This window comes from Rhopalosiphum padi, chromosome 1, assembly GCF_020882245.1.
Source record: "Rhopalosiphum padi isolate XX-2018 chromosome 1, ASM2088224v1, whole genome shotgun sequence".
NCBI lineage: Eukaryota > Metazoa > Arthropoda > Insecta > Hemiptera > Aphididae > Rhopalosiphum > Rhopalosiphum padi.
In genome coordinates this window covers 81,037,668-81,165,795 of record NC_083597.1, presented here as the reverse complement: position 1 = coordinate 81,165,795, position 128,128 = coordinate 81,037,668, and the positions used below count along the sequence as shown (strand labels likewise).

Below are 128,128 nucleotides of genomic sequence, written 5' to 3'. Positions count from 1 at the left end.
GGGACATTAGGTACTTAAAATTTGTAGCAGAAATAATTAAAAATTACAAGATAAAGTACAAATATAGGTAAATATTGGGAAATCGTAGTTGGATTACTATATAGGGATGCCAAACACTTTTTGTATTAAATATGTCGATATTTATTAAATTATTGTACTCACGCGCAATATGGTGCATGGTTTATTATATCCACTTTATAATATTCGGTTATTTTTTATAGAGAATGTAAAACAGGAACGAGACATGTACCTATTGAGAGACAAAAATTGTACTAATTCCAGAAGACATGACACAATTAAATTTAAAAGTTTGAACATAAAGTATATGTCATTACATTACATCGGCATGAAATATCAACACTTTCCAAGTGTAGACTCTCTTGAACTATTCTTAACGGTATAGACAAAGAAGGTGATAGTTCACCAGTAATACTGCACTGTCGTTTGTAGGCAATATATCGTAAAAATCTTTTCTGAACACGTTCGAGTGATTCGTTTAAACACTTTAAACCTATTTGCGACGGATTCCATAATACTGAACAATATTCAAGTATTGGCCAGATAAGTGAGACATATGTTTTGAGACAGATTTCATCCTTGAACTCTTTTACATTTCTAATTAAAAAACCGAGATTTCTTATGACTTTAGAACAGACTTGTACATGAGATGAAAACATCAAGACGTGTTTTTGAAAGATAACTCAGAGATCTTTAACATTGTTGGCTTTTTTTGAGTCTATCATCAATAACGGAATATTCACTATTCATATCCTAATTTTCTTCGAGAACGGTAAAATGAAATTTTGATGCATTTCGATGTGTAGGTATAATCTATAACGAAAAATAAGTGAATATAGTAAAATTATTAAATGCATACAAGTATAAAATTATAGTAATAAAAATATATTTTTTTTGCCAATTTTCACTTGTATTTGCATTTGCACGATTGCCCCAGAGAGTGCACCTACTAAGCTTAACACTATTTGAACAACACAAAAAAAAAACAGAAATGCACCGGGACACTAGAACCTATCCACCGTGTATTCGATTGTCCTAGGCATAGGCGCAACTACTCTAAAACGACTAAAACACGGGGTGCTAGAACTGTTAACAGTTTACCAATTGATGGTATTTAACTTAAATAATAATTGTTAGGTATAAAAATCAATGGGTGCTAAATTTCAACTTGGGGGTGCTAAAGACCTTTTTGCACCTCCCTAATTTCTCCACTGGTTTTAGGACGACTATACTTCCCGTATCTCGTTTGAGCATCAAGTCTTTTTGTCCCAACAAACTTCGAACAGGACGCTTTTTGTCTCGTTATATCTACATTATTCTAACCCCAGTTATCTTTTACAACTAAATCAACAATTTGTTGTATTGGATGTAATTGGATCACTTTAAAATGTACAGACACACTTAGTATATATTGTATGTTTATTGGTTTCAGGATTATAATAATACAAATATACAATATTATGTAAATCGCAACATCACGTATGACATCACAACTAAATAAACTACTAATCTGTCTTACGAAAAAACTTAAGCAGCTGTGATATAATGTAAAAGCATTATTTTGTACAGAAAAAAGATTACCGAGAATTGAGTGTAGGTAGCTCGGAATGAAAAATATGATTAGAAAATAGTATACTACTGCGCCGCTTAGGTGCAAAATAGGCACACAGTCGTTATTCATCTACACGATGAAAAGTTCAAACACCCAGCGGTAGATAGCGCCGCCAATATCATCCTGACGCGTAGTGATTGACTGAATAGTGAATATAATATTAATATCCGTCCGGGCGGTGACTCAGACATTTTTTTTGTTGATATTTTATTATTTTTTATTTTTATTATAGTTTATGCATAAACGATGGATAGTAAATTATATTTTGTGACCACGATTACAACAGTGTTAGTGAGTTTGTGACTAATGACTTTTACACTGACTTGACGGTATTAAGTTGTCGGCAGAAAATTTGACAATAAGGATTATATCTATAATTTAAAATTTATAAATTCCAATAAATAGGAACACATTCATAAAATAATTTGTCAATACATACTACTATACAATTCTATATCAATTAATCAATTTAACTTAACAACAGGTAATTTAAAATAATTTTTAACTAATAAGTAATAACAATCAAACCAAGCCACCAAGGAATAAATATAGGGATATTATTTGCATTTTAAACCATAGTAGTGTGATTAATTTTAGTTTGTTTCGTAGTAATAAGATATTCTTTATTTTTTGTTTAATTATATAATTGCCAATTTTTCGTAAGAAAAACAATATGAATTTCCAATCCATTATTCATATTTCATATTATTAAAAAAAGTGTTGACTATTTCTATTTAGGTACTAGTTATCCATTAAACAATGAATTTCAAAAAAAAAAAAAAAAATGTTTTCCGTTTTAATCCCCTTAGGAGATAAATTTTGGAAAATCCTTTCTTAAAAAATCAAAACATAAAACGAACCACTGACCAAATGTCATACTCATAGCTTCTGTGGTTACAGCTAGACGATTATGAATCAGTAAGTCAGAATATGTTATTAAGTTATTTTATATAATATAATAGAATAGATGTAATATTTAGGTAAGTCGTAACTCGTAAGTGTAATACAATATTGCATGGGCGAACTAGCCATTAAATGTAAATCACCATATGCCACCCGGCCCGATGTATTAGGGGCCTATATTTTGTGTATGTGATATTTAGAAATAAATAGATAATTGGGTCAATTAAGTAAATGTAGATTTCCTGAAGTCGATATGGTATGGTCCCAGTCCAACAATAATATTATTGTAGCTATAGAACGGTTTATCAGTTAACAAAACGGGGAAATACGAAACGATTTTAATGTTAAATTAGAAAAGACTTAATTATACTAAGAATCTGGAGAATAATGTATTTTACGTTTATTATTAAAATACAATTTAAATATTATGATTTATTTTATTTTACTGGTGACATGTTATAGCTTTTACCCGTAGGCTATGGAACTCACGATTCAACAAGATTATACTTGATTCGACTCGTGTATTTGACATTTGTAACGGGCCAAAATATCATTATAATACATTTTACCAAATAATCAAAAAGAGTTAAATACAGGGCCGTAGCCAAGCGAGAAAATAGTGGTAGCATTGCCCTCTTAGAATCAACCATTTTTTTTAACGCCCTAATGCCTAAATAGTATGAGTTACCTTGTGTATCAACATTCTTTGATTGAATTTTCACTATAATTAAAAATAGATTTTGACGATATCACTACGTACCATTGTAACGCATAATCACATACCAATAAAACGATTTATCGTTAGACTATCCATGGACGTAAAATCGATAATCGATAATGTTTATTATACCAATATGTCATATACTCACATAGTACCTAAATGATATATGACATATTATATCATATATTTGAAATAAAATCTTGTTTTAAATGTTTTAATGAACTTATACCTATTATAATTTGATCACTCATTTCATATCAATACCTATAATATTATAACTAGAAGGTCAACGTAAATTTGTTTTCCATAATATTAAAGGTAATTCTTTTTTTTATTTGTCATTACTCATTAGGTTATTAATTTAATTGTTTACATCACATGGTTTTTCTAGTTTTTTCCCAGTTTTGGTTTACCTATGTCAAAAGTAACTTTTTGATTCCTAATAAAATCAAGCTTACTGTCAAATAAGTAACTATAGTTTATATTATATACTGATCCACCTACAATATCTAAAATGTTTATAATATTTTAAGTTAATAGTGATATACTTCCATAATATACATAATATTATATATACATTGTACACTATCTACAGTACTACACTACTACACCATATATTATATATTACATATTATATCCTAATAAAAATCAATTATGGTACAAAATTCACGTAAGTACTCGTGCTAGATACAATAGTAGATAACCTACTAGGGGTAAAGTTATATTTAAGACAAGAAAAAATATATAAATAAATTTTGATTATCAGCATATTTAGTTCTTATGATTTTTATTCATAATTATTATAAATTTATATTTGAATGAACAAATATGCTAGCGATAGGTACGGTATTATTATGTATCATACTATAATGGGAAGCTGGGGGCATAGATATACGGTTGTGTTGTACTGCGTGTAGTATACTTACTGACGTAATACGTTTACTAAACGCCATTTAGTGTATATATAAGTATTAACTTTAAGTATATAGTCTATAGGTGCTAGTAATGGTACTACTACACTACTACAGTGTAACGCTAAATTGAGAATTGGCCATACAACGGTATGGTCCATTATCCGCTTGACACACGGTTACCTACCTAATGGAAAACTAAGATCTGTCAACCTGCACTTCGTATGGAGTGATAATGACAGTAAAACACTAAAACACATTTACGCAAACTATCTATTATACGAAGATACATGAGCGTAACTTAAGGAATCTTTATGGGATGGGGGGACTTTATTTTGTGTCAAAACTACCACAGATTAGATTTACTAATTTGTTAGTTATCTGTAGTGTAATTTAATATTATAATATAAATGTATTATAATGTATTATAGTAATATAGCCTATAGGTGTTCTATAAAATTCAATGATGTAACTTGTTGGGGTACATGTATCTCCTATATGAAAACATTCTACAAAAGCCTAGATATCTCGAACGATCATCCCCTTCCTTAAATATATCGGGCTGGATAAACAAATTTAATAATTACAATAAAATACAATTGAATATATTTCGTGTAATACACGTTTTATAAAAATATGTTTATAAAGATGAAATAGTAGATGAATTGAATATAATAAAAAAAATAAAAAAAAATGTATTACGATTATACATGGATTATTAAATTATATCTACAATTAACGTTGTAGTAAACACTAAACACAGTATACTACGTACATCGTTACAATTGGTTATAATGACTTCGGAAGGTTAAATAATATTTTCAATTACTTATTGGTATTTATAAAATTAATTTGCACTTAGATTAATTTATTATTGAGATAATATCATGAACGTACAATTATTTACCCAGGTGAGCCGTGACTGTAATGATGTCATATGATCATCCAAAACATCTCATACATATCACATATTATGCAGTTTTCACTTCTTGCAGAAAAAATTAAGAAGATTGACCAAAACGCAAGTAGAGATGCCACGAAATCCGTAATTAAAAATATACTTTGTAAAGATCAACAAATCAAAAATAAATTTAAAATAAAAATTAAAGATTCTGAACGACATAGAGGTGGTGAAGTAAATACATATAGGTATACACTACAATACTACATATTTTATGGTATAGTTTAATGAAATATATTTTATCAGGAACAAAAAGATACAATTAGTTATATCAACAATTCACAAATAATAATATAATATAATTTAATATATTTTTAATTTATTGTGTATTTAAATTGGATACTTTGAAAGGTATAAAAATTAATGCACAAAATTAAATAATTATAATAAGTTCGGTTTTTATTTTATATTTGTTTTAAATTAAAAATGAAGATCCTAACTATTGGATTATCTATATCAAACAAATGATAATGACATGATTTACAAGGGGTGATTTCATTTTTTCCTCGAATTGAAATAAAATGTATTAAACCATTTCACCTCGTCTGAAAAATTTGATGCCGTTTATACTTAATTTTATAATTTGTCGACCAATTTTTTTTTAACTTTGCTAGGTACACATGGCACATGCATTGTATTTGATAATAATTGTATCTTATAATATTATAAATACACCTTAAATATGTATGGAGATGACCTATTGCCTATTGGCCTAATTCACTTGAATCGTATAGTATCGTAACATTCGTACCAAGGATAGAATAATATTGGCACCCTAGTCAAATAGATAATCAGAGGGTACAACCATATATATAAATATTAATTATTTTATTTTAAATTAAATACAATTCACATTATCATTATTATTATCTAATTATTTATACATTAGAGTAATGTAATACTAAATAAATGTATAGTGATTGAGAACGATGTTTGACGAACTGTCTTTTATTATTATTTATTTATGTAAAAATATTGTGTAATAGGATAATCCATGCAGGTACCTAATACCCGTGGATAATAATTGTTTTATTTATTTTATAATATCGATAATGCCATGATCTTACCCAAGATAAATCAAAATGTACCTTTATTAGTTAATTACTTATTCTAGTGTATCTCAATACGGATTTTTAAAGTTATTTTTATCGTAAAATTATAATTGTATGCAACAATGTGTCGTTGTCCGTACTATTACATGGGTAATACTAGAGATGGTACCTAATTCGTAGTAATTCATAGGTTATACTTGGGCATTTTTCGATCAGATTTCCTATTCCTACCATCTCGTAATAATAATTACCTATAATATATTTTTCTAACGCACTTATCGATCTTTAAATCATCTTAGATATAGAAATATTTTAATTAAATATTCAAAAATAACTGAGTAAGATATGATAAAATAATTAAATTATACGAATAATAGGTATTTGTGTTTGGAAATATCTACGGTCGCGTAAGGTAAGGTATATGTATAAAATATAGATACAGTACCTATACTGTATACACCTACTATACCGTCTATACCTTACCTAACATTTAGATATTAAATAAGAATAATGATACGTATTCTAGCAATCAGTTGTCGCCATAATAACTTTACAATCTTTAATACATTTATAGTTGACTAGATATGTATTATTTTACAAAATAGTATTTTTTCATTGGTTTTTTATGTGATATTACAATTTACTATGTACTTATATAATATGCATATATAGTGACAATTTTATGTATCTATTCATAAGTCATAGAAATATCGAATAAATTAATATTTTTTGTTATTTATAATATGATCCAACATAACATTTTCATTCTATTGTAATATAGTCTATAGATAGTTAATAAATTAACAGTATATTCAAGGTGGATACATCCACCTTAGGCATATTATTAATTCATATTTTTTTATTATACATGGAAAAAATATACTTGTTCAAAATCGAAAAATAAATGATTATATTATAGAAATTTGTTGTGTCTTTGGAATAATATCTATACCATATGTACCAGATAGTGATACAAAAATGTGTTTTTAAATGCCTCCTTGTTTTCAACGGTCTCGCAATTATGCGTGTTGACGAATATTCACTGTATTAGTACAGATTATTTATGATTTATTTTCAGTTCGGAAAGTTAGGAAATGGTGTTTTCACAATATTTATTATTTACATTATTATATTATTATGTATCTAGCAGCATAGGTAATTGGATAATTGAACAATATGTAAGTTTATTTGACGTTTTAATACTTTTAAATTTTTTTTTTATTAAATGTCAGATATTCATTGCCTATATTATGTATATAGTAATATAGATAAATTATACATTATTATTTGAATGTTAACAAATAACTGGAATGCGGGTGACTTTAATTAATATAAATACCTTTAATTTTTAATTAAACCATATGAATTATAAATAAAAATATAATATAATATTTAATTACGTAATGCAATTATAATATACTACTGATAAATTAAAATTTAAAAGTGTACTTACTTTTATTTATTATAAATCGTTATTTTTTTTTTTTAAGGCCACAGTAAACGCATTTCGTTTAAAAACAAATAACTTTCATTATTATAAAGGTACTTAAAAAAAGTAAAATTTGTTTTGTGATATTACTGATATTATATTACCTATATTACAACATCGAATCTAGAACACTGATATGGTCGATGAGATCCGGACTCCGGAGCACTACATAACCAAGTAAAGTTTTGTATTTTTAAGTAAAAAAAAAAAGTTGAAAAGATGTTATAATTAAATGTAAGACTTGTATAACCTGTAAGTGTAAATGCTTTTCAACAACAACAATAAACATCATCATCATCCTTATTATTATTATTTAGTATGAATATTGTTTATATATTTTTATACTTATACTCATATTGCGCCGGTCCTGTGAATTCGAATCGAATATGCAAAAGGTTGGCGACAGTCAAATTATAATTAAATAAATACTAAATAATATATTATTATGTATGATATTCCTTTAATTGTGTGCGTACATTGGTCAATCAATCTCTCAAAATTCAAATAGGTACTCGATTACTTATATTAGCGTCCTCAATATTAGTTCACGACTCGTCGACGCGTATTATTAAAAAAAATAGGCAGGGCTGGTCTATGATCATAATATTATGCTTTATGCATGGTTGCCACAGTTAATAATATCTACCAACATGATAGGTGTATACATTAAAGATAATAAAGTAATGAAAAAGGTGCAATGGTGGTGGCAAAAATTCTATTGTTTTATAGGTGCCGCCGTGATAGAGGTAAATTTGTGTCCGGATATATATTCATACCATCACAATAATATTATCGTTGTACTATGAATGTTGACATTTAAGAATGTAAACATTTTTCGACAATTTTATAATTTTATTTCATATAAGACTGTTTGTTTACAAATTTCATGATTATTTTTGTCATAAATTTGGTTTTTTATGATATTTTTTCGTAGATGGATGTAAACTATGACCAAAATTTCGGGTAGGGGGCCTGTAGTAGGTACCTACTGGACACACCATAGTAACTATATTATATTTTCAGATTTTCTTAATTCTTATTAGGTACTAATATTAACCTATTGGCTATTGTATATAAAATATTTTATTCAGTAATGAATCGTAATCAAAAAAAGGTTCAAGACTAATAGTCTATGGGCTGTGGGTGAGTTGCGGCCCGGCGTGTCGTTTCCGGTGTTGGAGACCGGTGAATTCCGGCCCGACAATATTTTAGCCGTAGGTTAGTTGCGGCCCGACAATATTTTAGGTATAGGTGAGTTGCGGCCCGTATAATTATCATTACCTATGTACCTATTGGCTAGTAACTATATGTACTATGTACCTGTCAGATGGCTATACATATAGTGATAAACGAATTGTTCGATCGATACCTATGGCAAGTTATATTTTTATATGATATAATAAAGATAATATAGATCGTGTTATTGTATTATCTGTCATATGACTTGCATTAACTACGATAATCGGATAATTTCAAATGACAAAATGAAAATCGTATTTAGTCCGAAATCAATCTTTGTTCGTATAAGTGTGTATCGTTTGTATAATATTTTAAACGTATTTGAATATTTCGTTATGGAATTTGTATACAGTGAAAAATCGAAGCCACTTATTATCTACGATGGCTACAAATTCCGTTTTCATAAGACACTGAAAATGCTGAAAATGACCAAATTGTGAAATATACAGACTACATTTTTGAAAACTATATTTCTCCAGACGCTATATTCCACCCAAATATTTGGGCACAATTTACTGCCAGCTGCAACCGTACTACTAACAGCTGTGAAAGTTTCCATTCAAAACTAAATATGTCGTTCTACACTAGCCATCCTAATATTTATAACTTCGTTGATGTGTTACTAGAAGTTCAATCTGAAACATACATAAAATTCAGAAGTAAAAGTGTAAGAACAAAGAAAATGTGTGAAAAAGAAGCTTTCATTAGAGAACAGATGACAAAACTCGAGCTAAAAGAAATAGATAATTTTGAATTAGTTAAATCGTTAAGTTTTAAGTTTTTGCCAAAACAATAGAATTTTATTATATTTATTACATTGCATTTTATCAATTTACGAATTTCTTTTTTATTTATATTCTTAAAATTACAAATATTAATAATATACACAATACTAAAAAATATGTATTATTATTTATTAATCAATTTATATTGTGATGTTTATATACATGGACTATGTATAGTATATATTATATAATATGTAGTATGTAGATTATTGTATGGCCGCAATTCGTACGTACCTCTCATAAACCCGGGCCGCAACTCGTACGTACCTCTCATAAACCCGGGCCGCAACTCGTACGTTATTTAGGGTTCGGGCCGCAACTCACCAACACCGAGTCTATGAACTATTCTTGGATAAAAATTAGGTTTACGTTATTCCTAATGAGAAATTGTTTAGGTTCGTATTTTCATAAGTAAAAATAAGACAGACGATAGAAAGTACCTATATCAGGTACGCTACCTATTTGACTGTATAACAATATTGTCAATATTGAATTGTTTATTGTATTACAATCACAGTTTACTTCCTAGTCCAGTTAATTTATTAGATATTCAGGTATTCTTAAATATCAGAATAAATAATTAATGATTATTGTGTTTTGTTCTAGACGTTAGTGCTTACAGTTTGTCCGTTAAAATAACGATTGTATGGAAGAAATTCTATTGATAAACATATTATACTCTATGGTTTGAATAAATAATAATTCGCATCCAAGTCTGTAAGTCACTTTCAATGTTTATAAGCGCATAAAATATTATATTTATATAGAATATTGTAGGCATCTAGATAGTGTAAGATATAGCATAACTGTGGGAAAATTATTTTATTTAAATTTGTTAGGAGCGTTTAAATTCAAGTTTTTATGTGTTAAGAAATTAAAATGTATTATAACGATTAATCCTCAAGTGATATAAAATATAAAATATAAATATAAAAATATATATAAACCGCAGAAAATTGAAACATTTTACAATAATTTAGAAAATCAATGTTTTCACATAATGAAATTTTCAAAGTAATTAGACTTGTTTTAATGTTTAATCCACAACATTTAACATTTAAATTTTTTTTGTAAATGTTGATAAAAAAAAAAAATGTTACGTCAGATTCTTTATAAATATTAATGATATTTTTAAAATATCGAAAATACGGAGGCGGAATGTAAATTAAATTTTTATAAAGTTTGTCAAAATAACGAAAATTAGCAAATTATTTCATAGTTTTAAATTTATAAAATGTTCAATTTTATTATAGCAACTTAAAAAAGTAATGCATTGTTTTTCATAAGTTTTTACACAAATCTAACTAAAAATCTAAAAAATACAAAATCACAATTTTTGATATGTTCATTTCAAGTTCAAATTTCGACAAAAATTAGATATTTTATTGAAAATAACTATTTTAGTAGTTTTTGTCGTTATTCAAATATATTTGAATGCATAATATAATATTCAGTATTGACCATATTTCATTTTTATTCATTACGTTATAGTATTATTTATGTACGAGTATAAATTATACGGTGAAAGTTTCATATTATTACGAAGTCTTATGGGCAAAAAAAAAAAAAATTACAGAGAAATTTAGAATTGGTTAAGTAAAATTAAACGAATTTGGTTCTCAAAAATATTTCGTTTTATGGAAGTTTCACTGACTAGTGACCACAACATTATTAATACCTACTGGCTACTGAAAAGAAATAATAATTAATAACCTGATATTTTCAATTTTATTTGAAATCTAAGTAGTATCATTAAAGATTCGAATCGATTATTCCTTAATTACACAGATAAAATGCACATTGTACAGTAATTTTATTTTAAATTATATTAGTTAATCACGACTAAGAATATTGTACGATGCCGCTAGACTGCGTGACGTATGAATTTTAGCTCGACACTTATTTACTCATCCACAGTAGTACAGCATTTCTGATTGCTATAGCTGGGGCCTTGTAGTAGTCACTAGTCAGTAGACACACACTATAACATAGTGAGTAGTAGTGTCACACTACTACGCTACTAACACTAGATGGTGGTGATCTGTATAGTACGTATCGTATCCCATGAAAAGATATTATATTGTCAAGCAGTGTCCTATAATTAGGACGTGTTGTTTACATTTATCGACGGACGCTCGCTTCGTGTTTTGCGGCGATTATCAAGTAGAATCAACGGAGAAACGATAACGATAAAAATTTAAAATGATAGCATTAGTTACGACGGGCTAACAAAATATAACAATGTACAAAAAATATGAAAAATATTACAAAAATATCGTAGTAACAAAAGATATTATTGAATATTGAAAGATCTTATAGTATAATATTTCACAATATTATGATGTATCGTGGTCGTTTAGAGCCGAGACGGCAGCTCTCCAAAGTCAGAACCTCCTTGGCGGCGATAATACGTTTATGTCGATTACACCGTCCTTGCCACAGTCGCGCGCGCGGTTCTTTGTTGTCAGCGGTGGCGTTCGCGCTCCACGAGTGGGTGAGGGGCGAGTGGGGGCCGTCGTCGACGTCGTATTGGGATAACGCGGTCCGCAGTGCCGCCAACGTGGAACGGTTCGCGCGTCGACGCCGCGGTGTCGGGGGTCGCGGTGTGTGGCCGTTCGATGGGCCGGGGGTGATGGGACTACGGCGGTCGGGCCCGACCGACGATGATAGCCAAGCCCCCCAGCCCCGCCGCCACCGCAGTCAGTGCAGGACCGCCATTTGCGTTTACCGAGATTAATAATCGTCCGTGTGTGATAGCGTCATTTCGTGTGTACACGGTTTATCGTACGTATTGCCCGTCGGCCACCCGCCAACGATCGACTCTCAGCGTTCCGAATCGTTTTCGAAGGAATTTTTTTTCGAAAAAAAATATACTCAGTCCGAGACAACGAGTTTTTATTATGTAGTAACGCGATCGACCAGGCCAAATACGCGTGCGAGCTTCCAGCGCAGTTAAAACCGACGACAAAGAAGTGTAATCGCCCGTTTTTGGGCTGAGAACGATTTATTCAGTACGTTTTCCACCTGCACGCCACACGACGATATAGACACGCGCGATGGAGACCAGCACCAACGGCGAGACGAAGGAGCCACCGTCTTCGCCTCCGCCTCCGCCGCCGCCACCACCACCGCAGGCGACACCGACGACGGCGTTGACGACAACGACAATGACGACGACGATGTCCATCACGAGCCAGACAACCACGATCACGACGACAATGACCACGACGAGCCCGACGGATCTCTATCAGATGTGTCGTCTGTGCCTGAACACGCTTAAAGCGGACGAAGGCGAATCGGTGTTCAACAACCAGGTGCCCTCGTTGCCGGAGAAAATCTACCGTGTATTCGGGGTAAGCGGACAGTGCCGCGCGTAAATCATAATTATCGTTTTCAATATTATTTGTTTATGGCGGGCGGTCGTCTTGTTAACAGGACGGAAAATATTGTTAACAGGCCGAGATAATACGGGAAAACACGAAAACGTGATAATGCGTTCGGCGGTTGCCGATAATGGCGTTGCGCGGTTTTATCATCGCCGCCGCCGCCGCGACTTATTGTTATTATTATTTCTCTCCCCTTTATCATGCTCACTCCGTCTTTATCTATCCACAATATTTATTTATCTATCCGTCCGTGCATCATACTCTGCGCGGCGTGTCCGTCGCCGTCAACCGCGTATCGTGCGTGCGGTATACGGCCACCCGCGGAACACGGTTTGCGTCCGGCCGGACGATAATAATCGGCCACCGCGCCAAACCCGTCCGCCGTATCTCGGTAGGCCGCTCGTTTCGTAACGGGCGTGCGCGCGCTCTCGGATCGCCTTCGCCGCCGCCGCCCGCGGCCCGCCAACGTTATTGATAATGGCGACCGCTTTATGATAGGCCATTGTTTGGCAGCGCGTAATCACGCGCCTCGCGCTCGCGCGTGCGTACTTGTGTACGCGTGTGATTGCGTTGTCACCGCACACGCACATTCGATAATTATCATCACCGCCGTGTTTTCTGTTTTTATATTTATATATATATTATTATTATTATTATAATGATGTATATAATATAAAATCAACAACTGTGTGTGTAACAATAATACGACGATGATAAAAACGATTTTCACCAGAAACCCGAGAATATTAATATTAATGATACCTAATATTATATGGTTGACATTCGTTCGTGTAAAGTGGTAGTATTATTATACTACTCTGTAATCGAACAATCGTTATTATCGGTTAATATTGTTGTACCGTACTACCGTAATGATATTATAATAATGTGTATATTGACATTTTGGCTCTCCGCGTCGTTTTTATCATTGGCACACACATGTTTTAGTGCTACGTACGCGCGTGCGTGCGAGTTATTTTTATTTGATATAATATATTTTTATTTTCGTCCTTCCCTCGTTTCGTGTCCCGCACATTACTTTCCCCCTCCCCCAAACATTCGGCACAAACAGGTTTTATTTATAGTCGCCACGGTATCTCCCGTGCTCTGCGGCGGCTGTGCCCCTCGTTTTTTTTATCATCACGCCGCCCGCGTTTCATAATCTTCGTTCTGATTGGTTTTTTTCACTCTTTTAGTTTCTTTTCTTGATGTTATTACTCACTGTTTCTGTGGCACCCAAAAATCTGGGTCCGATTTTCAAAAAATTAGAACCACTCGAATAATGACATTATGGTACCTGCCGACTTCCGCACGTCTTGGAACAAGATAATATACTTTAGTACCTATCCGCCCTAGTAGAATTTTGATCTTTATCCGTGCCATACATCGTCATCGCCGCGCTCCGAAAACGTAAATGCGTCGCACATCTGGCGAAAGCGCGCGGTAGTCGGTGGCCGTTTTTTTTGCAGTTGACGTTCCAATAATATATTTTTATGTTTTTTATTTTTTTTTAGTATACTACATTAATCAGTAGGAAAACAATATTCTTTTATTTCAACCGTCCCTTATTTTTCAAGAAATTTTGAACAATATTTGTCTGAGAGATATATAATACATCGTGTACAGTACAGTGACAATAATGATAAACTACTGAGTAAATAATAACCTATTATCACCAACAGTCAATTTGCAAATTGTCATATAATATTGTACACGCAGCATTCATTGTGATAATAGGTATATATTAGACAACTTATTCATTTATATTTTGTTTTCCTTACTGTAATTAATAGTTATTAATTTATTATAGAATGCTATTAAAATTATATAAAAGAGATAGTTCATTAAATGTTGTTTTTACTTTTCCAAGTTAAATGATTTCAGTTTATAATTATATATATTTAATCTGATTATTATTAGAATACTTATTTACCTGTTATCTATTGTTTGTTTTTATTAATCAATTGTTTTACCAATTTTCATGGTTAAATTTTAATAGTATGTTCTAATAATGGAACGTTTCACTTAAAAATATATTATATTATAGTAATTAACAAATTATTTTTCTTCACACTTATATCCTATAATATTCAAAGCAATTTCATGTTAAAAAAAACAAAATAGCCTAATAATTATTATTTATAAACAGCTGTTTAATAATCTGAAGTTGATGCATTTAGGACCTGTTAGATGTATTTTCATAAAATCTAATAATAAATTATTATTTTATAATATAATATAATGTTTTAGAAAAAAATGCAGTCCTGGTTATATATTATTCATTATTAAAATATGTTTTAGGTACAAATTACCGATGCTAAAGATTTGCCAAATAAACTTTGCTCAAAATGTGTGCAAAATACTGAACAGTGTTACAGCCATAGAGAAACATATAAACGCCAAGAACGTGTTTTGTTTGACATGATTAAAAAGCCAACAATCGTAAGAATACCCTTTTTAATGAATAGATAGAATTAAAATTTATATTATTCTAAATTAAAATAGGAGGAAGTTAAGAATTCACCAAATTCTGAATATGTATACAGTCCAGCGGATTCAAATCACTCGTCATCATCGGGTGTATCATCTGATCCTCGTTACGTTAAGGCCAATAATTCAGCTAATAACATGAATAATAGTTCTACTTCTCCACCGTATGAAACAAATGCATCTCTAGCTTCTCATGGTAAGTTTTAAAATATACACTTGAAATATAGTGTATATTTAAATATACTTAGGTATGTAAGTTTATATCACATTTATTCATATATAGTTGAAGTTATTCAAGGGTGTGATGAAATGGCAGCAGAGGTGACAATAGCTCATGATTCGGAAGAAACTGTATCAGGAGATGACACTATTTGTACTGACAATAATGCTGAGTATGGAACATACAATGACGATGAAAATATTATCGTAGTTAAAACTGAACCTGACGACGAATATGATGAAGAATAGTAAGTACAATTGCCTATAACTTAAATAAAAATTTATAATTATTTGTTATTATTCACAACCAAACTAATATATTATATTAATAGTTTCAATGGTTTGTATAGTACTAAAAATGATGATGGAAGTGAAAGCTATGACCAACAAGAAGGACCAAAAGTCATTGCTAGTGTTCAATTCCCAATGGTAAATGGTACAATTGTTAACGGTACTCATAAAATTGGCCAAAAGCAATTTTCTTTAGTTAATTGCATTCCAACATCCTGGGTAAGTTTCATTGAATACCATAAAAATAATATATTTTTATTATTTTGACTATTTTATTTTGTTTTTATTAGGCTTCTAGTTCGAGCAAAGATCGTCGTAAACAAAGTTGTCCGACCAGAGCATTGGAATTAAGTGGTTTTCGTACACAAGTTGCTGGTGATGATACTAATTCATCAGATGAAGGAAATGTTACAAATTGGACAACTAAAAAAATCCGTTCCAATTCCCCTGCTGTTATAGTAAAACCTGCCTATGCATGGCCTAATTTACAAGGCAGTGGTCAAACTTTAATATTTCAAACAAAAGTCAGTACTCAAAATTATAATAGTTGTTCAAGTATACTATCATTTATTTTTTTTTATTTTTATAGAATCCTGATGGTACAACATCTGAATTACGTCCACAAGTAATGCAAGTTGGTGAATGGGCCAATAATCAAGGTCAATCAAATGCACCTACAGATCCATCAGACCGCATGGGTATGCTGTTATTTGCTGCTACTCATATTCAAGAACTATCCACTGAAAGTGATGATGGTCAGTCTCCTGGCACACCCAAGGGTGCTACTGTGGTACGTGGTAAATTAGTATCATCAGACCAAAAGCGCAAGATATATCAGACACAAGCTACAATTAGGCGATATTCAGATGGTCATCAAGTACAACAGCAAGTTAAAGATATAAATGCTTCACCAAACATACCCAGGAAACGTACTGTAAGTATAATTATGAGTAATTTATATACTTCATAATTTATTTATTGTAAACAATGTTTTTATTCAGGCAAGGGAATCGTCTGTTCAGAGAATGTGTAGTAATTGTGGAACTACGTGTTCAACAATATGGCGACGACTAAATGAAGACCCAGTATGTAACGCCTGTGGATTATACTACAAACTACATGGAAAAATTAGACCACCCACCATGAGGCGTGATACCATTCATACTAGACAACGTAGAAAACGATCAGACAACGGTTAGCATTCTCGCCTATATTATTATACTAGAAAAAAATCAAATATATTTCCTTCTTTATTTAAAAACCTAATATATTTCTGTTTTTAAAAAAATTTCGGACGTCTCCTTTCTGTCTTCAACTAACACCCTTCTAGTTACTTTTATTATTCACGTTGTGTAGTAATACTATAGCTAAGTGCCAAATAATTGTATTTTTTTTTTTTTTTTTTTTTTTTGGTACACTAATATATTTATGCAACCGCAGCACATTAAAAACTAAAATTAAGCGGTGGTCAGGACAATTATACAAGATTTTACGCTTGCTTCAGGTAAGAATGCCAATGCGGTAAAAGTTGATGATATTAAGTCAAATTTCTTGTTTATTATTATTATTTTATTATATTTAAAACAGCTTGTAATATGCTTAGTTTTATTATATTTTTTTTCAAATTAGTTTATTGTTTATATTTAAAAACTCACCATAATTACTAACTTATCACAAAAAGTTTCATAATAAACGCATTATTTTTGTTAGCATGAACATAATACTTTTGTAATAATAACATGTTAAAATAAAATTGTGTAAAAATTAAATATGTTTAAAAATATTAAGTATTTATAATTTTTATAATATTAAGTATTTTTAAATAAATTAGTTGTCAAAAATTAGAAATATTGGGGTTATTAAAAGTGAGACTTAGTTAATTAAAAAAAAAAAATTATTCGTCTTAGGAAAATAGTATAAAAATTAAATGTTTTATATGCTTACATCTGATATATTATTGTTTATTCATTATTTATAGTACATAATAATCATTTAAATATTTAATTAATTGATACAGGATTATAATCAAATTCTTCATTATAAAAATTAACTTATTCTATTTTTTTTTGTAACTAGTAAAATTTTAAACATGATTATATATGTGATAAGAATATTAAATGTATGTTTAAAAAATCCTGTTTTTCGTGATTATATTAAATTGGGCCATATTGTTACTTTTAATTCTTGTTTTGTGATAATTCATATTTCATTCCAACTATAAACATTTTCATGGTGGATAGTTAAGAATATTTGCTTTTTTACTTTCTAATATTATTAGCTAGTGGGTGGTGGTTGTTATTATCTGCTTAACTAAGTAATAAGGATAAATGAACTTGTTAAGAATGTAGTATCTTAAATTTTGTTTAATCTTATTTGTAATGCTTAATGGAAATGGGTTCAAAATTGTTTACTGTGTATTACTCTATATAAAAATTCCATTATTATTATTATTATAATAAATATTTATTTTACTATTTAATACTATAAGTCGAAGACATATTGTTTGTGAATTTCACATGCCCACTTACAGCTCACTGTGGAGTCGTCCGATTATGGATCAGAACGGTTAAATATACTTAACAGTTTATTCTTGTGTAGGTATGGACATAAGCATGAATAAGAAAAAAATCAAAATTAAAAAAACAGAAGACGCTAAATTAGAAGAAAGCTATGAAGTAGAGCAACCACCATCGCCCAATTCAGCAGCTGTACAAACTATAATTGAAGAACCTGTTCAAGATGAAACACCTCTAAATCTTGTCAACAAATAACGAGCATGCGTAATACGCAAGGTTCGTCATATTCCTCATTTTAATTTTTTTTTAAATTTTTTTTTTTTTTGTCCTTATGTGTACGTGAGATATTATAGCTTAAGAGAAAATTTGAATTAAGTATCGAATCTGTATTCTTGTTCTTGCACACATTATATCAATAGATTTTAATATTATGCTAAATCAAATTGAGTTTTGATATACTTTTATTTTTCAATCCAAACCAAACCATAATTCATAATTTTTATTAAATTAGTATTCATTTCTTTCCCATTCCATTTTATTTATGGAGCAATAAATCAACAAACATTCACGTATAATATGTGATCAACTGTTTTGATGATCTGTTCAGTTGACTATTTTTTAATTATTTGTCATAATATTAATATTTCTTTCTAAGACCTTTCCCTTACCTTTTTGTATATTAAAGTATGTATCTCTCACACCAACAAAATTATAGTAGGAGCTCTCTAATCATAAATTCTCTTATTTTTGGTTTCTTTATTAAGCTTAAAGAGTCTACCTCTATTGTGATGCACTTTAACCTCCCTACTTATTTTTGAACGTAAATCTAACTTTAACTGTATATACTTTAATATTAATGTATACAAATTTTAAAGTTAATCTTATAAAATATATATTTATATAATATATTATATGTATATTGTATATTTTATATATCATATATTATTAATATTTTTACATATTTTTTTTTTATTAACTTTTTATGTATAAAAACTGGTATTAACATTGTAAATAAAAATAATTAGGCCATTTCCATTCAAAGGGTAATCTCGTGTATTAGTAATAGAAATATTTTCTGATCTTTTATTGAAAGTATTTAGGTTTTTGAGCTTAAGTTTCTATCGACGATTTATTTATATTTAGTTTGCATTTAGATTACATACTTTTTTTCTATTTATAGAATTTAATGTTGGTTATAGAGAATATATAACTTTAATTTACAGTGGCCATGAATTGTCCACTTGAAATTTGTAAATGCTTAAAAATATTTGTCTTAACTATATGGTTTTGAAAACTATTATTTTACAATCTAATTGTAGAAGTAATATAGTATAGTATGAATGGATAAGTTACGAAATTAAAATTAATTATAGAAGTTGATAATACAACCAACAGAAAACATTTGTTTTCTTTAAATACATAACGGCGACTGAATTTAAACAATACATACTTTATATATGTTTATGTATGGTAGACACATGTATATAACTTTGTGATTTATGAAATATAACTTCTGTATTAAAATTAGTATTCACATTAATGATATTTAAAAAAAAATTATATTTGTCAAAAAAATTATAAATTTTATAAAATGCAAAATTTAAAAATTAATGCATCTATTGATACACAAAAATAAATTTGCATTTTTATGCTGCACTCTATTAATGGAAAGAACAGTTTCTTAAAAACTTGTTAAAGTATATAATGTTTATTTATTTTTATGTGCGCTTTGATTAATAAATTATAGCAATAATTTCCTTAACGTTAGTTGTTGTGTAAAGAATATTTTTTCAATTGGTATCATGTTTAAATATATTTATTTCTTTGTTTTGTAAACATCTATCTGTACTTATATTGATTATCTTTTTTTTCAAAATCTGTTTTTAGATTGCATTTATATTATGTAGGATTGATATATTTATGTTATTTCCTGGTATTAAAACCATACACTATTAAATATACATACATAAGATATCTTTAAATTATTATTATTTTTCACAATAATTTTATTACTTAAAACAGGTTAGTTATATGTTTATAATATAGCTTCTAATGACATTATAATTTTAGAGATATACCATTCAAACCAAGATATTAATTGTAAAAATTGAGTAATAATAAACATTTAAAATATTATTTTATTAATTAAATGTATTTTTTTTACTATTGAATAAACCTATAGTTTCCTAATAATTCAAATTTATAAATTATAATAAATAATATATTTATAGAAGTTAGCCGCAAACTTGGAATTAACAAAAATAAATTGTTAATGATCAAATAATTTTATCCATTTTATTTGTTTCTTAACCATACAATTATACTGTTCAAACCTTAAAATTGTAGTTGATTATTAAGTATACCATACCAATATTTTATTAATGTCAAGCTTTGAAACCACTGTTTATCATAATATACTGTGATTGAAACTTTACAAATACTTCCAAAACTGTATAATTCAATAATATTATCATTAGAAAATGAAAATGTCCAATGATATGTATGATAAATAAATTTGAATAAAATAATTTATGTAATTTAAATAAAAATATATTTTAACATTCTATTGGACTTGCTTTTGTAAGGTGTTGTAGTTCATTGTCAAAGCCTTACAACAAAAAATCATACTCTATCGTGACTGGTTAAAATTGTTTAATGATTTCCAATATTTATCATTTATATAATATAGATCTGATTATATTATATTATAATTTATCTTTAATTTTTTTATAAAACATATAATTTCAACCATTATTTCATCAGGTAAGTACATTAAATTATTTATTTTTTAATAATAGGTTATAAAAATCAAAAATTTGTATAATTATATTTAAGAGAGTGTAATATTGCTAATGCTGTAAAAATTAGAAAATCATAATTTTTTTCATCAAATATGCAATGATAAACAATTTTTTGATAAATTTAATGTTAATTATTTTTTATAAGAGTATGCTATTGAAACATGAATTTCGATAATTTGTATAAATATAAAAAAACAACCAACTAATTGTATTTAAGGAGAAAACTTAGTGAATTTCGTGAATTTAATTATTTAAATTTAAATTCTAAGGTGTAATTTTCAATAACAGTAAATTGTTTAATGATAATTGCATTATTATGATAGCTGTCACCGGTCAAACACTCAATTTCTTATATCTTAATTTAATAATTTATTGTATTTATGATATTTTTTTAACAGCTATACATCTTAAATAAACATAGCTTATAATTCTATACAATATTTATGATTTATTATTTATTTTATTTATTTATATATTATATAATTGACTTAAAAATTATATTTGTGATTTTTTAGTAAAAACACATTTGACGTTTTTCACCTTGTAATTCTTTACGTGACACGTTTTTCTTAGATTCGTGGATTTCATAATGAAAAATTGAAAAATAATATAATAATATACTATAATATTTCAAATGAATATAATATTATTTTATTATTTTTAAACGAAACGTGAATTCCCTCCTTATTACTTGTTGCACTGCTATAAAAGATATTTCTTCCAGTTATGTACATCTCATGGAAAAGCGAATATGGCGGAAACCAATAATTGTGATTAGTCATGAATGCATGGTTCGAGATTCGAATGGTATTTGCTAAGCCGCCAAGGTAGTAAGGTGAGTGACCATTTATTTTAATAACCAATTTCAGCAGTTGATATTTGAACAAGAGTGCAATGTTTTCACAACAGAACTGTTTGGTAAGTACCTATATACATATTAATATATTACTATCCGCAATAGGACTAGGAACAAGGCTTAGCATTTTCAGCAGCGGCGGTACAGACATTTTGACGACGGTAAATATATAAAATCGTAATTCTTATTTTGATTTTCATGCACATTGTATTCACAATTTCGATATTTTTAAATATTATATTATTTCAATTGCTTATTAGTTATTACAGACCAGTGTAACCACTATAAATACCGGACACCCTCGGTCATTGAAATTGTTAACTTGTCTGCTAATTGGAGGTGTCCGGTATTTAGAAGGAGAAATATAATATTAGAGAAATAAAAAATTTATTTAGTTATTTATACAAATACTTAGGTATAAATTAAATTTATTTTTATTTTAATTGTTTTTAAAAATTCGAAGGTAAAAAGTTTAAAAAAAAAATTGATAATATAAAAATTAAAACTAACATATACATTAAAAAAATCAGTTACTTTAAATTGTTTCATATTTTGACACGAAGTCATTTCGTATGTGCATGCATTTTCTAATTCCACAAATTTACGACAGAAATGATTAAAATCAAAAGTTAAAATGTCATAAAAGTGTCCGGTATTTAGAGGTTTTATAGAAACGTAGTGAAAATATTCCCGTTCCCCAAAATATGTTTGCTATTTAGAGGTGTCCGTTAAGGGAGATTTCACTGTAAAAAAGTATAGTCATAAAATCTAGTTTGGCGCCTATCCCAATTTTTCAATTCTTTTTTCAAAAACCTGTGTATTTCAATGAGTTTAGAACGATGGTACAAAATTAAATGGGCGCAAATCATTAGTTTTTGAGTTATAGTCTTACAAAGTTTATGATTTTTGATGTTTTATGCATCTGCGCTACAATTATTCAATTTTACCGTATTTAAAACAAATTTTTGTTCAAATCAACGTTTTAAAAATGATGTCAAAAAAATAAATTATTTGAAACCAATGGCGAGCTAATTATCACGCCAGATGTATATGTGCTTTGAATAATTTTGTTTTAATTCCGAGACCAGTATGGTTTTATATAAGGTTGCACGTCATTTGGTCTAATAATTTATAACCGGCGACAATTGATCCGCAATATTTGATCCGGTTCAAAAAGAACCTGTACCAAAAATATCTTGCTAAAAAACGTCCTGCAACAAATAAATATAAAATATAAATATTTAAAAATTAGAATTATTATTTTATTTTCATAATTTATAAAGACGTCAGGTAAAAAAAATAATAGTCAGTTAATACTTAATATACAAATTATGAATTATTGTTTAAGGCAGCGGTTCCAACCGGTGAGGGAATATGTATTTTGATGGTCGATGGAATTACGAAAATAATTCTGTTATTTTACAATGTTTTTATATTCAATAATTTTTTCTTATATTTATTATTATTACTTCGTAAGTTGATTTATAAAAATTTTTTAAAATGATGAAAATAATAAAAGTAAATAGTTGTATATTGTATAATTTATAGTTATTTTGTATGATTTTTATGTACCGCTCACAAAAAATATTCGCCTAAACTCTAATTTAAGAAGGGGAATGAGATTTTTGTAAATCTACAAGGGGGGCATACAATGAAAAAAGGTCAGGAACAATGGGAACCATTGGTTGAAGGAAATAATAATATAAAATAATATAGAAGAATTATAAAAGTAATATTATAGAATTAAAATTTATAGCAATTCGGGGGATGTTTTCGATTTTAATTGTCCGAGCGAGTGACCTGCTGGGTGTATATGAAAATACCATAAATTTCAATTAGCTATAACTTAAAAATAAGTTTAATCACTAAATTCAGACTCAACAGCATAACATTATTGAGATTTATAATATAACCTATAGGTTTTAAATGTTAGATCAAATACATTTTTTTAAATGAAATGCATCTATACATATTTGACATATTTTGGATAAGTGATAACTGATAAGATACCTAAAAGTTTGTAACCGGAAAACTAATATCGGAATATATTTAAAGTATGTACTAAGTTTGTAGACAGGTAGTTGTTTATTATTAAAAAAGTCAATGGTGAGGACCACTATATAGCTATACGGATCTGCTGAAACGATTAACGAAATAAAACCATATATAGATAAAATCTAATTGTCATGACGTAAAAAAACAATACAAATATACATCTGACAGTAAAATGGATAAAACTAGGATTGTATATTATATTGTGGTGCTTTCCAAAAGAATATATGTACCAGCTTAAATTGTATTTTGTTTTTTTTTGGTAAATATAATACGATATGAGTTACTGTCTTACTGAGTACATTTAAAAAATTAATTAATTATAGTGAAAACGTATATATTAATATTATATTATTATCTTAGTTGCTATGATAAAAAACGAAAAATGTGTATTAACATTAGGCTGCTGTGTCATAGAAAAAATTGAATATTAAGCAAATAAAATAAATTATGACAACTGCACAAAATTATATTCTAATTACAGTAGTAAATCCAGTAAATATAATTTATCTAACATTGGATAGGTCCTATTTCTGCAAGGTTCAACGACATTATAAGTAATATCTTTATGAAATCAAGAAAGATGGACAATCATTAATTTAATTTACAGCGTAGATATTTCTATACAATAATAATATATTATGATATTCAACCAATATAAGCGTGATTCTATAAAGGATGATTCACTAATAATACCTAAGTACACTTTTTTTTCTTCAATAATGCTGCAGTAAAATGATAACTATTTATGTTGAATGATAAATAAATCAATAAATGATAAATAAAATGTCATTAAAACAGTTATTAAACATATTAATATATTATACAATTTACATTATTATACATCCAAAATATTTAATTACTTTCATGCTATCTTTCGTATTAATACCTATAGGCTATACTGGCTATAAGTATAGTAAATTTATCATATTTTACAAGAATTCAATAATATATACTATAGGTATATATACTCGTAAATATTAAATTATGAAGAATATAAATATTCTAATATATTTAGGTCAGTGCCGGATTAACCTACAAGCAAATTAAGCACTGCTTAAGGCTCTTGAAAAAATTCGGCCCGTAATTTTTTTTCATTTTAAAAATTTAAAATCTGTAGATTTGCACACTAAGTCGATGGTCAGACTAAAACCAGCATCAGCTCAATATTTTACCAAATTATTAGACCGTTTATTGGGGACAAAATTCGGCCAACGTAAATGGTCAGACTACACCAGGATTTTCATTGAATTTGCCAAAATCATACAGTGTATACACACATTTATTTCTATATATATAGAATTAACGCTTATACTTAAGTGAGAAATAATTTTAAGTTATTATCAAAAAATTCATGGACATGGAAATCGAAGAAATACAAGAAATACAAGAAGGCATGAACAATTTGTTAAAAAGATTTCTCGGACGATTTTACAAATTTTCAAAAGAAATCAAATATTGAATATCAATATTTTACGTCAATACATCATAAATATATACGTATATATGTTTGAGGAGAATTATAATTAATCATCGATTATACGACGAATTATTTTTCAAGAATATATAGAATAATAGAGGGATAAGAAATGTAAATAATTATAAATGTATAAACCTATAATATTTATATTATATATAATGTTATTTAAGTAATTTATTCCTCAACTCTCAAGTCCTTGCCTCCATCGCGCCGTAATTAAAACAAAGTATAGGTGCATGGTGCATTTAAAATTTGTTACACTTTTTTTCTTCATCAGTATTGGGGTTTTGGAATAAATAAATAATAATATAATAAATTATATCTATATTAGTTATTAACTTAACTGTAAACATATTATTTATAGTAAATTACTTACGTATACGTGTTATAATAAATACGTATAACAACATCATAAATATCTAAACTTAATAATTTGTAAAATATTAGATAACCGTTGTACCTATCTATAAGGAGGGTATATAACAAGTAATACTATCAAGTGCAAAACATTTTTTTCGTTTTTTGACTATTTATTTGTAACTAAATACTAAATAGTATATAATATGTTCTGTTTCAAGTTTCAACAATATTGTTTTATTTATTTTAAGAATCTGGCAAGTTACCCATTTATTAATAATATGCACGCGTATAATGTACACAAACTTTTAGACTATACTTAACTTTGTTTTTTTTTTATTTCTCGATATTATACAACACAAAAAGTATAGTTGTTTTATGTACTGTAAAATTAAATACTTATAACTTATAAGTTATATACGCGCAGTATTTTAGTAACTAAATTAATATTATTAAATATTATTTGATTTCAGAAGTGTTAGTATTTGTATAATGTGTAAAGATACTCGTATATCTTAAGAGGTTCTACATACCTAAATATTTTATGGATAATTTAAACTTTAAACATTTAAATAATATATACTAGTGGTATTACTAAAATACTAATACTACATGTACCTATAGTGATTTATATATTATGTATAAATTAATATATTTTTGTATTAATACACTATCTATATATTTATATTTAATAATAATTGTATAGTACCTACTTACTTATAGTATATTAGAAGTCACTGATCAAACATTAAGATTTCTAGGAATATTATTTTTAAGTTATAACTTATAAGTATTTAAGTATTGAATTTATGTATACAAAGGTATTAAGTACATTTGTATTAAATTAAACGGTTAAGTCTTAAACATATATTTTAAATTATTGAGAAGATTTTGTAATAGGTATTATATCATTTTTAGAGAACAATATATATGTTTATAGGTAATTTAAAAAACTTAATTCAAAGTAAAATAAGCATAATTTTACGTTTTTTAGTCCAACCATAAAATATGTAATATTGCCGATAAATATTCAAAAATATTTAACATTATAATTAACTATACAAATACAATTTGTTAAAAGATTTTAAAATGCTTATAGGTTTGATTAGCTCATAGTTAATTCTAAATACCTAAGTATAAAATAAACATATTAGATAAACTATAATATATAACTTCATCATCATTCTACATACTTTATTAATATATTTATAACATTATATCTATATTACATATATTTTTTATAAATAATGCTATAATGATCAAGCTATACGTGTATATAATATGCTTCACATGATAGTTTTTGGCTTTATGTTTAATGTTTATATATTGTGTTGCATAAATTTAATATAATGTATAATTATATGCATTTTGAAGGTAAACAACGATTATTGTTGTCAGAAAACATTTTAAAATGAATATGTGCTAAATGAAAGTTCACTGATTATTATTATTCACTTAACTCAAAACTAGGTCAATATGTTAATACGTTTGTTGAAATTAATTGCTATAGGGTTGCCTCGCGAGGATTTATCAATTTAAAGTGGTGGGATAATGCAGACTCGATTTTATAATACTGTTTTAATTTAGTGAATCTTCGTGGGACACCGTATTGTAGTGCGTACATCATCGTTGTATTATATTATATATAATATATGTATAGTATTTACCCATGCCCTAAATAGGCTATACTGCAGCTAGCTATAATATGGCTACTATGATTGGTGTATCTGCTATATAAAGTATATTATTTTATAAAACACACAAAACACAACTAATATACATACTATACGCATATTATGTATACAATTAAAAGAATGATGTATTATAAAATATCGTAATATTTATTTGGATAAATATTTTAGCATATCAAATCATAACTATGTTAATATGTTATTATACATTATTGCCTAGTGGCCTAATATTCATTTCACTCTTTTGTCATAAAAATAAAAATATATACATCACATAATTATTAATCAATATTATATAACATTCAATTTTAGCTGATGATACTTATAGTTAGATATTACTTAATTAGGTATATCGTATATGTACTATGTACTGCATTTGCATTATGCACAGTGCGTATAATGTATATTACGTAGATACATATTTGCAGAGGATAAGATTGTCCGTTGTCCGTGATTGTAATATAATATTATATAATAAACATCGAGCAAATCCTATTATAGGTACCAGGTGGCAGGTACCTATACAAATACGATAAAAAAAATTAAAATACGCGTGATATTGTGATAAAACTGTAGGTATACTCGTAAATTAAAGGTATGATATTATTATAATTCGTATATTGATGATTTTTCCTTTTTCAGATAAATTATTATAATTATTGTCACCATTTGCACAATAGAATAATTCAATAATACCTATAAACTGTATTATAGACATTACACGTACGTATAATAACGTTAAAAATACATAAACAAGTTATATTTTTTTTACTATAATAGAAGTTATATGTCTATATATCATATTTTATTAATTACTATTCAATGATGCTGTTTTTTGAATGATTTTTAATTTGTATGTCGTATATTAGAGTTCAGGATACCTGGATACATAAGTTTTTTCATACTTTGAATAATAATACGAAAATGAAAATAATGTTTGGAGTATAATGAGAATCGCCTCCTCGTGGTGTCCTCTGGGTAATGCTAAATGGTTCTTAAAAATATTATAAGGAAATTATATAAAAACACTTTTATCCGGGCCGAGTTTACATCTAAATAATTTTTACCTGAAAAAAACACGGGCCGAGTTTACAATAGACCTTTTAAACATTTTTTTCCTCTGGCCGAGTTTACAATCGCTCGAATTAGCATATAATATATATATTATTTATTTTAGGCAAACGAAAGTTTTAGATGTCTTATACAACATATTATGCATCAATGACCAAGTGGTCAAGTTTCTTCAAACTCAACAAATAAAAATAAATCTTTATATTATAAAAAAAATCAAACTTCACTTTCGAGACATTTTGCCTTATTGTTTATAGATTTTCCGAGAGATTTTCTGAAAAACCCATAAAAGTAGAAAAACTGGTCAAAAAACATAAATAATCAGAAAAACTGGAAATAAGCATATTTTTAAAAAATCGTTGAAAAAACAAAATAAAACACTTTTAAATTTCATAATTGAACGTGTTTTAACATGGCATGCACTTCCATAGCACTCTGCCACATTTTAAGTCAATCCATAAAAATAAGCAAATGCTTTAAGTTCCGAGTCCATGGTTATAATATAACGTAAATATAATTTGAAAAATGGAAAAAATTATAGGATCAAATCCTAAACTTATATATTGCAGGTATAAGTGCCGTTTTTGTTTATTATATCATACCTACGTAATTTGTTTCAATAAAAGAAAATAATTGCTTACTTACAACTTACATTTATTCTGTAAAATATTTAACACAAGTCTCGAGCATCTATAGGTACAGCTGTACAGCTTTGCGGTTTACTACCGAGTATCGGTGTATATATATGCCTAATTAAACAACGCACAAGTGTAGAGCAACAAGACGGCAACCGTAGTTGACGGCTGAGATAACAATAGTATAGGTATGTATAATATCGTGTATATTGTAATTTTTAATATAAAAAATTAAAATACCAATAATAATCGACAATATAAAACCTTAGCGTGAATAACAAATTAATATTATCTATGGAAATGTCGTCACATGCATAATTTTTTATTATTTATTGTTTCTGCTCGTTTCTGTAAGACACAATGTGCAGCACCGATGACAATTTTAATATGTATGGACACATAACTTAATTGTTTAAGTATCTATATTCGAATGTACGTCTTAAACTACAATACTTAATTATCTAGATATAGATATTTACTACTGCATGATACCTACATACTTAAAATTGCCTATATAATATAAACAGTTAACTAAGTTAAGTTGTAACTTATTTATTTATGTCAATAGTTAACAAATAATATATTTATATATTTAACTCTTAAGGTTTATTGTTAATAAGGAGAAACATATTAAATTATCATATAGTTAAGAAGAAATTATTATATTAATATTATTTTAATTATTAATAAGTACCACTTGAGTCATACGTAAAGTGATTGTGCAACATTCATTTTTTTTTTAAATAATTAAGTAAATATTTTGTAAATATCCATTATACTATAATAATATGTATACTGTTTACTGCAGTTTATTAATATGCTATAATATATTATTATGAATTGTATTCCTATTTTTATTGCTCACTACCTGTATATTGCAGTGGTTTACTGGTAAGTAAAATAAGTCTGTGTCAAATAAAAGTAATATTTGTTTATTTTTATTTATTTGTTAAACCATTGTGCATACAAAGTGATTAAACAAAAAGATAAGTTATTAAGCAATTTCGAGTATTGCAATTATAGAGGTATATGCACATAATATGAACACGCGCGATTTTATTTTATTCTAACAAATTATTTTTTAGGATAGGTATTGATATTTTATAACTAGATGTTTTTTTTTATTATTATTATTTTATTTGCAATAACGTTTTTAGAAAGATATTATAATCGTGAGTACAGTCTATCAGTGGTGTAAATTGGGTCCAATTGCTGGTAGTGCAGTGGCATATTGTCAACTTATAATTATTTCAACATACCAATAATCCAACTTCCTAAGTAAAATCATAATAATTTTCCCCATAATATATTTCTTAAAATATTAAATACATTTTGAATTATTTTAGCAGTAAAACCTTTATTATTATTATATTAATAAAAAAACAGTCAAAAATGTTTTTTATTTATTTTAAGTTGAGACGACGTCGTCTTTCCACAGATCCCGAATCGAATTCATCAATTACTTGATCCAAATTAATATTATTCTTTTTTTTCGAGCTACAAAGAAGCTAAAAGCTAAACTACTAAGCCTTTCATCTTGTCCCATAGTCGTTCTAAGGTAAGTTTTTAACCTCTTTAGACAAGAAAAAGATCTTTAGCAACCTGCTGTATTAGTAGGTATTGTTCGGAATATTTTTAATGTCTCTGTAATTAATGGAAAACCTTTTTGAATGTAATTTTGTTTTATGTATTCTATTTTTGATAATTTATTAGGTACTGAATTATTGCCATATTTTTGATTTTACTATTTTAAAATAAACTATAAAGATAGAATAATAATTTAATTGATAATGTCCAATACATGCACGAAAATTACAATTTTGTACCTGTTTATATATTACATTATACATTTCAATGATTTTCTGGTGGTGCAAAAACATACCTTTGCACCACCACATCTAAAATGTGGTGGTGCAAGTGCTGTATTTGCACCACCCAGTTACGCCACTGCAGTTTATGAGATCTTTAGTTCGTGCTCACTATAGCTCACCGTCAGTCATACAAATAAAATATATTAATTTTATTCAATGTTTTATCAATTATAATAAAGTCTTGTGGCGTGCTCAGCTTTTTTGAAAGTCACAGACCCTACATTTCTTTTTCATGTAAATAATATATCATTACAAAAAAATCCAAAGGGGGGGATATGACACCCTGATCCCCCTCATGAGCATACACCACTAGGCACCCTGCAGTTAATTTAAAATCTGTGTTCATAATAAGTCATAACTTGGAAATCAAATAGAGTTTGGTAAACAGCTTACCTACTTATTATACCTAATACGTACCTTCTTTAAAATACATTTTTGTATACAAATTATAATTTTTTTTTCTAATTTAAAATATAATTCACATTTAGTGTTGATCTAGGGTGTAATATAATATAGAGAAACGAGTAACGACGGTTATAATATTGGCATCTAAATTGACCTATGAACATGAATATAATATTATATATATATATGTATTAGGTAGGTATAGGTACTAATGTACTTATAATTCCGCCGGTGGTGCTTGAGCTGTCATGGACGAAACGGTGACAGGAGCGCGGGCGTCGGTTTCTTTTTCCATGCGCGTCGTATTGCGCATTCGCGAGCGGCCGTCGAGCAGGAGCAGCACCGACCGGACGGATGCGCGCGCGGTACCGCCGCATACTTTCGTTGTCTTGTCCCATTTCTATAATCACAAACAAAAATGGCGTCTGCTCTGTCTTGTTCGGATGCGATTCGCGTTTGTTGACGTATTCGCATTGAATTATCGTGTCGGCCGATTGAAACGACGACCGCACTCACAGGCGTCGGTATACACCAATTCCTGTGATACTATACAATCGGATTGCATACAACACATTTTGTCGTCTGCATCACACACACATACAAGGTACGTTTTTTTACGTTTTTTGCTTTTTTATTTATTAAAAATTGTTTACGTCTGTTTTGTCATTTACGGCACACATCTTCCCCCCCGAAACTAGACGATAATGACAATAACGACAACAAAAATACGAACAATTTTCGTAGTGTAATTGATTTAAATAATAATAATACGATATCGTTATCCGCTTTGAGCCCCTGACCATAAAATACTTTTTTGCGTCAATAGATTATCGTTGCACATCCGTTAATTACGTGTCGTATGTGAGCGTGCGTGCTTACGTTTGCGTGCCCTCTATATATCTACGGCTGGAAATTGGAATTAAACCGTCGCGCGCTCGTGCGTGTGTGTGCGTTTGTGTGGGGACAATCGTTATCAGAAATACGCACTACCTATAATAATATAAAGGTCAAATTATGTCGATTTTCATACGACCCTTACCATAAAAAGAAGGAAGAAAATCATTTCCCACCTCGTACGGGTTCTCCGTAAATATATCGTTCTAATATTATGGTAATGATAATTATTACTTATATTATCGTTGTTTTAGTTTTGAAAGCCGATCAATACATCAGTATTAGCATTTGCCTTGTTTCATTGATATCTGAAAAAAATAATAAAAAAATTATTTTTCGTGCGTCAAAAATACTAATGTGTTTTGTCGCGTTCTTGCTAATACTTTGCGTTTTTCCACACACATTTCCATCTGCAAATTTTTCCATAATAGGACTACGTCGTTTGGTTGTTATCATCATAGGTGCAATTTGAGTTTTAAATTTGGGAGGGCTATTATAATTTGCATGTATGTACTGTGTGTATGCTCCCTGAGATATATAAAGGTGGAAGGGTATATTACAAACCATTTGGGGGGCTATGATTGATTTTGAGGGGGCTACGCCCCCCAAGCTTCCCTCAAATACGCTTATGGTTATCATTACTATTAAGCGTGTTCTAGTGATGCAGTTTTGAGCAACCCGATTTCTAGTTTAGTGAACAACAATATATAATATAATAATAGTTTGCTAAACTAGTAACCAGGTTACTTAAAACTGCATCGTCAAATACTGCTAATTATTATTTTTGATAATAAAAATTTAAGACATAACAATTTTCTATTTTTTGTTAACGATATCTTCGAAAATAGAACGCGTTTACACGAGTTTGTTTAACCCACAATCAAAGAAACGTTGGTTTATTTAACGTTTACTCTAGGATTACAATAATATTGGTACAGAGATAGACACTATTCGTTTTGTAAAATCTTATTGCGTGATAAAAACAAATCGATTAAAAAATGAACGATACGATATGATATAGTTGGTACACTCGCGAGTCACGATTAATAAATTAATAATATGTAGCGTTCTTTATCGTATTTAAATATTTTTTAAATTACTTGTTATATTATTATTAATATTATTTAGGTAGCCTTAATATTATGTACCTTGATAATTATAATTAGTTCTTTAAACATTTAACATAATTATGATAGTGATAACAGGAGTTAAAACCTTCAATGTTCGTTATCTTTATAGTTAATTTTATCGGAGCTATACAGACTTTAAGCGCGAGATGGATGATATTAGTCTGCATTTTGTTGATATACTGTCTCTGGTTTTTCGTTCCCCGTCGTTTCTGAGGTCATTAAAATATTATAAATTTTTCAGTTACGATGACAGTGAGAGTTATTTCTATAGTTGTTAACTATACTGATATTGAATATTATTAATTGTCTCTAATTTTTTTGTTTATTTTAGTTAAAAAAATTTATTTTCATTCATTTTAAAGATTCTGTAATCATTCTTACTCATAATACCATATATGTATTGTTTATTTATGGAGTATAATCTTGTAACCCATTTCGTAATCTAAGAAGATCTGCAGATTTCCTAGTTAACACTTGTTTGTTCTACAAATGTAAGTTTATTCATATGTAATAAAATCAAATTTTCAAATTTAGTTTGCATAGTTTTTATAAGATCAATAAGGCAATTGTTTCATTAATTTAATAAAAATTATATTCATAATGATGCGCTTCATATTGATTATTATTTATTGTGTTAAATTCTACCTAAGTTAATCTTGTTAAAATTTAATAAAACAACTAAAATTTCAATTTTGAATTTACCTAATTAGTAAAACCTACCCGTTTTCTCAATGATTTTTCATGTAGATATAATATTAAATATAAATATAATATGTTTATAATTAATAATATGAATAAGTTATAGAAAAAATATTTATCAACTATTGTTTTGTGGATTTCAAATCAGTAAAATCAATCTTTTAAAAACAATTTAGGTGTAAATTTGAAATGTTTATATTTATTTTTGATTATTATGGTGCTTATTTTTATGAATTGCATTTACAAGCAGAACACATTAATCTGATTAAATGTTTGCTGTCAAAATATTTGGATAAAATATCTTTTAATGGAACAAATTGTGTTAATTTATTTAGTACCTACATCAACTATTAAATAACCTATAAACATGTTATTATAAAAAAAAACTTTTACGAATTGAATGATTCTTGTTTGCTCTCGAAAAGCAATTTTAGAAATAATAGATAACATGTAAATGAAAATCACTATTAGGTCTTCCTAAATAATTATACGCGCTCAACCAAAACATTCATTTCCTATTGATGTCTGTTATTGCTACTTTGATTTGTACCTTAACTTCCTCCTTTCTTTATTTTTTTACATTTCAATAAAAATATGGAAAAAAAATCGTAAAATAAAATAATAATGAAACATTCTTATTATAAACCATACAATTTTGATGAACCATTTATGTTTTTAATTTAAGTATATTTAATACATTCATATCATTATTTAATGGACTTAAAAAAAGTAATTTATTCGTGGTATTTACTAATGATGAGGATATTAATTGTGTAGAGTTTAATAATTTGGTGGCACTCTTAAAGTCATGATACGAAATTGAGTATCTTATAGTTTCGTGCTGTTTCACGTGTCTTATCATCTGTCAGAATTTTTTTCTGATGTTGATAAATATTAAGTAATAACACAATCGCGATTCGCGTGGTATTGACGTTGACGTGTTTATGTAAATTATAGTATATTGGCATACGCTCTAAATCTATTCTTTCGTAATTTTTAGAAAAAAACATTTATAATTTGTTATTGATTTATCATAGTAACTAATTTATTATTTACTTTATTTACTGCGAATTAAATGTCTATAAAAATTTCAATACATATTTTCAGACGAAAATACAATTTTGGATGAAATAATAATATAGTGTATACTGTATAGTATACTGTATTAATTTAGTAAACATATTAATATTTCGAAGTATTTAAAAAAAAAATGTGTGTGTGTTCTTATATAAAAATAAACAACTAAAACTATTCTCAACAATATAATTAGCATGTAAATTGCAGCTATTTCACAACATGTTCTCATTTGTTTTGTGTAACACTGTTGATAATAATATAGTTGTTGAAGTGTACGTGTATCTATTATTTTATATGATAACTTTTATTGGTGGGATTTATTTTATTTAAACCGTTTAGTAGTAGATTTTTGATAACAAATGGTTGTACAGTTAATATGAAAAGAAATAAATGTTTACGTTCATTAAGTTTTTATCTGTTGTGTGTTATTTTAAAATATCAAAATTTAACTAATTGTAATTGATAACTATATTATAGTATCAAATTATATTTTTTAATTGACAAGAAATATATTTTTAGTTGATAATTTTAGATTCAAATATAATGGTAATAATTACTATGTTCTGAAACTTAACGAGCAATACAAATCCTAAATAATTTTAAATATTTTCCCAACAAACAGAAAATGTCATTTATTGTTAAATATAATTATAGTTATGCATAATAATATTTAAATATAGCTAGATTTTTGATTCCTGTTACGTTGATTATAAGTGTAGTGTTCAACCGGCAATAACTTGTTTTTGAAAAAAAAAAAGTTCTCTCAGTCAAGGTTGTATGTCTCGTGTAGGTGCTTTGATTTTGTTGTCGATTTTTCTGCGCATGTCGGTCGTGGCCTGTACTTTCAAAATCGCGGATCGTCTGATTCGCCGCCGCCGTTGTTTACATTTTGCCGGTCACCGTTGATGTCCGTCAATCGTAGACCGTAGTAATGCATACATTTCGTGTATCAGGTGACAACGAAGGGTATTGTGTAATTATAACAATGACGATATTATTATTATATTGCAAAACGTATACACAGTCGCCGAGACCATAATATTATTATGGCAAGAGAAGGGAATTATTATAATAGTACATAATAGCTGCGATCGTGTGGAAGGAGTAGAAGAAAAAAATATTTAAAAAAAAATCCTATTGACGAAAATTACGCAGTTAACGTCGACTATCCATGCAGGCTAGATCAGACCCTGAGAACGACGACGGTTACAAGCATAGAAATTAGGAGCAACCTTGGTAGTGCCCGAAGCGTATTTTGTCGTTTTGAGCGTGTCCCCGGTCCCGCGCTGCTAGTGCGGTCGGAAGCTGCCGCTGCACCGTATTTTACGAGATACGTTCGGTCTGATCGCAGTGTGACCAACCGTCGTCGACATACCACGTAACGGCGGCGGCGCAGAGTTTGTTTTTTCATCGTTTTTTCACGATCCATTGGCCGCACACGAAAACACATCGGTCGCTGCTCCCCTCCCATCGTGACCCCTTCTGTAGACTTGCCCAGCAACAGCAGCTGCTGTTGGCTCTCGACCATGTCTTGCGCGTGTTTATTTTTATATTATTGTATTATTATTATTATTATTATTATTATTATTATTGTGTGTACCCGCCGCCCGTGTGGTGTTGGTACCAACTACCAATTCCGATTTTTATAAAATCAATAATCTTACTACAATATTTTTATTACAATAAATATATTATTTAGATATTCAATACATGTATTTAATTTAGATTTGTACAAACTAAAAATGCATACAAAAAAATCATCAGTGAGCGCGGGGATGAAATGGGGTTGACCTTGTAGGTGGTGGGAGTTGAGGAGGGTTGTCCGATTGGCCCCAAAAAATAAGTAACGACTAACGATATTTTGTTTCCCGGCTCAGTCGACGACTTTCACGTTGCACGCAGCGGTCAAATGTCAACGACCCCGCTGCCGTGTCGTCGTTGCGAACGATTTTCTGCGTTACTATTTTTTTTTCATCTTTGGATTGTTGTTTTCCGCCTTTTTGCACAACCAAACTATAATAATAGTAGTACTAATAGTTCGCGTAACGCACGTGACGGTCGTAGTTTTTTGGGTGGAAGGGAAGCTTATTGACTGATGCAATTTCCATCGGTTATTATCTTTCGGATGTCTCGGTAGCAAAAAAACATAAATCTGTGCATAATAAACCTATCTAACTGTAACGGACGCAGCGGCATCCGCGGCGTCGTCGTCGGAGGGGAAAGTCCCGTTGTTTGCGCGTGTAAAGCGTAGCGAAAGGGAACTAAAAAAGAAATACGAATCGAAACATCACGCATTCACGCCATAATTATTGTATTCGTTGGCTACAGTGTGACCGCCGTGTCGTCGGCCTAGGTCTTATACATTCCGCCATTGTACATAGTAATACATCGTACATACATTGTTGTACGCATAAAACGTATGCGCACAGTAAAACTGTATTTACTATGTAGGTACTTTCTAATTGTGCGCACCGACATGGGGGCCGCGATCGCAAAACGTAACGGACTCCGTTTCATAACAACAACAAAAACAATAACAATAACAATATAATAACAACAACAGACGAAATGTTTTTGGCACTTAAATCTCGTACTTTCGGGGGTGTTTATAATATATACATTTTTATTTCAACGTCTGTACATGAGCACGGCAATAGTAAAATAATATTACAAGTTTTGAAGTTTCACAAATTCAGCAATCAACCACACATAAATTCACTCACTCACCACCCTTAGTTATCGAGCTATGACCGCCACCGCCGTCTACTGTACAATATTATTGTAAATTATACAGAGCGAGTGTGGTGCGTTTTATCGCGCGCTTAGTACGCGTCCCAGATCAATTTTTATTGTCGCGCCGTGGCGAACGGGCGACGGTAGTTGTGACGGCGGTGTCCAAAAAGGAGGTGGTTGTGGCGGCGGCAGCGTTGCTTTGGTAGTGCCGGTGGGGTTAGGTGGTATCGTCGGCGACGGCGACGGCGGCGACGGCGGCCGAGCGAGTGAAGATTGGCCGAACGGAATAGGTGAACCGGATCGGCGGCGATTGGCCGACAGTAGAACGATGCCCTCTCGCGCACTGCACGGTCGTGCTTCTGTATTTTTCGGCGTCGTTCGCGTTTTCGTTCGCCCGTCGTGTTTTCGTTCATCTCTCACCAAAACGCGAACACATCTCCACCCCACGAATATATTAAAGTCATTATAATATTGTTATTATTTTTGTTCAACGAAAATCAACAAGAATTGCGCATAAATCGTTTTAAATATATAAATATTAACTATTAAGTACCTAATAATGATAATTAAATGATAATACATACATTGTTACAAATAATATGTTAGTATTAAGTGAATAATCTCTAATAAAAACGCGTCTGTGTTATTAGTGTAAGTGACAAATATCTTAATCTCTGTGGAATATTGGATATACCAGTCTGAAGGTAATTTATTATTGTTATTTTTCTTTCTTGTTCGGCAATAACAGTATTTTTATAATTTTTCAATCAGATCGTCACTTAGTAACTTGGAATATTTTCATTTTGCATAATCTAGTATTATAATACGACTTCAAATTGTGGTGTTAAAAAAGCAAATAAAAACGTTACGCGTTGACAACTATTTTTTCCTTTCTAAATGTCGGTCTAAAAGATAACTTATGAGAGATTTAAAAACATTTTCTAAAACCATTTCGTTACTACTCATAATATAATTGGTGTTCACACTTAACATTTTTTACAGTAATTGTAAGTAGTTTTTCATTTCAAAACATTTTATAAAATATTGTGGAAATATCGACCCCACGGATCGATTTTTATTTTTACAAGTAAATGACATTTTGCAGTGATGTCGTGTACTATTGCGAATTTCCCGTAAGGCCGTTTTAATGTTGGTATCACTGTGCTTAATTCTGATATTTTTGATAATGTTAAGCGCCAGTGCGACATTTAGATATATATTTTTGGTTCATTAAGATTTAATTATGTTAATATTTGCTTTGTTTTTTGTAATTTTTTATAAACAAGTATGTTTGTTAGGACTCTAGACTAAGTTACTAAATCGTCTGGGTTTTAAAATCATGTAAAAGGGTTGTGTAATGATGATTATATATATATATATATAAAAAGAAAATGATTTTAAATTCGCTCAGCGGGTGTGATAACTTTTTAACTTGAACTTAGATTTCCCTTACATTATATATTATTTTATTTCAACAAAATTGTGCTTTCGTAAAACTTTGTTGAATTGTTTAGGTATGTTTTTATTATGTTTAATTTTAATATTCTTTTAAATTATATATCTAATAAAATATAATAATTATATTTGATAGGTATTTGTGTTTTTATATTAAATCCCATATTCTATCAGAAGTGCGTCGTGCACCTAGTAAATATAAAAACTTAACTAAGTCTTATCATTGTATCTGAAATAGCATGACTTGCATACTTAGTTTTAACATAATGATATAAATTTTAAAATAGGTTTTCCTAAAGTTTGACGTTCAAAACAGACGACAAAACATCAATTTTATAATTTTTTATTGTAATGATGTGAACAATTTTTAATGATTGATTATGATCATATTTTTGAACTCTCTCACTGAACCCATAATATTATTTTAAATAGTAAGTTTTGAACTTTATACTAAATTTTATCTATTGATTTTTTGTAAGATACTATAGTAACATTACTAGTACACACTGGTATGTAAATCAGAAAAAAATTTACAAAATTTTATATTTATTTTAATTAATGATGAGAAATATTTTAAAATGATTAATTGTGATCATAATTTTGAACTCTCTCACTGAATGTTTAAATTTTAAAGTAAGCTTAAAGTAATCCTTTTTTTTGTCTTAATATTCTTATAATAAAATTGTATATAATAATATAGAATGATGAGAAATAAAATTAATGATAAATTATGAACATAATTTTGAACTCTCTCACTGAACCCATAATATTATTTTAAATAGTAAGTTTTGAATTTTATACTAAATTATATCTATTGATTATTGTAAGATACTATAGTAAAATTACTAGTACACACTGGTATGTAAATCAGAAAAAAATTTACAAAATTTTATATTTATTTTAATTAATGATGAGAAATATTTTAAAATGATTAATTGTGATCATAATTTTGAACTCTCTCACTGAATGTTTAAATTTTAAAGTAAACTTAAAGTAATCCTTTTTTTTTGTCTTAATATTCTTATAATAAAATTGTATATAATAATATAGAATGATGAGAAATATAATTATTGATAAATTATGAACATAATTTTGAACTCTCTCACTGAACCCATAATATTATTTTAAATAGTAAGTTTTGAATTTTATACTAAATTATATCTATTGATTATTGTAAGATACTATAGTAAAATTACTAGTATACACTGGTATGTAAATCAGAAAAAAATTTACAACATTTTATATTTATTTTAATTAATGATGAGAAATATTTTAAAATGATTAATTGTGATCATAATTTTGAACTCTCTCACTGAATGTTTAAATTTTAAAGTAAGCTTAAAGTAATCCTTTTTTTTTCTTAATATTCTTATAATAAAATTGTATATAATAATATAGAATGATGAGAAATATAATTAATGATAAATTATGAACATAATTTTGAACTCTCTCACTGAACCCATAATATTATTTTAAATAGTAAGATTTGAATTTTATACTAAATTATATCTATTGATTATGGATAGATACTTAAGTTAAATTACTATACTCTGTCCAGCAAGAGAACACCCCGCAAACCGACCAAAATTAGTTTTTCTGCGCATTCCCCAATGATACTCAGCCATGACAAACCAGTTTTGATAGCATAGTGACGTGGGGTGATGCGTAGAATTGGCGCATTCTCTCGTTGGACAGACTATAGTAAATATTTAGGCATGTAAATCAGGAAAAAAATTACAACATTTTCTATTAATTTGAATTAATGATGAGAAATATATTAAAATGATTAATTGTGATCATAATTTTGAACTCTCTCACTGAATACTTAAAGTAAGCTTAAAGTAATTTTTTTTTGTCTTATATACTTATAATAAAATTGTGTGTAGTAATATCAAATGATTAATATATTTAATGATAAATTATGAACATAATTTTAACTCTCTCATTGAATTAAGTTCAGCTCTTCAAGTTTTATGTTGAGAGTAAATTTTTTTTTTTTAGAGTAAATTGACCTATTATCAACTTTCAAAGTTAAAACATTATTTCTGTTTTTTTATTGGCTTTTTACAATATTTGTACTTTTAAACAAATTATTAATAAATAAAATATTAAAATTTAATAATGTATATAAATTGTTTAAAAATTAAAATATTGTTAAATAAGCTGAGAAGTGAACACAGATAGTGTTCTTACCTTAATGTTTAAAAATAGATTAGTTTCCTCTAATATGTAAGGTAAAAATACTAAACTGTAACTTCTAATTTCATGATATGTTATGGCGTAAGAGAAGACATCACACGTGGTTATGGCATATTTTTAATATTATTTTAAATAGTTGATTATTTATACTAAATGTATTTATGTAAATTAGAACCCACTTCTTTAACACCGCATGTCCTGTATTTCTCTTACTACATAAACTTATTGTGTATTAGCTGTATAAATTGTTTATTTATAATAAAAAAAAAAAAATAGTTGATGTTTTGTGTTCACTAAATTATATTTTATTGACTATGGATATGTATTGTAGAGTCTATATTATATTATATAGTAGTTAATTAATGATGAGAAATGTATTAAAATGATAAATTGTGATTATAATCTTAAGTTTTCACTAAATGCACTTTTTGTGGTAAACATTTATTTTATAAAACACATATATAGCGATGTTTAGTTATAGTGATTAACAAAATATGTCTATACTTGGATGGAGAGTTAAGATTATAACATTTTTAACACTTACGTGTTGTAGGTTGTCATATTTATAGGATTTTACGCATATTATACATAGTTATCAACATCCTTATTTAATTTTGTGTGCGTTAGTAAAATATTGTTTAATTGATACTTTATTTCAATATAAAATTTAACAAAAATCAAATATTTATACATGTAGATACTTCCCTTAATTATTTGAAATTCTTCAATTTGATTGTTTTCTTTAATTGGTAAATCATTGAACAATTCTATGTTAAATAAAACATGAATATTTGACTTATAGAACATATAAATGATAAAATTAACATTTTACTCTTTCCAGTTTTATTATATTATTGTCAACTACTGTGTTTAAACAGATGCCTATTTTCATACTGTTTATTAAATCAATCTGTTTAGTATTATACTGTAAACACCTGTGGTTAGGTTAACGTTAACCAAGAGAGTATTTGTTAATATATTTTTTTTAATGTTTTAGACTTGGTATATGCATCAATTTGCCAAAGAATAAACGGTTATAAGTCTAATGGTTATAATATGTGTATCTAATATAAATGATTCAAGCGCTGTACAAAAAGAGGTTAGTTAATTTTTTCAATTTATTTGATTAATATTGTTAAATTGTTTAGCAATGTTTATTAAACGGCATATTTTTGAATTACCTTGTTTAATGATATACATATTATAAATAATAGGTACCTATAAAAGGTTTCTGATTAAATAATTATCAATTTTAAAAGTACTTCATACAAGACATCCTCCGACTCTTAACCTAACTCTAGGTTATTTAAGTTAACCATGTTTTTAATTTAATATAAATATATATTAGTTGTATCTACGAAAACTAATTATTTATCATTTGTTTTAATGTTCATACAATTTTTCATGATTAAATAAGTAGGTATTAGGTAATTATATAAATTACTTTTTTGTCTTTTGTATTTTGATAATTTCGTTAAACTAAATTGAATAACATTATTTTATAACTTTAGTAACCCTATTCGATTTTATAATTCTTTTTTCATATTAATTTAGTGTTGAAAAAAATTATACAATTGATATTTATTATTAAGTGATTTAAAAAACATATATTTTCATATAGTTTGCACATTTAGATCCTATCTTAAAAAATTAAATTATTTGTATAAATATTAATATTGAAAGAAAAATGTTGCTTAACATGTAACTTTTATTACCTTAATGTTAATAATTATAAATTTTTCTTAATGAAAGTAATTTAAAAAAATTATAAAATGTATGTGTCACATTGTAAAGGAAATATTCTATATAATGTACCATAATTTATCAATTTATAATATCTGTTGATATCAATTGATCATACTTATTACTTAATATTAACAATAGACAAAAATTCAACAAATTATATAACTGGGCTTTGAAGGAGTAAGAACTAATGACATGGGCCATGGGCGGCAATTAATGATTATAGTCTAGGTTTAGGATGTTTATGATTTTGCATATTTTTTTAGGTTGTCCATAGCTTCCATTTTTATATAGAAATGTGTTTCATGATATCTATTTTCAAAATATCAAAATTTTATTTTACATATAATTTTATATTTTACCATTTTTTATTTACAAGTGCATTATTTGTGTCCTTTTCTGTTTTTAAGCGCGTATTTGTCGGTTTTTGATGCAAAATGCTGAAAAATATATATATTATTAACCAAATCTGAAATAAGTTTGATTATCTGTATTTGTCAAATTATCACTTATTTATTGTTAAGAATTTAATATGGTTATACGGAGTAAAGGTACCTACTTAAATATTATATACGTTTCAGCACCAATAAGACGATGACTTACAACGGAACATTTAAAACAAACAATAATTATTCAATGTAACTCTTTTTAAAATATGTGTTTTTTATATTTAATTTAATTTCATATAGTAAATAAAAAAATTTGAAAATGTAATGGACAATACAACGAGCACATAAAATTAGCATCGGCCCAATTTGTTTATATTCTATTAAGAGGACGATATATCCGCATCTGTTTTCTCTGTCTTAGTAATGTAGATCATAGCAAATTTTCGTTCAGCAGAACACATTTTGTGATGTTAGCTTTAATATTAGAGTAAATTTACCAATTATCAAATTTAAATGTAAGAATGTTATCTGTGGAATCTCGTAGCCTTTATTGATATCATAATTTATAAGTGAGTTATGGTTATGTAAAATATTCAAACTTTAAAATGCTTGTAACTTGCTTAAATATTTAAATACCAATAAAAGCCTATGAGATGCCCTAGATAACATTATTACCTTTAAGTTTGATAATATTGACTCTAATATTAAAGCTAACATCACAAAATGAGTTCTGCAGAAAGAAAATTTGGTATGATCTACATTAGTAAGGTATAATGCCCTCTTAATAATTAAATTTGTCTACATATGTATTTATTGTATTTTTTTTGTCCACATTTCTTTATTTTTTAATGCATATTTTTCAAAATTTTCACGTATAGTTGGTTTTTAGTGCATATATGCATATACATATATTCATTCATTTTAGTTGCATAAAAACATTCTAACCCTACTCTAGTGATTACAAAGATTATTTCGGGAATTCTCAATTCCTCTCATAAAAGTAACGCAATAAAAATAAAACAATAAAACACTATAATAATATAATTATGTTGATAAATATAGATATTATTATGGATATTGGGCCCCGTTTTTCAACAACAAATTAAATAGCATAACTATAATAAAAATAAATATTTTTATTTGACTTAAACATTAGACTTCAATGTAATTATTTTAAATAGATGCGGGGTGCCGTCGGGACCTCCTGAGCCAACAATTAGCGGCATTGCCTCGGCTGCCTTTGAGGTTGTTGTGGCACACAACAAATGTATAGATTATTATGTTTTGATTAATTTATTTATCTTGTATTAGACCATAATGTATTAACATTATTTAATTTTTAAATTTTTTTTTGTTAACATTTAATTTTAAATAAGAAACAAATAACACTTAAATATTCATACATATAACAAAAAGTTATGGTATTGTAAAAATTAAGATTTTCAATTCAGATAACCACTAGACTGCATCTCCTTTTAGGGAGTGGCTTTATGCCTCCGGAGGTAAGATAGGTATTGATTTATTTCGATAAATGTTGATAAAATATTTTTTTTTTTTTGAGGTTTTACTGTAATATCAATAAATCATAAAATATTCTTTTTATTTTTTTACATTCAAAACATATTATATAGTAGCATTGCATAAAAATCTCCTTTTTTTTATTTAATTGAAATTGTAAATGATAAGAAAAACAATTTATAAATCAGGAGTATAATTGTATGTATATGATACCCTCTAAAAAAAAAAAAAATTGTCTCATTTAGTTTTGTTGTTATCCATATTGAACCCTGTTTTATTTTCTACATTTTTGGAACAATACATAAAAATAATATACATTTAACAATACATAATTTATAGATATTTCTTTTAGTTACAATATTTTCAAGTTAATAAAATATATATTTTTTTTTTCAGGAGGAAATAAAGACAAACGGAAATAGGAGCTTGATGGTAATTAATAATCAAACAAGTATTTTTTATTTAGTTCTATAAAATAAATGTTATAACTATTTAAAAATTTAAATTTAAATACCTATGTTAGCTTTATTTAAATTAAAAGTGGATTCTTATTAAATATATATTTTTTATTATTCATTCTTTTTTTATACATAAATTTCATGTGCTAATTTATTTCTAATTTATTGTTAAGATATATTGTAGATTCTTTAGAACCAAATATATACATACAACTTTGTAAAAACAAAGAATGTAAATATAAAATATTTTATTGATTTTATTTCTGATATAAAGTATTTAGATAATTATCTATGTTTATTATTATTATGAAAATTATATTATATTAGAGTTTAGCTCTTCTTTAATGTTTTGTATTATATATATTTATTTAATATTAATAGAAGTTCTACGATAATTAATTTATAATTAAACTAATATAAAATAAACTTTTAAATTAATTTTAATACATAATACATAAATCATTCATTTATTATAATTATTACTAATAAATTTATTAGATTTATTGTATATACTTATCAAAATTTCTATTATTTTAGGATGATATTGTGTGTGCCACAAAAGTTACCTTACCATCCAACTTAAGTTGTAATAATGCCTTGTCTTTAAGTACAGGTAAAGAATAATATAACAAATCTTCCTAACCTTGAGTGTTACTTATTTAAAAATTATATTAATATAAATAATATATTTTTAAATTTATTAGAATGGTGTAATGTCATTGATAAGGCTGATCACTTTGCTGTAATAGCAAGAAATAAGATTACCGGGGTGGTAGTTGGAGGAGGAGCTGGCTCCCTCTGCCATTCCCGACAATCATCACCATCGTTTGTGTTGCATTTGCCCACCATCCCCCTAAATTGGTCTGTGATATCCAGCTCAACATTTAGATTTACTAGAGATCCTCCGTCCCATCAACAAACACAGGTAAATTATTGAGTTTGTCATATTTTAACTGAATGTACAGTTAAATACTAATATTATTTCATTAATGAATGTAATACTGATTTTAAATTATTTAGCTTTAAAGTAAATACCTATTATATTATCATTGTTGTAAACTAAACAACTAATTATGAAAATATTTCTTAAAAATAAATTGATATATTTTATTAATTGTTATAGGATTTGTATGGTACGATGGTAACTGCCAGTGACGTTGATAGTTCTACAAGGGGGGGAACTGGAAAACGAACCTTGCTGGCTTGCTACTCTGGTGCTCACATTAAAGATGTTACTACTACTATTAGTTTTAGGGTTAAGTCTAATTGTTCAACAAGTGATAATGACAGTGATGATCAAAGCGCAATGTACAAAACCATTCCATTTAACAAACTTTATGTTGATCCGATCGCACAGTACAAACGAAATTGGGGTATTTCCACTGTATGTCGTTTGTTAGGAGGTGGTGAAACAACTCTGGCATCTGGTAACGGTACAGCTACAGCTGGTTGGGGAAATCCCGGCACTACACAAGTACCCGCATCTGTCACTGGTACTTCGAACTGGAATACAAGTCCACTTGTTGATGGTCAATCTCCACCAAATGCTGTCTCTAATGGCCCTTGGCAACAAAGCCCTCAGTCCTCTAGTACCAGCTCAAATAATACTAGTCAAACATCTAACATAGGTATTTTGGAATATTATTTACTTTTATGTATTGTTTTTAAGTAATTATATTAATAATGTAATTTATTAATAGGTAATAAAGGACAAAGTTCAAACCCTGGATCATCAAGCGGCAATGGTACTATATCTACATCACAGGCCACTAATCAACAAAATACTACATCATGGGCTCAGGCAGCTGGAAAAAACCTACCTGCCTCTTCAGTACCTCAGGTTACTGGTAATTCATCAACAACAACTACTACAGCTAGCACTACTTCAGGCGCAGTTTCTAATCCTCAATCTAGTAATTCACCTCCAACAAATGGTGGGAATGGAGCTACTAACTCCTCAACTAAACAACAATTGGAACAAATAAATACAATGCGAGAAGCTTTATATGCTCAAGATGGATGGGGCGGCCAACATGTTAATCAAGATAGTCAGTGGGATGTTCCGCATAGTCCAGAACCTAATACTAAGGATGGACCATTAACAGGATTAACTGGTGGTCCTGGATGGAGCAAAGTCAATAATGGTACAGATTTGTGGGAAGCAACTTTACGAAATGGTGGACAACCTCCTATACAAGTAATTTATTATAACTTAAGTTAAAAACTAATACCTTAATATTAGAAATCTTTAAATTATTTCATTCTTATTTATAGATTCCAGTACAAAATGCATCTAAAACACCTTGGGGACATACTCCAGCGTCCAATATTGGCGGTACTTGGGGTGAAGATGATGATGTTAGTAGTGTAAGTGGAGCAGAAGCAAATACAGGTAATTGGGGCATAAATCCAACTACTACTATGAGCAATCAGTGGGGTCAAGGACAACCTCCTCCACAAGGACCGGGTGGTCCAATGTGGGGAGGGCCTCCTAAGAAAGACATTGGACCTGAAGGTCAATCCTGGAATTCTGGCAATACTGCATGGAATGATCTCAATCGGCCACCAGGATCTATTGATCAGGGTCCTCATCGTCGAGACATTTTACCGAATGGAATTGTTGATCATAGGTAATTTTATAAGCAAATATTTTAGTTAAGATAACCTTCAATTACAACATTTCTATTTAAATAATACAAGTTAATTATATATTTTTATTTATTTATTAATAGCAGAGGAATTGGTAGTGATGCTCGTGGTGGTATAAGTGGTCGTTTGAATGGTACTTTATCAGGTGGTGGTGCTGGTATGGAACCTATGTGGGGTGGACCACCACCACATCACATGCAACATCATGTTCAACCTCCATCAGTTGGACCACCACCTTCAGTTATAGCTACACCAGGTGCAAAACTTGGACAAGGACCTGTGCCAGGTAGTTTATCATTGTTTTAAATATTATATTTAATAATTATAAGCAACTGGAGTTAAAAGGTTTAAATTTAAAAGCATAATAATAAATACTACTTGTTCGTGTAAATCAAATTGTTAATTTATACAAAATCTATAAAAATATGATTGCATTTTAATGCTTTGTAATTAAAACTAATTTATCTCTTAGTTTATAACTATATTCAATTTTTGATTTATGACTTACATGATTTTATGAATTTAATAAGGATAACACTAATCTACTTACTGGCTGCTAACTTGAATTACTTGATGTCCAAATAAGTTCTGTTAACAACATGTATGGAATTTATTTTAAAATTCATCTTAACTTTTTAATATATTATTACTTGGTATAAATTACTACCTAAAATATTTGAATCATTTTAAAAACAAATAATTATTTAAAATGTAGGTCTTTGTATCAGTTATATTTTGTTCTGCTTTAGAGCAAGTGTTTTTTTTTTATCTACTCTGCCCTTTTTTTTATCTATCAACATATTCATACATAACTAACATAACATTTTTAATACTTATAATTTTTACTTTTAATATCAATTTGTAAATAAAAATATAATTTAATCTCTTTGTTGTTCATTAAAAATATACATTTTTATAAGATATATAGATTTAGAAATATCTATTTTGACTTTAACAGGACATGAATTTTTTTATTAGATTCTGATACATTCTTACATGAGTATATTACTTATAAAAGCAAAATCATTTTAGTATCTTATCTTAAGAGTAATATTAGCATATTATGCAAGTTATAACTAAAATTTTAAATTAATATAATTCAATTTTTTGATTAAAAATTATTCTATTCTATTGTATAGAAGTTTTGTATAAATATTTTTTAAATACCATCAAATATGAAATATTTTAAATTTTGATGTATTAAAATTAAAAAATAATTTTCTTATAGCTGCTAAAATTTATATTAAAAAAAAAAAAAAAAAAAAATAGATTAAATAATATATAAACTAATTATAGTTAAATTTGTTTGTTGTATACTTAAGATGTATTAGCTTTGTACATGTTTAACTATAAATATCTATATAATTTATTATTAGTTATATTATTGATGTTGGTGCATGATTTACCAACAGTGATTGTAAAATAATTATAAATCTTCAAGCCTTCCCTTAGGTACACATTCTGGTTTCTATGTATTTTAGTTAAGTGGGTCTTTCTTAATATTGTATATAGATTATTAAAATTCACGTTTTGATCTATACATAATTGGTTAATAAACGTATGTTCCATTATAAACTAATATATTTATATCTTTGATTTAAAAAACTCAATTGTATTATATTTGTCTATAAAATTAATGAAGGTGGTGGTTAAGTTAAATCATTTTATTATGAGCATATTTTAGGTATTATATAATGACTGTTCTATTATACAAGTAATTAAATTGAAATATTTGTTAATAAGTTATGTATGATAAAAAAAAACATGTTTTAAGATGTTAACTTTGTCAAATGCAAGAACTTATATATTTTTCTTGATTTATTTTTTAGTACAATATAATTTTAAAATTACTTTTCAAACATTTAAATTATTTCATCATTTAGAATTAGAATATTTTATTTTAAAATTTATATTCAAAAATTGTTTCAATTCATGTGTTAATACTATTTATTTTTATTTTTTTTATGAAAATGGTATTAATTCTAAAATGAGATTGTCATTTTTAAATTAATACTATTAATTTATTATTTATATGGGTAATTATAATTATTTTTTATGTATAAAAGACCAAAACAACCTATACATTCATTAATATTTATTTTTAAAAGCTTAATTAGCTTAAATTTTTATTTAATGCTTTACTATTGTCACTGGTGGATAACTAATTTAAATATTTACACATTCATATACATGGTTGTAAATAGATTCTTTATGAATTGAAGCAAAAAGTTCTTTATGCTGTTTTCAGTAATTAATCAGTGGTCAGGACCACCACCACCCAAAGATTTAAATCCTATGAATAACAACAACAAAGGAAATGGATGGGAAGAACCTTCACCCACAGATCACAGGCGCAATTTATTAAATTATGATGATGGCACATCTTTGTGGGGAAATACTCAAACTAGGCCCAATGTGCCTGGCGGTAAGACAACCAAACCTATTAGTGTTTAGTTTGATATATATAGTCTATTTTTATTTGTTTTTAATGTTAAGGTTAGTTTCCCCTAATTTTGTAGTACCGAGAATAGTTATATAGTTATATGTTTACATGTGCCAAAAAAAAAAAAAAGGTTTGAAGATTTATTTGTATAGACCATAAAGCACATATTATTAATTATTCTGTATTCTGATTGAAATACTCCTATCTTTTCTATCTTGTCTTTCTTTTGTAATTTCATATATATATTTTTTATTTTATATTTTCATACAAATAATAAATTGTATTAGTTTAAAGAAAACTATATTTTTTTTTAACTATAATCACATAAATGTATTAAAAATCTAAGATTTGCTATACTTATATTATTATAAATAGGAAATATTCATGGTTAATAACATACTGAGTAAAGAAATTTTTAGAATATAAAAATTAAAATATTTCTTTTTATCTATAATTTTTTTAATTTTGGATCTATTAAACATAATTATCCTATTTCAAAATGAATAACTTTGTTAATAATAATAATTTATTTTTAGGTGGTTTATTGAGCACTCAACACAATATGAGTAAACATTGGGGTAAAGCTGATATGGCTGCTGCAGTGGCTGCTGCAGCTGGTAGGAATAATAATGGTTCTGGTAATATGGGTAATCAATGCCCCCCAGGTGTTCCACCGAATAGAGCAGGTATGCCACCTAGCAAAATGGTTGATCAACAACAATTGTGGCCTGGAAATCCAAGGTAACTTTGAACATATTGTTTTTAAATAACATAACTCATATAATATTAATTATTTTTAGAAATGGTACATGGGGTGATGTTGGTGGAGGAAGTCAACATGATTTGAATGTTGCTGGTCCTTGGGGTGAAGATAAAATGGGTTTAAGTGGAAATGCAGGTGGTCCTTGGCCAAATTCTGAATGGGGACCAGGTCCTAAATCTAAAAATTCATGGGGTGATTGTGGTAACAATGATATGGATCAAAGTTCTTGGGGACAGAAGAATATTGTACGTGTTTTAATGCTACTCATAAATTTTAGTTCGTAAATACATTTTACATTTTTTTTTTTTATTATTTAGGGACAAAAGAATCAAAATAAAGATTATATATGGCAAAGTAAATCATACAGAATTCTTGCTGAAATGGGAGTCAAGGTACCTAATTTTAACTAAGTAGTATTTCTATTCAGTTTTATTAATATCTGTTCAATTATATTTTTATTAATAAAAATAAATTTCAGAAAGAGGATGTTGAAGCAGTTACACGTTCTTATAATATTAGTATGGAAGAAGCATTAGAGTTTTTGATGTCTACTAGAGGTCCTGGAGGAGGAGGTTTAGATTCATGGAATACACATAGTGGTCGTGGCCAACATCCAGATGATCAAAATCCATTTGATCGATCTAATATTAATCAACAACGATTCAACTCACAACAACTACCTTTTGCTGTGCCATCTGTAAGTTCAATTTAAATCTATAAATATTTTAATGTTAAGTATTCATTAATTGATTAATTTTTAATTAAAGATTGGAAATAATTCTAACCAACAACAAGCCATGCTACAGAAAATATTAGCCCAACAGCAGCCACCTGCACAACAAAATACGATGCAACAACAATATTCTCAGGTATGGATAATATTATATTGTGAATATACATTGTAACCGACAATTTCAATTCAGCTTAATTTTTATTATCTTATATTTAGGGTGGCGGTTCAAGGCAAATGCAAAATCAACCTACCGCACAACAGTTAAGAATGTTAGTGCAACAAATTCAAATGGCTGTGCAAGCAGGATATTTAAATCACCAAATACTAAATCAGCCATTGGCACCACAGACATTAATTATGCTTAATCAGTTACTGCAGCAGATCAAAATTTTGCAACAGAATGTTCAAATACAAGCAGCCGTTGCTAATAATCCCAAATCTGGCCCTGCCATGGTGACAGCTGCAATAGCCATCAATAAAGCCCGGCAACAAATAGCATCACTACAAGTAATTTGCGATTAATATCTCATTGGATTACTGATATTAATTAAAATTATGTAATTGTAGAATCAAATCGCTAACAATCAAGCCATGCATATGAAAGCACAAGCCCACCAAAATCAGTCCAACTTTTCTGGTTTATCTGGTTTAATGGGTGGTCAGGTCGGTGATTTCTTCAAAAATGATCCGTTAACACTTTTGCAATCAGGTTTTTCTGATTTATCAATGAATAAAGATTCTCAAATGGTAAGGCTACATTTTGTTATTTTTCCAAACATTTAATTTATCTTTACTGACTGATCACATTTAATATTACTGTTTAGAGTGGACAAGGATTCCAAACAAGTCAACAATCAAGGTTAAACCAGTGGAAATTACCTAATTTAGACAAAGATGATTTAGGAATGGGCAACGATTTTAGCAGAGCACCAGGAGCCAATTCTAAATCTACTCCTGGAAATACTTCTCCTACCTTCAATTCATTACTCAGCCAAGGAGACGGGTAAATTTGATATTATATATTTTGTGAACTTTACTGTATAAAAACTGATCAGTTTTTCCTGTATTCAAAATAAATTTAGATTTATACCTTTGCTATTTTTAATAAACAAGTATTTAGTTATTCTTTTTTGTTTCATTTACCAAATAATTTTAGTACTTGGACTAATGTTGGTGCTCGTTCTGATAGTGGATGGCCAGACAATGCTGAAGACAATAAAGATATTTGGCCCAACAATGGATCAAACTCTCAGTCTAATTCTACGTCATCTGCATTTGCTACTGATCTTGTGCCCGAATTTGAACCAGGAAAACCGTGGAAGGTGATTATTATTTTATTTTACATTTTTCATTGAAGTATATTAATTGTCTAAGACCTACCTACTGTTGTTCTATAATAGAATTTATAAGTTTCATTTATTCAGGAGACACCATAAGTGCATTTATTATCTCTGTATGCTCTGTAGTAGTAGAATATATTATAGGGAATTTATATTGACCTGTTCAATTTTAGTTTTTTTTAGATTCTGAGCAGAGCAATGAATGTATTGATTTTACAATGTGTACATGATAAGTAGTTAAAAATTCTAAGTACCTTCTTTTAATAATTGAGAAAAAAAAATTAAAGAACAAAAATTTTTATGCAAATCTAATTGTTAACAAGATTGATTTTAATTTTTGGTGTGACTCGAGAACAAATAACTAGAAACATTTATATAAAATATTTCAAATCTTTTGAGCTATTTTCTATTTTTTTTTTTTCAGTTTTTTTTTTTTATATATAAATTTCAATTAAAAATTATTTACTTTGCTGGTTAAAAATGCTTGAAAATTTAATACCAAGCTAGCTCCTTATAAGTTATTAATTTTCCAATTAAAAAATATTGAAAATCAAAAGTCTTAATATTTTTGTTGTAAGCTATTAATTAAATAATTTTAACAAAATCCGTGGCAATTTTGAATTTATATCTAAAATTTGAAAATTTAGTACTAGGTTTCTTTTTAAGTTTTTCAAATTATGTAAACAATAAAATTTTTACTGGAAAGCCAAATTAATTTTTCATATTAAGAGCTTATATCCTGCTACACAAATTCTACATACATTAGGTCAGTGAGTGCGTGCAAACACCAGGCCGGAAATAGGACCAGCAAACTGAACCACAGATTTTACCTATTCGTTTTATGTATTTTGTATGTTTATATTGTGTGTATATACATAGCTTAAATATATAGTTTGTTTTTAATAAAATATAATATTCTTCTTTCTTCTAGGCTTCTCGGCTTTATTGCCGCAACAACATATTGTCTCCATCTCTCTCTATCGTTTGCACATTTTTCTGCGATCCTTACGTTTCAATAGTTTCAAGTCTTCTTGTACTCGATCTATCCATCTCTGTCAAGGCGTCCTTTAGGTCTTTTTGTGTCAGGTCTCTATTTATTTATTGATCCAATCATTCCTTCTGATCTCCATACATGACCCGTCCTACTTATCCTTGTGCTCTTCAGGGACCCAATAAAGTTAGGTTCCTTATAGAGGTTATCCAATTCTTTGATGTTTCTTATTTCATAGTCCCTGTCAAAAATATTACATATTGTTTGCAAAACATCTTTTCATTGAATTTAGTGGACCAGATTAGTTAACGGTATCTAACTTAGTTTAGATATATTAGAAAAAGAACTATAAAAAAATTATCCTAATATTTTTTTTTCTAAATTTATCATCTGTTTCTGATTTAAACTATATTAAAAAAATGTTAAAACCTTTATAATTATTATTATTTAGTAATGGTTTTTTTTTTAATTACAATGTAATACATTATATTTAGAATCAATAATATGCAATATTTGAATACAAAGTGTTTCAACAATAATTAGTATCTATTTAATTTCAGGGTTATAACTTTTGATTTTCATGATTTGATTATTGTTGTACTAAGCAAAATATTTGTTTTGATATAGGTTTGAAGGTATTATAATAAAATGATATAACAAATAAGATAAGGAAATGTAACTTAAAATTAATTATGAACTTTTATTAATAATCAATATAATCATAATTTATAATTAAAAATAAATTGGGAAACTTACTTCAGAGTATGTCAAGAAATCTAATATTATACTTTTTCACCTTAGGTGTTAAATTTAAAAACTTTATTAATTTGCAAATTATTATAATTTTGATATATTTTAATAATTTTTAATTGGAGTATGAAAATCTTATAAGGAACATTGTATTGAATGTTAAACTTTTTTTATTAAAAAAAAAAATAATAATTACAAATTTAAAACATCTATAAATAGCACAAAAATGCAAATTATATTAAAAATGTATATCACATATGTTTGTTTTTTATTATAAATTGTATTGATTAAATGTAACTTTTATATTGTAGGGTAATCAGATGAAAAATATTGAAGATGATCCTACTATTACACCTGGTTCAGTAGTGCGTAGTCCACTATCATTAGCAGCCACAATTAAAGACTCAAATAATTCAGACTTGTTCAACAGTGGTGGAAAGACTTCACCAACTAATTCTCAATCAACAGTTGATATGCCATTAACACCTTTGTCTCTTTCATCTTCAACTTGGAGTTTTAATCCACCTCCTTCATCTACACAATCATCATTTACTAGGTATGTATACATTTAAACTTATAATTTAATTAATTAAAAATTAAAAAATTGTTTTTTCTTTTAGTCCACTAGGAAAAGTGAATGGACCAAAAAACAATTGGGCTGATAATAATCCTGGAAGTGATCTTTGGGGTGGTGTTTTAGGATCAAGCGGTAAGTCTCGTGGACCACCACCTGGACTGACTGGAGGTTCTAACAAAGCAGGAAATGCACCTAATAATGGTTGGCCTCGATGGCCTTCCAATAATACTTCATCGTGGCAATCCTCATCTAATAATGTAGCTAGTACATGGCTATTGCTAAGAAACTTAACACAACAAGTAATTAATATAAAAACAATAATTAATAATTAACCTTATATTTTAGAAAGATAGTTCAAGTAAATGTATGTACACGATAATACATTTTATTTTTAAATAGATCATTTGTATATTTATTTTTGATCTAACTAATGTTTGAGTAATATACACAATAATTATCTAAATATTACTAAGTAAATTCAACTTAAAACTATATGTTAATCAAATATTTGAACATCTGAATATAAGTAATCCCCATCATTATTTTAAATATTTATATTTATTTAATAGATTGATGGATCAACATTAAAAACTCTTTGCATTCAACATGGACCATTGTTGAATTTTCATATGTATTTAAATCATGGAATAGCATTAGCCAAATATTCAACTAGAGAAGAAGCTAGCAAGGTAAGTGATTTTTAATATTTTTGACGATAAATATGAGTACATATGTTTAAGATAATCAGTTCACCAACATTTTGGACAAAGGAATAATTAATAATTTGCAAAAAAAATTCTTATGTATTAGTTGATTCTGAGTAGAAATTTTAATTTTACTTAAAATCACATTTAATCAACATTAATGAAAATGGCTCTTTATATTAATTATTTGTTTAAAATTCCTGTTTGTGACTAATATTTTATGAATTCTTCAATAAATTTCTTGTTTTTATTTTCTTGGGATGTTATAAATGCTAAAATTTTGCCAATTATTTTAAAAATATTTGTGCATAGCATTTAGTTAAAAAAAAAATTGTATTTACACTCAGAAACTAAAATTTAACGTAACAGTAATTTTTTAAAAGAATTATATTAATTTAAATTATGTATCCTAGTTACCTATAGTAGTATATAAGTGTAATTTATTTTAAGATTTTGAAAAAAAAAATGTGCCATGGTATTAATTATTAATAAATAATGTTATAGCTACAATATAATTTAACGAGTCATTATTAATGACTAACTAAATATAATAATTCCCTCCATAATACCATATTTATTCTAAAAGAAAATAGTTTTTGACTAAGAAAGTAATTTGTATATTATATTATTATTGATATATAATTATCAATATATTTGTCATGATATTATGATATATGCTCTTAAATTGATTGGATTTTCTATTAACATTTTAAAATAATTGAACATGAAAAAAAAATATATATATTTATTGTGCTTAAAGAGAATGGCCATAATTAGCTTAAAATAATGTCAAGTATAATAAATCAGAATATGTACTAATAATAAAGTACAACAATTGTTTCATGGTTTTAATTAATAAGTATAAGTTAAGTAAGTGAAAATATTTTAACATTTCTATGTTATTACATTCTGGATACAAAAAACTTTTTTAGTGTGTAAACAAAATTAGTAATTAATTATTGTAAATAGAAATTAAAGAACTTTCATTTATATATTAGATATCTACATTTTACTAGCAAAATATCTATACAAACATTTTTGGGGGCCTGATTGTTTATTAGGCTCAAGGAGCGTTGAACAATTGTGTACTTGGCAATACAACAATATTTGCTGAATCACCTACAGATGCTGAAGTACAAATGCTACTTACACATCTGAGTGGTGGTGGGGGCAACACAAGTGGCAACAATTCTGCTCAACAACAACAACAACAGCAACAACAACAACAGCCGAACTGGAATAATGGCCGGAATGGAAATATCGGCAACTCTCAGGGGCAACAGGGTTCAGATACTTGGGCCAATAATCAACTGTGGGGTGGCAACAACTCTGGACCTCCTGGTAATACATCCTCTCTTTGGGGGGCTGGAGCTGACCAAATTGATCCACACCGCACCACTCCATCATCTTTAAATTCTTTTATGCCTGGCGATCTTTTAGGTAGTGAAACAATGTAAAGATAAATACGTGTATATATATGTATATATATACATATATATTTATACATACAATCCTGACTTATAACAGAGTCCAAATATAACGTCATTTTTATAATAAGGTCTTAGAACACCATGAACACTTAATCGACTTATTTATTAAGCTTAAAACAAATCGAGCCAAGTTTATATTTTAGATATTATATAATTTTATTCTGCTTGCCATTCGACTCTGGGTAATCGTTTTGGCAGCACACCTATAATTTTTTAAGACTTGAATGTTTTTATTTTATTAATTTATAATGTGAGTTCTTCTTTTTATTTTTAATTGTATACTACCAAAGTAAATAAGGATTAAAATTTAATTTTAATATTTTAGTAGTTTTGTGACTTTAGACATTAAGACGGTTACGGGGTGTTTTTAATTTATGAATGAGGTTTTTAGTGATTAATTTTATCATGTTCACCAGCTACAATATTATATATAAATTTCTTCCTATGTTTTTTTTTTTTTATTATTAAAAAAGGAATTAAAAAGTATGATTATAAATTGTTTTAGGATAGTGTTAAACTTATAGGTCTAAAAATATTATGTATATTATATATATATATATATATATATACATATATATATATTTAAAGTAAAAGATGAAAAGAAAAAAAAAAGCAAAAATATTATTGTCCATGTTGTTATTATTGTTGTGTTTTAAATTAGATGGTTAAGTACAAAAATATCTTCCCTATAAATATTAAAAGAAAATTGATAATAATGTATATGCGCATGTGTTTGTATATGGGCCTTCATGTATTTGAATAGATTGTTACTAGTACAAAAACAGTATTTCGTGTTAAAGACTTAAGCGATGACCAACCATAAAAAATTGTTGCCTAATTTTTTTTTTAGATTTTAATTTCTTAGATTATTTAATGTTAGGAAATTACACAATTTTACCTTTTAGCATTTAATAAATTGTTGGGCATATCTTTAATTCAAATTTATTAATGAAGGAGTGAAAATGAAAGATAAAAAATTGGTAGACACAATATTCAGTTTAAATAAAATATTTTAAATCAAATTTGGGGGAAATAGCTTTCTTTTTTTTTCTTTTTTTGTGACTGCTTAAATATAAATTAAGACTGATTATTTTAAAAAAAATATTCATATACACACACACACATACACATACACATACGCATACTAAATGTTAAAATACATTTTCGGTGATCGTTTGTAATTTTGATTTTGTTTTAGCAATTCGTTTAAGTCAGTTTATTCTAAATTCAAATTATGAAGACTTGAAATATAATTTATTGGAAAATAAAATTGTAAAAAAAATATATATATATTTATGTTATACATACAATATTCCAATAAATAATGTTTTTTTCATGCACAATAACATGATCTCTAAATACAATCAATTTTGTTGCAATACAATATAAAATTTGTTAAAACGTTCATTTAGCAATATTTTTTAAAAATAATTGATTTAAAATATTTTATGTTGCAGAACAAAAAAAAAAAAATGTCAATTAGTTCTTTAAAGTTTCCCTCCCCATCCCCTTTGGAAAAATCACCAGTAAAATTAGTTTAGCCGTAGATCTCAATATCTGTTGGTTTATTTTATTAAATAGTTTTTTTTTAAGTATTATAAAGTATTGTGGGGTAAATGTCTTTTTGGAGAAGTAACTTCCCAAAAGTACCATTTTTAAAACACGTATGTTGATAATTTTAAGACGATCTAAAACCAATACGCTTCATGTGATAAATAAAATTGTTAAAAGATGCTTATCCTTATACTGTGATCTATGAATATGAATTTTTTTTTATTATTTTTATTATTCTTATTATTATTATTATTATTATTATTATTATTATTATTTTAATACAATATAAATTAATTTTCTTTCCGACTGACAAATTTCATCACCAGTTAAAAAATTTTTGTTCTGTACTTCCATATATTTTTTTTTTCAAACGTGCCATTAAACTACAAATAAATTATTTTTACTTAATTTTTTTGTCATAAAAAAAAAGAAAAAAAATTTCTAAAAGTTGTTAACACAATTTGTTTGATCTCCTTTTTAGTGTTCTATTCTCTTACACTTTTCTGTATTCTTATTTTTTTGGCACATCAATAATAAATTATAAATTATTATAAATTAATGTTCCAAAAAACAAAGAAAAAAACAAAAAAATATATGAAAACGGACAGTGATACTCTCCCAATTATTATTAAATTTAAGATTGATTGTGTTCAGAAGGCAAGTAGATATGTCTTCCATAGTTATAAATTTAAATTTAATTTAAATACATAAGAATCATTAATTGTTTTTTTTTTTTTTTTGTGGGGGAAGGGTGGTGTGATGCACTCTGCACTAGAATTAAGTTTTAGATAATTTTTAAACACACAAAAAACATCCGTAGATAAATTGTCTTTGCCAAGTAAAACCAAAAAGTAATATTAACTCCATGTTTATTTTGTTATTATTATTATTTTTATTATTATTATTATTATTATTATTATATTATTATTATGATTATATATATATATATATTTTTTTTTTTGCTAAAAATTAAAACTAAAACTAAATAACCAAAATTGAAAGAAAAAAAATGTAAAAAAATTAATGTGTGGTTAATTTTTAGTCAATAGTTTTTTAAGCTAAATAACATTATTTTTAAGATAATTTGTCACATGTGTTAACTATATACAAATCGTCCTTCTATTTTATAGACTATTCATAATTGATAATTATTATATAAAAGTTATTTTACATAATGGAATCTTTTTCTAAGATTAGATATAAGTTAAGGTGTGTATGAGAGTCGGGGTTGTGTCAGGGGTATGTAGTAATTATTATATAATTATAATTTTGTGCTTTTGCCAGGGAGCATTGTGATCTTGTATTACCATGAAAAGTCATAGTCAAATAATCATTAATGCATTATACTAATATATATATATATATATAAATATATGTATATTAACATTTCACTGCTCACTTATTTTTGTGATATTGATAAAAAAAAAAAATTAAAAAAAAAACATTTCACAAAAAAAAAATAAGAATAATTTAACACTCCTGGCATTTTTTGTTTGTCTAAACTATTAAGCAATAATCACTTTTATTAAGCGATATGTGTGTATGACCTATGTGTAACAAAAACTATAAACTTATAATGAATTGCGACAACTTATTAAAGCCCTATTTGTCCCTAACCCCATCATCTAATCATTTATATGAGTTAGAAAACTATTTTCCTCAGAATTGAATGCATTATACCTTTACATATTGAAATGTTGGTCCCATATGTGATTTTAACTTAAACATTCGTTTTGATTTTGATTGTATATTTGGGTATTATATTTCCTACTGAATTAGTCTGACCCGTAATCATTCGCATACTCTTAGCCATTCATGAGTGCATTCCTAAACATTATAGTCCTTTTTAAGCAATACTCATTTTGTCCATTTGTTTTCTTTAGTTTTTATTTTTATATAATATATATATATTATATTTATATGTATATATATATGTATTATATAGATACATAATTTGATGTTATTGATTATTCTTTAGTTTATTTACAAAGTTCCTCATGGGTGATTACCTCAGTAGAATTTAAAAATTCTCATTAAAACCTTTTAATTCAATTCAATTGACCATATGTGTCATGTGCATTTTATTGTATTTTTGAAAACGACACATAAAAGGAATACATATTTAAAGAATATAACATGTTTCATAATCAAAAAAAAAAAAAAAAATTAAATATAACTAATAAATGATAATAAAATATGTAAAATGAACATTTTTTTAAAAAAAGTAAAAAGGGGGTCTTATTGTGTTTCATATTTTAAGTTTTATCCTTACGTGTTAACTTTTCATTACCTATATTTATTCATCATTTTACCTATTTGTTATGTCGAATTCATATCGAAACACAGATTTGTGATTAAAAAGTGCCACGATGTTCAATTAGTTAAATATTTAAAGAATAAAACTGATAATAAAGTTAAAAAAAAAAAAAAAAACGAGTGTAATAACTGTAATATTTATGAAAAAGTTAATTTTAAGTAAAGCGTTATTTTATTTTTAATGTGATCCTTAAAATCGCAGAGCCTATTGATGGATAATGATGTTTTTTTATGAGACTGATAATGAATATTGAGAGTGTCTCTCGTGCCCATGCGACTAGAAATGTGTGTCTCTAGGCTCGTAGGAAGTAACGTGCGGTTTTTTTTAATCTATAGACAAATAATTAAGTAAACGATTAAGGGTGATTGTGTAGGTACATATTCAATGTGTTTATGCGTATTCTATTTGTTCCCCAAATCGTTATTAAGTGTGTTTCTCCAATAATTATAAAATGTTCTAAACATATAAATAATAATAAATTAGGGATTAGACTTTGTCGCGTAATTTTGAGCTTGCAATTTGTTCTCTTTATTTTAAATGACCGGGGGGCTGGGTATTAGTATTCTCAAAATATTTAAATTCATACTAGTTGTATTTGTAACCATGTGATTGATATCATTAATAAAACTTGTAAATGTTAAGTGTAGTGTACTGTTTATTTTTGTTTATTATTATTATAATTATTATTATTGGTTTTTTTTTCGGGAAATTGGTGAATTAAATTTATTATATTGTATGCACAACGTAAATAATGTTGATCTGGTGTGTTAATGTGTTCAACTAAAATATTTACGTTTTAATGTTGTGTACGCCTTGAACAACACTTTTAACCACTGCCCCCTACCACTGGTTACCGGTATATTCTGCTTATATTCTAGCACTATATTATAATATAGTGTGTACTTATTCATGTTAAAATATTTTGTTGAAATATATAAGATATGTTACCAAATTAATCAAGTGATTTCTTTACCAGTATCTATTATTTTTCATGTTTTCGTTAAATGTTTCATATGTAACAATATATCGCAAATTGTATTTCCTATTAAATTACTGTCTTATTTAATCACGTCGTTTGTAGTAAGAATTGTAGCGAGCGTTCAAATAAATTATAATAGAGGATCTGCGAAGGTACGATAATTTCAATATCACGATCCCAGTAATAACAATATGTTCTCATGAACCAGCAGTCATTACAAGCAAAGAAAAGACTAAACAATATTAAGTATTTGATAAAATAGATATTCTTAGATACCTATTATTAAAAGAATAAATTAATTTATACATAAAATATCTAAACTAGTCCAGTTCTTTAACCTTACTTAACCAACAGACAATCATATTGTTTGTTGATAGTTTGACAATAATAATAATAACATTTTAATAAATTAATATAAAAAAAAAAATACTCAATTACTAACTTTTTACTGACCATAATGTATAGGGGTTTAACATATCTGTTATATTATTATTATTATAAATCCGATAAATATGTTATCCGCTTCCCGCGTATTTTATTTGTCAGTAACCATAATTTGTTATCAATGTGATTTTGCCGGTTAGACTGAAAATTTTTTTATTTTCTCGTTGGGTTTTGTACGAAACAATAATATTATTATGTATGTGCGCGCATGTGTGATTTCTACAATTTGTGAAAAGAAAAAAGATAATATTTTCCAATTTAAATCTCATATCTTATAAATTATTTTTTTTTTAATAATTTATTAAAAATAATTATTTCGAGATATTTCCATTATATATATCATAATTAATAGCACATTTTTATATTCAGGGGTAACTGAAGTTTTCGTCTTATTTTTGCTCAAAAGTTATAGGTCTCTGCGCACTATGATTTCCATTTTAGTGATTTTTGCAAGTCTGTTATTAATCAATTATTTTGCTGCGGATATGGTTTACCAAAAAAAAAAAAAAATAATAATAATAATATAAATAATGATAAACAGGGTTAATGTTATACCAATTTTTAAAATTTTCTTCTCGCTTTGTTCGCCGTATTATTATTATTATTATAAATATTATAGAAAAAAAAAGGTTTCATATTTTTTTTTCGTGAGTATTGATGTTGGCAAAACGAATAAATAAAACTGATGTAAAATAAATGTATATATATATATTTATATATATGTATGTATGTATAGAGAGAGAGTGAGAGAGAGAGAGAGAGAGAGAGAAGCTCAATCCGCACAAAGGTATATATTTCTTTTACAACACCAATGTGAATAATATTATTAATAACTAAAAAATAATTAATATCAGTATATTATAATATTGTATCGATATCGATATCAATATCGTAATTAACATATATTCATATGAATTATATATCTTCGCGTAATATGGCGATGTTCTGTTTTTCCTATCTGTCATTTTTAACATGATTTTTTGTTTTTCATGGTGTGTATTTATATTTTATGGTAAACAAAAGTGGACCCCCTGGATATTTCATTGTGATATCAATAATACGAGTGCAAACGATGCTATAAGTACCGTATATTATTATGTATAATATGGTATTGAGAACCGATACCTAAGGTTGATGATTTATATTTACATATATATCAAATCTAGATGCTATTCTATTGTGTATAGACATTATATTCGCTTCCCAGCCGCCATCAACCTTAAAATCTGTCTTCCTTAAAACGTGTATCTACATATTATAAATACATATATAAATGTGCGTTTCGAACCTCTCAAACGTTTACAAATAAAATATGTGCCTTAACACAAATGTTTATCAATTAAATATTTTTGTGCCTACCTATCCTCTTGCTCTCTAAAAATTGTTCTCTTTTATAGAATTTCAATTCAATATAAATATATAATATAATTAATATTACCCGTAACACAGTGTTAATGTATGTAGTTCCCTGTGCGAGAAACATATTTTTGCATACAATTAACATAATATTTTATGCATATGTTTGTATATATACGAAAAGGACCAAAAACTTAAATGTATGGGTTTCGACGTGTTTAAAAGTATTTTTTTTGTTTTTTTGTTTTTGCCAACGCCGATTTTCATAAGAAAAAATTATGTTTACAAAAAAAAAAAAAAAATAGTCGACTTATTTTAAATTTTCGTGTGTGCCGCTAGTTTTATTTTACACAATATATTTAATAACTCTAGTCATGCCTAGTGGTAAATGTATATCATATTATATTATTATATTATACTTGGGAGAAAAAACATCGTTGAACTATGTTTATTTATTTAATTTTATTTTTTAATCATATAAAAATTATAATGTATTATAAAAATTAGTTAAGAATATATTATTATTATTATTATACATATATGTATATATATATATATATTTATGTATGGATAATATATCTAAATTGGTCACAGAACATACTTAGAAATTAATAATGAAATGGAAATGTTTTAACTTTAAAATCGTATTAATTTATATAATATATACCTAGACGGTGATGGAAACTTATTGACCATTATAATATATTATTATTTAATAGTTTATATTTCTGCTTTGAGAAATAAAATAAGATACCGCCTGAAAACTAACTTGGACGTCTTTTTTTATTATTATCATTATTATGTATACATAATAATTTTAAAAAAAAACGAGTATCGGAGACTTACATTTAACGAAATCTCAATGTTCACTGCTAACATTATCAAATGGATTTGCCTTATATCGTATGTTTTATAAGAAAAATACATATTTTATGGCATTTGACCCATTTTTAAAATTTTTTTTTTTAAGTGACTAAGTGGCCTTTTAGTGGTATTTTTTGTTTTATTTAAGATGAGTCGTACATATTATACATAATATATATATATATATATATATTTAATTATTATAAATTTTAAATGTATTACCATGTAATCGAGTGATAATAATTGCAATTTTTAACCAACTAATAATTTTTGTACCTGGCTGTTAAAGATTTCTGATCGAATTTTCACTTAAATATCTTATGGGCGCGAAATGGCCCTATAAAAATGACGTACACATTGTTTTCCTTTCTATTTGTGGTTTTTAAATTACCTATGCAATTATTATGTAATGTTTTGTATCTATTAGCTAAGGCCAAAATTAGAATGGAAACATACATTTACGTATAAATATATTAATATATATATATGTATATATATTTATATATATTACAACTTAATTATTAATAATGTTTAAGAATTATATTTAATGATTAAAAAATATTATGTATTTAATATACTATTGAGAAAACATTAATTTTAGTAGCTGTTGTACGTGCAATATAGGTATATTGCTTTCTCTCTTGGTTATAATAAAATGATATTATCTTAGCGAATATTATTAACCCATTTTGATTGTTTTGTAATTATTCGTAATTCAATAAAGGTTGTAATTAATTATCTGTGAATTTTTTTATTTACATTCCCAAAAATGATGTATATTATTACTATACAAGTGAGACTTGTACCACATTATTGTATGGACTGAGTTCGTATAATTTATCCAGCCACCTCTTCCTTTCAAATCAAAATAAAGTATCTTTACATTAGATGAACGGTCAAACGTATGTGCGGTTGATGATTCCACCTCAAGGCGATATTACATAAGATATAGTCTTCAAACACAGAGCTGTTGGCAGGATATTTGTAAACAAATATCTTTATTAACCGTTTACCAACCTTTTTCAATTCCACAAGGTAGTATTTACCCCCATAAAGGCAGCAAACAATTATTTTATTTATAATCACTAGCTACACCGGTGCAGTAACTCAATTCCGGCATGCTCATATACGTTTGGTTTAATTGTTAAATTGTGTACGTTTTTTTTAAATATTTTATTTTGCTTTAAGAAACAATAAGATTATTTTTTGTATAATTTAAATTTATATAGAATTAAAATTTAAATCATCTTATTGTTTTAATTTATAGTGTTTATGCCATTTATGGAGAAACTATCGATGTTATTACGTTAACCGTAATTATTCACAACTTAGATATTGTAAAGAATATATTTGACTTAAAAATGTTTATTTCACTATGGGATGTAGAATGTTTTGGGGACACTTTTAATTTAACAAATTAACCTACCCAAATTAGAGTTTTACCGATATTATCACAAATCACAATATGTCTAATTAAAAAAAGAATTCCACTAACTATGATCATTCCACAAATATATAAAACAGATCATTCGAGCTTATAAAAACGAACTACATTTTGTTATTTATTTAAAACATGCGAGAATATAATATTCAAAGGCCATTTATAAAGAACAATATATATATATAATATATTATATATATACCTATATAAAATTACAATATAATTCATTTGGACATGATTTTTGGTAAGTACCATTCTATTTGTATATTAACATGTTTTTTGTATTTTATATCTTTTTCAAATTGAGAAAATTATAATTTTTGTGAATATTATATAGGCTAAACTATATAAAAAGTGATTAGATACATATTATAAAATATAAGTAATAATATAAGGATGCTTTCACAGTGGCAATTATTTTCTTTCTGGGGAAACTAATTATATTGTGTATAAATGTTATCACTTTATCAGTAATAATGATAATTAAGGAAATATGGAATGCTTATATCATTTATTATAAATTTATAATATTTCCGTGGATTTTTAATCGTCATGATTAAAATATAAACGCAACTTAGGAATTATATAGGTTACCTAAATTATCGTAAGAATTGTTATAAAAACGTGCACTTGACATTTTCTCTGATAGTATAGTTTATACTTTTGTTTTCTTGACATGAAATAACATATATTTAAAGACATTTTAAATTTTAACAATTTTTTTTTCAATTTAACCTAACCGAACCGATAACACGGTATTGCACATTTTTCGTCGTTTAAACCATCGTTCATTTCGCGGCACATATTTATATTTTTTCTAATTTTACAATATTGACAAAAAATAATATAGTTACCTACTAATTTCTAGTTAGTTTACACTCATGACTCATGAGCCATATTATACATTGAACAATTTCAGCTCACTATTAGTTTTCTCTCTGACTCCACGCGTAATATAAACTTTCTTCATATAAACTTGAAGTTGAGAACATTAGTTATGTTTGTTTGCCATTTACAATGTTTCAACTTTTATGCAATCTACACTATATATATAATATTATAATTTAAAAATAAAACTTATATATATTTCACAGATAAATGATAATGCTTTAAACTTAGGTTAAATCCTTACAAGCTAATAGTAAAGTTAACAACATAAAGTTGATTCTATTGAACACAAATTACACAATAAACTACTTATATGAATTGGATTTAATATTTCATTTCAATGTGGCTTTTATTTTTGTTTATAGTATTTAGTAAATTTAAAATCATTCTATTATTATCTGATAATTATTAAAATACAGACTATGACACACTGATAGGTAGGTATACTATACATTTTTATTATTTATTAGATCTTCCCGTACCCTTCGTTGCTCTTAAAAAAATGCCACCTCTTATGACTTATGTATAAGTTAGTACAACTATTTAAAACCGGTTTCATTATTAACTGACATTATGGATATTATCGGACCCCGACCCATCGCATTGCATGCCAAGAGCTATTTTTTTTTTAATGTAAATTCCTTTTTTCTCCGTTTTTAAAAGTCGTGCTTAGCGTGATTTTAAATAGCTTATAACCTTCCTCATTAAATAATTGGGCTATCAAATACAAAAATCATTTTTCAAATCTGGTATTTCTTGAGAAGAACGCGTTTAAACAAAAAACGTATAAACTCTTCAGCTTTATTATGTTATATATTTCCATATTTACGTAGTATTAGTACAGAATAGATATAATGGTATTAAAATTGTCGTGTCCAGACTCCAGATCTTTGACGCAGAGAATGCAACCTGGTGCGTACCCAGGGTTAGTTAACCTATAAGGGACTTTAGCCTCCTTTTTGAACAATTTTTCTTAGTTCGTGGCGCCACCGGAAATTGCAGGGGGTGCAAATGTATAATATAAGAGCCAAGAGGTTGGCTATCACCACCCAATTGGGTTGTGACTGTTGTGAGGCAATAGCTTCATGAAATTCCTCATCATACTACCACTGCCTATACTATCTATTATTATATAATACTCGTATAATCGTACCTATGCCGTTAAATAGAATCAACAGATATAGAACTATATTCTGCCCAGCGAAAGAATGTGCCGCTGATTGATGAAAATCAATATTTCTGTGCATTTCCAATGATACCCAGCCATAAACGAACCAGTTTTGATATTATATAGCATGGTAGTGACGCGGGGGGTTGCGCAGAATCGGCGCGTTCTCTCTCTGGACAGAGAATACGTGATTGGCACACAATTTATTTTAAATATGATTTTTAATAAAATATAAATTAATTAAAAATTATTTTTTACCATTTAAAAAAATACGCGAAATAATTTATAAATAATACATGAGATTATGCATTGATGCATAGCATGAGAAGGTCTATCGCTTCAGCTTCATTTATTACTTTCGTGGAGTTTACAGTTATATTAATATTAATTTAATTTAATTTATATTAATCTATGATAATTCTTTAAAATTAAAGTTTAAACTACGGACTACTTAAGTATAATCTTAGATCATATACTATGTAGATTGTAGACATAGCGTATTAACCAAAATAAAAAAATGTTGCCAATATCAGCGATGATTTACCAAACTACCGCGTAGTAGGTAATGTTTGATATATCATATATGCATACACTACGCAACTTCTCGCATATTTATTCACTGATGATTTGTTATACCATTGATATTCTATTATTATATTTAATATTTTCTATATTATATGTTTTTTATTATATTTCATTTTTAAATATGATCAACAAGATGAAATTTTTAATAGCAATGATATAAATCCACAGCTATAGACAAATTAATGTTACGCACCATTCCATGGTCCATAATATTTAATCTAAAAAATAAAATAATTCTACCTATTAGGTATCGTGAACAATGAATATCCTTATTGGGAGAATATTATATCTGTTTAAATAGCTATTGTCGGATAAAAAAATAATGAATTTATATGTACAAGTAAACCACTAATTAAATTAGAAGGTGGAGAACTATTCATTTACAAATGTTCCAGATGTTCCAGTACAAAAGACAAAGATTTTCGCAGTGATCAGTGCAGATGGTTATGCAAAGGTGATAATAAATCTAAAAACAATCTACTTTCTAGTATTAAAAACATATTATGAAATATAAATAATAACAGGTTAGGTACATTCGCAAAATAAAAAAATATATATTTATTAGATACTATAAATGAAATTGAATTTGAAAACAAATTAAATAATTACAAGCTGAAACGGTCGCAACTATTAAATACTTTGAGAAAAATATTGAGTATTATTTAAAAAAAACAGATGTAGAGCTTTCAAAATAGATAGATTTGCAGTATTTTTCAATAAAACTCCAGTATTACTGATGATATAACAGAAGTTGTAAAGAATATTACATTAAGAGGACGCTATACCCGCATATGTTGTCTCTGTCTTATACACTCGTAACATGGTTAAAAACTGTTTTGCGCAGGACAACTTTACTCCCTCGATATTTTAATCAAAACAACCAAAATTATAAATCCCATTGGGAAGAACTTTATCTGTGTCGTAGCGTTAATATTTTTGATAACATGAATGCAATTAAAGTTATCGGTTTGAGAACTTTAGGTTTTTTTCATTTAATTATTAAAAATGATTGGTTACCACTATCAAAAAAATTAAAACGCTACAACATAGGTAAAATTCTTCTCAATGCGATTTAAAATTTTGGTAATTTTGATATAAATATCGAGGGAGTAAAGTTGTCCCGCGTAAAACAGTTTTTAACTATGTTACGCGTGTATAAGACAAAGATAATACAAAAGGGTTAGCGTCCTCTTAAATAGAATTGAATCTATAAATCAATTACCTATTGAAAAAAAATTCATTTGCATGTATAGATTGTACCATGTATGTAATATCTTATCTAATAAGACATGTTGTGAATAAAATTGGCAAGAAATTGCAATGCGTGTGCAGTAATAAAAGTATAGGAAATTGTTACCATAGTATGGCTGTCAAATTTTTCTTTAGATATTTGTTTCATAAGTTTCATTTATATTATTTTTCTATTTATTTCAAATTTTCAAATAAAAGAAGATTTACAATCGTGAACTTAAAATACAATGCTAACTATTGTTTTTTAATACGTAAATATTTTAATTACCAAAATACCATCCATACCTATATTAACTAAGATAAAATTACTAAAAATTATTCGAATAAAAATATTATCTAAATAATCATCTAAATAACATTTTATTCAAATGATGCCCAGTTCTGGTGGATAGTCATAAGGACGGATGATTTATTGGAAGCTGATAAATTACTTTTAGAATCTTCAGAAAAAAATAAAAGAAAATATTTCGATGAACCAACAATGTCAAAGACTTCAACTTGAATAAAAAAAAAATAGCAGTAAGTCAAAGTTTAAATTATGTATAATATGTATATGATATATGATCTAAGGGTTTAGGATAATAGTTCTAAAATTAAACCACTAGGTGCGTTAATATTGCTGTATTTCCAATTCCAGGTGGTTTATATGATAAAATAAGATGGAAGGAGAAAAGATATTTACGAACTGTTCAGAGTCCGTTCCTCTCTACCAGCCATAGTCACATAAACAGTACAACTCTATATTACTCAACATGTGTACTACAATGCAGGTATTCAATTTTATCGCGCATTGTAGTACACATGTTGAGTAGCCCTAAGGGTTTTTGTCCACCAGTCGCGCTAGAATCGAGTCTCTTATTTCGTGAAACGCACTATAGTGTTATTTTTTTACGGTCCGCGGTTTACATGATTTATTTTTTATCAGTTATCAATGTCCGTTGAAAATTGAGTTATGATTTAAAATTTAAACATCTCTGTTTCTACGTTTGAGTCCGGAATTTTTCTTCCATTAAATTCAACTTGTTAATTCTTCTCATTACTACGCACTAGTGGCTTGTTCTCGTAACGTCCTCTATAAAAATGCGCCAATTACATTTACTACGATTTTACAGTCTTACTCACATTTATTCTGTGCTCACAGGCGCTCAGTGATTTAGATTGAATTATAATAATTTTACTTGTCCAAAATCCAATTAATCGGTAAGTGTAAGTCGGTAATATTTAATTTGTGCTTTTAAAATATCACTATTGACCCATGTAATGTTTTTTTTGATTCAAAAATTCTTCTTTAATATAACCGAACTATGCTTTAGTAAAGTTAGAGAAAAAGCTGAACGCGTGTTAAACCCGCATATTTTATCTTTGTCTTACATACATACAATATAAAACATTTTCGTTCAGCAGAATTTATTTTGTGTTGTTAACTTTAATATTAAAGTAAAATGATCTATTATCAAATATAAAGGTAAGAATATTATCTAGAAAATTTCATATGTTTTTATAGATATTATAATTTAAAAATGATATTATCATTGGCATATGACATGTCCTAGATAATATTACGTTAATAAGACACGAGACAACACATGCGGCTGTATAACATCTTGAAAACACTATTCAACAAATCTGTATTTATCATTTTAAAACGAATGTATACACTTTCATAGTAATTTACTTACTTTACCTAAGAAACAATTAACAAAAATTAATTATAGATATGTGTCTAACACTTAAAAATGAAGGATTGAAGTGTCCCTTGACCCTTGGCTCTCATATAAATATTGCTCTAATGTATCTATGTTGTTCCATATCAAACTAATCTTCAGAGCGATCAATCAATTACTAATTAGTGAACTAAAATAAATTAAAAGTTATTTGCAGTCGAAGATGACTGATGAACGACAAAACATTATTGCTATATTAAATATTGAATCAGACATTACAAAAAGTTTAGAGTATGATGACATAATCAAATATCAATGAGGATAGTTCCTCTAAAGCTCAAAAAAAAAAGTAAATTATAAATATTTAGGTATTGTTTTGTAATTAGTAGATAATAACTAACCTTACCTTAAATTAACTGACAGGGTTGTATTTACAATTTTTGCGCCCTGGGTCAACCATATTTTTACACTTCCTACCCCACAAAAAAAAATATTGATACAATATTGCACCAGGCTACAGCGGTGCCCCCCCTAAATAGATCAATATTTGGCCGCCCGGCAAATGTCCCTATTGCCCCCTCCCCTAAATACAGGCATGAATATGATAAATATAAAATCAGAGAATGTAGACAAATAAACTGAGATATTTCTTTTATATTATGCTCTGCCTGCATACGATGATAATATTGAATATATTAAGTAACATTGACTGAGTTTTTGCTGCATCTGATAGTTCAGGAATGAAAGCTGATGATTAATATTGATTTAAGCAGGGGTAATCGAATTAGACGTCAGCCTCTACTTGATGTTATTCTTATATGAGACAGAGTATACAATACCACCAAAGTTCTCTTGTTTCACATATATTCCTACTCACCTTTTCAGTTACTTCATATCATCTAAAATATATATATATGTATACTAATATGTTTTAAAGATTACATAAATCATATTTGATATTAATGTGATATGATGTATTAACTAATAGACAATAGTCAATGATATTTTTTTTTTTATAGAGCAATTTAAAAAATTAATAAAATGGCTCAGGAATTAAATACTTCAAAATTTGTGAAGACTTATGGGAAACCTAGGCGAACCCAACTTATAGGACATAATTCATTGTGGAATGATGATTTAAACGATGATTTTGATAAATGTTTGGGTATTGAAGATGTCCCACAAACAACATTTATTTCACCTGAACCAGTTGGTTCAGTTTCTATGTACATGCCAGCTAAACATAAAAAAAAAGATGAAAATCAAAAGAATTCTATTAGTGGATGGTCAATGCAATTACATTGTACTTTGGATAGTCATAAAAATAATTTTGGTAAAAAAAAGAGGTAAGTTATATTTTATTTACATATAAAATTAAAAACAGGCTTTAAAACTATTAAAACAATAAAATAGGAACTATTAGGCATTATTATTGACTTGTTTACATAATACATCTTACTTTTATTACAATAAATCATGTTTATTATTTATTATATGCATTGTATATACCTATAACCTATTATTTAATTGTTTTAATATGAAACCTAGTCAATTATTTTACTTGGTATATATTAATTTTTTTGAATTGTTGTTATTAGTCACATAAAAACAAATACAGTGAAACTTCCTTATAACAAAGTCGCACGGAGAACAAAAAAATATTTGTATTATAGAGGAATTCGTTAAATAGAATTTCATAGGTATTTCATATTCTATATTTTATTAAAATAATAAAATAATAAAAAAAAAACATCAAATACATATCATATTATAAATCTTATTATTTATCTATTTAATTAGTTATTGAAAAATAATAAGTGAGTTTCGTTTGTTTATTATTTTTATAAATTGTACCTTATTTTTATAAAATGTCTCAATTTTGTTTACAAAGTTTATTCATTATATAGAAACATAAGATTCTTTGTATATAGATAAATTTATATATAATTAACAATGAAGGTCATAGTTCTCAAAAATCATTTGTTAAATAGAATATTTTGTTATATGGACATTTTACCGTAATAATATACTAATGATTAGGCTGAATTATTTGTATGAAGGTATTTACCATTAAATATAACTGCATTTAAATTTATGTTTTAGGTATACAGACTACAATTTAGATAATAATTATAACAAGCAAAAAATATTGATAAAAAGTGCTCAAAAGAAAAAGAAAAATTTAAATATTACAAATAATTCGAAAGGTATGAAATACAATATGATTAAATACAGTTGAGAATTAACTAAAATTATTTTATAAAAGTTGATTGTAATTTACGAAGTAATTTATTAATATAGTATATTAGTCAAAGTAACTCACTGTAATACACTACAAGTAGTACTAGTCCAATTTAAGTGTTGTTTCTTTTAGATATTTTATTCTTATTATTATAAAAGTACTAGTAAAATTATGATATAGCATTTAAATGTCTAATTTTGGGTTACCTGCTCAAAATCTTCTTCAAATTTATTTTATTTTTAACATTTGTTCATGAAAACAAAGTGATACAGTATATATTCATTTAGATATTTGTAATGTTTTTAATAAATTAATTATTTTAATTCTAGCAGGAGTTACACCAGTCTCAACAAAAAAATTAAAAACCAAACATATTTTATCTCAAGAACAATGTTCTACGCCATTACAAAAATCTATGTTTTTGGCCTATCGTAATAAATTCAATAGTATTTCTTCAAAAAAAAGAAAAAAAACTAAATCAAAGAAAAAATTGTTACATGCTGTTAATACTCTTAATTCTTCAGAGATCAGATTGCAACTAGAAAATTCACATGGAAATAGTTCTAATATTTCAATGAACATAATTGATGATTATAATGACCCATTTGATCAGTCTGTTCAAATATCTAGTTGGAAATATCCATCATTAAACAAATATTCACAAAATAGAACATCTAACAACCAGCTTGTAAACAGTTCTAATAGACCCGATAAAATTAAAAATAAAAAAAATCCTTGTTCAAAAGAGAAAAACTCAAATTGGTATCATAAAGTATTGGATATTTTTGGTGATGAAACTATTACTTTAGAAAAATCAAAAAATCAAGATATTTTAACTTCAGAAGAATACATAGACCGTAATAGTAATTTTGAACCAGTTTCAACATATGAAACTAAACAATTGATGTTATTAGAGCAACAAAAGCAATCATTACCATTATCCAATTTAAATAATGTATCATTTAAATCTTTAAAACATTTCAACAAGAGTTCATCTGGAAAAGAAAATCATAGCATTTTGTGTTTAAATCGTTCTAATCCATATAAAGAGAATAGCATTATAACTATTGATAATGTAAAGGATGGAATTATCAAGGAGTCTCAATCAAGTCAACCATATGTGTTATGTGATAAATATGTGTCTAAACCAAAAAATTATTTGTATGAATCATATAATGTGCTTGATAAAAGTAAAGCAATTGAAAATTGTAGGTTACCAAATACTGATTATGTATCTGTAAATAGTTTAAATGATGAACCTTTTGTTAATAAACCCAACGATGAAGACTATAAATTATTTCAACTAAATCAATATGAAACATCTTCCAGTATGAACGCAAGTCACATGATACAGAATGAGGTAAAATCGTTTTTGAATAATTCATTCACTTTATCACAGGAATATTCAAAAATATCATCTGCAGACCCCCTTGATTTAAAATTGTTAAGTATATTTGACAGAATTGACAATAATAAGAAAAGTTCATACCCTCAAAATAATGAATATTCATTAACATCGTTTGAGGAAAACATTGGACTTCAATCTGATAACGATGAAATTATATGTTGTTCACCAGATTCTGAACCTCAAAATTTACTAGATATTACAAATAAGTTTTCAGATATTATAATTGATGAGCAGTGTGATAAATCTATTAATGAGGAAAGTTTAATTGGAGAATTTGATCATACATTATGTATGTCTTTTGAAACATCAAACCATAAACATGACATTTCAAATAATTCTTCTATTTTACAAAGTTCATCTAGTTTGGAACAAAATACTGTTATTTATAAACAAAATTGTACAGATGTGTTTTATAAAAAAGAGAGTTCTGATTATGATTTACTATTAAATGACAAAAGTATTGAGTTGAAAACATCCAGTATATGTGATTCTAAAGAAGATATCTTAAAGTATAACAATGAGTCATATAGACATATAAATGTATCTAATAACGAATATGTTGATCCAGAAAAAACTAATAATAATAATCCGATAAATATTTCTAGTAGTGTATCAAATGACTTATTAGAAAATAGTGAGTTAAATTTGTCTGTCATTATGCCGCGGCGGAGATATGCTGCTCGGTTTCAAAGTTTAGATATCATTGAAGAGTCAACTCAATTAGAGACCATTTTGCCAGATCAAAACACATCAGTTTTTCATTTAGAACCGGGTAAAAAATGGCGTCGTTCTATTTCCATTGTTCGAAATTATACGGATAGTAATAAGAATCAATCTACAAATTTCACAAAAGGTCGAAAATGGGCTTTTACAGTTGATGATATATTAAGACAGCAATGTATAAGTAATGTTCATAAAATTAAATTAGTTTTTCAATGCAGTAAATTCTAATAAATTTTGTTATTTGCAGATACTAGTATTCATCAAAATTTAGATCAAAGCAATGTTTTAAAAAATTCAATTTGTAGCCAAAATTTACATCTAAAATCAATTGGTAATTATTAATATGTTTATTTTAATTGTATTTATGTTAACATAATTTATAAATTATACTTGGCTAACAAGATATACTTTCTATAAGCTAATTTCAATGAAATGTTCTTTCATTTATATGTACTGTAAACCATTAAAGAAAATAATAATTATTTAATTATGCAATTCAATATTTATTATTAAAATTTAGAATACAACCTGATGATTTGTAATCACAATTATCATGTTTTTTCAAAACTTTAATAAATTGTATAATGTTAAATAATGTGAGTTTATTAATTAAACATTTGTGTGATTGTAGATCTTGAAAATCAAAAAGCCAGAAATTACATTTTTGAAGCGTGTAATCAACAAGAATTAATATCTTTTGAATCGTGGTTAGGGCCAAAGTATGTATGATGTTAGTTTTATTGTCCATTATTATAGCATTTTTATTTTAAGGTGTACAAATAAATGGAAAAAAGTTGGAGAAGGTGTTTATGGCGAAGTGTTTAGTTATTCCCATAAAAATCAATGTACTATTGTTAAAATCATTCCTGTAGAGGGGGAAGTAAATATTAATAGTGAGAATCAGAAGAAAATGTTTGAAGTTTACAGTGAAATCATAATAGCAACAGAATTGAATAAATTATGGAACAAAAGTAATTTGAATCAATCCAGTTCATTTTGCAAGCTTAAGCGTGTTTCTTGTGTTAAAGGAAAATATCCTAATATTTTGATTAATTACTGGCAAAAATATGATAACGATAAAGGTAATTATTACTTATTATAAGGTATTAATTTAAGAGGACGTCTTACCCGCACGTGTTGTCTCCGTCTTACACATGTACCAAATAGTAAATTTTCGTTCATCAGTTTTAATAGAGTGCTTTTAGTTTTAATATTAGAGTGAATTGACCTATTATCAAACTTTTAGGTAAGAATATTATCTGTGTTCTCTCGTTGGCTTTTTACAATATTTTAATTTTTAAATGAATTATAAGCATTTTCAAATATTTAATAATTTCATACTCATAACTCGTCTAAAAATTAAAATATCGTAAAAATCCAACGAGAGAATACCGATAATGTTCTTACCTAAAAGTTTGATAATAGGTCAATTCACTTCAATATTAAAACTAAAAGCACACTATTGAAACTGGTGAATGAAAATGTATTATTTGGTACATGTGTAAGACGGAGACAACACGTGCGGGTGAGACGTCCTCTTAACATTAGAAGTCAGTTTATGTTTATATAATATAATTTATTTATTCAACGGTATTACTAACTATATTTGTTGTTGAGAGGTAGTAATTATTTGAAGATCAAGCGTAACTAAGTGATTATATGTACAAAAAAAAATGTTTGTCATATCAAAGACATCGAGGGTTTTCCACCTTTTTTAGTCCACAGTTTTCATAATGGTAATAATAATAATAAAATAAACAAATTTTTATTTTCTACCAGAAAGAATTCTTTCCTTTGATAATCAGCAACACCCAGAGAGTTAGCACACAGGTTGAAAACCCCTGTCTTTTACACAATATTAATTTAATCAATAAATAAGCCTTATATAAATTAAAAAAAACATATTTGTCATATTACTCAAAAACAAAGATAACTTATTTAAATTATTTTAAAGTATCTAAATTTAATAATATATTAATTTCATGTTATACATTAGGTTCTGATAATGATAATCCTAACATATTGCCAAAGGATCAAATTTTTATGATTTTGGAAATGGAAAATGGTGGTATTGATGTAGAGAATTTTATTTTCAACTCAGCAGATCAATCATTATTTGCATTTTTACAGGTATGCTATAATAAAAATGTTATTTTTCATTAACTGCATTTAAATTTAAAATAATTACTTATTTTCCCATAAACAACTAACATTTTTATATTATTATACAGATAGGTGTTTAAAATATAATTCAGTGTTTTATAATTTTTATGATAACCAAAATAATAATTATTATAAGTATTGTAATATAAATAGCTTTTAAACAAATACATATCTTAGATGTTTAGCAAACCATGAGCTATATCCATATAATATAATACAAATAACACAAATAAAATATATAATAACTCATTTTGAATAATATCAAATTTAGAATCTATGGATTTATTTAAACTCTAACGGGTAAGTGTTTTTTTTTTGCAGATTGTTTTTGGGTTAGCTGTAGCGGAGGAAGTATACAAGTTTGAACATCGTGATTTACATATTGGTAACATTTTAATAAAAAAATGTTCAAACAAGAATATATCTTATAAATTGGAGGGTGAATATTTTAATGTACCGTCACGGGGAATTAAGGTATGTAACTAGCTATTATACAAAAGATGACAGGAGTTGCATTACCACCTTACGACTTACATTAATCCATAACTATTGATAATTTTAGTGTAGAATGCATATTGAGTAAAAGAGTTTTATTTATAATGAAAATTGTCTTGTTGACAATAAGTTAATTTTACAGATGTGTTTCACGCTTGGTTAGGACAATGATTATTTTTTAGAGTGACAGTGTGGAGGAAAGTGGAAACCTATAGGCTTTCAAATCTATATTAAGTTTGACATAAATAGTCTATTAAATTGAGAGCTTGTGAATCCATTTGGGTTGAATAATTTCTTCGATTATTTTTTATTGTGCATTTTACATTTTCTATTCAAAATTATAGTGTGGCCTACAATAAATGAGTCGCAAACATCAAGCTCCCAGTTGCTGTTTTTTAGAAAACCATAAATATTTAATACTTATAATGTTTTCAAAAACCTTGTTTGTTTAAACTTATTCTTTGATAATGCAGAAATCATCATAATAAATATTATTACTATTTTAATGTATGGAACGATGAGAATAAATTCTTAGGGTCCTACACATATTAATTGTTAATTCAAAAATCGCTTTACCTTCTCCTAATACTATCAAATTGAAAACCCCTGATTACAATAAAATAAATTTTATATTTATTTTGACAGATAACAATAATTGATTTTACCTTAAGTAGAATGACATACAATTCCAAACATGTATATAATGATCTTGCTAAAGATATAGAATTATTTACCTCGGTTGGCGACTATCAATTTGATATTTATCGGATGATGAAAAAAGAAACTAAGTAAGCATTATGTTTATATTTCATTATCTAAATTAATTAAATTTTAAATTATTTTCACATAGTGATCAATGGGAATCTTTCAAACCAGCTACAAATATATACTGGCTGCATTATGTATTAGATAAAATGCTTTTATCAGTGCATTATAAAAAGACTAATACAATTCTACATAATAATGGACGTTCAATTCTGGAACAATTGAAAAATATAATATTATCCTTTAGTAGTGCCAAAAGTTTTGCCGAAAGTGATTTAGTATTGAATTTAATTGGGTAACAACAATTTTATTTACTAAACTATTTTAATATTTTTTATTTAAGTAAATGCTTTTTATTGGATATTGTTAATTTATTTTAATGAATATTTTAACTATTGATAAATTTATTATGCTTTTGCTTTGAATATAATTTATATTACTGAAGTGCCATTAAGTGCCATCCATATGCACAACAATGTAATTATTATTTTAAAATCTATAAAAGTCCTGTTATTAGATGTTTATTCTGTTTTATTTAGTTAAATCATTGTATTATAAAATGTTATATTTATATTTACTCATTTTGATGAAAAAAATTATTTTAATTATTGTGGTAGTTAAATTTTAATTTAGATTTGAGTTTTGACTATAATATAATTTAATTATTCATTCATAAATCCGAATTCGTTAAAATCAATTTCGATAATTTTGTAAAATGTTAAACATTTATTTTATATTAATACTTATGTGATAATTTAATGATTTTGAAAAATTAAATTTGGTCACTTACTAGCATGAAACTTGTACTAAAATTGAAAATTAAATATGTCCTAGTATTAAAAAGTATAATTTTAACTTTTAAATTTAATAAGTTAATAACAAATATTTTTAGTGCTTTGTGTAAAATTATTGTTAGCATGCATATAATATTTATTGTAAATATAAATTTAAAACGAAAAAAATGTGCATTTTTATCATAACTATTTTTTTTTTAGGTACAAAAAGCTATGAAAAATTGTTTACTTGGCAATATGATATGATTTTTGAATCACTGAAGACTGAAACACAAATATTTTTGTTTTCTTTGTATTTAATTGATAGTTTTATCATTTCATACTATTAATATTATTATTAAAGTTATTTATTTATTGTCTTATAGATCAAGCTTATTTGTTCGAAATAAAACATTTTATTATGTTCATTTATTTATATTGATTACTGTTTATAACAAGCTATTTTTACTTAATTAATATTACTTATTGTTTTATTTTTAAAATCATTTTATGTTATCTACTATTATTTTTAACTGATTTCTACCAAAGTAAATATAAATATGTGTTGTATAATATATTTTTTATTTTTTAATTATTCTATGATTTTAGATTTTTTAGTACAACGGAGAATGTATTGATTTTACAAAGTTGAGTGTTTACTTTGAGAGTAAATACTTTGTTTTAGGTAGTCAAAAATAGAAAAATTAGTTATTCGCTAAATAATTGGGAACAGACTAACAAAAAATAGTGGGAAAATTCTGCTTTCTACTAGTTTTTTGTAAGATTAATTTTGTTTTTATTTATTTATTTATATTTATATTAATGGGCGAAGCTCTATACAACAATTTAAAACAGAACAATTTACAATTTAAATAATTAATACAAATAACACATATACATTTAAACATGATATTAATTCCAATAATAATACAAGTAATAGGTAAGATAGTAAATATATAATATAAGTAGTAACACCTAATTTCTAATATGTATGTTGTAATTAAGAAAAGAATAACCATAATGATGACAATTTCACCAAATATTTATGAATACTTCTTAGACAATATAATTTTAACTAAGTTATTTTTATAGTTATTTCAAAATATTGAAATATATATAGCCACATCTTTATAAGCATATAAATTTTAACCAAAATAGATATTCAATTATAAAATAATGATTATTTCTCAAACTTATATTATTTATTATAATATGTATTATGTACATTGTTGAAATTCAAAAAATATTAATTATATAAACTTGAAATATTCTACTACTACTTTTATACTATTTTGTACACACAAATTGAATGATCAAAATATTTAGATATATTATATTTTACCATAAACATAGGCATAACTAGGAGGGCTTGGATTGGTTTCAGGCCTCTCATAATTTTTAGGTAAATGTATTTGCTTATAAACATATTAGTATTAACTTTATTTTTGTCCACAATGTAATAAATAAATAATCAAATTAAAAAAATTGCTACAAAACATTTTTAGGACTCTATAACCTCCCTCCCCTAACTTAAAGGACTAGTTACACCTATGACCATAAACCATATATATTGATAGAATGGTAGGTATGTATGTTCTTGTCAAAAACGAGTTCAACTTACCAAATTAAAAAAAATATCAATTGTAAAATAATATTAACTATCTATCTATCTATTATAACTATAACTTTGAATATAACTATGTATAGATTGTCCCCATAAATTATGTGCCTGATGGTACCACCTATAGTGTTCATCTACAGACTATGGATTATATTTGAAAAGTTTTTTATTTATTAAATTAATTGTTTCAACATTATTTTGTTTTGCAATGATTTTAAAATGTACAATAGAACTATAGAAGAAAAAAAAGGGAAAAACCAGAAAATAAAAGTTTTACAATGTAATTGATCTATTATATACCTAGGTAATTATGTTTCAGAGTAACCAGTAGGTACCTATATGTGACATACTGACAATATCTATATATGTGAATGTGATTCGTGAGTGAGTGGTTACAACGGATTAAGATAATGTACTAAGATATAGTCCGTGGGCCGTGGCGGGTACAATGATTCAGATAATGGTATAATTGATGACTGTGAAAACTGAAAAGAAAACCTGATACTGGATAGTATAACCTAGTAATAAAAAAGTTAAGAGATTGATGGAAATTTAAAGAACTTATCTGAAATGTAACTATGTAAGTAATGTAAAACATAATTGTCATAATATAATTTAATTATTATGTTGTTCAAATCTGAAAAATTATTTTTTTTAAACTTACCATAATGATTATTAAATTAAAATAATTAATTTTTATACTTCAAAATTACCGAAAACTATAACAATCATAATTCTACTTTTAACTATTTATTTTGTAACTAGTTACTATTAAATACTAAAATACTGATGACTGTTAGGATTTTAGGAAACCAGGTACTAAATGTCTGGGCATGAACAAATCGCTTCTATAAAATAATTTCGCGTCACAACATGTTAAAACAGTAAATGCCATCCATTTCGGTCATTTAAATGTAATCGCTTCTGAGGGGGGGGGTTCCATACTTCCATCGCTAAGTGATTTCTCTCATCATGTGTTTCTCGAGTTATTTTATGCTATGTGTAATTACTAATTTGTATTATGTTTATGTAAAGTCATCGCTTTTACTTTTTGTACATAACTAATAGGTAATAATTACAGTTTGTAGATTTTCTTATAATATAAATAAAAAAAAATGTAAATGCCTACTACTTATACTTATAGGTCGACAAACGTGTAATTTGGATTTTTTCTGGATGCTATAAAAATATTTTAGTGAGCTTAGCTAGGCTTTGTAAGTCGGGTGTCTCTATCTCTTAGATGTCAGTTCGTAGTACCTATAGGCTATATTGTAATAAATATTATATATTATTGAGACGAATGTCAAAATAGTTGATAATCCTATTTATTGACTGATATTTGCAGCAGTTTTTCCGGCATTTTAGGTAATAGATATTATGATTATATTATGATCTTCATGATCTTGAGAATATTTAAATATTAGATGGATGAAAAATTATTATTATTTATTTGCATACCATACCAATATACCATTCATAAATTGATATTTTTAATAATTTAAAATTTGTTATTACAAGTCATTATAAAATGTTAGATCACTGTCAACCGCTGTCAAATAGGTATTTCATAATACCTATATAATATAATATATTATACAGGTAACGCCGCCATGTCTCAATAAAGATCATTATAAAAATCCGATGGTAATAGGCACCCGCAATAGGCGCAATACTTTTATAATAAGCTATAAAGCGGAACTAATTGTAATTATTTTGGTTAAAATAAAATGTGGCCAACCGGGATTTCCCGTTTTCTCATTTATCTATAATACGGTGGATATAGGGAAACGGGGAATCACGGAGGTATGGACCAAACTGCACTACTGCTGCAGTCTGCAGCATACTATATCATTAACTTAAGTTATAGGTATGAATGACGAACAGGTCAACTGCAGTTACTCAAACTAATCGTCAATATTTGTTTATTATTAGGTTTGATAGAGTGTCCGGTTATGTGTCGAAGTACTTAAATGCGCATATAGTAAATTACGTATATTGAAGTGTACAGTCATAACAGTATAATATAAATATATAATAGGAAAAAATCTTTAAAATAATACCTATGCTTCAAAAACCTATACCGGGTTATTCGCTAACTACAATGGTCATCTATGGCATCGCGGAGTTTCTGTATTTCCCCCCACTTTATTATTTTAAACTAGATACCTGTTATAGTGTTAGGCACCTAATTTAGAATTCTTAAATTTCCCTTTATTTTCGTCACATAACAGTTTTATATATTATATATTATTATTGTCATTAGCGTATAAAATGTAAAATATCCTATTTGCCACGTTGGTAAATTATTCATACTATCTATACTTTCATTTTATATCCGAAATTATTTTTATCTACTACCTATTAATAAAATTATTAATTATAATAAATATTCTATTAGGTAATAGGTATTACAAAAAAACCTATAGATTTTCAACTATTAAAGTATTTAATTATATTAATATATTTCAGTAGCACATTTTTGAAAAAACGTGTGCGATTAAAGTAATTTATAGGCAAGAAGTAATTATATATCTTTTGTAAAATGCGCGAATGATCAATGATAGTATTATAATCGCATAAAGGTATAGTTGTATATAGTCCTATATTACCATCTTCCTAGCCATTACTATTTTGGAATAATGTGTTTGTTTCAAGGACATTGTCAATATTATACAGTGAATTTCGAACGAAAAGCGGAGCTTAACTTCTGCATTAAAGAGGACGTAATACACTAATACATTATACATACACGTGTTGTCTCAGTCTTACGGCCGTAATACATAGCAAATTTACATTCAGCAGAATCAATTTTATGCTGTTACCAATAATATTAGAGTTAATTTATTTGTTATCAAACTAACTTAAAGATAATACTATTATCTAGTGCATCTCATAGGTTTTTGTTGATATTTAAATTTTTAAGTGAGTTATAGTTACCTATGTAAAATATTAAAACTCTAAGATGCTTGTAGCTTACAAGCATGAAATTGATTCTGCTGAATACGAATTTGCTGTTTTATTTTCGTAAGACGGAGACGACATAAACATGTACGTTTTTATTGTTCTTAATGCATTACCACTCGCCCTAGTCGTCCTGACATCGCCGACATGCGAAACAACCCCCAATCGACGCATCAGTGTACTGAAATTGCATACCCGATACGCCGACTTTTTACCTAATTATAAATTATTCGTCATCGCGGAACTATAATACGTATGTAATAGGTATTACAATATTTATACTTCATACTTATTATTATTATTATATGTCGTTTATACGTAATATGGAATATTGCGTAAGTATATAACCAACATGTCGGATGTGCGATGTTAGCCGTTTAAAGTATACCTACCTTTTTAAACGCCTACAACTACTATATAATGTAGAGAGGAGTAAATTGTAAAAAAAAAAAAATCGCCGAAAGTAAGTACCTATAGCCTAATAGGAATAATATTATATTATACACTTATTAGTTATTACAAATGTATTTTTCGTTGATCGCGTCCCACGTCATAGTTTATTGTGGTGCACATACAACGAATAATTATTATGAATTACAATAATGCATGTTTTATATTACATATTACATTGTGCTGAATGTTTTATGTTGCATTATAATACGTGCGAGACGGTTTATCGTAATAATTAATCGCATGTGTTAAAAGTATACTAAACATGGTTGCGTAAACGGTTTATAATACCGTTAACGCACATAATGCGATGATGATGTTACGAGGAAGAAAAGAAAATACGGAGAGAGAAATTCAAACCACTTTCACTGAAGTTTATGTATATTATATTAGTATAACAAGCTATACGGGAATCGGAAGCTGGTGTGGGAAATACATTTTTTACGATTACTGCACACAGTCCAGTGCGATCTTCTGCATATACGTCAGGAACCATGCAGATCACAAGTTTATTTTCGGTAAGTTGAATATTTATAATAACTTATTACTGACAATATTATATTATTTGCAAAAAAAAAAAAATAATAACTTCCTCCTATATAGCATATACGTTATCTTTTAGGCACATAAAGCCATATTATATAGGTATATAATATATTAATACGTATAATAATGTTTTTATTAAAATAAAACACGATATTATACATAATAAATTACAACTCTTAATTTAAAAAGTAAAAAATTTTTACTATAAAAACTAAGGAAAAGTATCGACAAAATGCAGACGTTTACGTTATAATATAATGTAGTACTATATTTTTGTTATTTATAATAATTATTTAAAAAACAAAAAAAAAATTAAAATTGTATCAATCAATTGTTTCTTCAGTTAATATTTTATTATATAATTATATTTTATTGTTATAGTCGCAGTGAACATTTTTAAAAATAATTTAACAAATTTTGCTATTAATAGAAATTTGAATTTTTTATTGTTGTAAAATTCATAATTAAGACAGAAAGTGTCCTAAGGGTCTTATCACTGAATAGCTTCCCTACTCACCGTCTTCTTGTCCGTCATTATTTTGTTTTCCTATTTACTTATTGTATTTTTTTATACAAATTGTAAATATTATTTATTTTTTTAATAAAAAATAAAATTAAAAGAAAAAGAAAAAAAATTCATAACTTTTCAAAATAAATTCTTTTCTTAACATATATAATTATAAAAAATTATTAAAAAAATTGTTTAGAGCTTATAATGAAATATCTACTGGAAAAATTAATTAATTTATAAAAATTTAAAGTTTTGGCTTTTAGTTTTTTCGACAATAAAATTATACAAATTAATATTTAAACACTTTAATGTAATTTTATCTAACTGATTTTGTTATGACAAAAAATTAAAATTAAAAAAACGGTAGTTGGGAATTTTAGAGAATGTCAGAGCACTATTTATTTTATCACTTTGACTTACACGCAATAGGAACAATTCGGGTTCATCAGAACTAAGTTGATAATATTTTGTTATATCTAGCTTTAATATTAAAGTGAATTGACCTATTGCCAAAATTAAAGAACGTTATCCGTAATTAATTGTACATAGGTTTTTTTTAATGATATTCCAATTTTTATGAAAGTATTATTTTTATAATGAATATGTAACTTTAATAGTTTAAAAATAGTTAGAGAGAAAAATAAAATAGCATGTTTATATTCTTTTGATATGCCTATTGTGTGTTTAGTTTAAATAATTGTAAATTGTAATTCTGTACATTTTACACAAAGCTGTTTTTATAGATTTATTTTAGTATTATAAATTTGTTGATTTAGAATAAATTTAGTATGCAGCTATTGTTATTTTAATAATAAAAAAAATAATTATAATTATACATTAATCTTATCTATGAATTTATGATAAATGTTAAAACTTTATAATTTTACTCAATAATTTACATTTTTAACTGAAAAAATTCGAGCTATTTATTCTGTTTTTGTATTAATATTTTCGTTTTAATTAATTCAATTAAGATTATTTTGTATTTTATGTGTACACAAATATGTAATTATAATTTTAAAAAATTTGTTCATCTGCCGTATAGAAAGTTTCGATTGTACTTCGTCATTACAATGGACGTGTTATTGTGTTCATTAAGTTTTGAATTCAATAATAAATCATTGCATATGAAAAACAATTCTGTGTAAAGTCGACTTGTCAGCCTATATTTTTAAGTATTTTGTTAAATATTTATACTGTTATTAGTAATTATGTAATTTGTTTAGTAGAGATGTAGTAAATTGATTTAACATTTGACAAAAATAAATATTAAACATATTATATTATATAGCAATTATTATCATATTTTTCCGTATAATATATAGCAATCGTATAGTGATTTATAAGTCAATACCATTTAGTGGCGTATACGTAGAACAAGGTGACTAGCTTAAAATTAATATAAATATTTGAGAAATGTACAATATGTAAGTAATGGCGCAATAATCATATTATATGAAAAGAGTAGGAAAAATATAACACGAGATTACTTATTTAAGAAATCATACAGTATCAACACTTAGCTTGGAGGTGCTATTATAATATAAGTAATATTATATTATTTATGTTTAACTGTAGGCATTGCTGCAGACGGCGGTCGCCGTATTAATGATGTCGTTGAGCACAACAGAAGCGGCTCCGGCTGAAGGGCTCACGCCTTTCGGTTTCCTCATGGCCAGGGCTTACGGACAACCGGCTGTGAGTCCGGTCATGCGTCACATAGCGTTCAAGCCCAGTGACGGGGCCAAATTTCGAGAGTCGTTCGAAAAAAAACATGGACCCCGCGGACGAGATCTGATCGACAGTTTGGGACGAGGTTCGTACAAGACTGGTGAGGCGACAGCAGTGAACCGATTGCAGAACACGGACATCACGGTGAGCTAACATTATATTATTATCATCATTTATTACCATTATCATTATTACAATCGTTATTGTGCGAGTTATGTAATTGTAAATTTGCAACGATAGCGGCAATGATATCTTCATAATATAATTCTTCATAACATGTATAATAGTGTAAATGGGTTAGAATATAGGTATATGTTGTAGGTACTCACATTATATGATGTTCAGTTGTATTATTTAATATTTATCACCATAATTACATAATACAATATAGGTACAAGGGTTTTAAAATGTAAACCGTTTATTTTATTATTATTTTATCATGGTGGACAATTTACTATAATTAAGTTAAATACAATTAATTTAAAAGATACAATACATTTTTGTTTTTCGTTGTTATTCATAACAAAAATGCATCTAATAACAAATTAATTCTACCCAAGAATTTCGGGGGGAGGGGGGTGGACGGGGGTTGTTTCTGAACCCCTCCTCGAGGTTAGTACTCCCTGGCTGAAATAGAGCAAAGACAATAAACTGTAAACAATCAAATACAAATTATAGCTTATCGTTTTACGGTTATGATGTTATAGTTTTGTACTTTATATAAGTCATAAATTTATAGTATTATATTTTATATTAATTATATTTTTCTTTATCTTTGAAATGTTAAATTAAAAATACATGATATTGTATTTAAAAAAGTAGAAAACTTTAAATTTTGCAACAGTGACTCATCGTAAAAAAATAATTTATCTTCAAAAATGTTGTTTTGTGATAAATAAAAATTATGTAAAACAAAATATTTTCAAAATGTAAATAATATTTTGAGATAATGATGAGTATTTATACTTTTGAAAAATGTCCTATCCTAATATATAACATCAACCAGCTATACGTAGGTTATACACAACGCCACTGAGGTGATTATTCAAATAGTATTATAACAATTTTAATCAAAACGTCATTCAATTGTAGTTGTCAACATATGGTGATTTATATTTTTTAACGATATTGATTTATTTTTATACTACCGACGTGCATAATATCTTGAATGCCATATTGTGAGTAAACACAAAAACATTTCGAGCAGTGTATGTTTTACAATTTTAATTTACGCGTCATTGACATTATTAGTATGTCGTAGAACATAATATTTTTTTTTATAGTTGACGTATATTGCAGTTATCAGATTAGTTAATGCAGATGAAATTCAAAAATTGAATGAAATTAATTACTGTACCAAATGAAATTATAATGAATAATATATAGGATGGGTGAATTTTCATTTGTACTTTCCTATAATGTATTATAAAAATTAAAAGATAAACATGAAAAATGATATTAAAATATATGTAATAGAATAAAAAAATCCACGTTTCTTATGATCGATTTATAAAGTACTTGTGAGCATTTAAACCTAATGTTTATGAAAAAATTAATAACCATAATATACTATCTTTTTAAACTTGACATGTATATATGTTACTTATTAGATATTTTTTCAGAATGTATCGACTTGAGTAAACTCACTTTGACTTTATTGTGATTATAGTTGCGATATTGGGTTTTGAAATGTTTATCGTTAATATAAAGCTATAAAAATAATAAATTCAATAATTTTGTGAATTAGCATTATTAAAAGAAATATTTATTTAGTTTTATAATTAGATTTTTTAATCAATTTTACGTTATTTGTGCGATCGAAACTGTGTACACAAAAATTGTGTAATTAGTTTACTGGTAAAATCTATAATAAATTAACTTTTAATATAAGGAGAGAGGTCAATCTATGAAATAACAGTCTATATAATATATACATATGAATATATGTATTATGCGTATACATAATATACCTACTTATATAAAGTCGAAACCTTGAAATATCAATTTTTCATTTTTCTTTTGTTTATCGTCAGCTGACAATAACGTTATCATAACGTCAATTTCGAACAGTTCATTTACGAATAAATTTTTTCCATCATATGTACTGTAGATTTTGTATCGCCATTTTCAGATAAAAAGTTTGAAAATCACACAAAAAATAATACATTAATGATAAATCATCTATCATTACACATTTATTTATAATTTATATTATAGTGATTGATAATATTCTACATCACCGCTTGAAGTTATATCAGTTTATAGAAATTAAAATCAGATACTGCAGTTTATAAGTAATTTAAATATAAAATTAGGTATTATTAATAATTATTCTATATTCATACAAATGTGAAATGGATAAACATAATTAATAGTCTTATCCATATAGGTAGTACATAAATATTTTTATATAAATAGTAAATAATAATTCGAAAATAAAAGTTTAGAATGCTTTTTATAAGATTTGTACGTATGTACAACAGTGAAACTGAATTTATGCCTAATAAAATGCATATATTCCTTTTTTCCTTGAATTTAAATCATATTCATAAATTGTATACGTATATTGTGTATATTATATAACAATAATGAAATAAAATATTGATTTAGCTGTTTATACTGATGCATAAAGTTTATGATACGTATGTGTTATCCGTATTATGTCCACAAAGTTCATTGACGCAAATAATTATGAATATTTTATAAGTAGATACCTCTTATACACTATACAGTAACTGCATAATATTATTACTGAATATAGTTTAAATGAAAAGAATAGGAATATACAAAATTATAAACATATACTATCTTAAGAAGATAACAGGTGGAATAACTATAGCGAACAAAAAAAAAAACCATTGAATAAGGTTAAAATTGACGTCCAACAGGTGAAAATAGGGTAACATACGGCGAGTTTATAAGTTGTTTGTCACGAATCCCGTTATTGTTATTATAATAAAAGTTCGTTTTTACCTCTTTTTCAAACACATATTATGCTTTTCGCTAGCAACACCTGCAAAGACTTTAAGTATATGTATGCAAAAAAGAATTTTTTAAATTTTTATACCTGTGTGAAGATATGAAATAATGATAAAAATGAGTTGCAATCATAAAACTTGTTGACTTTATTTCACGAGCATACGAGTATATTATACTGCGTTATTTCAAGAACTTGAAATGTTATTATAAACTGTTTTTTTTTACTGTTACAGATTGCAGGAGAAGCTTCCAGCAAATCTTTAGTAATCAAGAATTTAGAACCTTTACGTTCGAAACAATGATTTCAACAAAACGAATGGTAAAAACGTTTTTTGCTCATGTAAATTCAGTTGAATATTGTTTTAAATGCATCGTTATTATGTACAAATACTTTCGTTATAACCTAACCGTACCTACTATGGTTTTGATGAGGATTGATTGTTCATACCAATGTAGATGATTGGTTAGTGATAAAATTAATTTAGATAAAATATACTGCTGTTAACCTATATATATATATATATATAAATAATTTTATTAGTGAATGCTAATTTTGTAAATATTCGATAATATTGATAAGTAATTGTTATACGAACCTACGCGTATATTGATGATATTAAATATTCTCGTTATAAATTAAAAGCGAGATTATGCTAAGTACTAGTTAGTATAATATATATTATATGTACATTATAATATTTTTACTATTCGATTTTGTTATGTACAATTTAAATATTAAATGTATTTAACATCTATGTATAATTTGGAATACAATTATTTAACATACAGTTGTATTTGTATTAATTTTAAAAGTAATAATAATTATTACAAGTGTGTTTTGGTATTTAATAAATTTGTTAATAATTGTGTGAAATATTGTGTTGAAGTCAATTACATGTAATTAGCGTAATTTGTGCCATTCGTGGTTAGTCTAGGTTATTTGATTAAATACAAGATTAAAAAATACAAATGTTATATAAAAACTCTTATTTTTTTCTAGTAGAAAGTACATAAATTATTCAGTTCAGTTGAACATTTACATTTTAGCTTAAATATCAGAATATTATAATTTATTTAATGAGAGAATTTTCATGTTTAAGTATAAATTACAATTTTTAAATTAAGTAGGAATTATTAAATAATTAATTTAAGTACATTATACATTTTTGTTACTTAGTATAATATTATACTGTTTAATTTTCTCTTTGTATTTAATAATAATTTGTTTTACTGAATTTTAACTTTAATTTATTCTTTAGGCATTATATGAATATATAATGAGTGGAGCGATGAATGTATAGATTTAAAATTATATATTTTTTTGTCCGTGTAACCTAACCTAACTTTTGCGTGAACAGTAAAAATGCATCGATTTTCTTAATAATCAGAAAACCCATAATTAAATCAAGGAAAACGGGAATTCTTACCAAAAATTGTATACTATAACTTTTATACTTAATTTAATTTTCAAAATGGGGTATGGCGAGGCACAGTAGACGCTCCAATTTCCTGGTGGCATTAGTTTTAAGCCAGTTAATTCCCGGATGATTGACCACCTGGGAATTTAAGCAGCACATACGCCTTATCCTACCTAATTAATCATCGAAATAAATATAGTATCTAGCGAAAATTTCTGTTTACATGAAAAAAAAATAAAATTATAATTTTCAAAATATTTTGACTTTTTTGAGCTATAAATAGATAATTAAAATTTTCTATTTAAAAAAAAAAAAATTCAATACAAATAGCTTGGTTAAAAATTGTAAACATTTAATACAAGGTTATTTATAAGTCTTTATTTATATAAATGAAAAAAAATTGAGCGTATAATCATCAAAAAATTGTATAAGTGTCGTACCTATATGAAGTTAGAATTTTAACAAACTTCATCAAAATTGCGAAAATCAGTAAAATAATGTTTTTAGTTAAAAATGTTACACTAGGTTTAAATAAAACAAAAATGTTTTGTTATTTAGTTGTAATTATCAGAGTAGATACTTGATATTTTCACAAAATGTTTTTATTATCATTTTCTATACATGTATTACTGTGTAATTTTTACACGTATTATTATGAATTTAACCATACGTAATGACATTTTAAAAATATGTAAATTAATTTTAGTATATTATCTATTTTTACTACGAACTTATTCACTTTGTTTATGGTAAGGCGGTATTGATTCAAAAGTTAATAATAATAATAATAATAATAATGTAATATGGTATAAATATATACCACTCGACAATTACTAGACCTCAGATCTATACTTGCTCATTTTTCTTTTTTTTTTTTTTAACTTAACATTTAAAAACTACACTTAGATTTAATAATACAAGAGAATAATGACATATCATTTCAAACGATTACATTCGATTGAAACAATGTAATCAACATTCGATTGAAAGAGTTTAGCTTTGGAAGAATCAATAAGCTCGACAACAATTACTTCTGTTATTCAGCAGCTGTACATATCTATATGGATACAACGAAGAATATTCGGGAATAATCTTCCGCGTCACCTATTCACGATAACGGATCCGAGATAGTATATTTAACAATACAACTACCAATAGTAAAGGACGAAATGAAAATTCTTATTACTATATAATACTCGACTGAAGATGACGATGAATAAACGATAAACCAAACTCGTCCAAAGATGTTTATCGCATAACAACGAATTATACACTGACTACATTATGATATTATGTTGTTGTTGATATTATTATAATTTATATTAGATATAAGTATAACTGCAGTTTATTGCACTGGTACCTCAATACACCGCGAGTTTGTGTGTGCGTAAGTGTGTGGTTTGTGTAGAGGGATTGGGGCGCATGTTTGAGTGATATTAACCAGCTTAAGAAGATTTACGTTGACGGGATGCTGATGTATACCCACTCATCTTAAATTCTTTATCCGCCTGTTATATTACACGGCGGGCTCATGTTTATATGGGTTTGGGATAATGCGGAATAATTCCAATCATTTATTTAATAATTACACACACACACACACACACACACACACACACACAGAAACGATTAGGATGGGCCACTGTGAATTTAGCCAGCGAACTTATAAATTTATAATATTTTCTGTATATGTTTATGTGTATACATTATAGTCTATACCTCTATAGTTACGCTATGTGTTACGCGTATACCTATACCGTCTTATATTATGCTTGAGATTATTTAGTTATTTTTTAATGAAATGTAATCGACCTTTAAGCAGATTACATAGAACTTAGAAGTGATTAGGTACTTCCCCCAAATATTCGGAATAAATATTTATGATTTTCTTCAGTTACTTATACTAAACTTTGTGCGTAAATAAAAACATATTATATTATTATTGCAAGTAAAGGTGTTTTATAAATTACTATAAACTAACTGTGAATGTTGCTGAAAACTTGTCGTGTACATATAACCGCTAATGAACCACAAAGTTATGACACATTATATTATAGTTTATGGTTTTGTCAGCAGGTTATAATAATAACGATATTGTGATTATTATAATAATATATTAATTAATAACCAGTGCTTGAATTGTGGGTGGACGTGAAGGGATGGAGTTCCCCTCCTTTTTTAAATTTTTTTTAGCATACCCTTTTTATTTATTTGAAACAGAACGCTTGGAGTGCAACATTTACTATAGCCTATAGTGAATTTGTAAATTATCAGTTTTTCTGATGCAAAATAAACCTACAACCTATAGCCATAATAATATTTGTACATTTATATCGAATATGAAAAAAAAAAATGATTGTAAAATTCCTTATCGTAAAATATAATGATAAGAAAGTATTATGCCCTTCGACCATATATTAAATCTTACTATGAAGTAATGGCAGGTAAAGCTTATTAATAAATAAATTATAATAAATAATTTAATCAATAAAGTTTATTTAGATATACCGCCTAAATTATTGAGTTTTTTTGATATGCACCAACAAATAGTGTAGTAAAATAGTAGAACGTATATTTTCTTTGTACAAACATAAGTAATAAAAGATTTAATTTTAATTAATACAATTTGGAAATATATTTAATTATTAATTTTAATTCAAAATCTTATTAATCTATATTATAGATTTATAGATTCTATAAAATGCCGATAGTATTTGTTTTAATAATATAATGAACTGTGAATCTGGTTTGTCTTTACAGTTTAGAAGAAATATTTGAATTCGTCTTCAAAAGTGTTATGCATACGTAAGTAATAAGTATACACAATAAAAATAACTATTAATATAATATTTGTTCACTAGTCTATATATTTTATTTACATACAATTTAATTGTTAGAAATGCATATTCCATTTCAGATTATACATTTAAAAATATAAATATGTCGGTTTGTTGAAAAGTTGAAAGTTAATAGTGTAGGGAGGAGTGAAAAAAATAAAGACAATATAAATTGATTGAAAAGTCAATAATTTTTCAAATATGTAAATACTAATTAACATGTGCACTATAAAAAACCACAACAGCCACTCTGTATATTGCACGTATACATGTAATATAAAAAAAGCAAAAAAAATAGTATAGTCTACATGTATATACAACGTATTTAGTTTTTATTTCTTGTCTTATTTATTGACATTTATAAATATAAACATTTTATCTCTTATCAGTTTTGGGGCAACTGACACACTGTATATGTTTTGGGAGTATAGGGTGAACAAAGCTGCATTATAATTATATTAAGGTTGACGTGACTGGTGACTGTATACTTACTCGTAATTTACTGCTTATATTGCAGTTACATCATGACGTTCATTTTAAATGAAAAAAATGTCTTTAAATAAGTATATATCATAAAACGTACACACACACATATATATATAAATATATTATCTATGATGTTTGTTGAAATAATAAAATATGTATATATTTTTTTATTCCCCATAGGTAACAGAAACCGTTTTCCACGAGTTTGACTATACGAGTATAACTATATATTAAGAGTCGTCTGCAGTAGCCCTATATAATTCTAAAATGGAAAAAAATTATATCCATCAGAAAATAATGTAATAAATATTCATCGTCCTCGCCATTAAATATAAATGGAATATATAATAATTTTCTCTGAAAAAATAATATCTATATAGTTCTAATAAAATGCATACTGAACAATGTGAAGTATCTTTACTAGTAAATAAAATATGTATCAATGTATATCTTTTAAAGTTCGTTCTTATATTATTCAGTGCCGTGACGGCAAAGGTGTGCACGCGTATACCGATCAGTCAACGGAATCGACCGTTCTCCTTGCTTTAGGTGTGTATAATATTGATGGAAAATTTGGTCATCTCATTTTCGGTTCTCGGCGAAAAAAGACTCGATGCTCTCCAGCCGCCGAGGATCCTGAATTTCGAAAGCAAAACGCGACCGAAATAATAACAATGTAGTACGGATTATTGTACTGTGACAATATTATAACGAGCAATAAAATAAATAACGCGGAAGTAGGAAACAAAAATCACGGCACCGCACTGCCCCTTCGTGCTATATTGTATTATATTCGCCGGGAGGAAAAACAGACGTTTCCGATGGTCCTTACAGAGTTACAGTGCAAACATGACGGCTGCGTCGTTATATAAATTATTATTAGACGAATATTATCGATTGGTCGGTGGCGTAGACTATTTACTCGTTTTAGGTATTAAATCCTCTGCACGTTTATGTGACAATATATACACACAATGTAGTTATAAAAGTGTCGACTCCGAGCGCGATTGGGGTTCAAATAATATATAATGTATTGGATATTTGGATAGAGCGTATTATTCCCCGTTGGCCACGAGACTGTCAAATATAATAAAAAAAACAAATTGATTACACTAAAGGTTTCACGATGAAACCGCAATGTGGCGAGTACGAGAATCGTTGCAATGGATTTTAGAGGGGACTTAACATAACCTTTACAGGGTGATCCACGGCGTGTTTCCCCTTTTTACGTTTAACTAATACACTTTATCAGAAGAAAAATAACTTTGGCCCATCTATTTACATAGGATGATTTATACTATAACAAACATACTTACCTTCGTTTTTTCTTTTGATAATGAATTTATTTAAATTGTGATTTTCGAAATTATTAAATAATATAATTACATAGGTACTTAAATCCAAATTTTCAAATTCTTGAAAATTGTTTGTGATGCTTATGAAGTAGTCGTTAAAATGTTTGTACTGAGGATGATATTCATCAAAAATGGTTTTATAAAAATTTTAATTAGATATAAAATTTGATTTAGTGTTGGTTATATTATATGAAGTAATTCACTAAGCGTGTTTACGTTGAATACATAGATTAGATACTTTTATTTATTAGGACCATTTTTACAAATTATAAATGTTGTTGATAAATCAATATTAGCCGATTAATGGAGTTGGTGATGAGACAGTAGTACTTTAGTAGGTAGTTACTTATAGTCGTTTTAATATTACATTATCTATTGATATATTTTTACAATAAACTTTTTTATTCTATAATATACACTTTGTTATTTTACTATAGACGTTTTAGGTGTTTTCTTTTTTTTTTCAACGACAACCGCGCATAAATGTTCTTTTACTTTCATATTATCTGAAACAGACTATTCATATGTACCTATACTTAATACTTTGAATTAATAAGTATCATTTATAGACGTTTAAATGTTGATATGATTTGTGAAGTGAATAAGTGATTGAACTATTTCACTCACCTAACTTTTTATGATTTTATAAATGAAAAAAAAAATAAAAAAATCTATAAATTCAGTTTCCATTTGTTTACTACCATAATGTCAAAATAAAATATTCATATATAGTTTAAAAAATAAATATTAAAATATGATGACTTAAATTTTTATAAAAATATTTAAATAATCTAATGAATGATTTCTATTATATAAAAGAGTTACACGCCTATACATTAAATGTTGTATCATTGAAAATAATTGAATATAATTGCTATGGTAATATTTCAACTTTCAAGTACTTTTCGATAAGCATTTATCGATAAATCGGTATCTTAAATACTGTTTAAGTAATTATTTAGCTTTATTGTATTTATTATCAATGAATTAAAAAAAATATATACATTCTGTTTAATAATATGTAATCCGCACCAATATTTTAGTAAAAAATTATGATGAACTGTCGACTGTCTTTAAAAAAACATTCTTTTAGTGGGAATTATAAATTATAATGTTAATCAATTCATGTTTTCTATTAGAGATTCTATGCTAAACAAAAAATGTATTGCAGATACATACTTGAATGTGGTAAATAGTAAATATATAATAATAACGCTTTCTTGTCGATCAATTTTTTTATTGTGTGACGTATAAGTACATAGCATTATATCTGATGACCCTTTCATACAAGTATTATATTTCGAGGTTGGTGAACTTTTTTTAGCTCACGTATAACGACATTTGATTATTTTAGAATTTTAAGACGTGCCATTAAATATGTATACACATTGCAGTTAATTATAAAAAAAGATTCTTCTCGGTAATACACAATATATATACACTCGCTACTCACCAATACATTTTTTCTAAAGTAATATATTTAACTAACATCATGATATTAATCTGGTCAGATACACATTATAATAATATTTTTATTCTAAAAAAAATTATCTCGTACACATAACTTTCTTATAAACTCTTCATCGGGGCCGATTCTAGCATACTTTTTATCCGAGGCAAAGCTTAAAATTAGCGCCCTCTCATAATTTAGCCTCCCCTCTATTATGCTACTGTTATACTACTTAAACTTATGTCCCAGTTGCTTTCTAAAAAAAAAAAAAAATGGGAAAAAAATTATAATTTGTAATTTGATAACACTCGTTATATAATAAATAAAAAACTGTAGTTAATCTATCCACTTATTATTTGGTAATTTGGCACCATCTCCCACTAGATCCGAGCCCGCTTTCTTTGAAAAATTATTTTTTCAAGTTAAATATACTAATATTATACAAGTATATTATAACTCAATCACTTGAACGAGTTAAACTACGTATTTTATCCCTTTACGATTTAACGGAACAATACCGTACTCGAAACTTTTACTGTCTACGGTGTGCAGTATTGTTGCGTATGTTGTATGTATAGGGTGAGTCGCGGCATTTTCTTGGTTTTCGGTGTGCTGTTAGTTGTAATATTTTTATAATTTTACACACAGAGTCTGCACTGTGATATTAATATTAGAGAAAATTATTTTTTTCAAAACAGCGAACAGCTTTATAAAAACAATAAGAAGGGATATTATACTCCGTTATTCCAAACATTTATTTCTACGTTGCCAATAATGTAATATATGAAATAAATATAATATATATAAAAACATTCATACACCAACACACATATAGTATATATATACACATGGGTAAATATTATTTGTGCGTGTGTGTAAATACAGAATCGATTTAAACTTTACTGTAAATTGGTAAATTGATATCGTGAGATTGAACTTAAGCAATTATCTGAAAAACGATAGCGAAACACACACACACACTCACACACACACACACACACACACACACACACACACACACACACACACACACACACACACACACACACACACACACACACACACACACACACACACAGTGTCACGCACGATATATACGACGACATACGCATATTATATTGCGTATCAGCGCGTCATGTTGTTTTTTATTCAACAGTTTTTTTTTTTAAATGATGTATATTATACATTTTAAACGAATAAAAGAATGAAATTCCGAATTCCATTCTTAACCGTTTAAACTATTATATACCATTCCATTATATTATTGTTTTCAATGTGAACTTTTGGATCAACGCCAATACAGCGATTTATATGTGATGCATGCTAATAAAAATTTGAGCTTTATTGCTTTGGGCATTTTAACTTCTGTGTTAAAAGTCACGAATAAATATAGCTTTAAGGGGTTGTGAATATTGCATATAATATATGGTACATTTTTTTTACCTCTACGATTCACCGTGTACGAGCATCATCCTCTTTCAAAAGTATTCCTAAAGACCCATTTTATTTTCAATTATTCTGATAAGTATTTTTTATATTTTCTCCGTCCCATTTTTATCCTCAATGTAGGGATAAATAGTAAGTACTAAACTACTAAGTATAATTGAATCGAAAGTGTTTAAATTATGTATCTATATTACCTATATATACTTAGGCTGAATAATGAACATCATAATATAAGTAATTTGGCATTATATTACTGCAGCTTTGATACATATGCTTATAGTTAGAAATATTTAAGTGGTTTATTAAAATGTTGAGAATTTTCAACGTCATTTAGCCTGGAATTTTGATATATATATATGTATATGTATATTATAATAACGTTATTGTACTACCAATTTTGTTGCTATGTACGATATTGATTATAGTTTTATTTTTATACAATTTTGTTTGCTATGAACACATTTTTATAAAACTAAAGTTCCACGTATAACATTGTATAACATGCATTTAGAGATAGGGAATTTTGTCAATGTGGGCATATGGCATACTTTGAAAGTCATTTTTAATTTTAATTTTATCGTATTTGTGGGTAATTGATGGAAACGTTATACTTACAGAATTTCGACACTGCCATATGAAATTGTTTTTCGATTGTGATGATTTATACAGTTATTTATGTCTAATGGAATCTAAATTGTAATTTATAGCAATAATAATGTATACACAGGCTTGGTGTACATCATCTGCCAATTTTTCTATAGTGAATTATTGTTGTATTTATAATTGTGTCGTTGTGTTCAAGAGACAATTAACGAGAGAATAATAATATTATGCACTCTATATACTTAACATTATTCTCATCGCATACGATTATTGAATATTTCATGTTGTATTTAGTGTGTATAAGACTTTTTAAAAATAATAAAAGTAAAAAAAATAATTTACATACGTATTACGTATGTAATGCATTGTCGGTTATTACACTTATTACGATCTTTAGCAAATAATTTATAGGTATACCCACATTATATTTTGATAATCGTATTATTGGATATAAATGATAAATTTAAACATTTTCCAGTTGAGTTTTACGATTTCTTTATTTTATCTGAAATTACCATCTTAATTTTACTATTGTATTTATAAACATATGATAGGTAGTATAATCAGTGTAAGTAATAATAATAATCAGTAAACATCATTTTTATTTTGTAAACTGCAACAAATTGTATATTATATATTTATATATTTTTACACAAACATTTTTTTTTCTTAAAATAATTACAATAATAACACGCAATGCAACTATTCATATAGAATAAATTGATGGGTTAACAACGTTTAATTATTTTTTTCTTATTTCAAGAAAACAGAAAAATAAAATAAAAAACAATTTTTTTTTATTTTAATAAAATTAACAATTGACATTTTACCTCATATACATAATATTACATATTTCATATTATTTTTATGATCATTTTCAGGACAATAATAATATTATTATTGTAAATGTGTGTAGTGTGGGTATGTGTATGACTGTGTGTTGGTTTGCGTTGTGGCGGTGTTTTTGATTTCGAAGCCGTTTAGACGTCTCTCGGTGAATTAATTATACATATTTTATTTACTACTAACATAGTATATTATATAGGTATTAAAAATGACCTCTTACAATACCTCTTAAGCTAATTGATCGACATTTTAATAGTATCGAAATATATACACCGCGTGTATATAATATATTAATATAATATGTACGCGTTAAGAGATAATATGTATATTTAAGTTTTAAAATTATTCATACGCATAGGTATTTATATTTATTATTAGAATATATAGGGAGAGTATATTATAATATAGATAAAAAAAAAAAAACGAAAACAAAAACAAAAACCAATAATTTACGATTATCGTCGTTTTATTTATTTTGCTTAAAATTTAACATAATATACGATTCTACTTATTAAGATACAACCGGACGGCAGACCGTTATTTTTTCTATTAGGCTATTCGTTTACGAATTTCCAGAATCGATATTGGCCTTTGTATTTTTTTTTTTTTAAAAGACCTTCATCGATTTTTTCAACATTTACACTAAACTCGTAAAAGAATGCAAACGCGTCTGCTGTCAGTTTTTGGTAACATTCGAACCACCAGCGAGCCTCATCAGAGGATTTCTCTTAGTTATATTCTAATTTTATATAATCCAACATTATTATTATTATTATCATTATTATTAAATTAAATTTAAAAGGATTTTTTTTAATTTGTTTTTTTTTAATTTAATTTAAAAAAATACTATTCTTTGTCTAATGATATTGTGTATTTGTATGTTTACAAAAATTACACGCTTAATGTTAAAACACCGAAAACTACTGGGACACGTCTGAACGGCGGGTGAAATGAAAAGACCGCCATCACGGTGCCATGGTGATGGCTGAGACGGTGACGGCGCGGTGATGGTAAGTTACTTCAATGCAGTTGTCAATGAATGCCCTCCAACGGCGAGTAGGACTTGTATTGATACAAGTCCGGTCCACCGTAACCGTACAAGAGCCGGCCGCGGCCATGTTCATCATAATATGGATATCTATACTTAGGTCTGAAAAATCAGAAACACACACACAATTATATAATGATGCTATTAAGTTATATACTTTTATGTGTATTATAAAATATTATATTCGTTTGTATATAATATTTGTGCGTGAGCAATGTACAGCAGTATTATATTTGTGGGATATTTTCATATATTCGCCCAGGGACAAGCCCCTATACATGCACCACCTACTTTTTAAAGAAACTTTTTTTTATCGTCCCTGTCGTCACTCCCTTTCACCCGCGATTGAAAAGCTGAACGATCATCATTAGTTCACGAATAACACTTTAAAAAAATGTTGGACTTTTTTATACTCCCGTAAGTAAAAATTAAAGAAAAAAAATGATTTTTAGAAATTGGGAGGTTATTGAATGCTCAATTTATTATGCTGAACTTTGGGGACCAATTATGAAAAAATATCGTATTTTATTTTTCATTTTTATAATATGTGTGCGTATATATACAGTATTTTACAAAAATCGTAAAATCGCGTATTGTGTTTATATAATTTTTATATATAGCTAACTGTACCTATTCAGATAAAGTAATAATACTTTATAAATATTTAAATGACTGTTAGGTAAGTAAATGCATATAAAAGCATTGTTTTTAACTTTTGAACATTGGATTTTAATATTTTTAGTGATTTTAATAATTAATATATAGTTATTTAATTTGTGAGTGTTTACTGTGACTACACAAACAACAAGTCTAGACCCCAAACAACACATTTTTAATAAAAAATAAAAAAATAATCTTCTCTATCAGCAAACTATTTATCACTTTTTTTTTATATTATATACTATTTGTATTTAATTTTTTTGTACATGTCGTATATTATACATTTATACGCTTATATTAATATGCAATATTACGTATTTAATTTACATCACTGGCGAGAACTACTAGAAGATTCGTTGTATAGAAATACAGGTACATAATTCCGCGATATTTATTATTCACAATTATTCATAATTTATCATTGTATTATTTACAGGTATCTGCTGCAACTGCAGTTATTTACACGTACCTTTCGAAGTATTGAAAGTTCGGTGCTCTGGGCGTTAATGTCGCGCCGACTACGGAGACGACCAACGCTACCGACGCGAGCGCCAGCAAAATCTAAAAAAAAAAAAGTATGATTATTATATATATTTTAACATTCGTCACGTTATTATTTATCGTAAAAATAATATATTTATAATATATTTATGCACGCTATGTAATACGACTGATACGCCGCGTAAAATCATCATAATATAGGGGCGCGTGTAAATAACACGCGATATATTATTATATATATTGTTAATTATTATTGTTATAAGATAATAATGTGTATGTGGCGCAAGTCGTCTCGAAAAGAGTTCATACAGCTGTCATCACTATATAGTTTGGCTCGTCGTGCCGGGTCAATTATTTATATGACGCGATGTTACAATAGCTGTTGTAGACAGTAGACTGTAGTTTATGTTATATTATATTGATAGGTATTAAAGTCGAGCTCGTAAACATTTTATCGTTGATAGACAAAATACTGTAGATTTATCGTTCTATAATGTTACTACTATACAATTATTGGTCATAGATCATATCATAAAAATCATTTTGAAACATTTTTTTGGAATACATTATGGGGGGGGGGAGAGACATGTATGTATATATACGAGTATACGCCATACGTGTCTGATTATAGTGAAGTGCTGTGGCCTGTGTGTTTTTAAATATTATATTGTATTATACGCGTTTTTATGATTAACGGTTTTAAATATTATATCGCAATCGTATTTCGTACAATATTGTCATTGTGTACGACGGCAGTTACGACGGTTTAGTTGACATATAATCCGAAATTTTAAGTATTTTGTAATACGCGGTTTGGTTATATGATAATATGTAATATGTAACTATACATCGATAGTTAAGATTTGACACTTATTAACTTTGAGAGTATTGTTTGTTAATCGTGGGCCTATTTTCGTGCCCAGAATACGTACATTTCACGTCTTAACTATAGACCAATAACATATTAGTATTATCGAGACACTTGAATCATTATTGCCAAAACTAAACAAGCATTCGACTAATCACTGCAGCACCGCGCACACCGCAACAGACTTTAACTATTTTATTTATAAATGCTATACACACATCTCTGTAACTATGTCGTATACAATAAACATGTGAGACGTGTAATGTACAAATCGCTAAAATTTAATCGTTGTAAAATTGTAAACTCACGATTTTGATACATAGGTAATTACTATAATAACGATAAATGCTTACTATATTATAATACAATAATAATAATTATTATAGATTAGGTTTTTAAATATTTGATGGCTTGTTTACGGACATAATAATATTACGTTATATGTACTTATACATCATTTAAAACAATCGGAAGAGAATTAAGTTGAGTTTTGTATGTATTATATATTCGTCAACCGATATAATAAGAGTGAAGAGTTGTCCACTTGTCGAAAATGAAAATCCCAGCGCCGTACTCGAAATGTTATTAAATATTTTAATAATCCGTTTTTCTTTTTAATTATTCCCGCTTTTGACCAGTATCTGTGTGCATTTCTTTCCGAACTTAACATAATATCACAAATCGTTTCGTCATCTGCGACTAAAAACTCGTTAACGCATTATAGTTCTCGTTGCATACATAAATAAAATATTCGAACGGTGCGAACGGCAGTACGACACCCGTTCAAACCGAATAATACGCACATTGGACGGACGGACGGCTGGCCCGTGACCCGTATAATAATCGACACCCATTTTGTATATTTTAATATTTTCTCGGTGTATTCTGAATATTATACAGAGTGTATGTGCTGTCAATCATAACTTTTTTTTTACGACTACAATATACGCTCAATGATTGGGCCACGTGTGTGCTTACTGATATATATATATATGTTTCTGCGTCGTATTCATACATTTTTGCAGATGGCCAATTTGTTTATATTATACTCAAAGTTCCCGAAAAATATGTGAAAGTCGTGTTATTTGTTCTCATCGACCGGATGCATAACCATTTAGGCTATCATGTCATAAACTATATTGTAGTCATATATTATAAGTGATATGGTTTGGTATACACATAAATAAATAATAATGTACTTTTGTGTTTGAAACGTAAAATCGTTTAGAATCGTGTGACTTTGTGCATTGTGCATACATTATAATATATATATAGAATATGTATATGCTCGATTACTGAATATATACATACTAATAATTGATGGAAATTATAATAACACAAGTTTCTCTAGGATAGTCTACGGTCTCGAAATTTGGTTGAAATCTAAAATCATTGTTAGTATTTTGTTGTTATATCTTTAATTGGTCAACGTTCAATGCCAAAATATAATTTGTGAAAATTAAATGTAGAAAAACAAAATCTATAGTAAAAGAGATCCATGGTGTTATGGAGGGAAAATTAGTTGGACTATACCTAAATGACGGTAGGTATAAAAAAATAATATTGTCTATATAATTGCATAGGAACGAAATATAAATTACGAACCGAGAAATGAAAGAATAAATAATTAATAAATCAATTGTAAATTTCGCCGACTCTCGATAGTTAGGATTCTTATCATGTATATATATTTTATACAAGTACTATATTCTTTTTATGTACAAAATAGAGCCGCCGCTGGCTGTCGGAGAAAGCGAAATTAACAGTAACAATTCGGTTTTTCTTATCACACGTTTCAGTCATAATCGTCGTGTATCTAAACGTGCTGTTTTCGGTCAGAACATATTTAAGGATTTTATTATACCTACTCGTACAACATCATTAAACTAATTGTTACAACAACAATAAATTATTAATTTTTGTACATATCATTATATCATTATGATTCACCAACCATACTCATTAGTCATTCCTTACCTTTTTCCTCAATTAAACAGTTATTAAAAATATCATTTTCAGAATTTTTAAAAATGATTAAAGATCGTATTTTTAAGTTAATGAGAGTTTTTTGTACAATGTCCTGAGAAGACATAAACGTTTGTTTTTCAAATTACAATATCAGTTTTCTGTTGTAAATAATTTTGTGTATAGTTTTTCTGAAAATTAGTGGTGTATAGTGGAGTTGTACGAGAATACCTAAAATATTGGTTTATTATTTCGCTCACCTAAGTTTTAAATACTTATAAGTTATAACTCATATAATCGTACTATTCGTATGAATTTTGATTTTTATGTACCGAAATACTCAAAAAAATATTCTGCTTCAAGAACATTAAATTAAAAATGTATATTTTTTTTCAAAAAAGTAAAATAATATATTAAAAATATATATATTTTTTAAAAATTGTTGTTTGATTTCGACTGGAAATTAAGTAAAAAAAAAATATTTTTAAAAACTTTAATAGATTTTGAAATAATGAGTATTGTTTGATAAAAAAAATTACTCAATATAAGTTATCTTATTATACCTTATATAGTTATATATATTATATTATTATTTATACTCGAACGTAACCGCGTTCCATTTATGACTATTCTGTAGTACCTAATTGTAAATGTATATAACGGCTATTATCAGCTATATTTTCACTAAGTATAGTATTTTATACACATGATATCACAGTTTGAAAAATTGAGTATTATTAGAGACGTAAAATAGTCAAAAATGTATAGGTTTACTATGTATGATATATTTTTATAAGTTAATTATTACCAATTGGAGAATTTACAACTCATAAAATTACGACAATAATAATTCATTATTTAAAAACTATGCCTAAAAATATATAATAACAAAATAAAAAAAAACAATAATACGAGTATGTACTTATTATATTATATTCGTTTAAAAAATATATATTATTAGGTGTAAAATAAATATTTAAAATCTATATAAGATTTCAGTTGCTCATTCTCCATAGCATTGCGGCTTTATTTTGTTAAAATATGGTCTTAAAAATGTATTTGCATATTATATTTGCAAATTATTCACGTATATTTTTTCGTGTACGTTTCGTGGGTTTTAAATTGTAATAATCCGATGATCTGCGGATCTGTCATTTTAAAACAAAAAAAAAAAAATTGAACGGGTATTATAGTATACACGTTCCTTGTTCCTCTCTGACTCCCACTAATACAAACATTGATAAATGATTATATTTGTATTATAACGTACAGCTCGTGTAACATAGTCGTGCAGTATTGTTTTATACAATTGAATACAATATATGTATTATACATATATATAATAAATAATATATGATATATATACTTATAGGCTGACCAAAATAATACTATATACAGATAGAAGTACCTATTATAGATATATATTATTTCGTTTCCTGTGTTTGCCTACAATCTAATAGTATTATCGCAATAGGTGTACATGACGTACTTGTTTATTACAATATATATCATATTTTAATAATATATATTTCAATATAATACGATTTCATTTTTAAAATACTTTTGTTTTTGAATAGAAATGCGTGACAAACGCTGTCTTAAAAAATTAAAATTGCTCCAATCATGATGGTAATTATTCTCATATTATTATACTTGGTTGACAAATTTACTATCACGCAGCGATCTCGCGAGGTTAATAATAATGGTGTCAGAATATTTTATAAAATAGTGCATTTTTTCGGCACGAAGCGATCAATTAGCAACAGGTCGCGTATCGCGAATACACGACCCACCCGCGCTTGCGTGTTTGGCCAGTGTATAAGGAGAAAACGTAAACCTTATATTACCTGTCCCTGCGACTCTTGACGAACACGTTCTTACCGCAACATCGTGTGCGGTATATCGTATTGTCGTCACAAAGTATTAACAGTTTTCATACCATACCAATAGTTAACGTAAAAAACACGCATTACGAATGTTATTCACAAATCAGTCGATTTTTAAGAAGCAAACAATTCTAAATATGCAACTAATTATATTGAATATTCATAGTAATTTTAGTATAGATATTTGTTATTATTTTTCTTGCCAATTCGTACATTGACACGTGTGGTGGTTTCATATTTTAACAGTGAATATAAATTATGCCGTTCTATGAATGTCTATTTATAATGTAGAAATATTGATTATATCTATATTTTTTCCATATTATATCTGCAAAGAATCAATACACACAAAATAGTGTTAACTATTTACGGGTTGTGTAAATACGACCGTATAGATTCCATATTGTCTATTGAATAAACCGATGAAAGCTAGCGATTAAACACCACGCTTAAACTGTTTACGTAGGTAGGTAGGTAGGTACAGAGTACACTGGGTATGTAAATTGCATACAATCGAGGAAGAAAGTTCTCAAATTAACGGTGATTGAAAACCGTAATGTCATCAATAAATTTAGCGTTCGAAAATCGATTATAATTATGTATAGTGCAGTGAATAATATACCAAATTATTATTTAAAAAATATTTACATTTGTATTTATTTTTAAATATATAAAAAATAATATGTACTTATTGTACTTATTTTATTCCGAATCTAAGAATTTTTATTTCTAAAAATCGAATTTCGAACGAGTGATGGTTAATTAGTTAAAAGTATTGTAAGTTTTGATATGCCGTTCATCCCGACGGCATCGATGAAACACTCGAAATGTTAGCTCAACGCTAAGCTTATCTAAACTTATAATACTTATGAGTTACAACTAATTAACTGCTATCGATCTTTAAAAATTAAAATTTGATGTATATGAATTCCTAGAAAAAATATTTGCTGAACATCACATTAACATAATGGTTAATAATTATAATGTACGTCGTCATTTAAAAAAATAAAAGATTCATACTATGATAACGTAAGAAACTATTGAATTCAATTATAATGAATTTAGACTACATGTAAAATATTTTTCTCAAAAACAGTTACGATTTTTACATTAATAAATGTTTACCGTTAAAAGAATCACTGAGTCTATAAACTTAATCGACTATAAAATCCGAAAATCTAAAATGTATTTAGTCTGCGGATGATGAGTAGATATAATATGATTGTAAACTACTGTACATTAAAAACAAATGACAAATTAAATAACACAAATTTGTTGATACGTGTTGTAATAATAGGCATTATACAATATACCTAATAGATACATTTATAATATGTGCTAATATTATAATAATTGCTTTTGTGATTTCATTTGTATATACACTTAGAGTAATTAGTATATTATTAATTGCCTACAATGGTATGAAAATTATCGAAACAGAATTAAAATATGATGTTAACAATACGCATATATTAATATTATTATATAATATTTATAAACGTTGTGAAACATTCAAATACACGTTGCAAAACAAATCTTAAATTATATATAGACATGCGTCAAAAGTTTTAAAAGCAATTTGCCTTTTATTTAAAAATATGATATAATTTAAGTCACTCTTAATATTCTACCGTCTTCTTTACCACAGCACCACAGCATTGGTTTAATTGATAATGTAACATTTTAATGGGCTATAATAATTGAAAAAAATTAAATGTATAAATTGCATATAAGTAATTTAGGTACATTTAATGGGAACCTATATTTTATAATTGGAAATTAGAGAAGGATTGTTGAAAATATTTATGTTTAAGAATTAATATTCATATTATGATGTATTATACCAATACCTATAATAAAATACATCCATAAGTGACCTTTGTTTACAGGTCAGGTCGATTTTTCCGTAAACCGTGTTGCGAGAGAAAAAGTAGAACGCGGCCTTTACATTTGGTGCGAACGATTATTATTGCGTATATATTTTTTAAATCGATAACAATAATTGTACAATATAATATAATATAATACACGATTTAATATTTATTATATAAGTTTCCAGTTGGTCGGTGATTTAATCAACACGAAAAAAATTCTGGAATGAACACTCGGTAGACTGTATGCATATATTGATATATTACTCGGTATCAGCATATGTGCAGTATTATATATTATTAATTTGATTGCGTTCGATAACGAGCCGGTTGGTCGTCGAACTGGTAAAAAAAGACAAACACATTACAAATCCGCAAATGATACTTGAAAACACGTAATTATACATACACTCGCGTCGTTATAATTACGGTCAATTATTTTGCGAGCGTTTCCGGGTCGGATTTCCGAAAACTATTATTCGGCCCGCGTGATGTACTTATATAACATAGGTCCCAGGTACATTGTATAAAAATCCATTGTATAGGTCATATAATAATATGGTATGCAAACTGAAAAGTTGGACCACTTACGGGGTTGTGTTTACGAGTTGTAAAGTATATAGTGTATAGGTATACAGCTATTATATTAAACGTATGTTATAATATATTATTATAAGTCGCAACGCAAGGGCTCGAAAATATCGAGGACGCCGCGGAAATGGAAAGGTAAAAGAAAAAAAAAATTGAACATAATCGGAAACTCGCCATCCGCCCTGTGCGCGCGATTATTTGACCTACTTATTTTCGCGACGATCGTCGAGTTCATATGTATTCTTTCCCGCGGCGGCGCGGCGACTGCTTATACGAAGGGACCGCCGCCGACGACCTTGACGGACGACCCGCTCCTCCGCGATGACCTACAAACGGGCGCGAAAACGTTGGGCGGAAAAAATACTACTCGAACCGTCGGGAAATCAAAGAAATTTCCCTCGCAAAAATTAAACAGAATATTATACGAAACGTGTCGTAGGCGGTGTAAACACAGTGCACTCGTGTATATATTATAAATCACACAGGAAAAAAAAAAATAGAAAGACGACTTACTGTGTGCTGTGGCGGCGGCGGCGGCGGCAGCGAGACGTCTCACGTAACCATCATTGCGAAATGTTTTTTTCGCGCGCTCCGCGGGATCGTCCGGGAACGATCGGGCGACTTGACAGGCCGGCGTCAAGTCGCTCACTCGGTGGCAGCAGCGACGGCGGCGGGTCCGTAACAAAAGTAGGTCACCCGCCGCCGCCGCCGCCGTCGCGCAGAACATGCACACGCGCGCTATAGCGACGTCCGACACACACACGCGCGCACACACACACACACACACACACACTCGCAATATGCAGCGCTTCAACAGCAGTGGCGGCGGCGGCGGCGGCGGCCGATCACTTTCACTGAGCCGCCGCTCGAGTGACGTGCTTTATATACAGCACACAATAATAATATCATATACTTTATAGAAAAAAATATACAAACGTAGTGCTTATATGTGCTTAATGTGTGTAAATAGAATAATATGTGAACGCGCGCGCATACGTCACGATAATATACATATATATATATACATACAATAATAATAATAATAATAATGACGGCGGGAAAAACTCGCGTAAAGTCTGTAAAGGGTATTCGCTCGGAACGACGAAAACGAGAATAAAAAGTGGTGAAATTTGCATTCGCCGTTTATTGCGGGGGTCGCGACTTTGTCGGTCTACCGCTCGTAGGGGGAGGAGTCGCGGGCGTTATCATTATATATGTGTTTGTATTTATATATATACACAGCGTTACCGTTTCACGCAACAGGTTATATTATATTGTTAGATATTGTTATTATGATGTTATTGTTATAAATTCAGGACGCGCGGGATCGAAGTGACCGGACGAAAAAAAACGTATTCGCGCACTTATAATACTTCATATAGTTGGGTAGCGGCACATCGCCCCAACGGAACGGAATCCAATCGAATTTATTATATCGTACAATATATATTATATTTAGAAGGATTTCGAAACGTTTGTTGTACACACGTTGTCGATAAGGCTTGTGTTTCTAATAAAATATTTGAACCTTCTGCTATTATTTGCCGTGTACCGTACGCATTATATGAACATATTTTTTATCGCATTAAATGTCTATAAAGATAGCTCTAAAATACACTAAGAATATCGCTGCAATAACCTACAACTAAAATCTAAAACAACCTAAAATAAAAAAAAGTAAAACGTTCAACCTAAGTTTTAATTTGTGCAATTCTGAATTGTTTCCAATAATACATGTGGACACGATTCTTTTCGATCATGGTTCCGATTGCGTTCCGTTTCAAACTATATACTTATATAGTATATTGCGAATACGACGAGGATAACCTCATAGGTATATATACGATAGCATCACGGTTCAATGTTTTTCGTGTATCTCGATAAAGCTGATTGATTGATCGGCTATTACATCGTAAACATGCGATTTTACGATAGTCGAATTCGATAAGTCTAGCTGTATATTATATATTATATAGGACCCGGCCAACCGTTCGTCCAATAATCGTTTAAGTTTATTTGTTACAGAGAAATACCACGGGCCTTCGAAAACCTGCAGCGCGGAGGACCGGAACACACCGTTTAATATAACATAATATAATATATGTAATAATAGATATTATATGTACCTACGACGTCGTTATTATTACGCGGAGGTGCGCCTGGTGAGGAGGTCTCAAAAGGGCTGCGGCAAGTCCGCGGAAAGAACATGTTAAGGTAAATTTTGAGGAATGCACGAAATACGTCTTTAAATTGTTATGTGTATATTATAAAGGCGTATAAATAGTACTGGTCCCTGCACGAATCGATCGCCAACACCAATAATAATCATATTCTACGACCTACCGCAATCCATTTCATAAATCGCAAAAACACGAAACGTCATCGTTTTTCGGTTTTCGAAACGACTGCGACACAGTTCTGCGTATCATAAATTCGTAACATATCGTGCGCATAACATACGTTTACACTACACTACATATCATATACGTATAAAGGTACAAAAATATATACACCCGACAAGTGACCATCGCGTCGCCTATTATAATATATGACAATAATCGCGGATCGGCGCGCGCAGTTTGCATCGCGTCTTATGGCATCGCGTCACGGGGTATCGCGGACCGTGTTCGACGTATCTATAATATATGTATAATATGTATAATATGTTGTGTTCGGGTACTTACCAATCGGTTCAGAGACGGCATGTCGGGAAGCAGCTTGTTGGCATGATCGCTGTCCGTTGGCTACTGAACCGCCGTCGCGCCAGTCGGTTCCGCGAGCGAGCGTGCGGGGGACACCCGGAGACGTGTGAAAGTGACTTTCACTCGGTCTCGGCTGTCCGGTTCGAGGGCATACGAAATTGTTGTTTCCGAAACCGCGGCCATACCGAACGCACAAAATAACGACATGTAATACAAGTATCGCGCATCGGTTAATATGCCGCCGTATATATGTGCTACAGCTATATGTCTGTGATGTGTATACTACTATTGTAATATAGACGTCGCGGAGTAGATATACGCGCCCAAGTATATTGTGTTCTGTATACTATGGGTGATTCACCCGCAGTTAATCTGGTCGGTGATTTTTGGTTTTTGTCTCCTCGCGAACCCCGCCGATGTACAGTCGTCCGAGATCGTTCGCCCATACTCGTCAGCGCGCACTCGGCCACGTTTCGAGGTTTTATTATGTGATCTGCCGGTGCGAGATGATGGCGATGTGATAGTTCATAGAACAAAACCAAAAAAGCCCGGGAAAATCGTTATGTCGTAGAAAAAAAAAAGAATTTATTATATCTCGGGAATAAATTCTCGTATTTTTATGTCGTCGCGTATCATCAGCTGAGTAATACTTGACATAATGTTAAATGTTATTATCTAAAAACGTTTAAATCGTGCTATAATATTATAATTTATACTAAATGATATTGTTGCAGCTGATATACCTTCTTTTTGTTCGGGCACGTAGCGGACGATAGTATGCTGCAGGACTGTTCAAAATGACTCATCCGATGTCTTGCACCTGGTCTCCTAGGTCATTTGATCTTACACCACATATGACCCCACTTCTTCGCCGTTATCATCGTCAACCGTAGACTTAGCTAAAAATTAATGAAGTCAAGTCGATTACAACGGATACGCGTGGAATATGAATTCGAGATCCGACTAGATGTCATTCGTGATGTTACCCGCAACGGAAGCCATATAACTCTACATTTATAGGTGCTATTAGATCAATTTGAAATGTCATTCCTTCATATACTTAATGTATCGTGTTATATTACTCTATACCCGAAAACTAAAAATAAATAATATAGTATTTGAAAGCAGATGAACAATTTTGAATAACCCTGCTGTATTGTCTACTGCGGAGGTAAACATTATATTAAATTAAAATTATATTGATGTTCGCACGCGCTGCGGTATAGCGTGGTGAAAGTGCCATTTCGCGACATTGAGAGTAAAAGTGAAACGGTACATAACGGGTTGGTTTGTACCGTTAGATTTTGTATAATAATAATAATACGCACGAATGGATTGTGCGGGTTCGAGTTTTCTATTTCGGCTGGCGGGAGACGCGCAACTGGTATTTCATGCCACCCCTTCCCGCGAAAAAAAACATATTTAAAATATAAAAAATAAAATAAAACGGTGTTCCGAGGGAAATCGCCGCAGTCATTGTGCGGGGCGATTAAGAGCGAATATTGTACTATATTACATACCCACTCGTAGTTGTGCTCGTTACATTTATATACACGAAATAATTCACACGACGGGACTTGGAAACTATTCGGGATGATATTACACGCTTGCAGTTTAACGTCTACCGTGTTGACAACATTTTTTTATTTTGTAGGTTTTATCGCATATTTTATTTATACCCGCACGATTAGTTTATAAGACACAATTATCATTTGTTCACTTTCTAAGCGCGTTCAGTTCTCGTACAAAAGGTGCGGGACATCGATGCATACATTATACAGTAGGTATTTATTGTATGACCGTATGCAATACGCACGCCGACCATTTACAACAATATATACTATCATCAATCTCAGAGAATATAATATAAGATATAACTATGTGCTTATTAAATATTTTTGTCTAGACAGAAAGTACCTGTATGATGCGTTTATATTTATTTATTCTATCGTTTGGCCATTAATTTATTTAAAACCACTTTAAGCCACTAAATGTAGTTAAAAATAACTTGATTTATGCCTAATGTCTATTATATATTATATTTATATCTCATCCTAATATTATTAAAAACTTTCTATCGTTATGTTATGTGATTCCTTAGCTCCGTCAATGCCGTATTACCTATATTCTTCTGGAAGTGGTCAATTATTTGTAAACTATAACAATAAAACATCTAATATAAAATTAATATATTTTATTGAAAGGTAAACATCAATAACACAAAATAATATGTACATTTATATTATTAAAATAGGTTATCTATTAGTCTAAAATGTTACGTGTGTACTGTGTACGTGTATTTGAACAATTAACAAAAATTACTTTCAAATAGTTTCAATCGTGTACGCAATTTTTATGTGCACATAAAATAAGGTAGATACTTATACAATAATATAATATTATTGTATCATATTTGCACGTGTGCTCTACAGTTATACAGAGGCCTTAGAAGTTGGCCGTGGCCAAGTATAAGTTTAAACAAAATATTTATTTTAAAATTATTTATTATTGGTATCCCATGCGAAGACAAAATTTTACAACAAGGTAGTCCACCAAGGAAAAAAGGTGAAGCATCACTTTACTACACTAATACAATATAGTATATTACATGAACGTTATTCATGGACCATAGCTTACATAGAATTATAGAATTTGTACTTGTTTTAATAAATATTATATAACATTATAACACACATTTTAAAACTTTTTAAAATAAATTTCAGCTCTTAATTACTTTTTGAAAAAGACAAAAAACAATTGCCTATTTTGAATTTATAAGATTAAATTTAATAATTTGCATTATTGAATCAATTTCAGAATACCTAATTATTTTTGAATACGTTTATTCGTTATTTGTTTTTAAAAAGTTTGTTACAAAATGTAATAACTAAATAAAGCTGCAGGCTTGTATCGTATAAAATGGATTTTTTAAAATTTTCTACCTATCTATTTAATTTTGTAAAACGTGTAAAATCTCTTATGTCTAAGCCCTAAGGTATATTATTTTATTTAATATTTAGATTTTTTTTGAAGTTTCAATTTCAGTTCTTTTACAATTTAACTTTTATTTAATAATTAATAGTATCTAATAATTTTTAATGTACAGAGACGTAGTAATAATGAACAACTAAAAAATGTTAAGGAATATAAATAATCTATCATATAATATAATATACTTTGAATTAGATAAAATAGCTAAATATATATATATGATGATTGTGTACTCTGTTTAGTATATGTGAACATATACCTTTTGAATATTTGAGTATATAATATATAATAAACTATATTATGATACGCCTAAAAAAAGTAAATTTTAAACAATGATTACAAAACTGAATAATTTATTTTCATTTATTATATATAATATTATCAGTTATCTCTATTATATAAATTTGACCGATAAATTATTTTAAAAACAAAAATACAATTTTACAATAGTATATTTCAATATTTATGTTTTATTTTTTAAGTTTTCTTCAAACATTCTATTTAGTTAGGTAGGTATTTAATTTATGATATTGTTTAAACATGATTAAATTAAAAATTGCAATACCTATTATATTATTTAAGTGTACTCTAATGGATACCACAGGGCACATATTATACATGTACAATGTACTATAATGTACTCATATAGTTATGTATGAGTAAATGTACATATACTATAAATAATACACCCGGATATTGGTATTAAAAGAGCACTTTCTCGATTTTCGATGCAAAATTAAAGTGTTCGATGGTATAATGTATATATTTAGGTCGATTCAAAATCATAAAATATATTATAACTCAGTAAACTTAATATTTAAATATTATCATCAATGTATTCAAATTAAATAATTAGTAATATATAAGTACACGAGTATATATAATATGTTTAGTATATATATACACGTATATGTTATATTGGTATATTATTTATTATTAAAATTAAGATTTAACTTTAATGCATTTATTTTTTATTCATTTATATACTCGTGTAATATACATTTTAGAAACATAACTATTTCATAATTACATACAACTTTAAATGAGTTTTACATTTAAAAAATTCACTCTATTCATTGTAAATATTATACACCAGAAATTGATTTTTAAATTATAAGTTTAACATAACTCATATATTTTATAGGTGTACATAATACATAAAGGTATAAATGTAAATAAATGTATAATAATGTAGTAGGATAATTTTTTTTGTCATAGGTAATAAAATAAAACATATGTTTGTTAAACATACAATTTTCATATTATGATAATACAAACATTTTAATACAGAGAAAGTTTAATGGTCATATAGTTATCTCTAGAAAAATAGAACTAATTAAATTTTATGTGCTTTCGTCGTAAACACAATATTTGCTACATATTTTATTATACGGTACATTATAAAATACAATATTTATTTAATTTTTTGATGACACTGAGGTATTGTATTTTTTTTTTTACAGATGTACAAAACCAAATACATTGATAACAGTTATGTTTGTGATAGAAATATAAAATATACTACCAAACGAATAACTCAATTCGTCGTTTTATCGTACTCATTACGGCGAAAATGTAGTTAAGTATAATATAACCGACATTCATATACGTACGCGTATAAAACACACGTATAGATTACTGCCAACACACATAAGTCTTAAAATGTATGTAACAATGTGAGTATACATTATGCTATGTACGTATATTGCACATGTTTAGTGTATTATATGTGAACCTAATCTATATTGTTGGTTAACGGGTAATTTTCAGAAAGTATTACCTGGCATTTATTTTTCAGCATCGTGATTTATCAATAATCTTTTTACGATTACAATAATTATGTTTTTTAAATCTTACATTATAATATTATATATTATTGTTTTCCAACATAGAAGTACCTATAAGGTATAGAACACTATAGTACAGTGCATTTTGCAAACTTTGCGTGTTTATACTACCGAGATCAGTTTTTTTTTTTTTTTTTATTAAACCAGTTGATACTGAGTTTGTATATAGTTAATAAAAAGTACATTGTATTTGTTGCTGTATATATATATAAATAAAATTGTAATACTATTGGTATATCTATTAGAGCACATTAAGGCGAGGGAAATCGGCTATATACCCATTTTATGAATAAAGTGATGGCAAAATATTGTGGCCGAAGAAAAAATTATTATTTGTAAATTGTAAGATTTATATATTTTATTATACACATTTGTGTATAAAATATTGTGCAGTCTCTCACAATATTATTCAGCTGATTGTCAGCAATTTTTAACTCTCAAATCTTTTTTGTTGTTGTTAATTTTATAGAAAAATGTATTAAAAATACGATGAAAATTAATTTTATTATAATTTAATCTTTTGATCGAAAGAGGGAGGTTGTAACTGACGTCAAATGTCTGTGTGTTGCACTGTGATCGATGTAAATTACAACTTAAACATACTTAGCCTGCTGCAAGGTTCACCATTATTATGTATGTTGCAATGTGTAATTATAATTTCAACACAGATATTCCATAACAATAAAAATATGTAGTTAGGTAGGTGTTTATATTTATATGCCCATGTAGGATATTTAATATATGTTGTATTTCCTTCAAAATCGTTAACGTTTTCACTCTTCATCATCAGACATTTCACAATGGAGTATAGTTGGAATAACGAGATTGCGTGACAACGATGACATTATAACATAATGCAACGTTAATAGGCAAATACATATGATGAGTTATTACAATACCTATTCGCGAAAATAATTAATATTAAGGCCCGTACGTCGTTCATATTATCATATAATATGTATTTATATCGTATTAAAAATTGTGACTCTGCACTGTGCAAGACACGGGTATACTCGTGTAGTCGTGTGCGTTTACCTTTATTATAACATGGACAGGAAGACAATATATATTTGAATTTCGCTCGTGTGACGCAATTATCACTTACATGTATAGGGTTTTTAAGACGGTTCTTCCGATCTTGAAGAGCGCTTTTGCGATATTATATATCATTAAAATACTAAATACATCATCATATCACTCGACGGATCGCGCGGATGCATTCAAAATTCAAATACCTGCAGTTGTTTAAACAGCACGTGTTTAAAAGAATTTTTTCACGGAATTATTTCTAGTAAGTCTATACGCAGTTGCAGTAATATACAGTATATACTGTAGCTAATATATATATAGCTTGCGCATTTTTGTCATCGTCCAAAACATATTTCAACCGTTCGTACATACTTATATTTTATAATATATATGTATATTAAAACACTGTATACCTGAATATATGCTTCAAGAATGTACGTGGATTTTATCGCATCGCGATGATGTATATACTATATAATATATAGTATATATTATGCGTGTGTGTATTTATGCACGTATGTAATAAACTAATATATGTATGTATATATAAACGTAAAAATCTAGTACATAGAACGTGTGATAGCTGCAGCGGAAACCAGAAAGAAAATTACATTTAAAAAAAATGTTCGATGATAAAATTATGTTGTACAAATATTTAATATCCATGTGGGAAGAATATCTTAGTAAACGAAATGTGTAAAAAAAAAATAATTTTAAACGAAAAAAAATCAATAACTTTACCATCGGTTGTTTTCTAACAATTCAAAGCCAAAACTTTACGCTTGTCAGAGATATTCTTATACATAGGTACAACATAAAAGATAGACCTGCACGGTAATTTTGCCATTTTTGGATTAAATAGTCAATACAGTAGGTCTGTGCGTATAGTTATATAAGTACACGTATATTGTTGTATACCTAATAATATTATGTATACCGACTTGGATAGAAAAATCATCATGTTAAGTATAAATATGTATAATGTATACTAAATTCATAAATCGAAGTATATGTAATAGCCAATAGGTATATAATATGTACTTAGTTATCGGGTATCTGTGTATATATACAATAGTGTGTGTGTGTGTGTGTGTGTGTGTGTGTGTGTGTGTGTGTGTGTGTGTGTGTAACCTTCAATTACAACTATAGTCTATACTCTAGAATATACTTACCTACCTGATAACTATATAATATACATATAAATATAACAATACTTATTCGATCACATACGCGCACACGTATTACAATATTAACTATATATTTTATTTTATATAGTCGTATACATAATATACATGTTATGTGCATATATTGAGTATAAGTGCGTGGTTGACTAGGAACAATAATAGGACGAAAACGCGTTTGACCGTATTTATATTATTTTTTTATTGATAAAAATGAACAGTATATAGTATATACCTATATATAAAATTACGTACACCAAAAATGTATACCATAATATAGTTCAGGGTCTAAAACAGTCTCTCATCTAAAAAAAAAATGTTTTAGGTATTTAAATATATTCGACATCGCGATGCAGTCTCAACTTCGGAAATTTAATATAATATACAGAGTATAATATAATAATTATATTATACTCTGTATATTATTAAAATTTTATTAAAATTGTATAATAATAATATTAATAATATTGTTAGTATAAATATATACCTAGCCACTTAGGTACATAAAACCATGTAAACAAATTTTAAATAAATAATTTTGCTGCTAATGTATTTAGAATTTCGTATGTTCATATGTCTGTTATTCTTAGTTAAATATATTATCCATGTAATAAATCGTTGATTATATTGTGTTACAGGTGTATATAGTAATATAAATTAAAAACACAACCTCGGTATTGACTGTTCTTAGATTGTAAGTATAACAAATGGTAATGTACGAATACATGTATTTAGTATTGATAAAAATATTTCAACAAAATAATAAATGGTGTAATATTTCATATTGGAACAAATAAATCGGCAATATACAGTGTATAGTTACTTGATAGGTATTATTAAAGCAAGTATAATACTGTATTTAAATGCGGCACTTATATGATATTTGATAAACTCATTATTTACTTTCAATGTTTTACTGAATGTAGTTATTTGCGAAAAAAGAATCTCTCGAGATTCAGTTCGTTCAAGAGTAAATATATTTGCTTAAAATGTTTAATATTAAAGGTCAATATAAGTATATTATATCGGAGGACTATATATATTATAATAGTAAAAATCACATACGAATTTAGTTTCAATATCATCTTCTTCTTCTTCTTCTTTGGCTTTTTACAGGCCTTTTAGGTCCATTGCCGCAACAACATACTGTCTCCATTCTTCTCTGTTTTGTGCCGTTTCTTCAGCATTCCTTACTCCCAACATCTTTAGGTCTTCTTTTATTCTATCAACCCATCTCTGTCTAGGACGTCCTCTGGGCCTCTTTGCGTTTGGTTTCCATGCGGTTATTTGTCCGATTAGTCCTTTTGATCTCCATACATGCCCAGCCCATCCTATTCGTGCGCTTTTCAAGATCCCAGTAATATTGGGTTCGTTATATAATTCCTCTAAATTTTTATTGCTACGTATTTCATATTCTCCTTCACTGTTTTTGTTTGGGCCAAATATCTTTCTCAATATCTTTCTCTCAAATACTTCTAACTTTTTTTCATCTGACTTTGTCGTCGCCCAAGTACTGCTTGCATACAAAGCTATTGGTCTGACTAGAACTTTATATAATGTTACTTTGGATTTCCTTGATAATAGTTTTGATTTGAACAATGGTAATAGTCCATAGTAGCATCTGTTTGCTGCAATGAGCCGTCTTTTCACTTCTTCGTGGCTATTAGCATCCTCATTAATATCTGCACCTAAGTATTTAAAATTCAATATCATACGTCATATAATATAATATAAATCTATTATAAGTATAATAGTTATATAAAATTTATTTTGAAAATTTGGTTTTGGGTTTAAATATAACATTCGATACTGTAACTTACATATTTATTCTTTATATATTATATACCTGTAGTAAAAGGTTGCTGTAAAATTAAGAATTGTATACTATGTATTGAAATTAAAATAAAAAAGCCTTTGTTATTTATTAATATTATATCGTTTTGATATTTTCCTTTTTAGCTCAGAATTGGTAAACATAAACAAACAATTTTAACGGAATAAAGTAAAGATATAGCTAATGTAAGTATTATTAAAGTTTAGTTATAACGTATTGTGTGTACAACTTTTTTTTTTCGATTTGCAGTTTTTAGGATACCCGGGAAGATCAAAAATATTAGCACAGCTATTTTTGTTAACGTGAATTCGAATTAAACACACAATTGTGCTTTAATATAATTGATTTGTTTTTCGACGATTTTCCAGTTTTCACTTATTATTGAAAATTGTCGATAATAAACAGCAAACATTCGTGTTTTTTCTGTTTTAAATTTAATTATTTTTTTTAGACAAACTGAACCGCTTTTTTTTAACAGTTTCCAAATACTTATAATTTTGAATTTAATTTTAAATTAAGTCGTAATTCCTCCAATGGTATATATTTACAATCCGTATTTTTATTGTATCGTCTATTTTACTTATTGTTCTTTTGCGTAATAGATTGTATGAATAAAAACATTAAAAAAAAAAATGCAGTATACCTATATAGTTTACTATATTAAAACTCATCAAAAATTGATTTTAACATTTGAATATTTTTTTTTATCGTATATATAATAATTAACACGTATAAATTAAATACTTATGCTTTGCGATCATAAAAGTTAAATATTATTTTTAGAAAAATATCTATAACCAACCAAACAAAATAATATAAGATACTTATAAAAATATAATATTTTATTGTATTAGGTGTTTTATTGATACTTATGGTTTCTAGTTAAATCGTATAAAATATGTTTTGCGAGCATTAATAATTTTATCAACAATTAATTTAATAATTGCGTTTTAGAGAAATCGTTGTAACAATTACTGTATTTTATTCGTATGAGAATTTTAATGCTATTGTATACGATCGTCGAGATTAAGTTAATACGAAAACAAAATTGCGATCCCGTGGTTTAGCGTACATGCGTGTACAATGTGCAGTATAATATTATATTATATAGCTTGCAAGTAGGTATATTTTTAATCGTGTGCATTGACGTAGAATGACACATCAATTATTGATTATAAAATTACAAGGCCAATAATTGTTATACATTTTTATTTTGAAGAAACGGTTTATTACAATTGAAAACAGCAATAATAAGTATTTAGTTTAGTATTAGCCGACTATCGCTGTGTGCAGGTTTCATGCCAGTATAATAACATTATTAAGTAAATTTTCGGTAGATATTATTATAAACGTATAAACCGTCGGCAACGAGCTGAAAAAATCATTACCTAACATTTAAAATGACGACGTATAATATTATATATACATATTGCATATAAATGGAGTTATTTGCCTCGATGTACCTATGATATAAATACATATTAATGATCAATGCATAACATGGTGATCAGAGCGTCGTGTAATGCACAGAATAATAATGCGGAGACAACATCACAGCCTACCGTTTTCGGACAGAATTACAGAAGCTACGTAGTCCGATGGGAAACTAAAACAACACTATTAAAATATGTATAATATAATATTATATTGAAGCTCAAAGATATCGAATTTGTAAATAGGTAGTACATAATATATTATATAATATAGTGTTTGTGACTTAGTGTATACGTTTTTATATTGCGATTATTAATTGTTTATTGTTCAAACTGCCAAATATTTATTTTAATATTTTTATTGTTGTTATTATTGTTACGGAAAGCAAGGTACTCCGTGGGTCGTATATCTACGATAAATTATGCAATAATAGCGTCAATCTAATCTAATATTATAATAAATTCTTCGTCATTTCTACCGAATCACGAACCGCGATATGGTAAAAACATTTTTGCAATTTTCGCTCTAGCGCGAATATATTGTATAATATTAATGTCGTTAAGCCCGTTAAGACATTGTGAAAGTGTGCTATTAACACGCTAATAAGAATTTGTATGACCAAATAGTACTATATATTTAATTAACGCATGCGCTCATCATCATCTTGCAGTGCTATTGGTTTTTGGTATAATACTGAGCGGATTATCGCGGTTTAGGTTTTGCATAATATTAGAATATATAATATAGTGAAAATAATAATAATGTTATATTTTACACGTATTACTAAATTTTAGTCTTATAGCTTTAATCCGTTCGTGACGCACATAAAACGCGTCTTAAGTGTCTATAAATCAATTATCGTAGTATAGAATTTCGGTAAAACGAATTCAAAATATGATGGCGATTAATGCACTTTATATATAAATATATAATATACAAATATAACAATAGTTATATTTATGTCAACGATCATTACACTCATCAGTAATTATGGTTTGATGTTATTAACGCGTGTAGTGAAAGTCAAAACGAATAGAAAATAATAATATATCAATAATATTTTACCCCGAATTATTTTGTGACTATAATGATTAATGACAATATGAGTAATGACTAAATATTATTATTATAAAAATATTATGTCAACGTTTAAACCGATCGTAATATAAATTGTTGTGTATCGGCCGCGACGGACATCATTTATTAGAAACGGGTACACGGGGTTGAATATGCGGACTATAATCTCCCTTTATTCTTTCGATAAAATCCTAAAAATATCATTCTGTTTTATTATTTAATTTATATAAAAAAAAGCAGCATAATACTATTTATAGACTTTATCTTTACCTAAAATAATTGTTATGTTATGTTTGTACGGATCAACATTTTTTAAAATTGAGTGTATCCTACTATCTACATATATATTATTTATATTTATACTACTTATTATGTATATTCATATTTTGTTTCTAGCAGGTAGCAGCCCAACCACTTCTTTCCTATTTTGTTTCTTTGAACTAACGCAGGACATAATCACCGACGATCCACAGTTAGTGATATTCATATCAGGAAAATAGATTATTCATTTACAATGAATATACATATTTATTTATTTATTTACGGAATAAATCCATTTTCAATAGTAATATAATATAGTGTTGCAGACTGCAGTATAACAAAACATATTATGATGAAAATTGGTTTAGTGATTACATATTATTTAAAACATAGATATAGTACAAGAAGAGTTTACAATATATTAAATATAATTATAATTATAATTTAACTAAATTAACAGTAAACAATTAAAAAACATTAAAAAACAAAAAACACATTTTAAATAATCATACGTAAATGCTGACTTAATATTATTTATATTGCAAAAAAAAAATCTAAATTAACTGAATTTGCAATGGACATCAGTGAATTTATTGGAGACGGAAGAAAAATAATCGGTATACGTATATTTTTTAAAGTAAATAAATCGTTATTTCTTATAAAGTTAGTTTTTGCTTTAAAATTTAGTTTTTCTAATATTTCTTGGCATTCAATTTTGTTATTTAATAATTTAAAGAGAAAAATAAAATATAATTATTTTCTACTAATTTTTAAACTAGGAATGTTAAAAAACCCGGATACTCCTTATAACCTGGATGGGAAGGGCGTTCAACATTTCATTTGAAAGATAAAAAGCGTAAAAAAGAATTTTGAATGGAATCAAGAGTTTGATTTAAAATTAAGGAACTAGGAAACTAAATAAAAACAGCATATTCCACCTGAGAAAGTACAATAGAAAAATAGATGTTTCTTTATGACGAAATGATTATTAAAATTAGAACAATTTTGTTTCAAGAAATCTAATTTTAAGGATGTTTTATTTTTATTTTATTGATATGTTCCTTGAAATTAATTTTTGTATCAAAAAATACACCTTAATCATTTATTTAATTCACACGTTGGATTTTAAACTTTAAAAACTGTAATTAAAATCAATAAAAGTTTTTTTTCGAGAGAGAATAAGATAATTGAACTTTTATTTATATTTAGTTTTATCTTTTATGCCGTTATTGGTGCACCAATCGCAAAATGTCTCTAAATCTGATTGCAATTCCAAAGCTTCAGAAACGGAACGAATAGTTTTATAGATTTTAGCGTCATTGGAAAAAAGTAGAATATTCGTATATCTTAGCACAGAAGAAATATCGTTTATGTATAATAGAAATTATAACAGAGAAACATGTTCTCTCTTTGGTACCTTGGATGTAATAAATATCGGAGTTGAGAAAAAAATCATTTTATTTTACAAATTGAAATCTTTCTGTTAAAAATGAAGAAAACCATGATAATAGTGGA

The 128,128-nt window shown here is 27.4% G+C and overlaps 5 protein-coding genes and 2 long non-coding RNA genes across 20 annotated transcripts; 6 read left to right on the top strand and 1 right to left on the bottom strand.

Moving 5' to 3' along the window:
- Positions 1–12,393: 12,393 nt before the first annotated feature.
- LOC132922389 (uncharacterized) lies at positions 12,394–19,036 on the top strand. 4 transcript variants are annotated; one of them, XR_009661015.1, is made up of 10 exons: positions 12,394–13,044; positions 15,379–15,519; positions 15,583–15,763; positions 15,851–16,034; positions 16,119–16,296; positions 16,368–16,601; positions 16,667–17,011; positions 17,079–17,271; positions 17,518–17,581; positions 18,676–18,836. XR_009661015.1 is itself a non-coding variant. In XM_060985894.1 (9 exons), exons 1-9 carry the CDS (start codon positions 12,748–12,750, stop codon positions 18,846–18,848), a joined length of 1,908 nt encoding a protein of 635 aa, XP_060841877.1. In that variant the 5' UTR covers positions 12,394–12,747; the 3' UTR covers positions 18,849–19,036. The 4 variants fall into 4 exon arrangements, 3 of the variants coding, with proteins under 3 accessions (XP_060841877.1, XP_060841870.1, XP_060841861.1); XM_060985894.1 differs by lacking the exon at positions 17,518–17,581 and having other exon boundaries at positions 16,137–16,296; positions 18,676–19,036; XM_060985887.1 differs by lacking the exon at positions 17,518–17,581 and having other exon boundaries at positions 12,395–13,044; positions 15,857–16,034; positions 18,676–19,036.
- Positions 19,037–32,158: 13,122 nt separating this feature from the next.
- LOC132922587 (protein Gawky) lies at positions 32,159–66,799 on the top strand. 7 transcript variants are annotated; one of them, XM_060986189.1, is made up of 23 exons: positions 32,159–32,416; positions 42,997–43,098; positions 46,046–46,081; positions 46,645–46,720; positions 46,812–47,032; positions 47,231–47,735; positions 47,808–48,304; positions 48,382–48,737; positions 48,843–49,042; positions 51,005–51,181; positions 51,736–51,940; positions 52,000–52,207; positions 52,280–52,354; positions 52,441–52,659; positions 52,730–52,831; positions 52,912–53,202; positions 53,263–53,442; positions 53,520–53,698; positions 53,852–54,017; positions 56,088–56,332; positions 56,397–56,652; positions 56,923–57,042; positions 58,119–66,799. In XM_060986189.1, the coding sequence occupies exons 2-23, from the start codon at positions 43,045–43,047 to the stop codon at positions 58,512–58,514; spliced, it is 4,764 nt and encodes a 1,587-aa protein (XP_060842172.1). In that variant the 5' UTR covers positions 32,159–32,416; positions 42,997–43,044; the 3' UTR covers positions 58,515–66,799. The 7 variants fall into 7 exon arrangements, with proteins under 7 accessions (XP_060842172.1, XP_060842180.1, XP_060842155.1 ...); XM_060986197.1 differs by having other exon boundaries at positions 48,840–49,042; positions 53,885–54,017; XM_060986172.1 differs by having other exon boundaries at positions 48,840–49,042.
- A 4,989-nt stretch (positions 66,800–71,788) lies between these two features.
- On the top strand, positions 71,789–82,202 carry LOC132932277 (uncharacterized protein MAL13P1.304). 3 transcript variants are annotated; one of them, XM_060998564.1, is made up of 12 exons: positions 71,789–72,594; positions 74,078–74,404; positions 75,162–75,265; positions 75,630–77,606; positions 77,679–77,762; positions 78,063–78,150; positions 78,203–78,513; positions 79,428–79,561; positions 79,916–80,068; positions 80,735–80,877; positions 80,940–81,149; positions 81,850–82,202. In XM_060998564.1, the coding sequence occupies exons 2-12, from the start codon at positions 74,100–74,102 to the stop codon at positions 81,863–81,865; spliced, it is 3,525 nt and encodes a 1,174-aa protein (XP_060854547.1). In that variant the 5' UTR covers positions 71,789–72,594; positions 74,078–74,099; the 3' UTR covers positions 81,866–82,202. The 3 variants fall into 3 exon arrangements, with proteins under 3 accessions (XP_060854547.1, XP_060854549.1, XP_060854546.1); XM_060998566.1 differs by having other exon boundaries at positions 71,800–72,594; positions 75,633–77,612; XM_060998563.1 differs by having other exon boundaries at positions 71,800–72,594; positions 75,630–77,612.
- A 4,845-nt stretch (positions 82,203–87,047) lies between these two features.
- On the top strand, positions 87,048–93,212 carry LOC132918219 (uncharacterized). The gene is made up of 3 exons (XM_060979354.1): positions 87,048–87,177; positions 89,295–89,591; positions 92,660–93,212. The coding sequence occupies exons 1-3, from the start codon at positions 87,154–87,156 to the stop codon at positions 92,726–92,728; spliced, it is 390 nt and encodes a 129-aa protein (XP_060835337.1). The 5' UTR covers positions 87,048–87,153; the 3' UTR covers positions 92,729–93,212.
- Positions 93,213–102,603: 9,391 nt separating this feature from the next.
- On the bottom strand, positions 102,604–115,098 carry LOC132931648 (uncharacterized). Of its 2 annotated transcripts, none has more exons than XM_060997547.1 (3): positions 114,942–115,098; positions 105,045–105,136; positions 102,604–104,017 (listed from the first exon to the last, which is right to left on the bottom strand). In XM_060997547.1, the coding sequence occupies exons 1-3, from the start codon at positions 114,960–114,962 to the stop codon at positions 103,900–103,902; spliced, it is 231 nt and encodes a 76-aa protein (XP_060853530.1). In that variant the 5' UTR covers positions 114,963–115,098; the 3' UTR covers positions 102,604–103,899. The 2 variants fall into 2 exon arrangements, with proteins under 2 accessions (XP_060853530.1, XP_060853529.1); XM_060997546.1 differs by lacking the exon at positions 114,942–115,098 and adding an exon at positions 112,771–113,001 and having other exon boundaries at positions 103,966–104,017.
- LOC132931649 (uncharacterized) lies at positions 114,335–116,086 on the top strand. 2 transcript variants are annotated; one of them, XR_009662768.1, is made up of 2 exons: positions 114,335–114,471; positions 115,694–116,086. It is a non-coding gene; the product is annotated as an uncharacterized LOC132931649 (long non-coding RNA). The 2 variants fall into 2 exon arrangements; XR_009662767.1 differs by lacking the exon at positions 114,335–114,471 and adding an exon at positions 115,144–115,626.
- Positions 116,087–116,450: 364 nt separating this feature from the next.
- LOC132918149 (uncharacterized) lies at positions 116,451–124,241 on the top strand. Its single transcript, XR_009660388.1, has 5 exons — positions 116,451–116,609; positions 119,414–119,626; positions 122,646–122,701; positions 123,967–124,026; positions 124,091–124,241. It is a non-coding gene; the product is annotated as an uncharacterized LOC132918149 (long non-coding RNA).
- Positions 124,242–128,128: the final 3,887 nt, after the last annotated feature.

What these genes read in the sequence shown, in the direction of transcription:
- LOC132931648 (XM_060997546.1), bottom strand. Translation starts at nt 112,984, where the DNA reads ATGTTCTGCGCGACGGCGGCGGCGGCGGCGGGTGACCTACTTTTGTTA. An exon ending in CGCCGCCGCCACAGCACACA is followed by an intron (nt 105,137 to 112,770) that starts GTAAGTCGTCTT and finishes TTTTTTTTTTAG; the next exon opens with ATTTTGCTGGCGCTCGCGTC.
- LOC132932277 (XM_060998563.1), top strand. Translation starts at nt 74,100, where the DNA reads ATGGCTCAGGAATTAAATACTTCAAAATTTGTGAAGACTTATGGGAAA. An exon ending in TATTACAAATAATTCGAAAG is followed by an intron (nt 75,266 to 75,629) that starts GTATGAAATACA and finishes TTTTAATTCTAG; the next exon opens with CAGGAGTTACACCAGTCTCA. An exon ending in GAATCGTGGTTAGGGCCAAA is followed by an intron (nt 78,151 to 78,202) that starts GTATGTATGATG and finishes TTTTATTTTAAG; the next exon opens with GTGTACAAATAAATGGAAAA.
- LOC132922587 (XM_060986172.1), top strand. Translation starts at nt 43,045, where the DNA reads ATGGTTATAATATGTGTATCTAATATAAATGATTCAAGCGCTGTACAA. An exon ending in TGGACAAGGACCTGTGCCAG is followed by an intron (nt 49,043 to 51,004) that starts GTAGTTTATCAT and finishes TGCTGTTTTCAG; the next exon opens with TAATTAATCAGTGGTCAGGA. An exon ending in TACCTTTTGCTGTGCCATCT is followed by an intron (nt 52,660 to 52,729) that starts GTAAGTTCAATT and finishes TTTTAATTAAAG; the next exon opens with ATTGGAAATAATTCTAACCA.
- LOC132918219 (XM_060979354.1), top strand. Translation starts at nt 87,154, where the DNA reads ATGCAGATCACAAGTTTATTTTCG. An exon ending in AGATCACAAGTTTATTTTCG is followed by an intron (nt 87,178 to 89,294) that starts GTAAGTTGAATA and finishes GTTTAACTGTAG; the next exon opens with GCATTGCTGCAGACGGCGGT. An exon ending in TGCAGAACACGGACATCACG is followed by an intron (nt 89,592 to 92,659) that starts GTGAGCTAACAT and finishes TTACTGTTACAG; the next exon opens with ATTGCAGGAGAAGCTTCCAG.
- LOC132922389 (XM_060985878.1), top strand. Translation starts at nt 12,748, where the DNA reads ATGGAGACCAGCACCAACGGCGAGACGAAGGAGCCACCGTCTTCGCCT. An exon ending in CTTTAATATTTCAAACAAAA is followed by an intron (nt 16,602 to 16,666) that starts GTCAGTACTCAA and finishes TTATTTTTATAG; the next exon opens with AATCCTGATGGTACAACATC. An exon ending in ACATACCCAGGAAACGTACT is followed by an intron (nt 17,012 to 17,078) that starts GTAAGTATAATT and finishes GTTTTTATTCAG; the next exon opens with GCAAGGGAATCGTCTGTTCA.